The 144,179-nt window shown below is 33.2% G+C and overlaps 2 protein-coding genes across 10 annotated transcripts; both read left to right on the top strand.

Moving 5' to 3' along the window:
• Positions 1-53,158: 53,158 nt before the first annotated feature.
• Positions 53,159-56,345, top strand: LOC112489480 (uncharacterized). Its single transcript, XM_060816687.1, has 2 exons — positions 53,159-55,208; positions 55,728-56,345. The coding sequence occupies exons 1-2, from the start codon at positions 54,602-54,604 to the stop codon at positions 55,817-55,819; spliced, it is 699 nt and encodes a 232-aa protein (XP_060672670.1). The 5' UTR covers positions 53,159-54,601; the 3' UTR covers positions 55,820-56,345.
• Positions 56,346-69,355: 13,010 nt separating this feature from the next.
• On the top strand, positions 69,356-122,782 carry LOC112489204 (protein LEAD-SENSITIVE 1-like). Of its 9 annotated transcripts, none has more exons than XM_060816480.1 (5): positions 69,356-69,651; positions 71,912-72,502; positions 72,636-73,376; positions 73,535-73,631; positions 73,894-74,629. In XM_060816480.1, the coding sequence occupies exons 2-4, from the start codon at positions 72,500-72,502 to the stop codon at positions 73,607-73,609; spliced, it is 819 nt and encodes a 272-aa protein (XP_060672463.1). In that variant the 5' UTR covers positions 69,356-69,651; positions 71,912-72,499; the 3' UTR covers positions 73,610-73,631; positions 73,894-74,629. The 9 variants fall into 9 exon arrangements, 8 of the variants coding, with proteins under 8 accessions (XP_060672463.1, XP_060672462.1, XP_060672464.1 ...); XM_060816479.1 differs by lacking the exon at positions 73,894-74,629 and adding an exon at positions 122,687-122,782 and having other exon boundaries at positions 69,357-69,651; positions 73,535-73,611; XM_060816481.1 differs by having other exon boundaries at positions 69,357-69,651; positions 73,535-73,611; positions 73,877-74,629.
• Positions 122,783-144,179: the final 21,397 nt, after the last annotated feature.

The raw sequence follows: 144,179 nt of genomic DNA, 5'->3' as shown, positions 1-144,179 counted from the left end.
TTCTTGTAATTTATATAACAATTTTTTTGAAAAAAAATTTCAATAGGAACATTTGCTTTGCTGATATTTTCTATGTTTGTTGTGTCCTATACAATGTATATAGCTCGGTTGAATACTAGGCTCTGAATGGAATTTTTGTTAGAATCTCTGCTGTAACATCTTCCTTTCATTTTCTTTTCCATTACTGAAAAGAAGAGGGTCAAAAAGAAAAAAATGAAAAAAAAAAAAACCTATTTTTGTTTAAATATATAATTTGAGTAATTAACTATTACTGTTTGAATTGTGTTCACGATTGCACGAGAAACCTCTAAGTTAGTGTAGGAATATTATATAATTTTGAACTTTATTGAATAAGAAATCTACCTATCATTTGGAGGATAGAATTGCTTTTAGAGAATCAATTAGGATTAGGTAATTAATTTAAATATATATGAGTGTATGTATTTGTACTTACACATATGCTCTGTCTTTTTCCCAAAATAGCTATTGTTAGAATTTACGGATCTAAAATATACATAATAAATTTTATTAAAGTATAAATTACTAACTCCAAACATATCCATTGATAAATTAAATTTTTAATCCTACAAAATAGAAAACAATGTAATAGTAGTGCCTATGGATACACTACTCTCAAACCACTCTCAACTGATCTCTGAAACTCTAATCTCAAAAATATGATGTGTATTGTTTACGTGCCCTAGACCCTTTATATAGTTTCTGCAAATCAGACTTACCCATTAATTTTAACGCACACAAAATAATAATAATTTAATAATATAATATTAATAAAAAATATAGATAAGTCAAAATGGGATTTTAAAGAGAATTGATCCTACAGTCCAATGGACTAACCAGAGTATTACAGAAAGTATGTGACCATGAGTCCTACTACAAAATAATAAACAAACCAGTCCTATTAATAGCATAAATAGGTCCTGTAAGAATCAACTAAGTCCACAATTATTTATTTTTTTAACAGCGATTTCCTTCCCCTCAAGTGTAGGAAGTGTTTGAATAGAATCTGATAGTAATATTTGACGAGTTTTTTAATTAGAAACTAGACTACTTCAGCAAGTTTGGAAAAAAAATGTTTGTTGTACATAAGCAAAGTTTGTGGTCATATATATATTTTCAATATCTATATTTGTAATATAATAATATAAATACAATGATCAACATAAATATATATATATATATATTCAAACAACTTAAGCTTTTGGAAGGGTGATAATCAATTCAAAAGCATTTTAGGAAGGTTTTCACATATCCATTAGTTTAATCTCTTTCACATTGTGACAAACCATGTTTATGACAGGAAAATAATCCTAATTCCTTCTCTTATTGTGAAAAAATTATAAAATCGTGCTCACATCAACGTATACTAACTTTATGAAATTATATATGTCATGGTGAATTGGCCATCATGGTGTAAGCTTACTCTGCCTGCTATTCATGTGACTTGGCCAAGTATATATGTCGGGGACAGTGACGGAGAAGTGATCAGCCTCATTCGTGGAGTAGACCCTACTTTACCCAGCTCAGCTTCATCCCATTCATCAGACATTCCCATAAGCACTAGCTCTGCCACCAGTAATCAAGCAAAGAAAAGTCGTGTGGAATATTGTAGCCTAGATAGTTTTCTTCATGGCGGTGAACTCTATCTTTATAAATATGGTGTTAGTCTTGCTTTCTTTATTGCCAACACTCGAGGTGGTACTTGTACCATTGGCTTTACTAATCGGTCTGAAACTGTCATGTACCGTTCCCGCTGGGAGCTGAACAAAGGTTCTGGAACTGGTGCCTACAACCTTTCAGTTACAGTTGCAAAAACTTTGCAATATTTTGCAAAACAGGGTTTTGTTCAAGATATGGAATTATTAACCTTGGCAGGAATGGGTAGATAGCATCTTACTTTGGTATGCTTTGTGCTATCGCCATTTTTAAGTTTTATGCTTTGTGCTATCACCATTTTTAAGTTTACATTCCTGCTTAACAATCCTATTGGTGTGGCGGCGACGGTTTATTTCATCTACTCTATGTTTAGATTTGTTGCTGATTCTACACATTGTGGGAAAGCTTATCAACTTCGACTTAAGACATTGCCATCTTGGAGACGTCGTGGTCGTTTTCCGGTAATGCCTCAATTCATGTATCTTGGAGACAAGATTTTTATATTCTGAAAGAGAAGCAAAGCAAGTAAAATTATGGATTAATTTAAGAGAATCAAAGCAAGTAAAATTGTGGATTAATTTATGATAAATGTAGAATTTATGCGGTGTTCTGTGATACTCGAACTCTTCAAAATCGTCAAAGCACCGGTGTCGACACGACACAACATGGATACGGGTGCAGAATCCGTTGCAGATACACCATGGGAAAAATTGGTATGGCTATTTTGTACAATTACCATTTACAGAGCTTCCATGGAGAAAATGAAGAATCCATCCATGAAGAGAAAAGCATCTGTAAAGAGAGGAAAGAAGAAAGAAGAAAGAGATGGAAAAAAAGATTAAAAAACAAAAAAAAAGAAAGTATCCAACTGGCATAAAGAGATAGAACAGAGATTCCTATCGGTGGAACTAAAAAGAGATGAGAGAGGAGAAAGGATTGAAGAAAAGTATAGGGAAGAGAAGCATCGGACAGTGGGATCTGTCTTTGTACAGTTATCAATGTGATTTTAGAAGGTTTGAGAAGAAAGAAAATGATTTATCCAAAATATTATATTGTCACTTGTCAATTGTCATCCATTAGTACCTAGGAAATGACGTGGTATTTAAGTGTGGCATGCTTTTTCAACCTAAAAAACAGGAGGCTTTTTATTAAATAATTATCCGAAAGACGAAAGAAAAAATATTTCTATATTATAAAAATATAGAAGGCAAAAGGGCCCGATCTTCTTCTTCATCTCTGCAACTTCTCTTTCTCTCTGTTTTTTCAGCTGATGACTTTATATTCATTCGATTTTTCCAATAAAAATACACAGAGTTTTCTCAATCAATACTCTTTTCTTTTCCTTTTTTTTTCTAAAATCCCCATAGCAATTTTTAGTAATATTTATCGGAAGTTCTTTCAAGCCCACTTTCTCCTCTCTGTTAATCATCATCAAACTATCAAATGAATCAATCAAGCCCTACACTAGAGATATTAAAAATACATGATTAAAAAAAAGATATTTTTTAAAATAAATAAAAAGTGAATGCATGATTAAAAAAAAAAAAAGATAGAAAATAAATAAAAAGAGTTTTCAACAAAAGATAACTTTTTTAATTTTAAAATTTGTTTGATGAATTTAATTTTAAACGTTTAATATTACATCGAATAATGATGATAATAACAATAATATAAATAAAAACATAAATATAATTAAATCGACAATAAGTAGTACAACAATTAGAATTTATTTCTAACCAATGAAAGTGGTTAGTCATTTTGACAACTACCATAACTTCATGTCCAATATCCTATTAAAATAATGTAAATAGAAATTTTAAAATATCAAATTGACATCGACTTAACAGTTGAATTATATTATCAGCAAAAGAAAAAATATATTCAATAATATTCACTCAATGTTCAAAATATATATAACTAGCATAGAAAGTCTAAATTAAGTTTAATAATAATTTAGAATTATGTTTGTAATTTTCTAAATAATAATATACTAAAATTTTAATGTCATATATTGAAAGCATGTGATATTTTAAACGTAAATAAAATTATGACATGATTTCTATCATTAGGTTAATTAATTTGTATCTATATGTAAAATTTTCCTATACTAATATGGACCCAATAGTTTTCTTTTGACATAACATTAGCTAATAAAACATTATTGTTTTATAATGTTGAATTGATTTTATGTCAAATGTATATCTCTATCAATTAATCTAATTAGATTTGATTATATGGTAAATAATTCTTACTTGCAAGCTATAATTACACATGTAATCATATGCTTATGTAACTAATACTAACTCAACTAACCTATAAATATAAAATTAATTCCTAAGTTTTATGACTTTTGTAATTTGTATATCTAATAAACTTAAATTTTCCATCAAGATCACTCCAAAGTTCATAAACATATAATACAAAACATAAGAAGTCAAATTGTCTATCAAAATTACTTTCAATGTTCATAAACATACAACATAGAGCATAAAAAATTACACAGACACAGACACGCACATATATATATATATATATATATATGTGTGTGTGTGTGTGTGTGTTACAACACCAGTCACTAATAGATTATATATATAATATTACAACACCAGTCACTAATAAAATTATTACAATGATAGAAATGCAACAATATTTCAAATAATATGCAAACATTAATTAAATTAATATATCAGATTATATCATATGAAATCATATTTTATAAGTATGTCTAATAGATAATATCATATGATAATATATCTAATAGGTCATGCTATGGCAAATAAAAAATAATGATAAATTTGACATATATGGATAATTACTAATCTAGCCATATATAATAAATATATTTTAAAACATTATCTAAATATACTGTACTACTTTATTAAATAAATACTACATGAAATATACGAATAATAACTTATCTATAAATATATAATAATTATAATCATCAATAATATTATTTAAATATATATGCTACTTGATTAAATAATAAAAAAATATTATATTGTCACTTGTCAATTGTCATCCATTAGTACCTAGGAAAAGATGTGGTATTTAAGTGTGGCATGCTTTTTCAACCTAAAAAACAGGAGGCTTTTTATTAAATAATTTATCCAAAAGACGAAAGAAAAAATATTTCTATATTATAAAAATATAGAAGGCGAAGGGCCCGATTTTCTTCTTCGTCTCTGCAACTTCTCTTTCTCTCTGTTTCAGCTGATGGCTTTATATTCATTCGATTTTTCCAACAAAAATACACAGAGCTTTCTCAATCAAAACTCTTTTCTTTTCTTTTTTTCTAAAATCCCCATAGCAATTTTTAGTAATATTTATCAGAAGTTCTTTCAAACCCACTTTCTCCTCTATGTTAATCATCATCAAACTATCAAATGAATCAATCAAGCCCTACACCAGAGATATTAGGAACAAGAAAACCATCACAGCGACCATCTTCTTCTATTAAAGGATCCCAATTTGATGATAAACCTCTATGAAACCATGTCAAAGTTCTCAATGTAGCTGTTGGTGGAGGTGGAAACCGATACTCGACTTGCAACTATTGCAGCAAAAAAGTGACGGGCTCATATTCAAAGGTGAAAGCTCATTTGCTCAGGATTCCAGGTCATGGGGTTGAATGTTGCAAGGTTGTTGCAGGTGATTTACTTCAACAAATAAAAAGAGAATATGACCAAGTTGAAATCAAGAGATTTCAGGATGAGTTCAATGAAAGAGAAAAGGCAGAGTATATCAATTTACCCAGCAGTTCAGATTTTTTGCAACATAAAAAGAGGAAAGGAGCTGTGGTTGGATCTTTAGAAAAATCTTTGAACACTGCACGTCGTGATATTGCTTACAAGGAAGCTGCTAGGATGTTCTATGCCGGTGCATTACCTTTCAATTTTGTAAAGTCTCCCTATTTTAGGCAATATTCAAAAACACTAGCAAACAGCAATTTGGCAGGTTACACTCCTCCTATGTATAATAGATTAAGGACAACTTTGCTTACACAAGACAAAGAACATATTAATAGGAAGCTTCAGCCAATTAGAGATTCATGGAAGAAGAAGGGAGTGTCTATTGTCTCTGATGGATGGTCGGATAGACAAAGAAGACTTCTTATCAATATGATGGCTGCATCTTCTGGTGGAGCAATGTTTCTAAAATCAATTGATGCTAGCAGCAATATAAAAGATGGGGACTATGTGGCTTCTTTGTTTCTACAAGTGATCAATCAAATTGGAGACGCCAATATTGTTCAAATAATTACTGACAATGCAAGCAATTTCAAATCTGCAGGATTACACATTAAATCCAAGTATCCTCACATCTTTTGGACTCCCTGTGTAGTTCATAGCTTAAATTTGGCATTAAAGAATATATGCGATCCATCTGAAAGATCACATCAATACACCCACTGGAAATGGATTGCTGATTTAGTATCTGATATGCAAATAATTCAAAATTTTATTATTAATCATAGTATGGCGTATCTATATACAACAAATATTCTAAGTTGAGTTTGTTAAGAATTGCTGATATTAGGTTTGCATCAAGTATTGTGATGAGTAAACGTCTAAAAGAAGTGAAGACAGCATTAGAAAATATGATAATGGATTGTGAATGGAAATCATATAGGGATGCAAATGTTGAAAGTGAAGCACAAAAAGTGAAACAGTGCATTGTTAATGATCAGTGGTGGGATAGGTTAGACTATTTTTTATCTTTTACTGAACCTATATTTGATATGTTACGGGTTACTGATATAGATATTTCTGTTTTGCATTTGATTTATGATATGTGGGATACTATGATTGAAAGAGTGAAAAAAATTATATCTGACCATGAAGGAAAATATTTAATTAGTGGTAGTTCAGTTTTTTTTTATGCTATTCATGAAATTTTGGTGAGTAGATGGGCCAAAAGTAACACCCTTTTACATTGTATGGCACATTCTTTGGTGCCAAAGTATTATTGTCATGCTTGGCTCCAAGGTGGGAATAATGGAATTATGAGGTTAACACCACATGAGGATCAAGAGGTGTCTACCAATAGAAGCAAATGCTTCAAGAGACTATTTCAAAATCCAAATGATTTGAGGAACGTTTATACTGAATTTGGAGTTTTCTCAAGTGGTTCTGACTATTTCAATCAACCACATGTTATTGAGGCGAGAATATTTGAGGAACCATTGTCGTGGTAGGCTAATCATGGTGCTTCTACACCATTGTTGCAAGCTTTAGCCTTCAAATTGCTTTCACAACCAGCATTTCATCGTGCTGTGAGAGAAATTGGAGTACTTATTCCAACATACAAAGTATCAAAAGAAATAAATTGGCGAGTAGTACAGTTGAAGACCTTATTTTTGTGCATTGTAATCTTCGCCTAATGTCGAGGAAAGAAGAAGAGTACAAGATTGGGCCAACAAAATACTGGGACTTATGTAAGTTTTTTTTTTTGAAATCTTTTTTTATCATTATTATTATTATTATTTTTTATGTAGAACTTAAATAATAACAAAATTGTTTTAAATATTTTTTTAATCATGAATCCAACTATTAATGAGTTTAATTTTTTATATATTACATCATTTCTATAGGTGGTGATAAAGCTGATTTGGATAACTATGCCACTGTAGAGTTTGCAAAACTTTCACTTAATGAACCTGAGTTGGAGATTATGACATTGAGTGATGCTAATGAGTAAAGTAGAGAAAGGAATTGATAGGAATATGTGGATTTGTAACTTTTGCACTTTTAAGAATTTAAGAGTCTTTTTAACTTTTGTTATTTTTATTTAATTAGATTAAATTATGTTATGTAATGGATTTTAGTCTTTTTTAAACTTCAATATGCATTAGATTGTTTTTGTTTAATTAAATGAGAATTTGATATGCATTACAAGTTTTCTATTTATTATATGTAGTTAATATTTGTCCATAGATATGATTTATATGAAGATAAAAAATTTATATAAAATTTTTTTATTTTTGTCAAACATACCCCCGCATCCGTATCCAAATTTTGGATACTTATCATCCGTATTCCCGTATTTTAAATTTTGAGAATTGACGAATCTGACTCTTAGATATGTACCCGTATCCGACACCCGCACCCGAGTCCGAGCGGCATAGGCGGTGTTATTGGTTGAGTTTTAATTTTTAATGAATGATATTTGCTATTTTGTATGTTAAACATATAAATTTTTTTTGTAGTGATAGAGTATGCAAGTATTTATTCTGAAAAAGCCCTGCCTTTTATTAGGCGTATTATATTTTTACTGGAATTTCGAATTTGTGTTTCCGAACGGTAATGAATCTAATGATAAATCATATGTCATGAAATTTTAATATCTTGTTCAATTATACATCTATTAATATATCTAAGGTTTAATTTGGTAATGATTTGGTAGTTCTAAAATCAGTTATAAAATTGTTTTTGCCACTTAGGTGCTTGGTAAACAAATAATTTTGGCTGTTAAGTATTTTATCTTAAAATTAAGATTTGGAAAAAAAAAAAATCAAAAATCATATATTGTATATTATTCTTTTGGTATAAATGTATCATAACATAATTATATATAAATTATTGTATTTTTATAAAAAAAAAATAATAATAATAATAACTTATATATTTTATGTCCATTTTAGTAATTATAAAATTTTTAGCAATTAAATTTTATAAGTTACTAAACATTTATTTTTAACTTTTATATTTTATAATATTTTTATTAATATAGTGAATACTTTGCGGATATTTTTGTTAGCACAGTAAAAGCTAATTCTTTAGTTAGTATAACTACAACTGATTTTTTTTTTTTAAATTTAAGTATTACCAAATCAAGCCTTAATGTTACATGTATATCGTGCTGATCCAAACATACCATTCACCTTTGTATGGGTACTGATTAATTCTGATCCGAAGAGAGAACAAAAAAGAGCGGCAAAGTCAGAAAATACTATCAAATTAAAAATAGTCAACCCATGCATGCAGTCAAAAACCACCAATTGGAAAAGTTTCTTGATTAATCAAAATTTGTTATAATCTATTTTTAGTTATTCCCCTACTAATCCAACTTTTTTCCACATGATTATTTTTTAAAAAAATTTTTACAGAGAGCTATGGAGATCTTCTCTCTCATTGGCTTAAGATAAATGGTTTCATATAACTGTATTAAAATTCAACTTATTTGTACATGGAATGAGATACACAATAAAGATAAATTAAAATATGATTTGTCAAAGAAAAGTCTCTGATTGTTTTTGTCTCAAAAAAATTGGCATTGATATGATTTCTTCATAAATTATCTTGGTAAAAATTTGAATTGGAATGGTTGCTTACATAAATAATGATTTTTTACCACTAGGTTAAACAGGACTTGCAATGGAAATTGTCTTTCAGGTCACAAGTTAAAGGAACATAGAAATGGTATCAACAACTAGCTCAATACCCATCTTTCTTCAACCCAATAAAAAAAAATTAAAAAAAAATTAAGAAAGAAAAAGAAAAAAAACACCCATCTTCTTGGTATCCTTAAGGAATTTAGAAATAAAATAAAGATAGGATGATACACTTTTCAGATGTGACAACAAAATTTTAAATATTCTTTAAATAAGAATGGGTGAATTTTATTCTTAACTCTTAAAATATATTTTAAAAAAAGGTTATTTCATTTATTTATTTGTTAAAAAAAAAAAGGACAAAACTTTAAGGCTGCGTTCGGAAGCGACCACGTTATTTCTTTTTTCCAACGGTGTTACAAGATTGGTGGTGAAACTGTAAAACGTAAAGAGAGAGCGCGCGCGAGAGAGATAGAGAGAGAGAAAGAGAGAGAGAGAAGAAATCAGCGGATGGCAATGGCGAGGCGAGCTGGGAGCAGGAGCAAGAACGAGTCAGCAATCACTAGAGGTGGCAACAAGATTTTCAGATTCGTCAGAGCGGCTGAATTTGAGATCCTCTGCGTTCTCTTCATTGTCATCGCCTTTATCATCTTCAAAGATCTGCTCCGTTTTCTCATCCTTCATTTTTTTTATTTTTATTTTATTATTTATTAATTTGATACTGCGTTTTAGTTCTTGCTAGGGAAGATTTTTTATTTTTATTTTTTATTTTTTATTTTTGTTTTTTGTATTGATCTCTCAATGTCAAATGGTAGTGATTCCTTAACGTTGATAATAGCTAAACAATTGTACAAACAAGCTCCAAGAAGGAAACTGAAATCTCTCTCTCTCTCTCTTTCTTTTTTTTTTTTTTTTTTTTGGGTAATAAACTGAAATTTGGATTTGGTAGCTAGCAATGAAAATGTACTTTTTTCTGTCCAACAATTTAATATGAGGATCGAGAGCGCCTGCAAAGTTTGAGAAGAGAATACCCAAGTCCTCTGGAAAGAAAAAGTTCAAAGAGGACGAACGTGTTACAAAGCACACTATGGACAAAAAGGATGAGATTCTTGGAACCTTAGATTGAATGAATTTAGGAATTTAGAAATCTTATTTTGGTTGGAATTGGATAGAACTACAGAGAAGATTTCTTTAGGGGAAAAAGTAGTGCTCATACATATTAAGCTTTGATAGTTGGTTCGAGTTTGATTGCATGAAGGTGGGTGAACCTCAGTGATTACAAGTAGAGCCTAAATTCAATTTTTTTGATTAAGCTTTATCTCAATTATGTTATATCATATATGTCTTGTTTGAAATTATCTAGGTGTCTTTTTGTCCTATTGAAAGCAATATTTTACCAAGTTTCTCAATCATGTGTGTCTTAGCTCTTTTTGTCCTATTGAAAGCAGTATTTTACCAAGTTTCTCAATCATGTGTGTCTTAGCTCCTTGGACTTTTTAATTAAAATTTTGTGTTTTTCATTCATTTTGCTCCGAAAAATTCTTTCCATCATGCTCAACTTTCCCTCATCTTTTTCAGTTAGTGCTGCTCCCAACATGGAATAAGCTTGAACGTACTACTTTTGAACCCATCTGTTACTTTGTAGAATAGGGGATGGTTAACTTGATGGTGGTACATAGAACCTTTCTTTACTATTCCTCCACTTCGTCCATCTTGCTTTGTCCAAGGATAACATCCTACACAATGTAGTAATTCCTAGTAATCTTGATTCTACATATACAAAATAATCATTCTTTCGCAACTATTTAAGTATTCATCATTTATATTATGATCCCATTATCTTTAGTCTTAGTCTAATTAACCTTATCCTATGGCCCTTGGCACAAGTTAACTAAAATATGACGAAGCAACATCAAGTAGCTGCTGCTTACCTGGTCCAAGGTCCCTGGTTACAAGAAAGGAAAGAAATCAATAGAGGAAGTTAGGGCCAAAAATCATTGTTTGTTGATTATCGATCTTAAATGGAAATTTCCTATCCTAAGTCCTTCTGGCACTAGCACTAAAGTTCAAGAAGTGACATGTTAAATTGGACTTCTTGTCTTTTATGGTACTTTTTTTGTATAGAAGGAACAGGGATCCAAGATGTGAAATGCTTTCAGTTAAGAACTTTGGTCGTTTTTCCTTCTCAAACTTTTGCCTGATTCTTACTCCAATGTCCTTTTAATCGTCTCAATTTGTCACTCTCTTTTAGTAGGCTTTGCATCATAGCCATGTAGTAACACTTGGTCATCATGGGCAAAATGAGCATCAAGAATGAGCATCTACCAGAATTGGCTAGTATTCTTCTTAACCATAATTTCTTATAAGTTATTCCATGATTGTGTTTGGGAACTCAGAAAACGTAATTTGTCATCAATAAGTATAAAAAACAAGAAAAAATAGTAATCATGCCTACTGTAAGAGTGTTCATCTCGGTAATTTTCGTTGGCATTGAAGCAATTTCTAGGTCAAAATGTCTTCCTGTAAATTGGTTTACTTTGTGATTACTGAAAAAGAGGCTTACCTTTCTCCATTTAGGATATGTAGGTTTTGAAATATTCTTTAATAAGTTTGTTATTGTATATTCATGTTTTCTTCAACCATATTATAAGTGCTTTGTATAATTGAGAATATTTTATTTAAGCATGTTTTTCACTATTTTGATGATTAAGATAAGCACTTCTTGATTTGAATCCCATCACGCACTTATAATATGGTTCCCTTCTGAGAGAAATGGTTCTTATTTCTTCTTTTAGCTGACAAGTTTGGATAATCTGAATTTTATCAATTTTATTAATTGTTGAATGAATGATTTCGCTTGCAGGCATCAAGGCCAGAGTACAATCAGAGCCTTGTAAAGAGGCAATAGGGAGGTTTTTGGTCTTACTAGCCAGAAGGAGACTCTTTCTTGGGGTTTCCATGAATATTTTTGTGTATGGTTATTGAATATATTATGGCTCTAACAGAGTGTTCCTGTTATCCAGATGCTTGTATTTCTAGATGTAGTTATACAATTTAACACCTACCAATTTGAGATATGGATACAAAGTTGACAAATTTTGGATAATATTTGTGAATGTTTCTTTTCTGTTCTCTTGTCTTGGTTTCGAAAACAAGTTTATAGTTTAGTAATCTTTTAGTTCAAAATTAATTTTTTCAGATCACTATGGTTTCATAAACAATGGTGTAGACTTTGCGATGTATTGCAAAACAAGCTTTATGGTGATAGATACCATAAATTTCAGCAGAAGTTTGCAAATAGTATTTTTCTTTACTATTACTTTCATTACTATCTTTCTCTTTATGCAGCAACTCACAACTGCTACTTTTACAGGTTTGGCTGCCAGGTGTTTTGGCTTATATTGTTTTTATAGATTCGGTTCTGACATTGCAATACGTCCTAATGTTATTAAAGTAGATCAAGTACAGAGATTGCTGATGTTGATGAGAAATTATCTTCTACTTCTTCGGGCTTCCAACTTATTCAATCCCTAATTGACCTTTTTATAGCATTGCTGATGGCTCATTTCAGTTTTCAGCTGCTAATAAGAGTAATGTGGTCTGACACTCTTCAACTATAGTCTGAAACTCCATGAAAGGTCTTAACCCTAGCATGCATCATATTTTTCTACTTGGCAGTATTACAAAAAGTAATATTTAAGAACTTGTTTTCAAACAACAATTATAATTCTCCTCGTTAGATTTTGTGAAAAGGATGTGTTGGTCGATAAATAAATAAAACTGTAACTGTTGTTTATAAATGAATTTGTTTGTAATATATGGATAAAGCTAAAACATTAGAAGTGTCATTTTTGACAGAGTTCAAAAATTGTGTTTAGGCTTTGAAGGTTAGTGTTTGGCAAGAAAGAAAGATGAGAGAAAAGCAAGAAAAGGCTGAGAAAAATGAACAAGAAAAAGTAGAGAGAATTTCAAAAAGAAAAATCGATAAAACGATTGCATTAACTGAAAAGTAGTTTAGGAGCAGTTAATATAGCTCATTACAGTCTAACTAACCAAAACCACTTGCAAGGATTGCTACGAGTTTTTACACAGGTGGAAAGATTAAAACTAGCTTAATAACAACTAACTAACTATGTAAATGAAAGCCACGTGCAATTGTAAAACAAGCACATGATTGTGAACATGACTGTTAAAACAAACTCTAACATTCCCCCTCAGATGCAACCTCATCTTCTTTCCTTAGAAACTTCAATTATTTTTGTTGCAAGGACAGAATCCTGCTCTTAATATCTTCCACATGCAATTTGCCCTGTAGTAGTTGAAAACGACGAGTACCAAGAGGTTTAGTGAAGATATCTGCTACTTGGTCAAGTGTTGAAACATAACGCACTTCTAAGCTTTTCTGAAGAACTTTATCTCTCACAAAATGAAGAACAATCTCAATGTGCTTCACTCTTTGATGTAAAACTGGACTGACAGCAAGAGCAGCAGCTCCAGTATTGTCACTCCATACTATAGGACAATCACTATGATGATCAAGTTTGAGCCAACAAATTTCTGAGGTTATATGTGCTAGAGCATGATAATTCGCTTCTATGCTTGACCTTGCAATCACTTGCTATTTTCTTAAGCTCTAGGATACCAAATTTGAGCCAAAATAAATGCAATGTCCATTTATAGATCTTCGATCATCTATATTTCCTGTTCAATCTGAGTCTGCAAAACCTTGAACTTGAAGAATAGGATTTGCAGTGAGTTTTAAACCATAAGATAAAGTTCCTTTGAGATATCTAAGAACATATTTGCAAGCTTCCCAGTGCTGAGTTGTATGAGCTATTAGGAATTGACTTAAAGAGCTTACTGTGAAGGATATATCAGGCTGAGTAAGTGAGAGATATTGAAAAGCACCAATAAGGCTTTGATAAGCAACATGCTCATGGAAATGATCTCCAACATATTTAGAAAGCTTTGTACTTAAGCACATAGGAGTTAAGATTGGTTTTGCACCATCTAAGTTTGACTTCTTTAACAAATCAGTGATGTACTTAGCTTGACTTAAGAACATTGAAGAATCAGTGCTAGTCACTTCAATGCCCAGAAAATAGTGCAAAGCCTCTAAATCTTTTAGAGAGAAGATATCATGTAATTAATTGATCAGCTGAGTAACAAAGACTAAATTATTTCCAGTGATGAGAATATCATCAACATAAACAAGAAGAAGAACATAAGCTTGAGGTGTCTTGAGAATGAACAATGAAGAATCTAAGACTGAATTCTTAAAACCAAAAATGTAGGAGAACTATTCTTAATTTTTCAAACCAAGCTCGAGGAGCCTGCTTGAGTCCATAAAGAGCTTTTGTAAGCTTGCAAACATAATTGGGTTTCTGCAAGTCTTCAAACCCTTGAGGTTGCTCTATAAAAATAACTTCAGTTAAGTCACCATTAAGGAAGGCACTGTTAAAATCAAACTGCTTTACTTCCTAATGATTTGACAATGCCAATGATAACACAATAAGAATTGTAGCTGGTTTAATCACAGGACTAAAGGTTTTTGTATAATCTATCCCAGGAGTTTGATGAAAGCCCTTTGCTACAAGTCTTGGCTTTGAGTCTCTTAACAATGCCATCAGCTTTATACTTAGTTCGAAAGACCCATTTATGTCGAACCAAATGCATGCTAGGATCATAAGACACCAATGTCCAAGTATTATTTTGAAGAAGAGCATTATACTCTTGAGTCATAGCTTGTTTCCAAGCAGGAACAGCTAAAGCGTGCTTAACGTTTGAAGGTTCTTGTATGGAAGCAAAAGAAACTAAAGGTAGAGGATCCTTAGTAGAGAGAAAAATTTTAGGTTTGAGAGATCCAATTTTAGATCTAGTAATCATTGGATGAACTGAAGAGTTACTGGTAAAGAAGAAGGATTATGAGGCAAAGGACAAGAAGAAGTAGAAGGTAGAACAACAGCTAATTGAACAGGAGAAGAATGAGTAAGAGGAGAAGAAGATGTTGGAATGGATTGAGAATATGGTATAAGTGGTAAACTATGAGGTGTAGAAATAGAAGGTCGATGATAAATGAAGAGAGGAGCAGAAAGAGTATTAGTAGTGTTAGAAACTGAAGACGAAGAAGAAGAGTACATTGAAACAAAATTTGGATCAGTAGTAAAAGGAAACTCAAATTCATTAAACTTGACACTTTTGGTAATATAAATTCTACCAGTATGACGAAGACATCGATACCCTTTTATGGTCAGGACTATACCCAAGAAAAACACATTTTTGGGTATGATACTCATATTTATGAGCATTATAGAGTCGAAGGCAAGGATAATAAGTGCAGCCAAAAACGCTCAAGAAGTTAAAATCTGGTGGTTCCTTGAATAAAAGTTGGAAAGGGATTTGATTATTGGGTAGTAAGCCTAGTAATGAGATAAACTGAGCACCTAAAAGCATCCCACCATAGTTTTAAGGGCATATGTGCTTCAGCTAATAAACTTAGACCTACTTCAACAATGTGTCTGTGTTTGCATTCAACTCTCCCATTTTGTGAATGTAAATAAGGACAAGAATGACGAAAAAGTATGCCTTGAGAAGTGAGGTAAGGTAAAAAGGTTCTAAACTCTTCTCCCCAATCCAATTGAACTAATTTAATTTTATGACCAAAAAGCAATTCAACCATTTTCTAAAACTTAAGAAAAGTGGGAAGAGCTTCAGATTTAAGTTTCAAGGGATAAATCCAAACATATCTAGAAAAGTCATCAATAAACTGAATATAGTATCTAAAGCCTTCTAAGGAAACTATAGGTGAAGGTCCCCATAAGTCTGTGTTAATTAACTCCAATGGAACAGTAGCTCGAGAAGAGGAACTGGGAAAGGAGATCAAGGGTTGTTTACCAAGTTGGCAGGCATCACAAAAATGAAGAGGAACTGAATTGGATTTAAAATTGCATAAAGTAAGAACCTTAGTAAGAACATTAGAGGAAGGATGACCAAGTCTTTTGTGAAGTATATTAACATCTACTGTGTTGGCAGCAACAAAAGACAATGAGTTAGATGACAAAGAAGAAAAATTGCTAACTGGTGTGCCTTTATTATTATTAATGACAGAAAAAGTAGGTACAATAGCAGAAGTAGAAGAACTAGGAATACAAACACTGCTATCATGATGCAAATAGGAATCAAAGCTAGAACATTTACAAGTGGAAACTGAAATACAAAGGGATACTGAAGTAGAAATACAAGAAGGAAATACAAGAACACTAAAAGTCTGCTTCTAGCATTTAACAGCAGAACTAACTAAATGATCATGAGCTCTTGAAAAAGAAGGCTGCACCAAAGAATTATGGCTGGAAGAAAAACATTGTGTATTGGCTGAGTTGAGACTAGTGGCTAAGATGACATTGTGTTTGGAAGCTAGAGAGGAAGGAAGCAACAGCTTATAAAGCCCTCCTTCTCTTAATCCTTTAAGAATTGGCTTCCCTTGATGATCTTTTAGCATGCAATGAAAGGAATAAAATTCAACAGACATATTATTGTCATGAGTCAGTTTCGAAGTACTAAGTAAATTTTTAGCAATATAAGGCACAACTAACACATGTAACAGTTTGATAGCAGAATGATAGGTGGGAATAAAACTTTTACCAATATGTGTAATGTCCATGTGTGCTTCACTTCCAACCATCAATTTATTGGCCCCTTACATTCAACTTGATTAAGTAAAGAGGTACCATCAGCTACAACATGATATATTGCTCCACTATCAAGATACCAGGAAGAATCAGCCAGAGTCATAGGAGTGGCCACTTGACAAGCCCCTGCAAACATCTCAGAAAGAGTGACAACAGGTGAAATTGTATTGTGTTCTTCTGAATTTTGATAGGCATCATTAGTATAGACCAAGTGTCCTTGAATCTGAGAGTTTAAAGGTTGAGAGTAAGCAGGCAAATCCTTGTTATAACCAGATGAAGCCACTAGAGAAGGATGGTTGCTACTGTTACTATAGGCCTGGGACCGGGGAGTTGGAAGATGTGAAACAGGTAAAGAAAAAGTGGAATTCTGAGATTAAACGTCAAATGATTGATTGATATCTTGCTTTGGTCTATGCAATTGAGAAGGAACAAACTGCTGAGTATTAAACTGAAAATTGGAGTTATAACCAGAATTGACATTGGGATTACCCACGTATTGACTATCAAATCTTTTGTAGCAGTGAGCAGCATAATGACCATAAGTTTGACAAATCTGACAAGTTGGCTTGGAATTTCTACCACCACCTTTAGCAAAATTCCTACCTCTACCTCTTCCTCAACCAAGTATTTGCTGGACAGCATGAAAAGCTTGATTCTCAAATGTTGGTCCTTGAAAACCAAAAGCACGATATTGATTTGGACTCTGAAAGGCTTGACATTGATTATGTAAACCACCATTATTAATAAAACCACCATTAGATCTAAAGTCATTATCATATTTGCAATTAGCACCAGATGGTGTAACAACACAATTTGTAGAGACCAAACTAGAATCACAAGCAATATAAGCAGCCTTATGTGACACTTCATAGTTAAGAGCAATATTTTCCTCCTCAAGTTGAGCTTCAAAAGATAAAAGATGATATTGAATTTCATCCAAGGTGTATTTTCTGGTCTAACTTGTAAAACTGTGGAGATGGGCTTAAAATCATATCCTAATCCCCAAGGATATACAACACTAGATCTCTCTCAGTGACAGTGCCTCCAGTAGCTACTAGTGTATCAACTAGATTTTTCATTTATAGTATATAAGCATCTACAGAAAGACCATGCTTTATGGTACTTTTGATCAATTGTCGGTAATGAAAGATTCGAGTGGGAGATTGAGCAGCATACCTATTAGCAATAGCATTCCAGAGACTGAATGAGGTATCTTTTCCATGAAATGCCCTAAAACGTCTTTCTCAATTGTGCTTCGTAGCCATCCAACAAGAAATTGGTCCTGAATTTCCTAATCCTCTTTATTCAGTTGAACGGAACTAATCGATGAGCTTAGTGAAATCGTTTCTGGTTGAGTGGAATCAGATCTCTAATCTTTCAAATAATCTTCACAAAAAGAGAAGTGCAGGAATTTAAGAAATCTATGACCTTTGATAATATGTAAAATTTACGTTTTCCAAATGAAGAAATTAGAATCATCAAGCTTGATGATATTATTTGGAAAAGGAGAGATAGTTAGAATCGGATTTTGCAATTCCGCCATGGAAAAGGCTCTGATACCACGACAGAGTTCAGAAATTGTGTTTAGGCTTTGAAGGTTAGTGTTTGGCAAGAAAGAAAGATGAAAGAAAAGCAAGAAAAGGCTGAGAAAAATGAACAAGAAAAACCAAAGAGAATTTCAGAAAGAAAAATCGATAAAATGATTGCATTAACTGAAAAGTAGCTTAGGAGCAGTTAATATGGCTCATTACAGTCTAACTAACCAACACCACTTGCCAGAATTGCTACGAGTTTTTACACAGGTGGAAAGATTAAAACCAGCTTAATAACAACTAACTAACTGTGTAAATGAAAGCCACGTGCAATTGTAAAACAAGCACATGACTGTGTACATGACTGTTAAAACAAACTCTAACAATTTTTGAGTAAAATACATAAGTAGACTACTATAAGAAAGGAAACAAATGTACATTTCTTCAAATGGAGAGAAGTATAATGAAATTGACCCCTTTTTTAATGAAATGAATTAAATTACTAAAGTTTTTTACGTTCAATATCCAGAGGATGCTTTCGAACAACATATATAAGAGGCAAATGAAGCTCGGAGACCACATTTACACATGGAGACGCAACTCCTGCAGTATCTACACCCATCACGGTGATTTCTTCATCTCCATATTTCTTTCTTCTTATATTCAAATTTTAACAAGGATTATATTCATTCTTTACACTGTGCTTTGATTTTGATTCATTAAGGCCATGTTTGGTATTTGTGAACAGATGAGGAGACAAAAGAGAAGGAAAAAATGTATAGATCCTAAGTAAGTTTGGCACAGACCTGAAGAAAATCCTATATGAGACGGTGTACCACTTGGTTAAATGGTATATGTTAAAATACTTGCCATGTGTCATAGGCAGTTCACCATCCCAAACGATGTTGCAAAGCTTTCTTCCTCCATGGCATAGCTTCTCCTTTCTTTATGACCATTGTGAACAAGAGTTTGAAGGTTAAAAAAAAAAAAAAGGAAAACAAAATCAAAATCAAAAATGAAAAATAATATTGTCACAAAAGAATGTGAATCACCATGGGAGATTTCAAGCTCTCTTAAAACTCCATTCTAGAAGCATTAAAGATAGAAAGTGTTAGAAAATTGAGATATAGAACACACAATTAAAACTGCTAAAATAGAAATTATAAAAATAAAAAATTTATATATAAAAATATTTGAAAAATTCATACAAAATAATTAACAATCCTTAAAAAAATTAATAATTATAAACAACTTTATTACTGTAGAAAAGAATATAATAATTTCTTATTATTTAAAATAAAATATATATAATTGAAAATATCCTCTACTTTATAATTAAAAAAAATAAAAATAAAAACACTTTTTTTTATAGAATAAAAACACACATCCTCTTTTTTATGCTCTCTCTAATAAACTCTCCTTCTTTCCCTCTGCTTTCTAAATTTTTTTTTCTTTTTTTTTTTTCTTCTTAAAATGGGATCGGCCTTCCTTCAAATGGGATGGTGAATTGAAGTATGAAAGTAGGTATATATATGTGACCAGTGGCGGTGGACTTATACAGATTGAATTGGTATTCTCCGGTAACTAGTTGTAGATGACAACTTGATTTAATTGATTTTAATTTTTAACCTTTCACCACCATAGTAAAAGGGAGAGAAAGCTTGCCGCCTACAAGTGATAGCAATAAATACTTGCACTGCCAATTTGACTTTGTCAACATCATTTATGGCCAAAACGTGGCTTTATCTGCCATGACAGAACATGAACATCATGATAGATTTCAAATCCAAATCATATGAGCATTGAAGAATGCAGATAGAATGCGTTTATGGTAGTGGACACACTTATGCAAGATCTAGGGTTGGATGCATCCACATCTCAGGCGTTGTTCGTATACTCTGTCCAACTAACTCCAAACACAAATTGGGAATGGTTAAAACTGACGAAGGGTGAGTCCATGAGTATCTATTTCAAAAGTTGGAGCTTTGTGATCCATATTATAGAGTTGCAGAGGAAGAAAGGGTTTCCATGGAAGGAAAGGTCAAAGGTATTCTTTGGAATAAGAGAAGGATTTTCATAAATTTTATTTTTTTGAAAAATGAAAAATCAATTGAAATTATGAGCTGGCAATGACATGGCAAGTTTTTAATATATTACAGTAAGGTTACGTTTGGTATGCAGAATACGTATTCTTTTAAAAATATAAATAGTTATCCATAGGAATAGAAAATGGAAAAAAGATTCATAATTCCTATTTATATGTTTGGTAAAAATATTGACTTAAAATTAAGGTTTAGATTTTATAAATATTTTTTTTTCAAAAAATTTTAATTTGGTAAAAATTAATTAAAAATTAAATTTTATATTTATTTATAGATTTTTAGTATGTGATAATCAATTTAAATTCAAATGTAATGAGGATATTTTAAAATTTATCCAAATTAAAATATAAGAACAGGAATTCTAAGATTTTAATAAGGAATTGTTATTATTTTAAATGAAGGCATATCTATTTTTATAGAATAGCTATTGCCAAATTCAAAAACTTACCAAATATAGGAAAAACACAATCTATGAAATATAAATTCTATTGCTATGTTTATTTTATAAACCAAACATGCCATAAGCCATTTAAACTGGTAAGAGCTGAGTTGGTACCAATGTTTCATACAAGTTTTTCGCCATGAGATGAGAAGAGAGTGAGGCCAATCGCCATTAGGTGAGAAGAGAGTGGGGCCAATCAAATTCAAGTGAAAGATGAGAAAGAAGAAGGCGGACCCTGTAATGAAAAAAAGAAAAAGAAAAAGAAAACAAAGTAGGTGGGTAGCTGTAGTCGTTTTTTGCTTCTTTGAGAATTTTTTCTTTTAAACATTATGAGTTTGTTTATTTATATATATATATATATATATATAATTTCATGAGATAATTTTATAGAATTTTTGTAAATTATTTTATATATTTAGTTAATGCATCCTCATAGAATCGAAAATCAACCTCAAAGTTGCAACCTTTCTTTAATTGCCATCAATTCAGTGGCTAAGGGAGACAATTGTTTTGTAATTGGCCTTGATAAGGCTTCAAGGCTTCCTAGCAATTCACCACAGCTTTTTCAAATGATAACTCCAATTCTTGACTTATCCTTGCTCCTTATCCACATTAAATCAATATATCCACAGGGGACCAAGCAATTGTGAAATTGTACCAATCCTTTAACCATGCACCATTAAATTCCTTTACCTCCAAATTTCACAAGCAATAAGTACAAAAAGCTCCACATTGAAAGTGGAAAATAAACAAGTGGCCATTACACAAATGCCTGTAGAAGTGCCAAAGGCAAAATATACTTCATTGAAAATGTGATATCCCATATCAGTTGGAAAGGAGAACGAAGCATGCCTTAAAAGAGGGTATGGATACCTTTCCTTTGCGACGCGTTTTGACAAAACCGTGCGGGCTAGACCCAAAGCGGACAATATTGTATGCAAGTGGACTAGGCTGTTACAGATGGTATCAGAGCCAATACCTAGATCGGTGTGCTAGCAAGGACACTGGGCTCCAAGGGAAGAGGATTGTGAGATCCCACATCAGTTGGAAAGGGGAACGAAGCATGCCTTAAAAGAGGGTGTGGATACCTTTCCCTTGCGACGCGTTTTGACAAAACCGTGCGGGCTGGGCCCAAAGTGGATAATATCGCATGCGGATGGACTGGGCTGTTACAGAAAATTTGATCAAAATATACGTTTTTCAGTTGCTTTGGAGGCAGGGGTAGATTCTATAGTCTAGTTTCAAAATTTAATACGTTTTACCCACTTTGCCCTCACACTACAAGTTTGATAAGTTAATTGTGAAGGTTGAAAGTGTCAAATAAGCTCTAAATTTTTGAATTACTTATAATATACCTACTTTTGCATAGCCAAACTTAAATTCTCTTTAAATAGCACATTAAAAATGCTCTACGTGATAATATATTTACATAATTAATTTATCAAATGATATAGAAAATAATATTGTAATATTTAATTAATTTATTTTTTCATTTGTTTATCCATTTAATATTTAAATAGTATAAATATATATTAATCAATAATATATTAATACATATCATTTGATAAATTTTGATGGATATTTTAGTTCTTATAATATTACTATACTAAAAATAAATATCTTCATTTCTTTTTTTTAGCAAAACTCATAATCACAATAAATGATAGCAATAAATGTTAAAAGAATTTAATATATTATTTAATCTCTTTCATTTTCCTTATGTTTACTGTTAAACAAAAGTTCTCTTTAATTGTTTATGATAATATATAACCTTCTTTACTTAAAACAAGTTCTCTTTATTATTTATTTTATACAATTATTTACTCACAACAAACTTTTAAAAGAATTTTATTAGATTTATATTCAGTTATTTTGAATTTAAACCATATTTCTATTACTAGGTGCCCAAACTTTGAAAAAAAAAAAAGGCTAAAATTTTCATTTTGCTTGAAGCATTTGCTTATCCAAATTAAGTTATAAAGATTTTTTTTCCCCGCTATAAAATAATTAATTTGTATAGGTACTCTGTATTACTATTTTTAAAAAATATATATGTATTATGTAAGTACTGGTGTATGATTAGAATTGATTTATAGTTTATACTCTTTTTATAATTTTTTAAAATTTATAATATTATTGTTATTTTTTCTTTTTCGCCTCCTCCATCCTAAAATCTTGGTTCTGCCCTTTGGAGAAGAGATTCCTTGGAGCTAGTTGGGATTGATTTCAGACCTATAAAATCCATGCTCCCATAATTTTAGGAGACATTTATATTTGATAAAACTAATTCCAACCTAATTATTAATAATTTTGGCAATTATGAAGCTGATTTGAAAATCAAATTGATCAGAGCTTCTTTAATAATTATGATTCTTTCATAATCAAGATAAACAATTTTAAATTTATAAAACATCTTTGATTTGTCATCAAAATTACATTTATATTTATGCTTATCCTATATTTTAATATATATATATATAATATACATTTCCTTATATGTTTTAATATATAAATTTAATTATGAATTTAATATAGTTGTTGATAATATTTATATATAATTAACAATATATTTGAACCTGTACCCACACAGCTAAAACTATTATATATATATATATATATATATTTATAGACATATGAATAAGAATACAAGTATCATGTTTCCCAAAAAAAAAAAAAAAAAAAAAAAAAAAAAAAAAAAAAGAATACTAAGATCTATATGTATGCTTTATTGACAAAAAAAGTGTGTTCAGGGGTGCCGTGTGGCTAGTTCTTGTATTTTGATACTCATGGCTATATACTTTAATAAAGTTTCTTTGGCTTTTCAAAATATATATATATATATATATATATATAGTCAGATTAATATCACGTGATGGTTTTAAATTGGATTTTCATTTATTAACCATTTGATCATATCAATGGTTAATATTAAATTTCAATTAATAGTTAAATATAAGTTTAATGACATATTAAAATCCTATTTAAAAAAATAAATTATGTTAGGATTGATAAATAATAAATTATATTTTTTAAAAATTCAATCTTAATACCATATAAGAATTAAAAACGAAAGTTATGGTAGGAGAGATCATTTAATAAGCCTATCCTACCATGAAGACCCAGCCAATTAAAAATTGTCATGTCAGTTATTTTTAAATCCACCTAATTAAAACTATCCACCTAATATTCACAGCATTATGCTCACAATATGTAATGGCCTGCCACTCTCTCTCCACTGTTATTGTTCCTTATTTATCCGATTAGGATTTAAATTCCAACTTCTAGTCAAATATGAGTTAAAATTGCCATGTCAGCTACTTTTAAATCCACATAATTAAAACTGTCAACCTAAATACTCGCACCATAACGTTTATGTTATGTGATGCCCTGCCATTCTCTTTCCAGCACTATTATTCTCCATTTAGCCACTACACTTCAAATAGTATGAGATTTTGTTCAAACTTTCTAAGAATGGAGAGAAGTGGGGAGGGGGGTGGGGGTGGGGGTGGGAAGGGGTGGGGGGTGATAAGAAAAAAAAGGGTATGAAATTTTTTTCTTATTTAAATAAGAAATAATTTTGAAAAAAAAAAGTAACAATTTTAATTATTTTTGAAAGATAACTAATGACTTTAATTGGAAGATAATTTAATTAAAAAGAATATATATATATATATATATCCCTTAAACTAATCTCCCTTTTAATCCAAAGTAATTTTTTGAATTAATCCATTCATGGCATGATATTTTTATATTATTTAAATAGGAAAAAAATTTAGAAAAAAAATAACAATATTTTTTTTTTTTGGATAACTAATAACTTCAATTGCTATTATCTTTCTTTTTATAAAGTAACAATATCCAAAAAAAAAAAAAACTTTATTTTTAAAATTATAATCCAATGACTCTTTAAAATGTTACAAAATAATATCTTTAATGATATTTAATAAATCAGTGACACTCATAAAAATGACATAAATACTATGTAACTAAAGGGTTTATGAATACATTAGAAAAGAAAAAAAAAATTAAAGGATTGATGAATAAATAGACAAATTGAAAATAAAATTTTAGACAAATTGAAAATAAAATTTTAGGAGAAAATATTGAGGTAGAAATAAAATATGTAGAGTGCTTGTGACAAAAAATATGAATAATGTATATATGGTCTTATGCTGTTTCATTAGGATTCGACTTACAAACTAAATGTATGAATTTTTACTCATTTTATTTTCCTCCCAAGTGATATTACTCCTTAATTTCTTGTTTAATATATAAATCAATCTAGAGATGAATTATTATCAGTTTTGAAACTTTAAAATTAATGTGGACTCATTTTTTTTTGTTGTTGAATAAAAAATTAGTTTGGACTCATTCGTATTTCTTTATGGCTTATGCACCTTAGTTACTAATTATTTAATTTGTGGCATTTTGGATTAAACTGGCACTAAAATAAATGTCACTATATTAAAATTTTCTTATATAGTAATTCAATTATAGCAATTTTAACTGTTATATTAAATATATTCATAGCATTTGAAAATGCTATAAATTTTTATAGCACTTGGAAATGTTATTGAACAGTAAAATTCTATTCAATATATTTTAATATATAAAAAGTTGATTAAAAATACTATTGTTTTATATTAGTAATTATATTTTTTTTAATGCTATAACCGTATGGTATAAAATCTTGTATTTTCTGTAGGGGTGCTGCCATATATATGGGCTTCCCCTTCTGTCAGCCAATTCAATCGTTTCTGCATTACTGTCCAAGCCCTTTATTAACCCTGTGTACTGGTTATTAGGGTATTCAGTATTGGCATTGCATCTCTACTGGGGGTTCTCCCATCTTCTAAAACACAAATTTGAAGAACAGAGAGAGAAACGTATCACAGTTGTAAGATGAATGAGCTGCAGAACAAGATCTGGAAGGTGCTTCTCAAGGAAACAAAGAAAGCAAACCTGCGGCATGGAGATCACATCTACACATGGACACGAGCCAATACAAAAGACCACGGTAACCTTCCTCTTCTTCTCCATTTCTTTTGAATTCATGCCTGACCGTACTTTTGTGCTTCACAGACTTTTTTTTTTTTCTTACTTATGAATGAGAATCTGAGTTCTTCACTACCATGAAATTTACTTAATGATTTTCCTGATATATATGACTTCAGGAATATATCTGGATGAAAAAAACGTGATCCACTTCACTCAAGGTCGACGAGGAGAAAGGTCAGATGATCGCTATGGTACATGTCCAAATTGCAGCGGCCATGATCAATCAAGTCCTGGTGTGGTCTCTTCCTGCATAGATTGTTTCCTTTCTGGTGGAGATAATCCGTATCTCTTTGAATATGGTGTTAAACCAGATCTCATCCTCACCAAACTCGCAGGAGGTGCAACTCTTGCGCCTGCTGATCCAGCTAAAGATGTGAAGAACCGTGCATCTAGTTTCCTACAAATTAGTAGCAATGACTCCAGCAGCCACTACCGTTTCATAAACAATGGTACAGACTTTGCAATGTATTGCAAAACGGGCTTGCTAGTGATAGATAACATAAATTTCAGCAGAAGTTGGCAAGCTGCAGCATTTTTCTTGGCTGTTACTGTCACATTCTTTCTTTGTCTGCAGCGAATCACAGATGCAACTTTTACTGGTGTGATAGCTACATGTTTTGGCTTATACTGTATTTATAGATTTGGTTCTGATATCGGAGCCCGTCCTAATGTTATTAAAGTGGATCAAGTAGAGACATTGCCTCGTGTTGCAAAGGAATTGTCTTCTGCTGCGTCGGGTGTCCGACCTATTCAATCCTTAATTGACCTGTTCATAGTATTGCTGATGAGTTATTTCAATATTCAGTTGCTATTAACAGTACGAACGTGGTCTGAGCCGCTTCAACTGCTGTCCCAGACTCCTCGAGTGGTCTGGATTCTAGCATATATCATACTTTCTACCTAGGAATATTACAAAAAGTAATATTTTCAGCATTATTATTATTATTATTATTTATGTGGAAACAAAATAGATACTCGGTGAATAAATTTAGTGATATTTAAATCCTTAAATTAAGTGATATGTAAGTCTTGTTTGACAACGCTTGTGAGAAGTTACTTCTAATTTTTAAAGTTTAAAAATTGTTTATAAAAATATTTGGATAATTTTTTAAAAATATTTCATACCTTCAAAGCTTCTGAGAGCTTTTAACCAAAGTCAATAGAAAATAAATTTTTAGTAAGCACTTTTGGAAAAACAAAAACTATGCCAAATGAGACCTTATTATAAGTGTTTTTTTTTTTTTTTAATTAATGTTAATCTTATATGCATTGTTTATAGTAAATTATGTAAGTGGACAACTAACAAAAGGGAACAAATATACATTTCTTCAAGATAAAACACAAAATTGAAGAACTATATATGATGAAATTTACCCTTTTTTATTTATGGAATAAATTACTTACTAATCAGACATTCAATATCCAGAGGCTGCTTTCCAACAAGATACATAAAAAGCAGTTGAAGCTTGGAGATCACATCTATACATGGAGGCACGATGCTGGCTACACCTATGCCCATCATGGTGATGATCTTCTTGATCTCCATATTTCTTTCTTCTTATGTTAAAACTATGGTATTTAACATGGATTCTAACTTATGTGTATTGTTTTTTTACTATTGTGATTTTATTTTGACACCCAAAATCCAATTCTTTTAACTACATATCATTGTCTTTTACCTAACTCAAGTACTTGAACAACGATAAAGTTTTAAGAAATCCATTTATTAAGAAATAGTTTCCATAGAATTATTATTTCTTTCTATTCTTTATCAGTAGTTGGAAATGTTCAAAAGGAGGGTAAGACTGCCATTTAAATAAATAAAATGTGAAAAAACATCTATATATTTTTATGAAACCATTTTCATCTCAATTTTTTCAAATTAATTTGTCGCAAACCAAACATGGCCATAAGAATCCACTTTAGTTGTTTTAAGGTTATGGCTTAGTAAGTTGACAATCCTAAATTGTTAGTCTTATTAAATTCAGGTGACAACTGAGATTAGCATTACATCATACTTTGGCAAAGAACTACATTCTTTGTTACTTTGTTTGTTCTTTTTCTTTTCGTTTCTTCAACTAGTGCTTATTTTTCATGTTTATACAAGGTTGCTTGTTGTGATTTATGCAACAATTGAAAAAAAAAAATTTGTCAATTGCAATCATTTGCTTTGTTGATGTTTTCTGTGTTTGATGTGTCATATATAATGTATATAGCTCGGTTGAATACTACTCTATGAATGGCAGTTTTTGACAATCTCGGTTGTAACATCTTCCTTTTATTTCTCTTTCCATTATTGAAAAGAGGAGGGTAAAAAAAAATTGTTTTTATCTATATATATATAATTTGAGTAATTGACTATCTTTGTTTCATTTGTGTTCATGTTTGCATGAGAAACCTCTAAGTTAGTGTAGGAATATTATGTAGTTTTGAACTTTATTGAATAAGAAATCTACCTATTATTTGGAGCAGAGAATTGCTTTTAGAGAATCAATTAGGATTAGGTATTTAGTTTTAAATATAATAGGTAATAAATTTAAATATATATGAATATATGTATTTGCACTTACACATGTGTTGTCTTTTCCTGAAGCAGTTATTGCCTTCCCCTCAAATGTAGGAAGTGTTTGAACAGAATCTGATAGTAATATTTTACAAGTTCTTTAATTAGAAGCTAGACTACTTCACCAAGTTTGGGAAGAAAAAAAAATGTTTGTTGTACATAAGCAAAGTTTATGGTCATATATATCTGTTCAATATCTCTATTTAATTTGTAATTCAATAATATAAATACAATGATCAATATATATATATACATATTCAAACAACTTAAGCTTGTGGAAGAGTGATAAGCAATTTAACATCATTTTAGGAAGGTTTTCACTTATACGTTCATTTAATCTCTTGCACTTTGTGACAAATCATGTTTATGATAGGATAAGAATCCTACTTCCTTCTCTTATAGTAAAAAAATTATACAATCATGATCATATCAACATATGCTAACTTTATAAAATTATATATGTCATGGTGAATTTGGCCACCATGGTGTTAGCTTATTCTGCATGCTATTCATGTGACTTGGCCAGGTATATATGTCGAATGTCGTGTCATCGAAGTGATCGAACTTGTTCGTGGAGGAGACCCTATTTTACCTAGCTCAGCTTCATCCCATTCATCAGATATTCCCGTAAGCACTAGCTCCACTGCCAGTAATCAAGCAAAGACAACTCGTGTAGGATACCGCAGCCTAGATAGTTTTCTTAATGGTGATGAATTCTATCTCTATAAATATGGTGTTAGTCTTGCTTTCTTTATCGCCAAATTCCTAGGTGGTACGTGTACCCTTGGCTCTACTGATCTGCCCAAAACTATCATCTACCGTTCCCGCCAGGAGCTGAACAATGATTCTGGAACTGGTCCCTACAACCTTCTCAACAACAATTGTGAAGACTTTGCAATATATTGCAAAACGGGGTTGCCCTCGAGAAAAGTAATTATTAACCATGGCAGGAATGGGCAGATAGTAACTTATTTTGGTGTGCTTTTTGCTACCATCATTTTCATAATTGCATTCCGGCCTAGCAATCTTATTGGTGTGGCAGCTACAGTTTATTTCATCTACTCTATGTTTGGATTTGTTGCTAATGCTACACACTGTGGGAAAGCTTATGAAATTAGACTTAAGATATTGCCATCTTGGATGCGTAATGGCCGTTTTCCGATAGTGCCTCAACTCATGCATCATGAGAATTTGCTATTCTGAAAGAGAATCAAAGCAAGAAAAATCGTGGATTAATTTATGATTTATGTAGGATTTATATGGCGATATTGGTTGAGTTTTAATTTTTAATTAATGATACTTGCTGTTTTGGATGTTAAACATATAAACTTGAAATTTTGTTGTGATTTAGTATGCAAGTATTTATTCTGAAATAGCCCTGCCTTTTGTTAGGCTCACCTTAAACTAATATTATTTTTTTAGAGGAATTTTGAATTTTTATTTCCGAATGGTAATGAATCTAATTATAAAATCATATGTTCTGAAATTTTAGCATCTTGTTCAATTATGCATTTACTATTATATCTAAGCCTTAGTTTAGTAATGATTCTGGCAACCCTAGAATCAATTATAAAAGAATTTTTTGCCACTTAGGTGCTTGATAAACAAATAATTTTGGTTATTAAGTATTTTATTTCAAAATAAAGATTTGAAAATAAAAATAAAAAAATCATATATTATGTATATTATATTTTTAATATAAAAATTTCATAACATAATTACATATAAATTATTGTATTCTTGTTATTAAAAAAAAAAAAACACTTATATACATTTATGTCCACTCTAGTAATTTTAAAATTTACAGTAATTAAATTTTATAAGTTATCAAATATTTATTTACAACTTATATGTTTTGTGGCATTTTTATTTATACAAGTTGTTAAACATTTTACTGATATTTTTTCTTCAACATAATAGAAGTTGATCCTTTATTTAGCATAAATACAGCTGATTATTTTAAAATCTATATATTATGAAACCAAGACTAAATGTTGCATGTATAATGTACTAATCCAAACATACCATTCACCTTTGTACGGGCGCTGATAAATTCTAATGCAAAGATAGAACTAAAAAGAGAGGCAAAGTCAAATAATACTATCAAATTAAAAATAGTCAACCTATACACGCAGTCAAAAACCACAACTGGAAAAGTTTATTGATTAATCAAAAATTTTTTATAATCTATCTTTCATTACCCCCCTACTAATCCAATTTTTTTCCACATGATTATTTAAAAAAAAAAAAATTAATTACAGAGAGCTATATGGGATCCTCTCTCTTTCTGTGGCTTTAGATAAATTTCGTATAATTGTATCAAAATTCAACTTATTTGTATGATGAACGAGATACACAGTCAAGGTAAATTAAAATATTCTCCAAGTTGCCAAAAAGAACTCTTTGGTTGTTTTTGTTTTATAAAAATGGACGTTGATATGATTTCTTCATAAATTATATTGGTAAAAATTTAAATTGGAATCGTTGTTTACATAAACAAATAATTTTTTACCACTACGTTAAACAGAACTTGCAATGGACATTGTCTTTCAGGTCACAAATTAAAGGAACATAGGAATGGTATCAATAACTAGCTCAATACCCATCTTTCCTCACCCCAACCAAAAAAAAAAAAAAAAGGCCCACCTTCTTGGTATTATATGCATATATAATAAGCTTTTCTTATCAAGTCAACTTTGATATTCAGGGATATATGTGGGTGATGGAGAGGTGATTCACCTCGATCGAGAAGAAGACCCTATTGGTGGTGGTGGTCCATCAATGGAATGTCGTGTAGAGTCTTGCAGCGTAAATAGTTTTCTTGATGGAGGGGAATTGTATCTGTATAAATATGGTGTTAATCTTGCTTTCTTTATAGCCAAAACTCAAGGGGTACCTGTACCCTTGCCTCTACCAGTCCAACAGAAGATGTCCTGCACCGTGCTCATTTCCTCAGAAAGCATGATGGTTTTGGTGCCTACAAACTTTTCAACAACTGTGAAGACTTTGCAATATATTGCAAAACTGGCTTGCTGGCAAGGAATGTCATTGATCTTGGCATGAACGGGCAGATAGCAACCCCATTTGCTGTTATTTATGCAATCCTTCTTTTTCCACGAGGATTCCCAGCTAGTAATTTTTTTGTTGTGTCAGCCATGTGTTATGTTATATACTCCATCTTGCGATTTATTTATGATGCCAAATATTGTGGGAATGCTTGTAAAGTTTCTGTTGAGAGATTGGCCGCACTTTGGAGAGTTGGTAACTTTTGTGATAGTTGTATTGATTTGTTTTGAAAGGAGATAGATTTTGAGGTTTTGAGTGAGGATTAAGATAAGTAAATGCGTAGCCAAATTTATGATTTACAAGATTGATAACGGTTATTGGTTGAGTTCTTATGTCAGGACCCGTCCAGAATTCCTTCCCCGGAACCCTAGACAAGCCCTGATCCCAGGGAAATACCACCGAACCTTCCAACGGAAAATCCGGCAGCACCTCCCCTAAGGGTAGAACTAACCAAAAATTTCCTGCACTGAAAACACACTTCTATAATTGTCCCCTTATTCCTCCCACAGTACTACAAGTTGATTCCACAAATTTCAGCACTTCAAAATAAATACAGTAATCCAGTGCATAATAAATACAACAAGAGTGAAAGAAATAGTACAACTGCAATAAAAGAAGAACAGGATACTTCACGAAGTAAAACAGCGATGAAGATCAAGTCCGCTCCGAATGAACACCGACAACCTGGTACCTAGAGGAACGGAATTTAAGAGTGTGAGATGCTAATCATCTCAGTGAGCGACCCTACTACTATACCATATAATATCACAGTAATAAGTATAAATAATAATTATTTGGAAATAATAATTTCTCTCAAAACCCTTACAATTCTCTCAGTTGGAAAGGTTCCCCTTTTAAAACATTTTCACAAAACCCTTTATTCATATTCCCCGAAAACCAAGACATCAAATAAATATCCGAACAGTAATAATTATATTTTTAATTCCAATACAGTTTCCAAACATTTTATTTTTAAAACACAGTTCTGAAAATCATTTGATGCACCCACTATATACCAGTGGCGCCAGAGTACCCAGCGTCCCGAGGTACTGCCAGACAGGAGGTTATAGAGAGAAACCGGCATACGGTCGCGTGGCGTCCCACAGCGCCGCTGCTAACCTGGTGTCCCGGCCAAAGGGGGGTGGCCACCCTCTCCGATGGCATCCACAGGACACCCTCATAATATCACCTGCGCGCTACTCACACCCACCTGCGCGCTAATCATATCCGTGTGCACAATATCCATATCACATATACCATATCACATAATCAGAATACCAGTACGTGCACGGTGCATCTAAAAATCATAAAATCCATAAATTTAAATCATAAAACAAATTTCACATTTTTCATAAGCATAGCGGGCATAATCCATCCGCTTGAACCGGGAAATTCTCCACAATTTCTTTATAATCAATGCCATAAATTCCATGATTTTCAAATCCACCAACTTCCAAATCCATCAATTTAAATATCCACATTTTTCCAAGCATAAATAATTCTCGAAATATCATAGTCAAATCTCATAATATTCCATGGGCATATTTTATAAAAATTGAAATCAGCAACATAACCAAATATTTTCTTTGAAATATTTGAAAATCAAATCGTGCCCAATTTACCATTAAAACCACACCAATTTCAAAATCCTCAAAACCATAAAATAATTCCACACGGCATAAATTTGTAGAATTCGCATTTTCTTAAATCCAATAAATTCATAAATAATTCTACAATAAATCCAATAAATATTTGGCACATAGAAATTAAATTCCAAATATTTAATTCACACATAATATATTCATCAATTAAATTCCCCAAAATTAATTTGAAGGTGGGTCACTCACCTGGAGCACGCAATTAACCCATGATCCACTACGGGATCAATTCTACGACTCACCGGTGCTCCTAGAACAAAATTCACAGACAGTCAAATAAATTAATATTTTGTTCGGGTAAATAATACCCGGTACCCGGGGGGTCAAAACACAAACGATATCTAGAATTTACAAGTTATATACCGAATCGAAGCTTGAGTGATGCTGATCACAGATTCGGTCTCAATTTCCGATGATCGTACCCGACGGGGTTTGAATTTCGCCGGGAAGCTTTTCGGATTTCGGTTAAGCAATTCTCCTAAACCGTCATGAATTGGCGGAAACGGATGCCGGATTCGGGTTCAGGAGGTCGAACACTGCGGACTGGAGCTGGCCGGAATTTCGGGTACTCGCCGGAACAGTATTTTCCGGCTGGCCGCCGCGGTCACCGGCAACCGTCGCCGGCGGCACGTGCGTGCGGTGTCCGTTGGCTGTGAAATTTTGCAGACTTGTAGATCGTGAGGAGAGCAATCCAACGGGACTGACGGTGAGCAAAACGGAGGTCGGACGGCGGAGAAATCACCGTTTGAAGATTTCCGACCCCTCGCCGGAAAATGCTCCGATCCCGGTGCGTCGGTGGTCCGATGGCCGTGATTTTTGGTGGGTAGGCCGGACTTGAGGAGAGGATGATGGGTGTACAGCGCGTGTACTGTAGATTTGGCCGGAACAGGGTCGATTCGCGTTGGCCGGCGGTGGAGGGGAAAAACTCGCCGCCGAACTTCGGAGCTCCGATCCGGGCGCGTCCGGCGGCCATTCGCCGTGAAATTTGGAGGTTTTGCCGGAAATGAGGTGGGCAATCTGGCTGGCCGGCGCGTGTACAGTAACTAGGCCGGAAAACGTGAAAATGACCGGCGGCCGGTGACTCTCTCTCTCTCTCCTCTCTCTCTTTCTCTCTCTTCCCCGAGTGTTTTAACAAATAAAACCCATGTGTGACACTGTTCATGCCACGTGGACCACTCAGAAGCTGACACGTGGCATTTCACTGTTCACTGTTCATGACACGTGGACCACTCAGAAGAAATGAGAAAAGCAGATACAGTCTGAAAAACAAACTAAATTGATGAGAATTGATAAGTCATTCCCCCTCCCTACAAAATTGGAAAGACTTGAAATATATCAGAGTACGTGATTGCATTCTCAACATAAATGCACCAAAATTGTATTACTACTTAAAAAGAGGATTGTAAAGTAAAATATAAAAAGAAATTGAAAAAAAAAAAAGTTTTTAAGTTAGCTCATGATCAAGCAATTGTCCAAATTAATTTAGCTCAACCTAGAGTCACATCAACATGTTGATTTTAGCCTTATCATAGTGCTTTATCATATTCTTAATTCATTTGGACTTTTTTTCTTTCATTTTTACCCCCATTAGTCTTGTGCTTATCATTCATGATTGTGCAAGATTGCTTGTAGGATTTCTTTAACAATAAAAGAAAAAAAAATATTCAATTAAAAAAATTAGACCAATTAAATATATATGTCACTGTAATAGTAGGTATGTTTAAGCATATTCTTTTTTTAATAATACTACAATTACTAAAAATATTTATTAAATTAATTTACTAAATAACACATATTAAAAAATTATTAATAAATATATTCATATAATATAAATATAAAAAAAATAAACTTTTAAATTAATAAGTAAATTAAAGAAATAAACTGATTAAATATTAATATATCATCGTCATATCATTTGATAATATTTTGATAACTCTAATATTATTGTTATTTTTTATACCCTACTTTTGAATGAACATTAGCTCTCTTTGTCTCTCCCATATATGCGTAATAATTAAACATATTGTAAAGAGTAATTAAAGGGTCAAAGCTTAACCCTAATTGATATTCATTCACGCATATATATAGTACATCAAGCAATTCTAATTAAAGTAAAACTCTAAGTTTAGGAAACAATCCTAAACAATAGCAACTACGCTCCTAAAACATATCATAATATCTTCCTAAAACATATCATAATATCTCAACACCCTCCCTCAAGTTGGAGCATGGGGTGCAAAAATGCCCAACTTGGCAAGAAGACAATCAAATTGTTTCTTTCCAAGAGCCTTTGTAAGAATATCCGCCAATTGTGTAACAGTAGGAACATATGACGGAGCAATCAAACCATCTGTTATCGCATCCCGAACAAAGTGACAATCAACCTCAATGTGTTTGGTGCGTTCATGAAATACTGGATTTTTGGCCATATGAAGGGCTGACTGACTATCACAAAAGAGCTTAATTGCCTTTGGGTGGTGCACACCCAAGCTCAGAAGCAACCCCTTCAACCATTTGAGCTCACAAGTAACTGCTGCCATAGCTCGGTATTCCGCTTTTACAGACGAGTAGGAAACTGTGTGTTGCTTCTTTGTCTTCCAAGAAATAGGAGATTAACCAAGAAACACAAGCCATCCGGACAAAGAGCGTCTAGTGACTAGACATGCTGCCCAATCAAAATCACACCAACCATGCAGGGACAGATCACTATCTGCATGTAACAAGATACCCTGACTCGGAGTACCTTTCAAATAACGAACGACTCTCAAAGCCGCCTCCCAATGCTCAATTCTAGGCTCCTGCATAAACTGAGATAATATATGAACCAAGTAGGCCAAATCTGGACGGGTCACTACCAGATAAATGAGTCGACCTACTAATCTGCGATAGGACTCAAGGTTCGACAAGAGCTCCCCATTTATGAGTCCTAATCTATGATTTTGCTCGATCGGGAAGCCACACGGTTTGGCTCCCGGTAATCCGGCCTCCGATACAATGTCAAGCGTGTACTTACGTTGACACAAGAATAAACCAGCCAAACTCCTTACCACCTCGATTCCGAGGAAGTACTTCAAAGCACCAAGATCTTTCATCTTAAAACAATCACTGAGATAGGCTTTGAAGGTCTTAAGTGCAGCGGAATCATTCCCAGAAATAATAAGATCGTTAGCATACACTAGCACATTTATTTGAATATTGCCCTTAGTGTAAGTAAAAAGAGAATAATTAGAGTAGGATTGTAAGAAACCATACCCTTTAAGAGCCGTGACCAACTTTGCAAACCAACATCTCGAAGCCTGTTTCAACCCATAAAGAGATTTTCGTAACTTGCAAACCAAGTTCGGATCAGAACGCTCAAATCCTGGGGGTAGCTTCATATACACTTCCTCCTCGAGATCTCCATGCAAAAAGGAATTGTGAACATCCATCTAATGAAGTTCCCAATTTTTTGAAGCCGCAACAGCCAAGAAAACATGCACTGTAGTCATTTTGGCAACTAGAGAAAATGTCTCATTATAATCAATATCGGCTTCTTGATGATTCCCCATAACTACTAATCTGGATTTGAGCCTTTCAATATCACCGTTTGAGAAGTACTTGGTTCTGTAAACCCACTGACTTCCCAAAGCACATTTACCCTTTGGAAGAGGTTCAAGAGTCCACGTACCATTTTCCTTCAAAGCCCGAATCTCCTCCTGCATTGACTTTTTCCAACCTACATCTTTCATGGCCTCTTTAAACGACTTAGGATCATTGCTCGAAATAATAGCGGCAAGAAACTTTCGATAATGTACAGAAAAATTGTCACAATTTATATAATGTGCGATGGGATAAGGAGTACCTGAGGGATGTTGTGGAGACGGAGTGGCGGGAGATGGACTTTCAGCAACCACCATATGAGTAACAAAATCTCGTAATAAAACCGAAGGAAATTTATCCCTCATGCCCTTTCCCATAGGAGTAGACTGCCTATTGCTTGTATTGTCAAGCCCAGGTGAATCGGGCCTAGCTGTGGAAACAACTTCCGGCCCAGGTGAAAGAGGCGCTGAAGAAGCCTCTGTTTGTGGTGCTGATGAAGCCTCGGTGTGGGCCGGCCCACCTTCCCTCAAGCCCAGGTCTAGATCTGTATCAAAATGGGGCGTCGGATCTTGGTGGGTTTGGGGTTCAGGTTGGATGAGATTGGGAGTTTGTGTTTGGGCTTGTGGGTTAGGCAAATCAGCATCATCATCAACAAAATCAGCAAAATCACTATCAATTCCAACATTTACCGTAGGCACAATATTGTCCTGAATAATATTCACAGCACCCGGGTTACCAAACGGAAAGACATCCTCAAAGAACCTGACATCACGAGAAACAAAAAATTCCTTTTTGTCCAAATCAAACAACTTCCACCCCTTCTTTCCAAATGGGTAACCCAAAAACACACATTTTTGACTTCGACTCGCAAATTTGTCACCTTTGGATTTTTGATCATGAGTAAAACTAAGACAACCAAAGGTGTGAATTGCCTCATATGAAGGAGGGGTGCCAAATAGGATTTCGAATGGTGTTTTATTGTGTAACAAAGGAGAGGAAGTGCGGTTGATTAAATGAGCGGCGGCAAGAACACGTTCTCCCCAAAAATAAATAGGTAAATTTGCTTGAAAGCGTAATGCCCGCTCCACATTTAAAATATGCTTGTGTTTTCTCTCAACCCTCCCATTTTGTTGCGGGGTTCCCACACATGAAGTTTGGAATAAAATACCAGTTGCAGAAAAATAGTCAAGTAGGCATTGAAATTCCTTACCATTATCACTTTGAACAACTTTCACTGTTTGAGAAAATTGTTGATCTACCATTGCAATAAAAGACATAAACATCCGAAAAACTTCTGTTTTATCGACCAGCAAATAAATCCACACAGCTCTTGAGAAATCATCAACAATAGTTAAAAAAAAAAACGAGCTCCACAAGAAGAAACATGTTTATAAGGACCCCACAAATCACTATGTATTTTCTCAAAAATTCTATTTGCCTTATTGTCATTTAAAGGAAATTTGTCTCTAGGATGCTTAGCATGAAAACATATTTCACAAGCTTTATTTAAACTCCCCTTAAGATTGCTAACTGGAGGAAGTAACTTCACTACTTTCTCTGAAGGGTGTCCCATCCTTTTGTGCCACAACTCCAAAGTCGATGCTGCGTTGTGGACAGAAACATGTTGTACCAAATCACCTTCAGCTCCGCCGAATTAGTAAAGTCCATTTCGCCTAACTCCCGTTCCAATCAGTTCCCTGGTGTGGTCCTGTATAGCACATATATAAAAGTTAAATTGGACAATACAATGTAAGTCATCATTCAATTGTGAAATCGAAAGTAAATTGCAATTGAGTTTCGGCACATAAAGAACGTTTTTAAGAGTGATTTTATCCGACAATCGAACTGAACCGGATTGGGTCGCAACAACAGATTCACCATTAGGAAGTCCAACCGGACACTCAAACAACGCCATAGTATCAAATAACCAAGACAAATCACCGGTCACATGATGAGTTGCCCCGGTGTCAATGATCCATGACTTCGTGTCAAACTTACCATTCAACCTGTCATCCGGAACTTGAGCAATACCAATTAAGCCCGCAAGAGCTTGCCATTGTTCGGGTGTGAAGAGTTGATCAGGAGAACTTTTAGTAGAGGATGCTCCAACTGTACTATTGGCCGCATTGGTACGAGCTGAACCACGCCCACGACCAGCCTGCTGACGACTACAGCCAGCACCCCCATCAGCCTTGTTTTGATCCGACCACCCCTCGGGATATCCCACTATTTCATAGCAATGATTTTTGTCATGGCCATGCTTGTGATAGTGAGGACAAGCAACAAGGGACCAACAAGTTGAAGACTCATGCCCCGTCTTCTTGCAGTGGCTACACACGGGCCTCTCCGTTTTTCCTCGTCGTCGTCCAGCGCCGTTACGGACAGCGAAGCCAAGAACCTCTGCTGGCTTGTCTTTTGTGACTGTCTTGGCAAGCCGCACACGCTCATCCTGTATCACCAGTTGGTATGCTCGATCAAGCGAAGGTAAGGGATCTTGAAAAAGGATATTGGTTCGTAATTGAGCGTACAAATCAGTGTTGAGTCCCATCAAGAAGTCATGTAATTTTCCTTGTTCACGTCTTGCTTGGTGCAATGATGCGGTAGTACAAGACGAACAAAAATTGCAAGAAATTAGCGGTTCATGCTTAAATAATTCCTCCCATAATACATTCAATTTGCCATAGCAAGTTGTAACAGACATAGATTTTGGTTGCTCACACTTAGCAATTGAAGTTTTAACTGGTGAATTCTTGGGCCATTAACCATAGCATATCGTTGCCTAAGGTGCTCCCATAAGCGTTTCGCATCACGAAATTTAGATAGGGTACTTTTTACCTCTGGATCGATTGTGTTTGTAATCCAAGAAACCAACATTGCATTGACGGTGTTCCAATCAGATTGGGTATTTGGAGGTTGCGGTCTGGTGATAGTGCCTTCCAGAAATTCGAACTTGCGGCGTGCCTCCAATGCCAACTGAATATCTGAAGCCCAGTCATCGTAATTGTCTCCGCGTAAGCGAGTGGGAGTGATGAAGTCCCCTGGTCGGTCTCCTGTGCCAAGAAAAAAAGGTGAATTCATCTCCATTTTAGGTGGTAGCAATGGTGGTTGTTCATCGTCGCCGGCCATTGTTTTATTGTGTCTGTATGTCTTGCTCTGATACCATGTAAAGAGTAATTAAAGGGTCAAAGCTTAACCCTAATTGATATTCATTCACGCATATATATAGTACATCAAGCAATTCTAATTAAGGTAAAACTCTAAGTTTAGGAAACAATCCTAAACAATAGCAACTACGTTCCTAAAACATATCATAATATCTTCCTAAAACATATCATAATATCTCAACACATATACATAATAGTTTGTGAGGTGTTGCATCAGATATATAATATTATATAGTGGATTAGTAGAAAAATATTAGCAATGATATTTTGGCGTTATCGACTAATTGCTTGACGGGATACAAAATATATAGTATTATATTAAGCAAATCATAGCCATAAATATTACCACTTACAATTCCTCTTATAAATTCCTTACATTAGAGACCTTATTTAAAACGTCTAAAATCTTCTACATGGAGAAGAAGTGTGAACATTGCGATAGGCTATCCCCACATAGAGATTTCTTTATATTTTTTGTTGGTTTAATTATTCTGATCTGTTTAAGAGTTAAGAAATGGATTTACAATAAAGTATTTAATTCTCAACAAATCATTTCTACGTCACGGACAAAGCCCAGTATTGACTCCATGCACCTAATTTAATATATGCAGTTGTCTTACATGACTCTGCTTTGGAGAAAAATCCCTAGGAATGAACTGGAGCCAGCTGGGTCTCACATATACACAAGGAGATGAAGAAAAGAATCCCATCAAGGTGATCTTCTTCTTCTTCCTTCTTTCTTCTTCATTCCTCTGAATGCTTGGCAGTCTTTTTGTGGTTTCACAAACTTCTTTTTTTTCCTTTTTATATTTTTTAGTAGTGTATATAAATAAATTATATTGATAGGGATATACTTCGATGATGGAAACGTGATCCACTTCACTCTAGGGGGATTAAGCTCAAATCGTTGTATATGTCAAAACTGCGGTAATCACCCATGCCGATCCAAATTATGAAAATGTCAAACACCGTGCATTTTGCCTTCTCATGAATGGATTTGTTAGCTACCACCTCTACATAAGAAACAGTTATGACTTTGCAATATATTGCAAAACAGGGCTGACACTGTTCACTCTCATGGACTTGGGCAGGAATGAGTCAGTAGCATCCTTCTAGATTATTGTTGCTTTTGTGTTTTTTGCTCTTCTTAAAAGCAAGCCTCCTAGTTTTACTGATCTCATAGCTGCAGTTTCCGTTTTCCCTTCTCAAACTTTTGCCTGATTCTTACTCCAGTGTCCGTTTTGATCTTCTCAGTTTTTCACTGTAGGCTTTGCATCATAGCCATGTAATAACACTTGGTCATCATGGGCAAAATGAGCATCAACATTGAGCATCTATCAGAATTGGCTAGTCTTCTTCTTAACCGTAATTTCTTTTAAGTTATTCCATGATTGTGTTTGGGACCTCAGACAATGTAATGTGTCATCATTAAGTATAAAAAAAAAAAAAATAGTAATCATGCGTACGATAAGAGTATTCATCTCGGTAATTTTAGTAGGCATTGTCTAAGTCAAAATTTCTTCCTGTAAATTGGCTTACTTTGTGAGTACTGAAAAAGAGGCCTACCTTTCTCCATTTGGGATATGTAGGCTTTGAAATATTCTTTAATAAGTTTGTTATTGTATATTCATGTTTTCTTCAACCATAGTATGAGTGCTTTGTATAATTGAGAATATTTTATTTAAGCATGTTTTTCACTATTTTGATGATTAAGATAAACACTTCTTGATTCGAATCCCAACATGAACTTATAATATGGTTCTCTTCTAAGAGAAATGGTTCTTATTTCTTCTGACAAGTTTGGATAATCTGAATTTTATCAAACTTATTAATAGTTGAATGAATGATTTCATTTGCAGACATCAAGGCCAAAGTACAATCAGATCCTTGTAAAGAGGCAAGATGGAGGTTTTTGGCCTTAGTAGCTAGAAGGAGATTCTTTCTTGGGGTTTCCATGAATATTTTTGTGTATGGTTATTGAATATATTGTGGCTCTAACAGAGTGTTCCTGTTATCCATATGCTTGTATTTCTAGATGTAGTTATATAATTTAACACCTGCCAATTTAAGATATGGATACAAAGTTTACAAATTTTGGATAATATTTGTGAATGTTTCTTTTCTGTTCTCTTGTCTTGGTTTCAAAAACAAGTTTAAATTTTAGTAATCTTTTAGTTCAAAATTAATCTTTTCATACTATATTTTTTCATTATTTGTTACATTGCTCTTCCATTTCATCTCTCAAAAGACGCAATAGTCTTCACATGATCTTAATATTTTATCCCAAAAAAAAAAAAAAAAGGGACTTCACACTATCTTTAATGATATATATTTTTCATATCATATTATCCAGTCGAACGTTTGATAATGCTTAGTTAAATCGACAGGAATTATCAAATCATATAAAATAAATGACAAAAGATATTCAATTTTGTTTCAAGAAACAAATATATTAAATTAAAACTACGTTTCTCTAAATTTTAATTTTAATTTTATTATAAAAAAATAATATTTAGAATCATTTTCAAAATGTTACTAAAAAGTATTATTATTATAATAATAATAATTTAAATCAATATTATGCAGTGAAATTAATTAATAAAAATAATTTCATTTATTTATATGAGATTTCAAATTTTAATTTTAATAATAATTTTATTACTTATTATTAATTTAATTTATTGTACTATTTTTTTTTTAAATGAAAGTTATCTTAAATTTAAAGTTGATAATAGTTAAAACAATAATCACAAAAGTAATATATTCAAAAACAAATAATAAAAATTTAAAACTAATTTTTTTAATAGATTGATATCAACCATTCAAAAATAACGGATGGTACATATGATAATCAAAATTATCTACACATAAAAAGAGCCAAAAAAAAAAAAAAGTTTGCACAATCAAATTGTTTTCCTATATTTGCTACAATTACAAAAAGGATCTTTAAATCTTGATCTAGAAACCAAATGAGAGCAACAATTCCAAATGATAATCCCCATTAATGATTCCACCTCTTATTGTTCTTGTTCAAAAATTTGCAAGTAGCAAAAGGCAAAAAAGAAAAAAAAAAATCCTTCATTTCAGATAATCTAAATATATCAAACTTACCCAGTAAAATAATACTATCAATTAACGCATTATAAAAAAAAACTAAAATTGATTAAATTAGGGTTTTACTAAATGTAATTCAAATATCAAATTTCTTTCCTATATCTACAACAATTACAAAAAGGATCTTTAAATCTTGATCTAGAAACCAAATGACAGCAACAATTCCAAAACCATAATACCCATTAATGATTCCACCTCTTATTGTTCTTGTTCAAAAACCAGCAAGTAACCCAAAAAAAAAAAAATTTTTTTAAAAATCTCCATTTCAGATTAGTCAACTAATCTATTAATGCATCGTTAAATAGTCAACTCTATTAACGTATAGCTAAATAGGCGATTCTATTAATGCGTCGCTAAATAGTCAACTCTATTAATACGTTGCTAAATAAGCTACTCTATTAATGCGTCGCTAAATAGTCAACTCCAGGACCTCCTACTTTCTAAAGAAATCACCACACCATCGGACCAAATGACTTGGATGTAATAATACAACAAAAAATAGCTAATACAGTGTTAGGTGACGCATTATTTTAAGAATGCATCACCAAATAGATGAAAAGACCACACATTCTTCAACAAATGCGTCACATTTTCCTTTTTTTTTTCAATTTTTTGTTTAAACGTTTAGAAACCCATAAAAAAAATAAAATTAAAACAGGACCATAACAAGAATTGAACCCAGGACCTCCTATATTCTCAAAAAATCACCACAACACTAGGCCAAATGACTTGGATATAAAAATACAATGAAAACTAGCTAATATAGTGTTAGGTGATGCACTATTTTAAGAATGCATCACCAAATAGATGAAAAGGCGATGCATTCTTCAACAAATGCAACGCTGTTTCTTTTTTTTTTTTTCAATTTTTTTGTTTAAACATTTAGAAACACATAAAAAAAAATCAAAGTAAAGTCATGCCAAGAATTGAACACAGGACCTCCTACACTCTTAAGAAATCACCACACCATCAGGTCAAATAACTTGGGTGTAATAATATAATAAGAAATAACTAATATAGTTTTAGGCGACGCAGTCTTTTAAGAAAGAGTCATTAAATAGACTAGAAGGCAACGCATTTGTCAACAACTGCATTGCAGTTTCACCCAACTAATTTCTAACTTTTTTTCAATTTGAAAGTTGTCTTCAGTAATTTTTTAGTTTTACAAATATGCTTTTTTTTTTTTTTATATTTGTAGATGAGCAATCAACAAAACTAATTAAAGATTGAAAAAAAATGGAATAGGCGACACGTTTTAATGGAATTGCATCGCCTATTCCTTCAATTTTATTTTTTTTAAAAGAAAAAGCAATTTAATAGACTTTCAATTTCTAAAAACAACTAAACTATCATTAACCACAAACACATGAAAGTTAAGCTCATTTAACATACTTATATAGATAAATTGGTCAATAAATGCTCGTTGAATTAGAATTCAATATTCGGTACCCTATCTCAAATTAGGTCTTGAGATATTTTGTGTCTCGTCTATACCCATATATGTGAATAACTGAGAAGACCATTGACAAAACTATTTTCTATTTTCAAATCAATGGAATTTCTGTTCATTGGATTGCTACATGAATATATTTGTAGATGAACAATTAAAAAATTATCTAAAGATTATTATAAAGAAAATATAAAAAATGAAACAGGCGACACTTTCCGATCATAATGCTTCGTTTGACCCCACAATTCAAGAACAAGCGACCCTTCTTGAAGAGAATGCATCGCTTGTTCTCTCAATTAAAAAAAAACAAAAATTATAGAAGACATGCAAATTTTATAAATAATAAAGGTGTACTTGAAAAATAGAATAATAAATAGCAATCTTGGATATTTTGCTTCGTATTTTTAAGAAATATTTTCAGTTTTTATTTGTAAATAAAAAATAAAAAATTAATCAGAGAAAAAAAATGCAATTGGGAGAAAAGGCGTGTTTTTATCATTTTTTGAAAATTTTTGGTGCATTTTAAAATTTTTACATGCTCCTTTGAATCCTTTTTTTTTTTTTTAAACTACATCAAGTACACTATCTAATAGATATTAGATTTCGATGCAATCTAAGAGAGACTTAAAGAGTAATATTTCGGATTTCATTTTTCATTTGCCTACGTTCTTGTCGGTTGGGAAGCTGGATTTCTCTGTGTCGCCCTCGTGATTTTCTGGGTTTCTTTCTTTGTCTCCATCGTTTAGGTTTTCTTTTTTCTTTGTGGTTGGCGGAGACATGAGTGGGTTTTTTTTTTTTTCTTTCATTTTAACCGTAGGTTAGGTTCGTTGGGTTTTATTAATCTTGTTTTGTAGAAATTGTGTTTATGATATTGCTTGACATTGTTTTGCTAAGTTCAACAAGTATTTTATGTTTAAGATCAACTTGATTCAAGATGGTCTATTGTTTTAACTTCACCACAACATTGTATTTTTGTGGAAGACAATGTTCTTAGAAATGCTACGATGGCTTACAATCCATTTGTCATATAGTTGCCGAGTATCGATGAAAATGATAATGAGGATGAATGTGAGAGTGACTATGTTTGTAATGACTGTGGGGAGAGAAATGTACCTCGCCAAATCTTAAGAACAATTGTAATATTCTTTAAATTTTCATTTACTAAATTACAAATTTAATAATGATTAATATTTTATTTATTTTGCATAAGTGTTAATAACTTTTTTAATTTTTCCATATGCATTATGAGGGTGTAATATTGTCAACAAGAGAATGTCAACTTCCATCTCAATGAGTATGCATTCATGGAAGCTTAATTAATATTAAATTTGTTATGAAAAATATAATAGTTTACAAATTATGTAAAAATATATCAATGAGATGATATTTAATTTATTTGATAATTAATTTGTTATGATAAAATATTTATTTTAAAGTTTTTATTCTAATTATTTTAGATGAAGCTAATTTTCATTTTTTTGTATTTTAATTATTTTTATATTTTTACTGTTTTAATCACCTTTCACAAAATTTAAAAAATTTATAAAACAAAAGGAGGGGCAACACATTAACAAATAATGCATCGCTAAAAGTGCCGATGCGTCACTAAATACGTGACTGTATTAATGCATCGCTAAAGAGGTGACTCTACTAATGCGTCGCTAAATAGTCAACTTTATTAATGTGTCGCTAAATAGACGACTCTATTAATGCATCCCTAAATAGGCGACTCGTTAGTGACTAATATATTTAGCGCCGCTATATAAAACAGTTACTAATATATTTTTAGCGACAATGTGGTGAAGCGTTGCCAAATAATGCGTGCTATAAGTGGATTAATAGGATGCGTTGTTAAAAGTCAATATGCGTAGCTAAAAACTAAAAGATTGGCGACTCTCATACTGCGTCCCTTGTTATCTTATGGATTTAGCGACATGACTTTAGACGACGCCGTAGGATGCATCGTTGTTTATTTTGTGCGACACATTTATTGCGTCATTTATCAATGCGATTCTAGTAGTGAGCTGACAAGTTTGGATGTTATGAATTTTATCAACTTTATTAATAGTTGAATGAATGATTTCATTTGCAGACATCAAGGCCAGAGTACAATCAGATCCTTGTAAAGAGGCAAGATGGAGGTTTTTGGCCTTACTAGCTAGAAGGAGATTCTTTCTTGGGGTTTCCATGAATATTTTTGTGTATGGTTATTGAATATATTGTGGCTCTAACAAAGTGTTCCTATTATCCATATGTTTGTATTTCTAGATGTAGTTATATAATATAACACCTACCAATTTAAGATATGGATACGAAGTTTGCAAATTTTGGATAATATTTGTGAATGTTTCTTTTCTGTTCTCTTGTCTTGGTTTCAAAAACAAGTTTATAGGTTAGTAATCTTTTAGTTCAAAATTAATTTTTTCATTATTTGTTACATTGCTCTTTCATTTCATCTCCCAAACGACACAATAGTCTTTGTCAAGACCCGTCTAAAATTACTCATCAGAACCCTAGACAAGCCCTGATCCTAGGAAAACCCTACTGGATCCTCCAATCAAAAATCCGGCAGAACCTTCCCTAAAGGTTGGACTTATCACAATTTTCCTGCACTGAAAATACACTTCTATATACATCACCTTATTCCTCCCACATTACTACAATTTAATTCCACAAATTTGCAGCACTCCAAATGAATAATAGGAAATCAGTGCATAATTAATAAATAAATGCACAAGACAGTATACAGAGCTTCATAGAGTACAATTAAGTATGGAAGTTATACAACAAGGATGAAAGAAATATTACAATAGAAATAAATGAAAATAAAGAGAACTCCTCGAAATACGACAGCAACGAAGATTAAGCTCGCTCCGGACGAACGTCTACCAATCCTTGTACCTAGGTGAATGGAATTTAAAAATATGAGATGCTAATCATCTTAGTGAGTGACCCTATTTACTGTACAATTATAATAGTAACGATAATTATAGTACATTTGATTAATAAGAATAAATAAGTAAATAAATAATAAATAATTGAAAAATAAATAATAATTAATTGAAAATAATATTTTCTCTCAAAGCCCCCACCATTCATTCCGTTGGAAAGGTTCTCCTTTTAAAACATTTTCGCAAAATCCAATCTTTTATGCCCCAAAAATCAAGTAATAATTAATTTAATAAAATTTAAATAATCCAAATACGAATAAAATATAATGAAATATAATAAAATAAATTCAGGATACTTGCATTAAAGAAATATAACATAAAAGTGAAATTCAATATATAATTTATAAAATTTGATTTAATAAACTAAAATAAACAGTATCAAAAATATAATTTAAATAATTACAAACAATCCTTTAAAATAAGTGGTAAAAATATTATAAAAATTCATTTTAAAATATTCAACCAATCTATATAATAAAAATACGGCAAGATGCATTTTAAAAACATTGATTTAAAATAAGTGAAATAAAATATGAATAATTATATTTTAGAAAAATACTAATTGGAAATAGATGATAAAACAAATTAAATACATTTAATTTAAATACGATTTTAAAGCATCTTGGTTTGAAATTTGTATCGAGAAAATAACTTGACGCACCACACTATATACCAGTGATGCTCTATGATACCCAGCGTCCCGAGCACCATTTGGTGGGAGGTTAAAGAAAGAAACTTGCATACGGTCGCTTTAGCGTCCCAACAGCTTCGCTGCTTAAACCGTCAACTCGGCCATGGAGGGGGGCAGCCTATGTGCACTAGATAAAACTTGTCTGCCCTCGGTCCGATCGCAACTTACGGGAGACATTATAACTTGTGCACTCATCCACATATACAGTACAGAACACCAGTACTGTATGAGTGTGTCTAAAACAAATAACCAATTTTATTATTAAAATATACAATTTTTTCCAAAATTCACCATGGAAATTATACCATTTTTCAAACTCACATTCCCACATTTTTCTTCAATCCTCATCATAAATCCATCACTTTAAAATCCATCAAGTTCAAATCCATCAATTTGAATATACAAATTTTTCATTGGCATAAGGTCAAGCCATTAATATTTCAATGCATAAATATTTTTAAAACATAATAATTTAAATTCATATTTTTCTCAATTTCTCAAAAATCAATTTAAATCAGTAATATGAAAATCACATAAATTCCATATATAATGAATTCATATGACTGTGCACAATAATTGAATAATAACCATAGCAATAATTAAAATAAATCAAAACCACAATTTCTTTAAATTCCCAAATATATTCTTTTGGCACCAAAACATATATTAAAAACATTATAAATTGGCAATACAATTCTAGATAGAAATTCTCATAATATTAAACACATAAACATATTTTTGAAATATTCCATTACGAAATATTCCAACAATGAAATTTTTTAATAATTACCAAAATCTCAAATTCCTTAAAACCAAAATATTTTATAATGTACAAATATTTAATTCCATTCAATTTTGGCATCAAAATTCCAAATATAATTTACTAAATATTCAACACATCAAACATATTTTTCAAATAACCAAATTAACACAAAATATATATATTTTAACATCCCAAGATCTTCTATGGGATCAATTCCACGATGCACACGTGCTCCTAAAACAACAATATTACACAATGTCAAATAAATTAATATTTTATTCGGGTAAATAATACCCGGTACCCGGGGGGGTTTAACACAAACATTAACCAAAATTTGTGAGTAATATACCGAAACAAAGCTTATGAAACGAGGATCGTGGATTGAGGCTTACCTCCCGGAGATCGGACCCGTGGTGGCCAAGATGTCACCAGGAATCTCTCGGAACTCAAGTCCTCGATTCTCTCAATCCATCGCGAATTGGAGGAAAATGACCTCGGATTTGGGTTTAGGGAGGTCGAATTAGTGGGGAAGGATAGGTGGGGTGATCGGAAACTCACCGGAATTGGGTTTTCCGATGAGTCGCCATGGTCACCAGAATCCACCACCGCCGGCGGCGCATCCGATGGCCATTGGTTGTGATTTTTGGTGGGAAGGTAAATCAGAGAATGGGTGACTCAACGGGACCGGCGGTGAGGCAAATGAAGGTCGGAATAGGGAGAAATCTGGGTTTGAAGTAATCTGGGTTTGGCTGGCCAGTTGGTTTTTAGGTGGACTTCAAGCTAGAGTGGCACCTATGCTATTTTGGTGGCCAGAAATGGGTGAACGGCGGTTGGTTGGTTGGGTTTCTCTCTCTAGCTCTCTCTCTCTCTCTCTCTCCTCCTTCTCCTTCTCTCTCCTCCCTCCCCTTCTCATCCAGTCAAAACGACCATGGGTGCCACTGTGCACTCACGGGTGGGTCCATTTTTTTGACGCGTGGCACCACTGTTCACACACATACAGATCCATGAATAGTAAATGCTATCTCGGAAAAACCTCACAGCTCCGTAACTTTCAAACCACATGTCCAAATCGGATGTGCCGCTAGTCTATAAACTCGTATTGACGAGTACTTCACAACTGTGCATGAGTCAAAGCTCAACTTTGCATGAACAAAAAGTAAACTCCGGCACCCCTTGGACAGTTTGGACCTCAACTTGTTTTGCTCATAACTTTCAAACCGTAGCTCCGTTTTTAATGTACTACTAGTCTATGGACTCGTGACAACGTGTACTTTTTAACGATACCTCCGTCAATGTGAAATTCCATCGGGAGCAAAAAGTCAACATTTGATCCCTTCTCAGTCAACGACTATCAAACCCGGTCAACCTTGGTCAAATTTTAGAAATTTCCGGTGTATTTCGGGATGGGGTGTTATAGTCTTCACATGATCTTAATATTTTATCCAAAAACAAAAAAAAAAAAAAGTCTTCACACTATCTTTAATGATATATATTTTTCATATCATATTATGATCACTAAAGTAATGCTCAGAAATCCATGGAAGTTTATATCACAGGATTTCATGCTTTTATCAAAAGTACGAAATAAAAATCACATGATTACATCAGACATGAGCTGCAAGTTCTTCTACTGTTCATATTTATACCTTGTGATGCATATCATGCAGGTTTTATTTTATTCCACTAATTTGCTGGAACTGCTCCTAGAAGACCTCTTAAGTGAATCATCCCCTTCAGGATAAAATTTCATCAATTGGTTAGTAAGGAGGACATTTTGTGGATGACGGTTCCCATGCGTAGCTGCTCAACTATTGCAAATACTCTCCTGATTTGGATTTTAATTTACTGTTATTCTATTTTTGTGTTTATGTTGGCTTAGTTTAGGTGGTTGGGTCATTTTTCTTAAAATTTTAAACTTTAGGACGCCGGTGGCAACTTAATGTCGTATTAGAATTTAAAGTTATCTCCTTGGTTTTCTGTTCAAATCTTAATTTATTGTCATCACATGTCAGCTCAATGTTATTTCTGGTTATTAAGCATGCCTATATGTAAGGGATTGTTAGATGTGTTTTGCTGATTGGATTTACACGGTTGTTCCACTTTTAACTCTCTCAATTTTTAGTATTATATGTGTATTAATGTCCATGTTAACTTGATATTTACAATTAGCTTCAATTCCTATCATCTTAATCTTTTAGGATAGATTTATAATTCACCATGTATTTGATTTGGTCATCTTTCTGTGTTGTATTCAAAATTTTTACTCCCATTTTTGGTAATTTATTGTTCTGCACGTATAAGACCATCTTTATGTACTATTATTTCAAATCTACATGTGAGGAGGGAACATTGGTTTGTGCTTGCGTTGAATTTCTTAACATGGAGCCACTTTTTCATAGGTTCTTCAAAAAAAAAAAAAAAAACACCATGTTGATGATATGTCGAGGTCCTATTTTATCTTTATTTCCTTCAATAAAATTAGGTGCTATGATTGGAAGCATAGCACTGGCTATCCTGACTTCATTATACTGGCATCAGCACACGTTATGCTATGACCGCAACTGTAATATACGAGTAATATATATACATATAAATATATATATATATATATTTAAAAAAAAAAAGAAGGAAAAGGTTTTATAACTATTTATTTTTTAAAGAAAAAAAAAGAGTTTTTATCCTAATAGGTTATAAGTATATTTCAATTTTATTAGGAAATTTAAAAAAAAAAGTATTTATTCTATTTTTGGTTTTATAAAAAGGAAAGAAAAATGCATTTTACTTTTACGTTATTTTCAATTTTGTGCCGCTATGATATCGGGTAAGTCTCCTTCTTCTTTTCTTCTTCTTCTTCTAGACCTAAAAGATATTAGGGTTAATATTAAGGGCTCCTGATCTTAATTTAAGGTTTTGGTTTTCCATTAAGGTTGTTAGGGATCCAGTATTTTTGGATATTTTGAAATTTCTGAACAAATTTTTTAGCATAGGAAGGAAGATCCTAAATCTTTCAAGTGATCAAGGTTGGTTTTCTGATCTTTTTCTGTTATATGATATTATTTCAGAAGTTTTTGGATTATAGAAGTATTGATTAAGGTTGAATTGAAGAGTTGTTGAAACCTAATCTGAAATTTATTTGGGATCTGTACAGAGTGATTGTTTGAATTTCTTTAAAATATTTAAAGGTTTATTTTGGCATTAAAAATTTTATGGGTGAAAATATACATGTTTATGAATCTGTAGAAATTTATTTGGGGCAATTTGGATCTGTTTTCAATTTATTACGAAATTCTGAATTTATACATTCTGTCTGGTTTTTCCGTTCGACTATAATATGGTTTGTATGGAACAATTTCAAAACAGCTCCAAACGAAATTATTTTTGCCTAAACATTTGTATACTTTATGATATATATGTCTAATATTATTATAAAAATAATTAGCTCCAAATTCTTTATATTTTGAACATGGTGATTTTCTGAGTTATCTACATCCAGCTGTCTGAATTTATTTTCTGGTACATTTAGTAAAGAATAAAATTCAATTTAAAATAGTTTTCGATCTCTATTTGACCTAATAATTTTTATATGTCATTATTACTATATATAGTTAAAATCTGTAAAATATTACTGCTTTTCGAAAGGTATTTTATTTTTAATGATTTTTTTTTGTATAGACAGGTTTCCCTATGAAATGCTTATTTACAGTTTCTATCAATTAGTTAATAAATTTAATTTGACCATGTTTTCGACATTTGTTTGGTTTTTAAAATTTTATGAGCACATGCAAGTGTCTAGTTTTAATCTGTAAAATTTCAAATGCATACAAAATTTCATGAAAGATAAACAAATTGAATATTAATTGAAGGTTTCTGAAAATCTAATAGTTTCAATATTTCTTTGTTAATTTTTGAATGAGTTTTGAATAGTTTTTCATTATTATTTTATGAAATGGTTTTAATCACAGTCACTTATGCATGTGTACAGGACCCCCATAACTATCGTTTGAATAAGGAATTAATTTCTTGTTGAGAGACTGTTTATGGATAACTATCATTTGAATAAGGAATTAATTTCTTGTTGAGAGACTGTTTATGGATTAATAGGTTTTTATTCGGCTTCTGGTGAGTTGATCTTGTTCTAAGCTTATGATTTTAAGATTTGGGACTTAGGCTATGATGATCTTATGGGTTTCAACTTTTATTCATTTAGTTTGAATTTAAGAGCTCGATTATGGGATTTATACGAAAGATATTTATGATATATGATGGTTCTATTTTATACTGATGAGAGACTATTGATATTATTCACAGGTTGTTAATCTTTTGTGGATTTTGTTGCTCAAGATAAGTTACTGGACTTTTTAAAACTGAAACCATAGCAAATATGTACTTATGTTATTGATTTGTTATGTTTTCTTATAAGTTTATGTTTTATAAAATATATATGTATTGTACAAAGAAATAATTGAATTATTTATATATTTGTTTTTGCTCTGGTTGTTGGTATTTAGTAGGCATTTATGGATATGTTATGATCTGTTTTCGGATGTTGAGATGAATCGTGTAAGGATATTTTCTAATGATTTATGGTTCTTTAATTTTGGATTTGGACGTATTATTTCATGTGGGAGGACCTATTGATGATCACAGTAGGGGTATGGGTCATACTTTCGGGTATGAGTGTTTGTTTTTAAAATTTATGCTTTCCCAGTTGTTACATGCCTCACACATGAGTTTATTTGGATTTTGGATTTCGGATTACCAACAGGTAATATTATGTTATGGAAAGTTCTACTAAGTACTTAACAATTAGAATTTATATGAAAATCATGTTTGTATTGTTAAAGATTGTTTTTGTATATTTATTTGTTATGATTTTAAGTATTTTCTTATTTTATAGTTATAAAAAATCTAGTAGTTTGCTGAGTTGTATACTCATTATTTATTGTTATGGTTTCAAGTGCACCATAGTTTCAAGGTAGCTGGATTTGGCATAGGATAATGGCGTTTAGTTGTTTTATTTTTATATCAGTTGGCTTGAAAGAACTTTTGGGTGTAGGAGTTTATTTTGGTTTATTTTCTTTGGAGATATTTTTTTTAGATATTATTTATTAACGATGTTTGGAGATTTTTTATGTTCCGCATTATAAGTTTTATTAAGTGTTATAAGTATGACTTTTATTACATTTCGAGTATATAGGCTTGGGGTGTGATAGTTTTGATATCAGAGCTAAGGTTTATATAGGGTCTTGTAGACAATTAGATAGAGCTTTAGAGACAATAAGTTAAATGCCAAATTCATAGGACTATCTATTTATTTTGTGATCTTAGGAAATTTATGCTTAGGAAATTTATGCTTATCTTTCTATATATATATGCTTTATTTTGTAGTATGCCTCCTTTTAGAATAGACATTAACAATCTTGGAAATGTTTCGGATGTTAATCAAGAGAATGCACCTCCGCCACATGGAAATGCACAGGCACCTTAAGCAAATGATTTTATAGCCTTGTTTCAGAACTTTATGCAGGCAATGACAAATGCAGTTGAACACAACCTCGTGCTGGCAATGCAACTATTGTTGAGCAATTTCGAAAGTTGCAACCACCATTTTTTGAAGGATCAACTAACCCTTTGGTAGCTGAAGATTGGATCAGAAAGATAGAGAAAATTTTGAATTTTATGGAGTGCACTGATGCACAGAAGGTCACATGTGCTGTTTACATGTTGAAGCAAGGTGCTAGCCATTGGTGGGAGATGATTAGTAGAGCTTGGGATGTGCAAAGGAACCCAATTACTTTGGTTAGATTCAAGGTTAAAGCAAGGTAAGATGACATTAGCCCTGTATGAGAGGAAGTTTGATGAACTTTTCAGATATGCACCTTATCTTGTTGATACTGATGAAAGAAAGGCTCAAAAATTTGAGAGAGGCCTTATGGATGGGTTAAGAAGGCCAATTTCAGTGCTGCGGTTGCAAACTTATGGTGAGGTTCTTCAGAGAGCCCAGATATTAGAGAATGATGATGAGATGTCTATGAAAGCTGAGTCTAAAAAGCGAGGTAGAAGCCCATCACGGAAAGGGACTTACGATAAGAACATCAAACAGAGATCTGATGGGAGAAGAGGAGACCTAAAGAAAGTAAAGAATGAACAGTTTGGAAACATGGAATATCCTACATGTGAGACTTGCAGAAAGAAACACCCAGGTGAATGTTATAGGAAGACTGGTGCATGTTTCAAGTGTGGAAAGCATGGACATCTCTTCAAGAATTGCCCTAACGTTGGGAATGCAACTCAAAAGGTTAAAAGGGACCAACTTACTCAAAGATGTGTTTATGTGCTTATTAGACATGATGCAGAGGTTTCACCTTCTATGGTGGCAGGTACTATTCCTATTTTTGGACAATCAGCTTTTGTATTGATGGATTCTGGCTCGACACATTGTTTTGTATCTCGTAGATTTGTATGTAAACTTGATTTGAAACTTATGAAATTGGATTGTGAGATGTGTGTAGCTACCCCTTCTGGGGAGATATTGTGTACTAGTCAAGTTTTGAAGTCTTGCATTGTTAGTATTGATGATAGAGATCTAGTTACGGATTTGATAATCTTGGAGATGCAAGACTTTGATGTAATTCTAGGCATGGACTGGCTGGCCGCTTATCATGCTAGTGTGAAATGTTTTGAGAAGGAGGTTGTGTTTCAACCTGAAGGGGAAGATGAGTTTAAATTTGTAGATGTTAAACTATATCATTTTTCTCGAGTAATTTCAGCTTTGCAAGCATGAAAATGCTTGAGAAAAGGTTGTGTAGGTTTCTTGGCTAGTGTTGTGGATATTTCAAAGGAAGACTTGACAATATCTAATGTACAAATTGTTAATGAGTTCGCTAATGTTTTTCCAGATGAATTGCCTGGAATTCTGCCTGAGCGAGAGGTAGAGTTTAAGATCGATCTAGCACCAGATACAAGATCAATATCTAAAGCACTTTATTGAATGGCACCTTCAGATCTTAAGGAGTGAAGGAGCAATTGCAGGATTTATTGGACAAAGGGTTCATTAGACCAAGTGTTTCGCCTTGGGGAGCTCCAGTGTTATTCGTTAAGAAGAAGGATGGGACTATGAGGTTATGCATTGATTATCGGGAGCTCAACAAGGTAACTATAAATAATAAATACCCACTGCCAAGAATTGAAGATTTATTTGACCAACTACAAGAAGCTTGTGTATTCTTAAAGATTGACTTGCGATATGGGTATCCTCAATTATGTATCAAAAAGGAAGACATTCCAAAGTCAGCCTTTTGAACGTGATATGGTCACTATCAGTTTTTAGTAATGCCATTCGGGTTGACTAATGCTCCTGCAATTTTTATGGATCTAATGAATCGAGTTTTCAAAGACTACTTGGATAAATTCGTTATTGTGTTTATTGACGACATATTAGTTTATTCAAAGACTCGTAAGCAACATGAAGATCATTTAAGGAAGGTGTTAGAGGTGTTAAGAACCAACCAATTGTATGCAAAATTCAAGAAATGCGAATTTTGGTTGGATCGAATTTCAATTCTTTGCCATGTGGTGTCCAAAGAAGAAATTTCTGTTGATCCTAGTAAAGTAGAAGCAGTGATGAATTTATGCATTCTGTCTAGTTTTTCTGTTCGACTGTAATATGGTTTGTATGGAAAATTTTCAAAATAGATCCAAAAGAAATTATTTTTGCCTGAAAATTTGTATACTTTATCCTATATATGTCTAATATTATTATAAAAATAATTAGCTCCAAATTCTTTACATTTTGGCCGTGGTGATTTTCTGAGTTATCTACATCTAGCTGTTTGAATTTATTTCTGGTCCGTTTAGTAAAGAATAAAATTCCATTTAAAATAGTTTTTGATCTCTATTTGACCTAATAATTTTTATATATCATTATTACTATATATAGTTAAAATCTGTAAAATATTACTGCTTTTGGAAAAGTATTTTATTTTTAATGAATTTGTTTTGTATAGACAGGTTTCCCTATGAAATGCTTATTTACAGTTTCTGTCAATTAGTTAATAAATTTAATTTCACCATGTTTTTGACCTTTGTTTGGCTTTTAAAATTTTATATGAGTATATGCAAGTGTCTAGTTTAATCTGTAAAATTTCAAATGCATACAAAATTTCATGAAAGAGAAAAAAAATTGAATATTAATTGAAGGTTTCTGAAAATCTAATAGTTTCAATATTTCTTTGTTAATTTTTGAATGAGTTTTGAATAGTTTTTCATTATTATTTTATGAAATGGTTTTAATCACAGTCACTTATGCATATGTACAGTACCCCCATAACTTTTCAGACTTAGATGATATCGTTTGAATAATGAATTAATTTCTTGTTAAGAGACTGTTTATGGATTAATAGGTTTTTATTCGGCTTCTGGTGATTTGATCTTGTTCTAAGCTTATATTTTTAAGATTTGGGGCTTAGGCTATGATGATCTTATGGGTATCAACTCTTATTCATTTAGTTTGAATTTAAGAGCTTGATTATAGGATTTATACGAAAGATATTTATGATATATGATTGTTTTGTTTTAAACTGATGAGAGACTATTGGTATTATTCATAGGTTGTTAATCTTTTGTGGATTTTGCTGATCAAGGTAAGTTACTAGACTTTTTAAAATTGAAACCATGGCAAATATATACTTATGTTATTGATTTATTATGTTTTTCTATAAGTTTATGTTTTATGAAGTATATATGTATCGTACAAAGAAATTATTGGATTATTGATATATGTGTTTTTGCTTTGGTGTTGGTATTTAGTAGGCATTTATAAATATGTTATGATATGTTTTCGGATGTTGAGATGAATCGTGTAAGGATATTTCCTAATGATTTATGGTTCTTTACCTTCGGGTTTAGAAGTATTGTTTCATGTGGGAAGACCTATTGATGATTACAGTAGGGGTATGGCTCATACCTTAGGGTGTGAGTGCTTGTTTTTAAATTTTATATTGCCCCACTTGTTGCATGCCTCACACACGAGTTTATTCGGATTTCGGATTTCGGATTACCGACGGGTAATATTATATTATGGAAAGCCCTACTAAGTGCTTAACAATTAAAGTTTATATGAAAATCATGTTTATATTGTTAAAGATTGTTTTCGGATTTTTATTTGTTATGATTTTAAGTATTTTCTTATTTTATATTTATAAAAAAATCTAGTAGCTTGCTGAGTTTTATACGCATTATTTATTATTATGATTTCAGTTACACTATAGTTTCAAGGTAGCTAGATTTGGCATAGGATAATGGTGTTTAGTTGTTTTATTTTTATATCAGTTGGCTTGAAAGATTTTTGGGTGTTGGAGTTTATTTTGGTTCATTTTGTTTGGAGATATTTTTTTAAATATTATTTATTAATAATGTTTGGAGACTTTTTATGTTCCGCATTATAAATTTCATTAAGTGTTATAAATATGACTTTTATCATATTTTGAGTATATAGACTTGGGGTGTGACGGCAACCAGTGATGAAAATATTGGTATCGACAGAAATGTCGAGAGTATAATTTTATGGAGATATCGAAAAAAGTATCGATATCGATGGAAATATCGATAGAATTACGTAATTATATATTTAATTTAGAATATAAATTTTTTAAAATAAAATAATTAATATAGTAAAATAATATAAAAAAATATAATGATACTAAAATAGTTTATAAATAATGTAAAAAAATATAATATTCATAATTAAATTGAATACGTTATATGATATTTGAAAAATGCATTTGAGATAAAAGTTAGAAAAGAGAAAACAAAAAAAAGAAAAAAAAAAGAAAAAGAAAAGAAGCTTGATCCAATGGCAATATGATAATAAGCTGCAAAATTAATGGGTAATCTTTTATATAAATTCAATAATGATTTTGGAAAAGTTAACGACACGTGTTAAATGAAGAAGTGGGTGAGTGAATTGGGCGAACACTGCTAGCATTTCTCAAAAAATAATAATAATTGTAGTTAAAAAAAAAAGATTTTTTTTTTTTTTTTTAAAGAAAAGGGTATGGATTAAAAAAAAGGATTTTTTCCCCGCCCCCCCCTAAAGAAAAGGGTATGGATGATCTTACGCCAAAGAAAATTCCAGAAGCTAAGTCTTCTGGTCTTATGGTTATATTGTTTTTCAATCTTAGCTGAGGTCTTCTTTTCTATCATTGATAATTCATTGCTCAGTCTAAAAGTCTTGATTTTCTTTGTCCTTTGAATCCTCATAGCAAAAAGGTCGATCTGCATGGTTTTGAGATAATTTTCTTTCTTACCTTCCACACGATTTCTCTGTTTCAGTTGGAATTTGGAGAGATCAGCCTCTGTTTTGTGTAGCATGCAGGATTATTGGACATGGCATCGTCATAAATCTGTCATTTCCTTCTCCAGATTTATGATTTGCAGTTGATTTGAGTCTTTTTGTGGAGTACTCAGTACGCAAAACTCCTACATGTCCTTTGGTGGCATGTGCATTATTTTTATGTGAGATAACTTATCAGCCCTCTCTCGTCTCTGTCAAAACCGGCTCTTTCTCTTTCCTCTTTCTTCTTTCTTCTCCTTCTTTTCTCCTCTTCCTCACAAAACAAATCTCTAGCAGAAGATTTTTCTTCTTGAAACCACCAAGTCCCTTTATCACCAAACTATGAAATCACGAACTCCCTTCATCAATAAAAATTGCAAAGATTGTTCTTTTTTACTCTTTCTCCTCGGCTGCTTGTTACAAAATGTGGGCCCATCTCTCATGAACAACTTTTGGCATGTATATATACTTTTTCCCATTAGTACACAGTTGGCTTTCATTGCTAGAAATGATAGTGATTTTTACCCAAAAAAACAAAGGAATAAAAATTATAATTTAGGATAAAAAATTATAATCAATTAAACCTAAAAAACGAGTTTATTATTGGAGTTTTTTTTTTTTTTCATTTTTTTAAAAAAAACGAATTCATTTGGGGTCCATTTGCTTATTCTGTTTTGCTATTTTGTGAATGAATAACTTGAACCCAAGGTTCCATTTGGCCATTATTGAAAGATTGAAGATATGGTTTTTGACACTGATTTTTTGTGCAAAGGGAAGGGTTCATAGGTGTGGCTTTTGGGAAAGAAAGAGAAGAAAAAGAAAACGAAAGAGAAAGGCAAGTGAAATAGCCAGTAGCCGGTTGTGAGGGAGAAAAGAGAGTAATATGACGTGGAAAGTAATCCACATGGCATGAAATGATATGCAGGAGTTCTGAATCTTGTCATAATTATTTCTCGAAGAGTATAGAAATATGGACTGACCCTTCTCTCTGCCAATCTAGTCCTTCCATATTTCCCTTCTGTCAGCCTATCCTTCAATATATATATATATATATATATCTAACAAGTGCTGCTGCAATCATTATTTGTGTGTATATATATATATATATATATGTGTATCTAACAAGTGCTGCTGCAATCATTATTCGTATATATATATATATGTAACAAGTGCTGCTGCAATCATTATTTGTTGAAGAATATAGAGAATGCTGCCATTATTATTTGTTGAAGAATATAGAAATATTGACTTACCCTTCTGTCAGCCAATCTAATTTTTCCATATTACCCTTTTGTCAGTTAATCCTTCAATATTTATATGTATATCTAACTTAAAAAGTGCTATCGCCATAATTATTTGTTGAAGAATATAGAAAATGCTGTCATAATTTTTTGTTGAAATACAGAAAATGCTGCCATAAGTATTTGTTGAAGAATGTAGAAATGTTGACTTACCGTCCTGTCCAAGGCCTTTATTGTCCCCATGTACGGGTTATTCACCGTATTGGATTATCTCTAGTGGGGTTGAATTCAATTTCGCATTTCCTAAAACACAAATTTGAAGAGCAGAGAGAGAAACATATCACAGTTCTAAGATGAGTGAACTGCAGAACAAGATCTGGAAGGCGCTTCTCAAGGAAACCAAGAAGGAAAACCTGCAGCCTGGAGATCACATCTACACAAGGATACAAGCCAATACAGAAGACCATGGTAACCTTCCTCTTCTTCTCCATTTCTTTTGAATTCATGCCTGACAGTACTTTTGTTCTTCACAGACTTTTTTTTTTTTTTTTCCCACTTTCTTATGAATGAGAATCTGAGTTCTTCACCACCATGAAATTTACTTAATAATTTTCCTGATATATATGACTCCAGGAATATATTTGGATGAAAAAAACGTGATCCACTTTACTCAAGGTCGACGAGGAGCAAGGTCAGATGATCATTATAGTACATGTCCAAATTGCAGCGACCATGATCAATCAAGTTTTCATGGTGTGGTATCTTCCTGCATGTATTGTTTCCTTTCTGGTGGAGATCATCCGTATCTCTTTGAATATGGTGTTAAACCAGCTCTCATCCTCACCAAACTCGCAGGAGCTGCAACTCTTGCGCCTGCTGATCCAGCTGAAGTTGTACAGAACCGTGCATTTAGTTTCCCAAAAAATAATAGCGTTCACTCCAGCAGCCACTACCGTTTCATAAACAATGGTAAAGACTTTGCAATGTATTGCAAAACGGGCTTGCTAGTGATAGATAACATAAATTTCAGCAGAAGTTGGCAAGCTGCAGCATTTTTCGTGGCTGTTACTCTCACTTTCTTTCTTTTTCTGCAGCAAAGCACAGCTGCAACTTTTATTGGTGTGATAGCTACATGTTTTGGCTTATACTGTATTTATAGATTTGGTTCTGATATTGGAGCCCGTTCTAATGTTATTAAAGTGGATCAAGTAGAGAAATTGCCCGATGTCGATAGGAAATTGTCTTCTGCTGCATCGGGCTTCAGACCTATTCAATCCTTAATTGACCTGTTCATAGTATTGCTGATGACTCAGTTCAATATTCAGTTGCTATTAACAGTACAAACGTGGTCTGAGCCCCTTCAACTGCTGTCCGAGGCTCTTCGAGTGGTCTGGATTCTAGCGTGTATCATACTTTTCTACCTAGCAATATTACAAAAAGTAATATTTTCAGCATCATCATCATCATCATTATTATTATTATTATTTATGTAGAAACAAAATAAATATTCAGTAAATAAATTTAGTGATACTTAAGTCATGTTTGGCAACACTTATGAGAAGCTCCTTCTGACTTTTGAAGCTCAAAAAATTGCTTCTATAAATATTTGGATTTTTTTTAAAAGTATTTCATACCTTAAAGGCTTCTAGGAGCTTTCAATCAAAACCAATAAAAAATAAATTTTTAGCAAGAGTTTTTGGAAAAGCAAAAACTATACCAAGTGAGACCTTATTATTAGCGCTTTTTTTCTTTTCTTTTTTTTTTTTTCTTATAAGTATTGTTTAGAGTAAATTATGTAAGTGCACTACTAAGAAAAGGGAACAAATATAAATTTTTCAAAATAATACACAAAATTGAAGAACTATATATGATGAAATTTCCTTTCTTTTTTTTTTTTTTATGAAATAAAATTACTTACTAAATCATTAAACGTTCAATATCCAGAGATTAATTTCGAACAAGATACATAAAAGGCAGTTGAAGCCTGGAGATCACATCTACACATGGAGGCGCAACTCTTGCAGTACCTATGCCCATCATGGTGATGATCATCTTTATCTCCATATTTCTTTCTTCTTATGTTAAAATTATGGTATTTAACATGGATTCTAACTTATGTGTATTTTTTTCTTTATTATTGTGATTTTATTTTGACACCCAAAACCCAATTCTTTTAGCTATATATCATTATCTTTTATCTAACTCCTGTAATGGAACCATGATAAAGTTTTAAGAAATCCATTTACTAAGAAATAATTTCCATAGAATTATTATTTCTTTTTAGTCATTATTAGTAGTTGGAATTGTTCAAAAGAAAGGTAATGCTACCATTTAAATAAATATGTGAAACTAACTCCCGATAGAATGTGAAAAAGCATCTATATATTTTGATGAAACCACTTTAATCTCAACTTTTCAAATTAATTTGTCAGAAGAATCCACTTTAGTTATTTTAAGGTTGTGGCTTAATAAGCTGACTATCCAAAAATTATTAGTCTTATTAAATTCAAGGACAACTGAGATTAATATTACATCATAATTTGGCAAAGAAATACATTCTTTGTTAGTTTGTTTGTTCTTTTTTCTTTTTATTTCTTTAACTAGTGCTTATTTTTCATGTTTATGCAAGGTTGCTCCATGTGATTTATATAACAATTTAAAAAAGAAAAAAAAATTATCAATAGGAACATTTGCTTTGCTGATATTTTCTATGTTTGTTGTGTCCTATACAATGTACATAGCTCGGTTGAATACTAGACTTTGAATGGCATTTTTTTACAGTCTTTGTTGTAACATTTTCCTTTCGTTTCTTTTTCCATTATTGAAAAGAAGAGGATCAAAAAGAAAAAAAGAAAAAAAAAATCTGTTTATCTCTGTATATATAATTTGAGTAATTGACTATCTCTGTTTCACTTGTGTTCATGATTGCATGAGAAACCCCTAGGTTAGTGAAGAAAGCTTATGTAGTTTTGAATTATATTGAATAAGAAATCTGCCTATCATTTGGAGCATAGAATTGCTTAGAGAATCAATTAGAGGATTAGGTATTTAATTTAAATACATATGAGTATATGTATTTGTACTTACACATACGCTCTGTCTTTTCCCTGAAGCAGCTATTTCCTTCCCCTCAAGTGTAGGAAGTGTTTGAATAGAATCTGATAGTAATATTTGACGTGTTCCTTAATTAGAAACTAGACTACTTCACCAAGTTAGGAAAAAAAAATGTTTGTTCTACTTAAGCAAAGTTTATGGTCATAATATCTTTTCAATATCTATATTTGTAATTCAATAATATAAATACGATGATCAATATAAATATATATATATATATATTCAAACAACTTAACCTCTTGGAAGGGTGATAATCAATCTAACACCATTTTAGGAAGGTTTTCACTTTTCCATTAGTTTAATCTCTTTCACTTTGTGACAAACCATGTTTATGATAGGATAATAATCCAAATTCCTTCTCTTATAGTAAAAAAAATTATACAATCGTGATCATATCAATATATACTAACTTTATGAAATTATATATGTCATGGTGAATTGGCCACCATGGTGTTAGTTTATTATGCCTGCTATTCATGTAACTTGGCCAGGTATATATGTCGGTGACAGTGACGGAGAAATGATCAGCCTCATTCGTGGAGTAGACCCTATTTTACCCAGCTCAGCTTCATCCCATTCATCAGACATTCCCATAAGCACTAGCTCCTCCACTGCTAGTAATCAAGCAAAGAAAAGTCGTGTAGAATATTGCAGCCTAGATAGTTTTCTTAATGGTGATGAACTCTATGTCTATAAATGTAACACCCCGTCCCAAATCGCACCGGAATCCGTGCATGTTGACCGAGGTTGACCGTTGACCGTTGACCGAAGGGGGTCAAAAGTTGACTTTTTGACTCGGTAAGAATTTTGAGTTGACTAGGATACCGTGGCGAAGTGCACGATGCCACGAGTTCGTAGACTGGTAGCACGTCGAAAACGGAGCTACGGTTTGAAAGTTATGGGCAAAACAAGTTGAAGTGTAAACTGTCTAAAAGGTGCCGGGAGTTGACTTTTTCTTGTGATGTAATTGTGAGTTGACTCTTGTATGGTTGTAAAGTACTCGTCGATACGAGTTCATAGACTAGCGGCACGCTTAAATCGGACATGTGGTTAAAAAGTTATGGACGTTTGAAGTTTACCGGATACCGTATTATTTTAATGTTTTTGGGTCGTGAACAGTGAAATGCCACGTGTCAGCTTCTGAGTGGTCCACGTGGCATGAACAGTGTCACGCAGGGTTTTAATTTTGAAAAACTCTCGGGGAAGAGAGAGAAAGAGAGAGAAGAGAGAGAAAGAGAGAGAGGAGAGAGAAAGAGAGAGAGAGGACCCGCCGGCCGCCGGTCATTTTCATGTTTTTCCGGCCTAGTTACTGTACACGCGCCGGCCAGCCAGATTGCCCACCTCATTTCCGGCAAAACCTCCAAATTTCACGGCGAACGGCCGCCGGACGCGCCCGGATCGGACGTCCGAAGTTTGGCGGCGATTTTTCCCCTCCACCGCCGGCCACCGCGAATCGGCACTGTTCCGGCCATTTTCCGGCCACACGCGCCTGACAGCCTTGATCCTCTCCTCAAGTCCGGCCTACCCACCAAAAATCACGGCCATCGGACCACCGACGCGCCGGGATCGGAGCGTTTTCCGGCGAGGGGTCGAAAATCTTCAAACGGTGATTTCTCCGCCGTCCGACCTCCGTTTTGCTCACCGTCGGTCCCGTTGGATTGCTCTCCTCACGATCTACAAATCTGCAAAATTTCACAGCAAACGGCCACCGTCGGAAATTACTGTTCCGGCGACGGTTGCCGGTGACGTGGCGGCCCGCTGGAAATTACTGTTCCGGCGAGTACCCCGAAAATTCCGGCCAGCTCCAGTCCGCAGTGTTCGACCTCCTGAACCCAAATCCGACTTCCGTTTCCACCAATTCGCGACGGTTTGGGAGAATTGCAAAGCCGAAACCCGAAAAGCTTCCCGATAAAATTCCGACCCCGTCGGGTACGATCATCGGAAATTAAGACCGGATCTGTGATTAGCATCACTCGAGCTTCGATTCGGTATATAATTCGTAAATTTTAGTTATCGTTTGGTGTTCGCTCCTCGGGTACCCATTTGGGGATTACCCGAATAAAATATTAATATTTGTGGTTTTGGTTTAGGTGCACGTGCAAGTAGCGGAGTCGATCCTGCGGAGGATCTTGATTGAGATACGTGCACAAGGTGAGTGACCCACCTTCAAATTAATTTTGGGGAATTTAATTGATGAATATATTATGTGTGAATTAAATATTTGGAATTTAATTTCTATGTGCCAATTATTTATTGGATTTATTGTAGAAATATTTATGAACTTATTGGATTTAAGAAAATGCGAATTCTACAAATTTATGCCGTGTGGAATTATTTTATGGTTTTGAGGATTTTGAAATTGGTGTGGTTTTAATGGTAAATTGGGCACGATTTGATTTTCAAATATTTCAAGGAAAATATTTGGTTATGTTGGTGATTTCAATTTTTATGAAATATGCCCATAAAATATTATGGGATTTGATTATGATATTTCGAGAAATTATTTATGCTTGGAAAAAAAAATGTGGATATTTGAATTGATGGATTTGGGAGTTGGTGGATTTGAAAATCATGGAATTTTTGGTATGGATTATAAGGAAATTGTGGAGAATTTCCCGGTTCAAGCGGATGGATTATGCCCGCTATGCTTATGAAAAATGTGAAATTTGTTTTATGATTTAAATTTATGGATTTTATAATTTTTAGATGCACCGTGCACGTACTGGTGTTCTGATTATGTGATATGGTATATGTGATATGGTTAGTGTGCACACGGTTGTGATTAGCGCGCAGGTGGGTGTGATTAGCGCGCAGGTGATGTGATTAGCGCGCAGGTGGGTGTGAGTAGCGCGCGGTTGATATTATGAGGGTGTCCTGTGGATGCCATCGGAGAGGGCGGCCACCCCCCCATGGCCGGGACACCAGGTTAGCAGCGGCGCAGTGGGACGCCACGCGACCGTATGCCGGTTTCTTTCTATAACCTCCCGTCTGGCGGTACCTTGGGACGCTGGGTACTGTTGGCGCCACTGGTATATAGTGGGTGCATCAAATGATTTTCAGAACTGTGTTTTAAAAATAAAATGTTTGGAAACTGAATTGGAATTAAAAATATGATTGTTACCGCTTCTGGTATTTAATTGATGTCTTGGTTTTCGGGGAATATGGATAAAGGGTTTTGTGAAATTGTTTTAAAATGGGAACCTTTCCAACTGAGAGAATTGTAAGGGTTTTGAGAGAAAATATTATTTCCAAATAATTATTATTTATACTTATTACTGTGATATTATATGGTATAGTAGTAGGGTCGCTCACTGAGATGATTAGCATCTCACACTCTTAAATTCTGTTCCTCTAGGTACCAGGTTGTCGGTGTTCACTCGGAGCGGACTTGATCTTCCTCGCTGTATTTGTTCGCGCAGTACCTTGTTCTTCTTTTACTGCAGTTGTAATATTTCTTTCACTTTTGCTGTATTCTGTATTTTGTAGTACTTCATAAAGTTCTGTATACTGTATGGGACACTTATGTATTTGTATTGCACTGGATTTACTGTATTTTATTTTGGAGTGCTGAAATTTGTGGAACCAGTTCGTAGTACTGTGGGAGGAATAAGGGAACAATTATAGAAGTGTGTTTTCAGTGCAGGAAATTTTGTGGTAAGTAAATCCCTTAGGGGAGGTGCTGCCGGATTTTCCGTTGGAAGGTTCGGTGGTATTTCCCTGGGATCAGGGCTGTCTAGGGTTCCGGGGAAGGAATTCTGGACGGGTCCTGACAATAAATATGGTGTTAGTCTTGCTTTCTTTCTAGCCAAAATTCTAGGTGGTACTTGTACCATTTGCTCTACTGATCGGCCTGAAACTATTATTTACCGTTCTCGTCGGGAGCTGAACAAGGGTTCTGGAACTGGTGCCTACAACCTTTTCAACAATAGTTGCGAAGACTTTGCAATATATTGCAAAACAGGGTTGCGTTCGAGAAATAGAATTATTAACCTTGGCAGGAATGGGCAGAGAGCATCTTACTTTGGTATGCTTTGTGCTATCGCCATTTTTAAGTTTACATTCCGGCCTAGCAATCCTATTGGTGTGGCAGCTACGGTTTATTTCATCTACTCTATGTTTAGATTTGTTGCTGATGCTACACATTGTGGGAAAGCTTATGAAATTAGACTTAAGATATTGCCATCTTGGATGCGTAGTGGTCGTTTTCCGATAGTGCCTCAACTCATGCATCACGAAGGCGAGAATTTACTATTCTAAAAGAGAATCAAAGCAAGAAAAATCGTGGATTAATTTATAATTTATGTAGGATTTATATGGCGATATTGGTTGAGTTTTAATTTTTAATCAATGATACTTGCTATTTTGGATGTTAAACATATAAACTTGAAATTTTTGTTGTGGTTTAGCATGCAAGTATTTATTCTCAAATAGCCCTGCCTTTTCTTACGCTCATCTTAAACTGGTATTATATTTTTAGTGGAATTTCGAATTTGTGTTTCCAAACTGTAATAATCTAATGATAAAATTATATATCATGAAATTTTAACATCTCGTTAAATTATACATTTATTAATATATCCAAGGTTTAGTTTGGTAATAATTATGACAATTCTAAAATTAATTATAAAATAATTTTTTACCACTGTGGTGCTTGGTAAACAAATAATTTTGGTTGTTAAGTATTTTATTTTAAAATTAAGATTTGGAAAAAAAAAATCAAAAATCATATATTATGTATTATTTTTTTAGTATATAAGTATCATAACATAATTACACACATATTATTGTATTTTTGTATAAAAAAGAAAAAACTTTTATACATTATATCCATTTTAATAATTATAAAATTTACAGCAATTAAATTTTATAAATTACTAAATATTTATCTGTAACTTTTACACATTATAGCATTTTTTTTATTATAAGTTATTAAATACTTTATTAATTTTTCTCTCAAAACAGTAAAAGCTGATTCTTTATTCAATATAACTACGATTGATTCTTTTATAATCTAAGTATTACCAAACCATACCTAAATGTTGCAACACACTGTTCACCTTTGTATGGATACTGATCAATTCAAATCCAAAGAGAGAACCAAAAAAAGAGGCAAAGTCAGAAAATACTATCAAATTAAAAATAGTCAACCTATACATGCAGCCAAAAACCACAATTGGAAAAGTTTATTGATTAATAAAAAATTTGTCATAATCTATTTTTAATTATTCCCCTACTAATCCAACTTTTTTCCACATGATTATCTAAAAAATAAAAAATTACGAAGAGCTACAAAGGAGCTTTTCTCTCTCTGTCTCAAGATAAAAGATTTCATACAATTGTATTAAAATTCAATTTATTTGTACAATGAATTGAATACATGGTAAAAATAAGTTAAAATATTCTCCAAAATGCCAAAATGAACTCTTTAACTGTTTTTGTTTCAGAAAAATTAGCAGAAAAATTGATGCTGATATGATTTTTTCATAAATTATCGTGGTAGAAATTTGAATTGGAATCATTGCTTCTTAAACAATGATTTTTATACCACTAGATCAAACAGGACTTGCAATGGAAATTGTCTTTCGGGTCACAAATTACAAATAATATCAGCGCCATGTTTCTTCACCCCAATAAAAATAAAAAATAAAAAAAAATTAAGAAAAAAAAAAATCCATCTTCTTGGTATCATTAAAAAATTTAGATATAAAATAAAGGTAGGAAGAAACACTTTCGAGACATGACAACAAAATTTTAAATATTTTTTTAAATAAAAATAGGTAAATTTTACTCTTAACACTCAAAATATATTTAAAAAAAAGGTTATTTCATTTATTTATTTGTTAAAAAAAAAAAAAAAAGGGACAAAACTTTAAGGCTGCGTTCGGAAGCGACCACGTTATTTCTTTTTTCCAACGGTGTTATAAGATTGGCGGTGAAGCTATAAACCGAATTCGTAAAGAGAAAGAAACAAGAAATCAGCGGATGGCAATGGCGAGGCGAGCTGGGAGCAGGAGCAAGAACGAGTCAGCAATCACTAGAGGCGTCAACAAGGTTTTCGGATTCGTCAGAGCGGCCGAATTTGAGATCCTCTGCGTTCTCTTCATTATCATCGCCTTTGTCATCTTCAAAGATCTGGTCCGTTTTCTCTTCCTTCATTTTTTATTTATTAATTTGATACTGCGTTTTAGTTCTTGCAATGGAATATATATATATATATATATATTTTTTTTTGATCTCTTAATGTTAAATGGTAGTGATTTCTGAACGTTGTTGCCTGAAAAACAATAGAAAAAAACAAAAAAAAAGTCTATTTTGGGTATCTGATTTGAGACATTTGAATAATAGCTAAACAATTATACAAGCAAGCTCCAAGAAGGAAACTGAAATCTTTTTTATTTTTTTTATTTTTTATTTTTATTTTTATTTTTTTGGGGGTAATAAACTGAAATTTGGATTTGGTAGGTAGCAATGAAAATGCACTTTTTTCTTCCAACAATTTAATATGAGGATCGAGAGAGCCTGCAAAGTTTGATAAGAAAATACCCAAGTTCTCTGGAAACAAAAAATTCTAAGAGGACGAACTTGTTACAAAGAACACTATGGACAAAAGGGATGAGATTCTTGGAACCTTTGTTTGAATGAATTTAGGAATTTAGAAATCTTATTTTGGTTGGAATTGGATAGAACTACAGAGAAGATTTCTTTAGGGGAAAAAAGTAGTGCTCATACATAATAAGCTTTACAGTTGGTTCGAGTTTGATTGCATGAAGGTGGTTGAATCTGAGTGCTTGGAAGTAGAGCCTAAATTCAATTTTTTTATTAAGCTTTATCTCAATTATGTTATATCATATATGTCTTATGTGAAATTATCTGAGTTCCTCGACATGTATTCTTTTCTGTCTTTTTGTCCTATTGAAAGCAATATTTTACCAAGTTTCTCAGTCATGTGAGTCTTAGCTCCTTCCACTTGGACTTTTTAATTGAAATTTTGTGTTTTTTCATTCATTTTGCTCCAAAAAATTCATTCCATCATGCTCAACTTTCCCTCCTCTTTTTCTGTTAGTGCTGCTTCCAACATCAAATAAGATTGAACATACTGCTTTTGAACCCATCTGTTACTTTGTAGAATAGAGCATGGCTAACCTGATGGTGGTACATAGAAACTTCGCTTTACCATTCCTCCACTTTGTCCATCTTGCTTTGTCCATGGATAACATCCTGCACAGTGTAGTTATTCCTAGGAATCCAGATTCTACATATACCAAATAATCATTCTTTCACAACTAATCAAGTATTCATCATTTATGTGGCAATTCCATTATCTTTAGTCTTTGTCTAATTAACATAGTTCCATTTGTATTTGATCTTAATTTTACATAGTAATATAGGATATTCCTCAATTTTAGACTTTAGAAGCATGGTCAGTGTAGCTTATAGGTTATTCATGGTTCAGAATTATTTATATATAAGAGCACAAGTGCACATCAAGTAACTAATTCATCTGAACTAAGCATAACTAGCTCAACCCAACCATGAGGAAGTAGCCCCAAAATAACTGTTGTTAGCCTAAGATTTTGTTTAAGATTTTTACCACTGATACATGATTATATAGCTTTAAGATTTGGTTTCAGGTAATCGAAAAACAATTCACCTTATTCGTATAATGAACTAGTTGGGCAATAGAGTAGGCCATACAAGCTTCTTGAGAGAGAGCACAAATGTTTTGACTTCGGAAAATTGATTTTGATATGATGTCTGCATGAATCATCTTATTCCAAAATTACACAAAATAAACAGGGCTTAGCAATAGAAGTCATCATTCAGGTTTACAAATTATATGTAAAGGGATAGAGAAAGAGAGCTAGTTAGGTTAGCTTGATCTATGGTGTCAAGAAATATATAAAATATAAAAATTAAATAAAGAAAAAGACTATTGAAACTAAACACCACTATTACCCCAGTGCTTATTATTCTTTTCTATGCAGGCTAGACAAATGATGATTGTTTAGCAATTTACTTTTTGTATATGTCTGATATGAAACCAAAGGTGGGGCCAAAAGTATATCCGTGAAGAGTTCCAAAATGAAACTTTTGTATGCTAAGAACAGAGTCCAACGTGAATTTAGTGAAGCTAGCTTTGTCTCTTTTCCATTTGCTTTTGCTCTACCAAAAACCATCAGTTACTGTCTTATATAATATCCATTCCAGGGCTTCCTTTGCTGAAACAACAGTCATCACAATTTTAAACAGAATAACTTTGCTGTCACATTAGGTGTCAAAATTATTTTTATAGCCCATTATCTGGGATGAATATTACGTCTCTTCCTCTCCCTCTCCTGTTTGTATATATACACATATGCATGATAAATTTCATAAGAAATTGTATATTTATTAGTTTCAGGGAGGTCTCCCATCAAATAATATTGTATCGCAAGTGGATTAGCAGAACACGCTTAATTACTACTAATATATATATCCTGCCCTTGTTGACTAATAGGATTGATAATTGGTTAGGTTATTTGTTGCCATAGCTATTTGTTTAAGAATAGAGAAATGGACTTAAAAAACTTCCGTTGGCCAATCCTTTTCTGCATTATAGTCCAACTCCAAAACCAGTATTGACCACATGCGCTGCCCATTTTTCTTCACATAATCCTAGGAACTATATGATCCCATTCACCTAGTTACACCTAACCCTTAAGCTGGCTTTGAAGAAAGTGACTTTGCAATTCATTTGCCTTCGCCAAATCAATTTTAGTTGTTCAGTATTGGTAGTTTGGTATGTTATCTGTGGTTGAATTCAACTATATCCATTCTCCAAAACACAAATTTTGAAGAGCTGAGTAGGGAGAATTCCCAAAGTATAAGATGAGAGGAGAGCTATGGATGAAGATTCAGAGGGTACTTTCAAACAAACTCTGGAGGAAACTGGAGCCTGGAGATCACATCTACACATGGAAGGGAGGCAATACAAAATCTTATCATGGTGATTTTTTGGCACTTGTCCCATTTCTTCTTCTAAAGATACTATAGTGGTCTTTTTTTTTTTTTTTTTTTTTTTTTTTTTTTTTAAATTTTATTTTCTTCATATGATTGGAATTTGGAATCTGTGTGTATAGCGTATAAACACTATTCATGGGATATTATTTGCCTGCTTGTATGAGACCCCAAGGATATATATTTTTGATGAGAAGGTGATCCACTTTGATTGTCATGGTGTGGTCTTTTCATCCATAGAAGATTTTCTTTCTTGTGGAGATGTTGATCTCTTTGAATATGGTGTCAATCCAGCTCTCTTCCTCACCAAATTCCGGGAACATACTTCCACCCTTGCCTCTGCCGATCCACCTCAAGTTGTTCAGGACTGTACGGCCTTCCTTCTCAACTATGGCGCCTCCAGTGACTATTACCACTTCATAAACAACGATGAAGACTTTGCAATGTATTGCAAAACAGGATTGCTAGTAGTAGACAGCATTGTTTTCAGCAGAAGTTGGCAAACAGCATTTTTCTTGGCTGTTACTACTGCTGTCTTTCTTTCCCTACTGCAACTTGCCCCTGCTACTTTAACTGGTCTGGCAGCTAGATGTCTCAGCGTTTACTATGTTTCTAGATTGGTTTCTGATATCGGAGCTCGTCCTAATGTTATCAAAATTGAAGCAGAGAGATTGCCAGTGGTTGATGAGATATTGGCTTCTGGTGGTTTGGGCCGTATTGAATTCTTAATTGACCTGTTCTTAAGAATACTAATGTGTGCTTTTGCCTTTTTTTGTTTGCTATTAAGTTTGTGGTCTCAGACTCTTCCAGTGCTCTGGACTCTAGCATGCTTCATACTTTTCTACTGGGCAGTATTTGGAAAAGTAATTTTCTGGCTTTGCTCTCTATATGATTGAGTATATATATATATATATTTAAATTTTAATTAATGTAGTTTTTCGCATTGTTATTTATTTATAAGTTAATTAAACTATTAATAAATATTGATCTAATAGTTTACATATTATCATTTAATACCCAGAGGCTGCTTTCTAATAAGATACAAAAGAAGCAAATGAAGCCTAAGGATCACATCTTCGTATGGAGGCGGAACTGAAGGTATACCTATGCCTGTCATGGTGATCTTCTTCTTCTCCGTTTCTTTCCTCCAAAGAGTGTGTCAAACATGTGTTTCAAACAGAGTGTTCATTTTTTTTATTTTTTTTTATCAGTCATAACACACCTAGAGAATTCATTTCATCTGTGTTAAAGGTTTTTGCTTGACTATACCCTGAATCGTTATTGCTTATTGAGTTTAAGAATCCATGGGACTAGCTTATTTGGCCTTCTATATATGTATATATAATAAGCTTTTCTTATCAAGTCAACTTTGATATTCAGGGATATGTGTGGGTGATGGAGAGGTGATTCACCTCAATCGAGGAGACGACCCTATTGGTGGTGGTGGTTAATCAACGGAATGTCGTGTAGAGTCTTGCAGCGTAAATAGTTTTCTTGATGGAGGGGAATTGTATCTGTATAAATTTAGTGTTAATCTTGCTTTCTTTATAGCCAAAACTCAAGGGGGTACCTGTACCCTTGCCTCTACCAGTCCAACAGGAGATGTCCTGCACCGTGCTCATTTCCTCGGAAAGCATGATGGTTTTGGTGCCTACAAACTTTTCAACAACTGTGAAGACTTTGCAATATATTGCAAAACTGGCTTGCTGGCAAGGAATGTCATTGATCTTGGCACGAACGGGCAGATAGCAACCCCATTTGCTGTTATTTATGCAATCCTTCTTTTTCCACGAGGATTCCCAGCTAGTAATTTTATTGTTGTGTCAGCCATGTGTTATGTTATATACTCCATCTTGCGATTTATTTATGATGCCAAATATTGTGGGAATGCTTGTAAAGTTTCTGTTGAGAGATTGGCCGCACTTTGGAGAGTTGGTAACTTTTGTGATAGTTGTATTGATTCGTTTTGGAAGGAGATAGATTTTGAGGTTTTGAGTGAGGATTAAGATAAGTAAATGCGTAGCTAAATTTATGATTTACAAGATTGACAACGGTTATTGGTTGAGTTCTTAATTAATGAAAGATCATTGATACATTAGTTACATGTTAAAGACAAGTTCTAGAATTTTTGCAGTAGTTGTCTACGATAAGATATTTTCTCAGATTTGTGAAAACAAAGGACATTGAAATCCCATGCAATAAGAAGAAATGAGAAAAGCAGATACAGTCTGAAAAACAAACTAAATTGATGAGAATTGATAAGTCATTCCCCCTCCCTACAAAATTGGAAAGACTTGAAATATATCAGAGTACGTGATTGCATTCTCAACATAAATGCACCAAAATTGTATTACTACTTAAAAAGAGGATTGTAAAGTAAAATATAAAAAGAAATTGAAAAAAAAAAAAAAGTTTTTAAGTTAGCTCATGATCAAGCAATTGTCCAAATTAATTTAGCTCAACCTAGAGCCACATCAACATGTTGATTTTAGCCTCATCATAGCGCTTTATCATATTCTTAATTCATTTGGACTTTTTTGGTTTCATTTTTACCCCCATTAGTCTTGTGCTTATCATTCATGATTGTGCAAGATTGCTTGTAGGATTTCTTTAACAATAAAAGAAAAAAAAATATTCAATTAAAAAAATTTGACCAATTAAATATATATGTCACTATAATAGTAGGTATGTTTAAGCATATTGTTTTTTTAATAATACTACAATTACTAAAATATTTATTAAATTGATTTACTAAATAACACATATTAAAAAATTATTAATAAATATATTCATATAATATAAATATAAAAAAATGAACTTTTAGATTAATAAGTAAATTAAAGAAATAAACTGATTAAATATTAAGATATCATCGTTATATCATTTGATAATATTTTGATAACTCTAATATTATTGTTATTTTTTATACCATACTTTTGAATGAATATTAGCTCTCTTTGTCTCTCCTATATATGCGTAATAATTAAACATATACATAATAGTTTGTGAGGTGTTGCATCAGATATATAATATTATATAGTGGATTAGTAGAAAAATATTAGCAATGATATTTTGGCGTTATCGACTAATTGCTTGATGGGATACAAAATATATAGTATTATATTAAGCAAATCATAGCCATAAATATTACCACTTACAATTCCTCTTATAAATTCCTTATATATATATATATATATATCATTAGAGACCTTATTTAAAACGTCCAAAATCTTCTACATGGAGAAGAAGTGTGAACATTGCGATAGGCTATCCCCACATAGACATTTCTTTATATTTTTTTGTTGGTTTAATTATTCTGATCTGTTTAAGAGTTAAGAAATGGATTTACAATAAATTATTTAATTCTCAACAAATCATTACTACGTCACGGACAAAGCCCAGTATTGACTCCATGCACCTAATTTAATATATGCAGTTGTCTTACATGACTCTGCTTTGGAACAAAATCCCTAGGAATGAACTGGAGCCTGCTGGGTCTCACATATACACAAGGAGATGAAGAAAAGAAGCCCATCAAGGTGATCTTCTTCTTCTTCCTTCTTTCTTCTTCATTCCTCTGAATATTTGGCAGTCTTTTTGTGGTTTCACAAACTTCTTTTTTTTCCTTTTTATATTTTTTAGTAGTATATATAAGTAAATTATATTGATAGGGATATACTTCGATGATGGAAACGTGATCCACTTCACTCAAGGGGGATTAAGCTCAAATCGTCGTATATGTCAAAACTGCGGAATCACCCGTGCCGATCCAAATTATGAAAATGTCAAGACACAGTGCGTTTTTCCTTCTCATGAATGGATTTGTTAGCTACAACCTCTACATAAGAAACAGTTATGACTTTGCAATATATTCCAAACAGGGCTGATACTGTTCACTCTCATGGACTTGGGCAGGAATGAGTCAGCAGCATCCTTCTGGATTATTGTTGCTTTTGTGTTTTTTGCTCTTTTAAAAGCATGCCTCCTAGTTTTACTGATCTCACAGCTGCAGTTTCTGTTTTCCCTTCTCAAAGTTTTGCCTGATTCTTACTCCAGTGTCCGTTTGATCTTCTCAGTTTTTCACTGTAGGCTTTGCATCATAGCCATCAAAATGAGCATCAACAATGAGCATCTATCAGAATTGGCTAGTATTCTTCTTAACCATAATTTCTTTTAAGTTATTCCATGATTGTGTTTGGGACCTCAGACAATGTAATGTGTCATCATTAAGTATAAAAATAAAAAATAAAAAATAGTAATCATGCGTACTATAAGAGTATTCATCTCGGTAATTTTAGTAGGCATTGTCTTAGTCAAAATTTCTTCCTGTAAATTGGTTTACTTTGTGAGTACTGAAAAAGAGGCCTACCTTTCTCCGTTTGGGATATGTAGGTTTTGAAATATTCTTTAATAAGTTTGTTATTATATATTCATGTTTTCTTCAACCATATTATGAGCGCTTTGTATAATTGAGAATATTTTATTTAAGCATGTTTTTCACTATTTTGATGATTAAGATAAACACTTCTTGATTCGAATCCCAACATGCACTTATAATATGGTTCTCTTCTAAGAGAAATGGTTCTTATTTCTTCTTTTAGCTGACAAGTTTGGATAATCTGAATTTTATCAACTTTATTAATAGTTGAATGAATGATTTCCTTTGCAGACATCAAGGCCAGAGTACAATTAGATCCTTGTAAAGAGGCAAGATGGAGGTTTTTGGCCTTACTAGCTAGAAGGAGATTCTTTCTTGGTGTTTCCATGAATATTTTTGTGTATGGTTATTGAATGTATTGTGGCTCTAACAGAGTGTTCCTGTTATCCATATGCTTGTATTTCTAGATGCAGTTATATAATTTAACACCTGCCAATTTGAGATATGGATACAAAGTTTACAAATTTTGGATAATATTTGTGAATGTTTCTTTTCTGTTCTCTTGTCTTGGTTTCAAAAACAAGTTTATAGTTTAGTAATCTTTTAGTTCAAAATTAATTTTCAGACTATATTTTTTCATTATTTGTTACATTGCTCTTCCATTTCATCTCTCAAACGACACAATAGTCTTCACATGATCTTAATATTTTATCCCAAAAAAAAAAAAAAAAAAAAGTCTTCACATTATCTTTAATGATATATATTTTTCATATCATATTATCCAGTCGATCGTTTGATAATGCTTAGTTAAATCAACAGGTATTATCAAATCATATAAAATAAATGACAAAAGATATTCAATTTTGTTTCAAGAAACAAATATATTAAATTAAAACTACGTTTCTCTAATTGGTGCTGGAAGATTTCAAATGTAGTAACTTCTGTTGAAAGTGACGTGATCTCTGGCATTTTTCTACTTTTTTTATTTATTTCTAATCTCCTTTTAGAGTTCTAGCAGTGGCTTGATGGAACTTAAAAGATTGATGAGAATTTTTGTGGGATGGCAGTAAGGAGGGTTTTAAAGGGCATTTGGTTTCCTGGGAAGTAGTATGTAAAAATATTCCAAAGAGGGTTTAGGAGTGACTAACACTAAAAAGAAAAATATTGCCTTTTTACTCAAATAGCTCTGGAGGTCCCCTACAGAGCATGGATCCTTATGGTGCAAGGTTATCGAAAAAAGCAAGGATGGTCGCTAATCTAACGACTGGAACTTGATTATGATCACTAGAGTAATATCACAGGATTTCTTAGGGGAAAGCATGCATAAAAGAACTCCCTAACAAGTATCATCACCATGGGCAATTGGCCGCCGTTACATATTCGAGTACTCTCTGGAGGAGATAATTTATAGGTCCTTAAGGATATTTTCATTCTTAGAGCCATAAGGATGAACCACTCTGTTGGAAATTGTTGTAACTGGGGTGATTACATGGCGGCTTATCATGAACTCTGATGATATCCTCTTAGAACTGTAAATATCTCCAAAGCTTGTTTCTTTAAATACTTCTTGTTTTTGCTTGACGGAACCTGGAGACTGACTAGAGAATGTGAACTTTCTTTTGTTAGTCTGTGACTGTAATATATGGCCAAAGTGACTTTCTGCGTACCTTTCTGTCTCAACTCTTCTTGCAGCTTGCTCGATTCTCTCTTTCTTTCTCTCATGTCATCCTTTACAAGTTTTGTATATAGTTCCTTATGGTGCATATCATTTTCTATTTCATGACCCTCAGCAACATATTTTTCCTTTTAGTTGAAGAAAGAGTTTAAGCAAGCTCACCTATATTTAGCTTCTTCTTCTTTATTTATTTATTTATTTTTTTTATGCTTTACTTTTTTAGCATACTAATTCTTGTAAACATTTTAGTTATTTATTGAATGCTGGTAAAATATTTTACTCACATTTTTTATCTATGGGAATGTGTTGGTAAAATGTTAGTTAACTCTAACATTCCTTCTACTTATTTCAATTTTGGAACTTAATGCATATATAAACATGCATAATTTTTCCATTGTGTGTAGTTGATTTCTATGTGTACTGGTTTTTATCTTTTGAATTCATATATTTGAGATGAATTGTTCTATTTTATTTTTGTGATTGTTCGATATCGTTTACTGCTGTTTAACAAGGTATGCGTCATATGATAGGTGACTATGAATGCTGTATATTTCAAAGGAGGTTGTAGAAAGTGGGTTGAAAAGGTACTCACCTTATGCCTTTTTTGTAAAATGCCCTCCATTTTATAGTTGTGGTTACTTATTTATGAGTATATATATGCTTGGTGCTCATTACTTGGTTCAAAACAGATTGACATTAATCGTAATTGATTCTCTTTTTGTATATATATATATATATATATATATAAATGATATTGAATTCTTTATGTAATTGTTTATTGTACGAAGGAAAGGCAGGAACTAGCAATCTGAGTCAATGAATTTCTTGAATATGTTTAAGGAATGAGTAATGACTTAAATTAAATCATAGAAATCCTATGGTTGTAACTATCATTGACTCATTGTTCATATAATGGTCAATTTCATCATTATTTTAAGGTCTGCTGGTTCAAGTGACTACATGTTGCATGCAAAGAAGCAAGTTATACCATTAAAAACTTAGCAGAAAACTGAATATAGATGTCGAGATCCATCCAAGATCCCTCACTACAACTCTAAACAAGCCCCTGATCTCAGAGAAAGTCTACCGGACCCTCCAATGGAAAATCCGGAAGAACTTCCCCTAAGGGTTTGACTTACCATAAATTCCCTGCACTAAAAACACACTTCTATATATACCACCTTATTCCTCCCACCTTACTACAATTTAATTCCACAAATTTGTAACACTTCAATTGATAACAGGAAATCAATGCATAATTAAATATATAAACATCCAAAACAGTATACAGAGCTTTACCAAGATACAATTAAATATGAAATTTAATACAACAAAAGATAAAAGGAATAATACAAGGTAGGGAGCAAAAGAAGGGAAAGCTTCCTGGACTTTCAGCAATGAACAAAGACGTCGAACTCGCCTCCAGACGATCAATGTCTATCAACCTGGACCAAGAGGAATGGAATTTAAAAACATGAGATGCTAATCATCTCAGTGAGTAATCCTAACTTTGACACAATTATAATAATAATAATAATAATAATATAATGATAAGATGAACTTGATAAATAAATAATAAATAATCAAATAAATGATAAGTAGTTAAAATATTGCTTTCTCTCAAAACCCTCACAGTTCACTCAGTTGGAAAAGTTTCCCTTTTAAAATATTTTCTCAAAACCCAATAATTGTACCCCAAAAATCAAGGAATAATTAATTAAATAAAATGCAATAATTTAGAATGCACATAAAATACAAATATTAATTTAGAACTCAATATATACATTGAAAACATTTTATAAAAAAAATCCAATTATTAAATTTAGAATAAGATATCATTAGATAAAATAAATAAAATCATAAGTAAACTTGGATTGAATGAATTTGGCATAAAACAAAAATAAACTCAAAATATAAATTACAAAATTTATTAGTTAAATCCATGGAATAATCAAAGAAAACTTTTAATTAATTTTAAACTTCAACTTGAAATAGATTATGAAATATAAATAAAATTCATGTTAAAATATTGAATTAAAACAAATAATAAAAATGTGGTAAAATACGTTTAAACAATCAATCTAAAATAAGTAGAATAAATCATTTAATTAAAAAAGGAAATACTTAAATCAATTTAATTATCTATTTGAAGTAAATGGTAAAAATATAAAAGAATTTATTTTAAAACACCAAATCCATTTAAATAGTAAAAATCAAGGTAAAATACATTTTAGAAATATTGATTTAAAATAATTGACATAGAATACGAATAAACACATTTTAGAAAAATATTAATTGGAAATAGGTAATAAAACAAATTAAATACACTTTATTTAAATACGACTTTAAAACTTTGGGATTTGAAATTTATATCGGAAAAAATACTTGACGTACCACACTATATACCAGTAATACTCTACGATACCCAGTGTCCCAAGCACGTCTGGCAGGAGGTTAAAGAGAAAAACTTGCATACGGTCGCTTCGGCGTCCAGACATTGCCACTGCTTAAACCGTCATCCCAGTCGTGGAGGGGGGCGGCTATGGCCAATATCAAACTCTCCTATCCTCAGTCTAATGGCAACTCACTGGAGACATGACAACCAGCACGCTCATCCACATATACAATACAGAATATCAATACTGTATGAGTGCGTCTAAAATCAATTACTAAATTTATTATTAAAATACCAAGTTTTTCCAAAATTCACCATGGGAATTATAATATTTTTCAAACCCACATTCTCTTAAATCTTCATCATAAATCCATTGCATAAATTCCATCAATTTCACCATAAATAAATCAATCCCATAATATTTAAATGCATAAAAATATTTTTGAAGCATAATACTTTTAAAACAAATATTTTTCTTCAAATTCTTAAAATCAAGCTGTACCAAAAATGATATTAAAAACTATATCAAATCCGTATGCAATTAAATTCATATAAAACACCATCATGTAACATCTCACATCGGTTGGAGAGGGGCATGAAGCGGTCTTTATAAGGCTGTGGATACATATCCCTTCAAGACGCGTTTTGACAAAACCTTGAGGCCAGGAGGGAGAGAGGGAGTGAACCCTGGGCCAAAGAGGACAATATCTTGATGCGGGTGGTACGGGGCTATTACAGTGGTATCAGAGCAGGATCCGGATCGGTGTGCCAGCGAGGACGCTGGGCCCCAAGGGGGGAGGATTGTAACATCCCACATCGGTTGGAGAGGGGCACGAAGCAGTCTTTATAAGGCTGTGGATACCTCTCCCTTCAAGACGCGTTTTGACAAAACCTTGAGGCCAGGAGGGAGAGAGGGAGTGAACCCTGGGCCAAAGAGGATAATATCTTGATGCGGGTGGTACTGGGCTGTTACAATTATAACGGCAACCTTAAACTTAACAATAATTTAAATAAAACTTTAAACCATGAATCTTTAAGTCCCAAAATATATTTTTGCACCAAAACACATATTAAAAATTATCATCAATTGGCAATATAATTCTAGATAGAAATTCTCTTAATATCAAATACATAAAACATATTTTTCAAATATTTAACTATGAAATATTCCAACAATGAAATTTAATAGTTATTAACAAAATCCCAATTTCATAAAATTCTTGAAATCAAAATATCTCTTAATGCATAAATAATAATAATTCATTCTATTTTGGCATCAAAATTCCAAATATAAATTTACTAAATATTTGACACATGAAATATAATTTCCAAAAATATAATCAACACAAAAATATATACAATTTATCAACCCAAAATAATTTTGAAGGTGGATCACTCACTTTGAGCACACAATTCAACTAAGATTCTCCATAAGATTGATTCTAAAATTCACACATGTTTTTAGAACATTGACAATACACAAACTGATTAATTTTATATTTTAATCGGATATATTATACACGGTAACCTGGAGAATTTAACACAAACGTTAACCAAAATTTGCAAACAATATATTGAAATGAAGCTTACAACACGAGGATTAAGGATTGACCCTTATTTTCCGGAGTTCGGACCCGAGGTGGCCGAATCTCACCGGGAAGGTTTCAGTCTTTAGGTCCTCAGATCTCACAAACCGCCATGAATTGGAGGAAACTGACCTCAAATTTGGGTTCAGGAGGTTTGGATTAGTGGGAAAAGGTGGCCGGTGTGATAGGGAACTAACCGGAATCAAGTTTTCCGATGAGCCACCGTGATCATCGGAAACCATCACCGCTGACGGAGCATTCGGTGGCCATTGGCTGTGATTTTTGGGGGAAAGGTAGATTGAAGGACGGGTGAACTGATGGGACCGGCGGTGAGACAAATGGATGCTGGGATAGGGAGAAATCTGAATTTGAAACAATTGGTGCCACGGCCAAAAAAGCCTCGATCCGGACACATCGACGGTCGGATGGCAGTGAAATTTGGTGGGCTGGCCGGAAATGAGGAGGCGGAGGTGGTGGGGTGGCACATGTATGGAAATGGTGGCCATAATGGAAGAAATGGCAGTGGCCGGTTGGTGACTCTTTCTCATCTCTTTCTCCCTCCTTTCTCTCTCTCCTCCACCTCACTCCTCCCACGTCCCGCACAACCATTTGCCCAATCAAAATGCCTCCCGTGGGTGTTACTGTGCACTCACGGGTTGGCCAGATTTTGACACATGGCACACACTTTTGACACGTTCTACCTAGCATAAAATAATAATAAAATAATATAGTATTTGAAAAATTTTATAGGTCCATAACTTTTCAACGAAATGTCCAAATTAGGTGTGCTACTAGTTTATGAACTCGTATCAACGAGTACTTCAAAACCATGTATGAGTCAAAACTCAATTTTACAAAAATAAAAGGTCAAAGTTTGACCCTTCTTGGTCAATGACGATCAAACCCAGTCAACTTGAGAAATTTCCGACGTACTTCGGGACAGGATGTTACAATAGGACCTATCTACCTAAAAGCTAATAGGGACTTGAATAATTTAGAATTACAAATTGCAGAGGATGGATCCAAGTATATGCTCTAGAACCCATTTGGAAAATCTGTTGTCTGTTGTGTTGACTTGCTATACAAGTTTGGTACGCTTGTTATTGGTTAAAGCTTTTAGACTTGATAATAGCTTAACTTGGTATGAGAGCTCTAGTTGCCTATCTAATCTTGTGTCAGTTCTTGGTAACACCTATACTTGATAATTTATTGTTCTGCATGGATAAGATCTCACTTTTTGTCTTTCAATTGATGGACCTATCCATGAAAGAAAGTGTTAAAGTGTTTATTCCGTTTCCTTAATATACATAGTTTAATAATTTTCCTTTTAGCTCAAGTTTTTCAGGTAATTTAATATTATTTGTCTTCGTTATATACAAGTATATGAATTGCCTGGAGCATCAGGTGATGTAACTTTTTTTGGTTCAGGGTATTCACATATTTGAGAACGCACATGAACATGAACATTTTATAGTACTCTCAAACCTAATTGGTGCTGGAAGATTTCAAATGTAGTAACTTCTGTTGAAAGTGACGTGATATCTGGCATTTTTTTACTTTGTTTTATTTCTAATCTCCTTTTAGAGTTCTAGTAGTGGCTTGATGGAACTTAAAAAATTGATGAGAATTTTTGTGGGATGGTAGTAGGGAGGGTTTTAAAAGGAATTTGATTTCCTAGGAAGTAGTATGTAAAAATAATCCAAAGAGGGTTTAGGAGTGACTAACACTAAAAAGAAAAATATTGCCTTTTTACTCAAATAGTTCTGGAGGTCCCCCTACAGAGCATGGATCCTTATGGTGCAAGGTTATTGAAAAAATCAAGGATTGTCGCTAATCTAACGATTGGAACTCGGCTATGATCACTAGAGTACTGCTCAGAAATCCATGGGAGTTTATATTGCAGGATTTCAAGCTTTTATCAAAAGTAAGAAATAAAAATCACATGATTACATTAGACATGCGCTGCAAGTTCTTCTACTGTTGATGTTTATACCTTGTGATGCATATCATGCAGGTTTTATTTTGTTCCACTAATTTTCTGGGACTGCTCCTTGAAGACCTTCCAAGTGAATCATCCCCTTCAGGACAAAATTTCATCAATTGGTTAGTAAGGAGGACATTTTGTGGATGACGGTTCCCATGCGTAGCTGCTCAACTCCTTTTATTGTTGCATGTTACAAATGCTCTCCTGATTTGGATTTTAATTTACTGTTATTCTATTTGTGTGTTTATGTTGGCTTAGTTTATGTGGTTGGGTCATTTTTCTTAAAATTTCAAACTTTAGGACGCTGGTGGCAACTTAATGTCATATTAGAATTTAAAGTTATCTGCTTGGTCTTCTATTCAAATCTTAATTTATTGTCAGCACATGTCAGCTCAACGTTATTTCTGGTTATTGAGCATGCCTATATGTGAGGGGATTGTTAGATGTATTTTGTTGATTGGATTTACACGGTTGGTCTACTTTTAAATCTCTCAATGTTTAGTATCAGATGTGTATTAATGTCCATGTTAACTTGATATTTACGATTAGCCTCAATTCCTATCATCTTAATCTTTTAGGATAGATTTACAATTTACCATGTATTTGACCTAGTTGTCTATCTGTGTTGTATTCAAAATTTTTACTCCCATTTTTCGTAATTTATTGTTCTGCACATATAAGATCTGCTTTATGTACTATTATTGCAAATCTACATGTGAGGAGAAGGGAACATAAGTTTGTGCTTGTATTGAATTTGTTAACGTGGAGCCACTTTTTCATAGGTGCTTCTAAATCTAATAAAACACCATGTTGATGATATGTCGGGGACCTAATTTATCTTTGTTTCAATAAAAGTATGTGCTATGATTGGAAGCATAGCACTGGCTATGCTGATTTCATTATGCTGACATTAGCACACATGTCATGCTATGTCATCATGCTAACATAAGTAGAATGACTGCAACATCTTGTCTGACATCATGTTGACATCATTGAATACATCATGCTGATGTCAGCACCACCGTATTGTTTGATATCATGTTGATGTCATCATGATGACATCAAGCAAGCCAAAAACGATATATTATTTTGTTTTTCTTCCAGATGCAGCCGGTTTTGCATGTTGGCCTGTTTTTTGTGAACATGTTGAGCAACCTGGTTTAGATCCGATTGAAAAATCCTTTTTCGACCGCTGTTTTTGGCCATTCCAGCGGTGATCCAATCGTTTGGTAACGGACAAGGGCAATCCAAGTCTGATTTTGATCAATTTCAATCCAAAACCAAAGAATAATCAACTTTATACCATCGGTTTTTCATGGGGGTTTAAAATTGTTCCATTAGATACAAAAATACCATTTAATCAAAAAAAAAAAATATATATATATATAAATATAAGGGAGTTATTGGTTATGTCAAATCCATACAATATTTATACATGTCTACCAAATGCTACCGCCAGCCATGATTATTTGTTGAAGAATATAGAAAATGTTGCCATAATTATTTCTTGAAGAATATGGAAATATGGACTTACCCCTCTGTCAGCCAATCTAGTCCTTCCATATTTCTCTTCTGTCAGCCAATCCTTCAACATTTATATATATATATATATATATCTCTAACGAGTGCGTATATATATATATATATATCTAACCAGTGCTTATATATATATATATATATATCTAACAAGTGCTGCTACAATAATTATTTGTTGAAGAATATAGAAAATGCTGCCATAATTATTTGTTCAAGAATATAGAAATATTGACTTACCCTTCCGTCAGCCAATCCAATTTTTCCATATTACCCTTTTGTCAGCTAATCCATCAAAATATATCTAGATCTATATATATATATATATATATAACTTGAAAGTGCTACCGTCATAATTATTTGTTGAAGAATATAGAAAATGCTGTCATAATTATTTGTTGAAATAAAGAAAATGCTGCCATAATTATTTGTTGAGGAATGTAGAATCACTGCAATATATATTATTTTTTACTGCACGTACAAAATATTATATTGCATTTTTTAAAATGTTATGATAGCTCATGTTATAAAAAATTTTATTTTTTATAGTATTTTTGAAATATTATGCTAAATGCTATAAATAATTATTTAATAGTATTTGTCCTATAGTATTATATATTTAAAAATAGTTAAAAATGTCATTTTATAGCATTTGATATGCTATGTTGAATTCATTTTATAGTATTTGAAAAAGTTATTTTAAGTAAATTTCGTAATATTCAGAAATGCTATGTCATATGGATAAAAAAAAATAAATTTATGACATTTTAAAATGCTACTAAAGTTATAGTATAATGATATTTAATTAACTAGTGTCAATCATTGCAAATATCATGATACTAGTGTGACTAAAAATTATAGTGACAACTCAAAATATCACTAAAAAGACAACTAATGACATTTATAAATGTCATTAAAAAATCATTAGATTAAAACAATTAATCAATTAGTGACATTTGAAAATGTCTAAAAAAATTAACATATTATAAAATCTCATTAAATTTTAATTTTAATTTTATTATAAAAAATAAGATTTAGAATCATTTTCAAAATGTTACTAAAAAGTATTATTATTATAATAATAATAATTTAAATCAATTTTATGCAGTGAAATTAATTAATAAAAATAATATCATTTATTTATATGAGATTTCAAATTTTAATTTTAATTTTAATAATAATTTTATTACTTATTATTAATTTAATTTATAGTACTATGTTTTTTTTTAAGTGAAAGTTATCTTAAATTTAAAGTTGATAATAGTTAAAACAATAATCACAAAAGTAATATATTCAAAAACAAATAATAAAATTTAAAACTAATTTATTTAATAGATTGACATCAACCATTAAAAAATAACTGATGGTAATGAAAATCAAAATTATCTACACATAAAAAGAGCAAAAAAAAAAAAAAAAAAGTTTGCACAATCAAATTTCTTTCCTATATCTGCAATAATTACAAAAAAGATCTTTAAATCTTGATCTAGAAACCAAATGACAGCAACAATTCCAAAACGATAATCCCCATTAATGATTCCACGTCTTGTTCTTGTTCAAAAACCTGCAAGTAACCAAAAAAAAAAAAAAAAAAAAAAATCCCCATTTCAGATAATCTAAATATATCAAACTTATCCAGTAAAATAATACTATAAATTAAAGCATTATAAAAAAAACTAAAATAGATTGAATAAAAGTGTTACTAAATGTAATTCAAATTAAATATATCTATACAAAACCTAAATTATGAATAATAAGTTATAAAACTAACAAAAAAAACACAAATTCTACTAAAATTTCAAAAAATTATAAAAATACAATAAACCTTAAAGCCAATAATTCAATATTTCATATCAAAACCAATAAGAATAGATTATAAATTAAACAAAATATCTTTCTGACAGATGTTTTCGAAGCATTGTTATTTATATTGCCCAGTTTTTGGACGAACTCAATTTCCCATTTCCTAAAACACAAATTTGAAGAACAGAGAGAGAAACATATCCCAGTTGTAAGATGAGTGAACTGCAGAACATGATCTGTAAGGTGCTTCTCAAGGAAACCAGGAAGGAAAACCTACAGCCTGGAGATCATATCTACACATGTACAGAAGCCAATACAAAAAAACATGGCAACCTTCCTCTTCTTCAACATTTCTTTTGAAATATATATGACTTCAGGAATATGTTTGGATGATGAAAAAGTGATACTTCACAGACGATCATCATAGCGAACGTCCAAATGCATAAACCGTGATCACTCAACTGTTCATGGTGTGGTCTGTTCCTCCATAGACTGTTTCCTTTCTGGTGCTGATCATCTCTATCTCTTTGAATATGGTGTTAATCCAGCCCTTATCCTCGCCAAACTCGTAGGAGGTACAACTCTTGCGCTTGCTGACGGACCTGACGTTGTGCTGGACCGTGCACTTAATTTCCTTACTAGCAATGACTCCAATAGCCACTACCGTTTCATAAACAATGGTAAAGACTTTGCAATGTATTGCAAAACAGGCTTGGTAGTGATAGATAACATAAATTTCGGCAGACGTTGGCAAACTGCTTTATTTTTCTTTGCTGTTACTGTCACTTTCTTTCTTTCTCTACAGCAACTCACAGCTGCTACGTTTACTGGTGTGGCAGCATCATGGTTTAGCTTATACTGTATTTATAGATTTGGTTCTGATATCGGAGCCCGTCCTAATGTTATTGAAGTGGATGGAATAAAGAACTTTCCTGTTCTTGATGAGATATTATCTTCTGCTGCTTGTGGCTTCAGACCTTTTCAATCCTTAGTTGACCTGTTCATAGTATTGCTGATGGCTCGTTTCATTACTCAGTTGCTATCAAGTGTACTAATGTGGTCTGAGACTCCTCAAGGGGTCTGGATTCTAGCCTGAACATATTTTTCTACTCAGCAATGTTACAAAGAGTAATATTTTCAGCATTATTATTATTATTATTATTTATGTAAAAACAAAATAAATTGTTGGTAAATAAATTTAATGATACTTATTTGGTATAACTTTTGAAAAGCTACTTCTAGCTTTTAAAGCTCAATAATTACTTATAAAATTTTTAGACAATTTTTTAAAAATATTTCAGACTTCCAAAGCTTCCATGAGCTTTCAACAAAAGCCAATAGAAAATAGATTTGTGGCAAGCACTTTTGGAAAAAGCAAAAACTATGTCAAATGAGGCCTTACTATAATTTTTTTTTTCTTTATCATATAAGTAATGTTTATGGTAAAATATGGAAGTGGACTACTAACAAAAGGGAACAATATACATTTCTTCAAAATAAAACACAAAATTGAAGAACTATATATGATGAAATTTATTCTCTTTTTTATATATGAAATAAAATTACTTACTAAGACATTAGACATCCAATATCCAGAGGTTGCTTTCGAACAAGATACATAAAAAGCAGCTGAAGCCTGGAGATCACATCTACACATGGAGGCGCTTCTCCTATAGAGCCCATGCCCACCATGGTGATGATCTTCTTTATCTCCATATTTCTTTTTTTTATGTTAAAATTATGGTTTATAACATGGATTCTAATTTATGTGTATTGTTTCTTTACTACTGTGATTTTATTTTGACATCCAGTGTGAAGTCCCACATCGATTGGAAAGAGGAACGAAGCACTTCTTATAAAGGGGTGTAGATACATTTCCCTTGAGAGGTCCAAAAAAGACAATATCTCATACCGGTGGTCTGGGTTGTTACACCCAGAACCCAATTCTTTTAACTATGTATCATTATCTTTTATCTAACTCAACTTCTTAAACCATGTTTGGCTTGTGATAAAGTTTTAAGAAATCAGTTTACTAAATTAGTTTCCATAGAATTATTATTTTCCTTCTAATCTTTACTAGTAGTTGGAAATATTCAAAGGGAGGGTAACACTGCCATATTAAATAAATACGTCAAACTAATTTCCAATAAAATGTGAAAAAACATCTATATATTTTGATGAAACCACTTTCATCTCAATTTTTTCAAAGTAATTTGTCACAAACCAAATAAGGCCTTAAGAATCTACTTTAGTTGTTTTAAGGTTATGGCTTAGTAAGTTGACAATCCTAAATTGTTAGTCTTATTAAATTCAGCGGACAACTAAAATTAGCATTACCCCATACTTCGTAAAGAATTACATTCTTTTTGTTTGTTCTTTTTCCTTTTATTTCTTTAAGTAGTTCTTATTTTTCATGTTTACGCAAGGTTGCTTCTTGTGATTTATATAACAATTAAAAAAAAAAAATTTTAGCAATCATTTGCTTTGCTTATATTTTCTATGTATGTTATGTCATATATAATGTATATAGCTCGGTTGAATACTACGCTCTGAATGGCATTTTTTGACAATCTCAGTTGTAACATCTTCGTTTTATTTCTCTTTCCATTATTGAAAAGAAGAGAGTAAAAAAGATTTGTTTTTATCTGTATATCTAATTTGAGTAATTGACTATTTCTTTTTCACTTGTGTCCATGATAGCATGAGAAACCTCTAATTTAGTGTAGGAATATTATGTAGTTTTGAACTTTATTGAATAGGAAATCTGCCTATTGTTTGGAGCATAGAATTGCTTTTAGAAAATTAATTAAGATTAGGTAATTAATTTAAATATACATGAGTATATGTATTTGTACTTACATATATGCTTTGTCTTTTCCTTGAAGGAGCTATTTCCCTCCCCTCAATTGTAGGAAGTGCTTGAACAGAATTTGATGGAAATATTTGACAAGTTCTTTAATTAGAAACTAGAGTACTTAACCAAGTCTGGAAAAAAAACATCTGTTGTATATCTTTTCAATATCTCTATTAGTAATTCAATAATATAAATACAATGATCGACATATATATATATATACATCCAAACAACTTAAGCTTTTGGAAGAGTGACAATCAATTTAATTAACAGTATTTTAAGAAGGTTTTCACTTATACATTAGTTTAATCTCTTTCACTTTGTGACAAACAATGTTTGTGATAGTATAAGAATTCTAATTCCTTCTCGTACAGTATAAAAATTGTACAACATTCATCATCACATCAACATATACTAACTTTGTAAAATTATACATGTCATGATGGATTGGCCACCATGGGGTTAGCTTATTCTATCTGCCATTCATGTGACTTGGCCAGGCATATATGTCGGTGACATTCATGGAAGCAGAGAGAAAGAAGTGATCCACCTCGATCGTGGAGGAGACCCTTATTTACCCTGCTGCGCCACCAATAATAAAGCAGAGAGAACTCATGTGGCTTATTGCAGCCTACAAGATTTTTGTAATGGTGATGATGTCAGGACCCATCCAGAATTCCTCCCCGGAACCCTAGACAAGTCCTGATCCGAGGGAAACCCTACCGGACCCTCCAATGGAAAATCTGACAGAGCCTCCCCTAAGGGATGGACTTACCACAAATTACCTGCACTGAAAACACACTTCTATACTCACCCCCTTATTCCTCCCGCAAACTACAAATTGTTCCACAAATTTCAGCACTTCTCAACAATAACAACAGCCCAGTGCATAAATAAAACATAAGTGTCCCAATAGTATACAGAGCTTTAAGAAGTGCTAATCAATAGAAATACAACAAGGATGAAAGAAATAATACACTGAAATGAAAGAGTACAGAAGTACTTCTCGAAACACAACGGCAGCGGAAAACTTGGTTCGCTCCAGAATAACGTCTACCACCACTTGCACCTAAGGGAAAGGAACTTAAAAACGTGAGATGCAACGTGAGATGCTAATCATCTTAATGAGTGGCCCTAACTACTGAATACTTTTAATGATAATAAAATAATAATAATAACAATTAAGGAAATTGAATAAATACCAATAATTAATAAATGAATAATAATAACTGTTGGAAATAATTTCCCTCAAAACTCTCACCAATCGCTCCGTTTGAAATGTTCCATTTTTAAAACCTTTTCACAAAACCCGATGTACATACTTCCCGAAAACCAAGGGATTAAACCATTTGGTAAACAATAAATAAATAAATACATACCCCAATATATAATTAAAATGTAATAAATTATAGTAAATAATTTTTGAACACCTTTGGAGTTTAAAACATTATTTGAAAATTACACCTGACGCACCACACCATATACCGGTGATGCCCTCCGATACCCAGTGTCCCGAGCACCGACTGGCGGGGGGGTTAAAGAGAGAAACCTGCAAACGGCACATCGGCGTCTCGACAGTACCGCTGCTGAAACCATCTCCCGACCAAGGAGGGGGGCGGCTGTGGCCAATAACAAACTTGCCTGCCCACGGTCCAATGGCAACAACGGGAGAAATAATAACCGCGCGCTAAACCACATAATACCTGCGCGCTACCACGTGTCCATACAGCAGAACACCAATACTGTATGAGTGCGTCTAAAAATAAACATTATTAACCAACCGTACCATTTTCCAAAATTACCGTGGGAAATACACTAAATTCTCACACTTACCATCCCACATATTTTTATTTAACCAAACCGGTACGAAACATTGATAACCAACAAACCACAATTTTCTCGAAGTACGAAATGCAACCACAAAAATACCGCGGGCATAATTTATAAAATTTAAAAAAATATTTTCGTAAAATATTTAACCCAGTTATGCCTGAAAAATCATATTTGAAACCACGTACAAATACTACCGAAATACACTTTGCTCATGCACAATAAATTAAACCACAATATAATTCATAATTAAATCACACCACATGAGCATAATTTAAATACCAATAAACATAATTAATTGCCCAAAATAATTTTTGAAGGTGGGTCACTCACCTTGAGCGCGTAAATCAACTAAGATCCTCCTCGGGATCAACTCCACCACTCGTACGTACACCTAAACAACCACAGTGTACCAACCAAAAATATTAATATTTTATTCGGGTAATTCCCAAATGGGTACCCGAGGAGCGAACACCAAACGATATCTAAAGGTTACGAGTTATATACTGAATCGAAGCTCGCGTGATGAGGATCACGGATTCGGTCTTACTTTCCGGTGATCGGACCCGACGGGGTCGGAATCTCGCCGGAAAACTTTTCGGCTTTCAGCTCCGCAATTCTCCCAAACCATCATGAATTGGCTGAAACAGATGCCGGATTCAGGTTCAGGAGGTCGAACACAGTGGACTGAAGCCGATCGGGAAACTGGGTACTCGCCGGAACAGTAATTTCCGGTGAGCCGCCGCGGTCACCGGCAACCGTCGCCGGTGGTGGCATGTGCGGTGGCCGTTGGCTGTGATTTTTTGTGGATTTGTAGATCGTGGGGAGAGCAATCCAACGGGACCGGCGGTGAGGCAAACGGAGGCCGGACGGCGGAGAAATCACGGTTTGAAGATTTTCGGCCCCTCGCCGAAAAACGCTTCGATCCCGGGGCGTCGGTGGTCCGATGGCCGTGAAGCTTGGTGGGTCGGCCGGACTTGAGGAGAGGATGAAGGCTAGCTGGCGAGTGTGGCCGAAAAATGGCCGGAAATGGGCCAATCGGCGGTGGAGGGAAAAAGTCACCGCCGATCTTCGAACGTCCGATCGGGGCCCGTCCGGCGGCCGATCGCCGTGAAACTTTGAGGTTTTGCCGGAAATGGGGAGGGGAAACTTTCTGGCAGGTGCGTGTACAGTAGATCGGCCGGAAAATTTGAAAAATTCCGACGCCGATCGGACTCTCTCTCTCTTTCTCTCTCCTCTCTCTCTTTCTCTCTCTTCCCTGAGAATTTTATCAAATAAAAGCCACTGTGTGACACTATTCATGCCACATGGACCAATCAGATGACGACACATGGCATTTCACTGTTCATCGACTCAAAAACATTAAAATATTACGGTATCCGGCAAACTTCACGCGTCCATAACTTTTTAACCGGATGTCCGTTTTAAGCGTGCCGCTAGTCTATGAACTCGTATCGACGAGCACTTCACAACCATGCACAAGTCAAAGCTCATTTCCCCATAAATAAAAAGTCAACTCCGACACCCCTTGGACAGTTTACACTTCAACTTGTTTTGCCCATAACTTTCAAACCGTAGCTCCGTTTTCGACGTGCTACTAGTCTACGAACTCGGGGCATCATGCACTTCGCCATGGTACCCTGGTCAACTGGAAACTCTAACTGGAGCAAAAAGTCAACTTTTGACCCGCTCGGACAACGGTCAACCTCGGTCAACGTGTACAGATTCCAGTGCGATTTGGGACGGGGTGTTACAGATGAACTCTATCTCTATAAATATAGGGCTAGTCTTGCTTTCTTTTTAGCCAAAACTCGAGGAGGGACCTGTGCCCTTGGCTCCGCCGATCCTCCTTGATCTGTCTTGTACCATGCCTGCCAAAGGCTTCAAGGCTACGATGCATACAACCTTACCAACAACTACTGTGAAGACTTTGCAATACATTGCAAAACAGGGTTGCCTTTGAGAGAAGGAAGTATTAACATTGGCAGGAGTGGGCAGATAGCATCTTTCTTTGGTGTGTTTTGTGCTGTCATCATTATCATACTTACATTCCTGACTCACAATCTTATTCATGTGGCTGCTACGCTTTATTTCATCTACTCTATGTTTAGATTTGTTGCTGATGCTACATGTTGTTCGAAAGCTTATCAAGTTGGACTTGATATAGTGCAACCTTGGATACGTCATGGTCGAAATTTTCGGCTAGAGCCTCAATTCGCATCTCTTGAAGGCAAGAAATTACTCTTCTGAAAGAGAATCAAAGCAAGAAAAATCATGGATTAATTTATGATTTATGTACGATTTATATGTGTTGGCCAAGAGCAAGCTAGCTTGAAGTGTTAGCAACAAGCAAGCTTTTGGTGATGCTCTTAGGAATGGTTGTGTGTGAGTTGTGTTTTTAGGTTTTGGTTATGGTGTTTTCTGGTTTTTTAGGGTTCCTAGAGTGTTTTAAAGTGTTGAAGAAGAGATGAGAAGAAGGGGACCATGTTGGTTTTTGAAAATGAGGCTTGGATGTGTAGCCATCTCATTCATTTAACAATATAAGCTTGGAATTACAACTAGTTCACACATGCCAAGCATGTGAGCTTACAAAATGAGTAAAGTATTTGAAATTTAAAAAGTAAAATGGTCAACACCTAACTTTTCATACACAAAAGAGGTAAAAACCAGCTGCAATATGTCTATTCCAAATATAGTAAAAAGTGGCACATGGTTTGAACTAAGTTCCTATTGTTTAACTAGTTTGGGTAAACAACCAAACTAGCTTCACCTACTTAGTTCCCCTTTATATCTACCTATGAAACTTGGTTTGAAGTATCCTTGGTCATCAATAAATATTTTTCCAAGAGCTAGGAAAGTTCTGGAACCGGATCATGGGCCAAACAGATTCAAAACTGACCCATACTCTGCATACTAGGCCCATCAGATATAGCAATCTGTTTGGAATAGAAAATGGACTTTACCATGTCATTTTGACTTGAAATTTGAACCATAGTCTTCTATATATGTCTGTAGACATCCCTCAAAAGTTCAGCCCAAAAAGCCATTTGTAACCTGAGATATAAGATAAACAGTGGACCTATGTTGTTGGAAATTATGAATCCAGCACCATAGGCATTTCATGCATAACGTTCCTACTCTTTTGTGCATAGTTTTGCCTTTTTGCATACATAAATTAGGTACAAAACATTATAAAAATATACCTTGCATCAATTAAAAACATACAAAAAATATAAACTCATAAAAGGAAAAGAGTTGATACCAAGGTGTGCATGCTAGCCGATGACATGCACCATCAAGTGGCAAAATTGCCACACTTCAACACTCCTCCTTGGTAATTTTGTATGAGACATTAAGAAGTCCTCTCAATATCTCAAATCTCTTCTTTCCCAATGGCTTGGTGAAGATATCCGCCAAGTTCTCCTTGGAAGTTACATACTCCAATTTCACTTCACCACTTGCTTCAAATTCCCTTAAGGAATGATATTTAACCGGTATGTGCTTGGTCCTCCCATGTTGGATTGGATTTTGTGCAATTGCTATTGCTGAAATATTGTCACAAAATATTATTGTGGCTTCCATTTGCTTCAAGCTCAAGTCCTCCAATAATTTCCGAAGCCAAACACCTTGATTAGCACAACTTGAGCAAGCAATATACTCAGCTTCCGCGGTGCTTTGTGCAACGGTTTGTTGCTTCTTGGAATTCCATGAGAAAGGACCATTTCCAAGAGTGTAAATGTAGCCCGATGTGCTCTTGCTATCATCCAAAGAACCAGCCCAATCACTATCACTATAACCAAGCAAAGCTTCATTCATGCCATCCTTGCACCATACACCAAAATCACTAGTACCTTTCAAATACCTTAGGACTCTTTTTGCATAACTAAGATGATTTTGTGATGGACTATGCATAAATATTGACAAAACAGCCACACCAAACATGATATCCGGTCTAGTAGAGCATACATATAAAAGGCTACCAATTAAACTTCTATAGATGGAAGGATTTACCTTTGAAGAATCATCATCCTTCACCAACTTGGTGCCTTCATTCATAGGTGTGGCAACGCTATTACAATCCTCCATGTCAAACTTCTTGAGCAACTCCTTCACATAGCTTTCTTGAGATATGAAGATGCCCCTGGATGATTGGACAACTTCAATTCCAAGAAAATATTTCATCTCTCCAAGGCTAGACATCTCAAAGTTCAATTCTATAGCTAACTTTTGAAATTGCTCACTTCTTTCTCATTACCACCGGTCACTAGGACGTCATCAACATAAAGAGACACCAACACCATGCAACCATGAGTCCTAATATACAATGTAGGCTCATTTTGACTCCTTCTAAATCCATGCTTTGTCAAAAACCCATCTATCTTGGCATACCATGCCCTAGGAGCTTGTTTAAGGCCATACAAGGCCTTGTGTAGCTTGTATACCTTCTCTTCACTTCCTTTCTTCACAAAACCTTCGGGTTGCATAACATAGACCTCCTCCTTCAATACTCCATTCAAGAAGGCTGACTTCACATCAAGGTGATATACTTTCCAAGACTTTTGTGCCGAAATTGCAATGAGAAGTCTTATGGTTTCCATCCTTGCAACCGGTGCAAAAGTTTCTCCATAATCCACACCGGCTTGTTGTGCATATCCTTTGACAACAAGCCTTGCCTTGTGCTTGTTTATGGACCCATCCGGATTGTACTTGGTCCTAAAGATCCACTTCACCCCAATAGCATTCTTTCCCTTCGGTTTTGTTACCAAGCTCCAAGTGTCATTCTTGTTTATCACATTGATTTCATCTTGCATGGCTTGTCTCCACTCTGTTCTTGCCATAGCCTCTTGGACATTGATTGGATCACTCAATGCCACATTGCATCTTTCATAAATCTCATTAAGAGGTCTTGTGCCTTTCACACCATCATCTATCTCCAAATCAGCCCCTATGGAGATTTCTAGCTCATTCTCATCATATTCATCATCATGGGCAGCACCTTCATCATTTCCTTGTTCTTCATCCTTATCATGAGCTTCAAGCCGATTGTCTTCATCCATACTAGCTAACTCCTCCTTACTACAAGCCCATTTAGCTTCCTCATCAACTTTCACATCTCTACTTATCATAAGTTTCTTGGTTTCCAAGTTATACACCCTATATCCCTTTGTCACATCACTATAGCCAACCAAGACACCAACTTGTGACCTTTCATCAAGCTTTCCTCTCTTCTCTTGTGGTACTAGGATGTAACAAATGTTTCCAAATACCCTTAGATGGTCAAGAGAAAGCTTATATCCAAACCAAAGCTCAAATGGGATTTTACTCCTCAAAAACTTGGAGTAAAGTCTATTTTGGATGTAGATGGATGTATTAACTCCTTCGGCCCAAAACTTCTTTGGCAAGCCACTTTCAAACAACAAACATCTAGCCATCTCCATGATGGTACGGTTCTTCCTTTCATATACACCATTTTGTTGTGGTGTGTATGGTGTAGTGAATTGATGAACTATACCATGATCCTTACAAAGTTGTTTGAAAGCCTCACTTGTGTATTCCCCACCATTGTCCATCCTTAACACCTTTATAGTGTAACCGGATTGATTTTGCATTAACTTCATAAATTATACAAACTTCTCCAAAGCTTGTGATTTTCTTTCAAGGAAATACACCCAACACATTCTTGAGTAATCATCAATGAAAGTTATGAAATACTTGCTGCCATTTAAGGATGGAACACTCATAGGACCACAAATATCTGAATGTATAAGTCCTAGCTTCTCCTTTGATCTCCAAGAACAAGATTGAAATGCTAGCCTAGTATGCTTTCCTTTTTGACACACTTCACACACATGTTCTTGCTTCTCCACCAATGGCATGTCTCTAACAAGTTCATGTGTGCCTACCAATGACTTAAAGCTAGCATGGTCTAGTCTTTTATGCCAAAGTTAAGAGGTGTTCTCAACTTTGGTGTTCAATGCAACCGATGTATCGTTTTCATCCATATTCAACCTAAAATTCTTGTTCTTCATTTCAACACACATTAATTCATTTCCATGAGGATCAACTATAGTGCATGTCATGTTTGAGAAGTGTAATGCGTATTTATTCTCAAGCATTTGACCTACACTAAGTAAGTTCTCACATAAAGAAGGTACATAGAGAACATCATGGATAGTTTTGATACCTTTGGTGGTGTGTATCACCACATCTCCTTTGCCTTTCACTTCCATCAAGGCTCCATTTTCAATTTTAACTTTGTTGTGGCTGCTCCTATCCAAGTTTGTGAACCACTCATGCTTGTGAGACATATGGTGTGTTGCTCCACTATCAATGATCCATCCTTCATCATTCTTGATGCTACTAAAACAAGTAGCAACAAACAACTCTTCGAATTCACTATCATTTGCATTATCTTTAGCAACATTTGCTTGTTGCTTATCTTTCTTGTTAGCCTTGCATACTCTCTCCACATGACCCTTTTGTTGGCATTTATGGCAAAATGCATCCGGCCTCCACCAACACCTTCTTGGATTATGACCTTTCTTCTTGCAATGGTGACAAGGTTCATAGGACTTGCTCTTGGGTTTGCTAGTTTCATCTTTCTCCTTTATGACCTTAAGCTTGTTCTTCTTTTGATTTTTTGTCTTTTGATGTTTTTTAGACACAAATACAACCTCCATTGATTCTTCATGTCTAATCCTCCTCCTCTGCTCCGTAGCTTGCAAGGCACTCACCAACTCGGTCAAGGAAATTTCATTTAGGTTCCTTGACTCCTCCAATGAAGATATCTTAGCTTCAAACCTCTCGGGCAAGGAGACCAACACCTTTTCCACAATCCTTTGGTCACTTAATCTTTCACCTAGCACCCTAATTTGATTCACCACCTTAAGAAGCCTTGTGGTGAACTCAACCATTTCTTTGTCTTTCATCTTAATAGTCTCAAACTCCCTCCTTAGGTTATGGATTTGCATTTGCCTTGTCCTTGCACTCCCTTGGAACTCATCTTGAAGTTTGTCCCAAGCTTCTTTGGCACTCTCACATGACATTATCCTTGTGAAAATGGTATCACTAATACAAGAATGAATGGCGGTAAGAGCCTTGAAACCTTTAGCCAATTCCTACTCATGGTGCTTGATTTGGTTGGCCGTTGCCCCTTGTCTTAAAGGCTCGGGTTCTTGGGGATTTATGGTCACCTCCCAAAGACCATAAGCCTTCAAGTAGGCTTGCATCTTGATACTCCAAATGTTGTAGTTCTCCCCATTGAAGATAGGAGGAGAAGGAGTTGAAAAAGTTGAAGAAGCCATGTGAATGTTGCTTTCGAGTATGAAGGAATATGAAAATATATTTGTGCTTTCAAGTATCTCTTCACTCTCAAGGAACGAACCAGCTCAAAAACCTCACAAATCTCACAAAAATGTGTCTTGCTTTGATACCACTTTGTTAGAGTGAGAAGGTTATGACCAAGAGCAAGCTAGCTTGAAGTGTTAGCAACAAGCAAGCTTTTGGTGATGCTCTTAGGAATGGTTGTGTGTGAGTTGTGTTTTTAGGTTTTGGTTATGGTGTTTTCTGGTTTTTTAGGATTCCTAGAGTGTTTTAAGGTGTCAAAGAAGAGATGAGAAGAAGGGGACCACGTTGGTTTTTGAAAATGAGGCTTGGATGTGTAGCCATCTCATTCATTTAACAATATAAGCTTGAAATTACAACTAGTTTACACATGCCAAGCATGTGAGCTTACAAAATGAGTAAAGTATTTGAAATTTAAAAAGTAAAATGGTCAACACCTAACTTTTCATACACAAAAGAGTTAAAAACTAGCTGCAATATGTCTATTCCATATATAGTAAAAAGTGGCACATGGTTTGAACTAAGTTCCTATTGTTTAACTAGTTTGGGTAAACAACCAAACTAGCTTCACCTACTCAGTTCCCCTTTGTATCTGCTTATGAAACTTGGTTTGAAGCATCCTTGGTCATCAATAAATATTTTTCCAAGAGCTAGGAAAGTTCTGGAACCGGATCATGGACCAAACAGCTCCAAAACTGACCCATACTCTGCATACTGGGCCCATCAGATATAGCAATCTGTTTGGAATAGAAAATGGACTTTTCCATGTCATTTTGACCTGAAATTTCAACCATAGTCTTCTATATATGTCTGTAGACATCCCTCAAAAGGTCAGCCCAAAACTCCATTTGCAACCTGAGATATCGGATAAACAGTAGACCTATGTTGCTGGAAATTATGAATCCAGCACCATAGGCATTTCAAGCATAACGTTCCTGCTCTTTTGTGCATAGTTTTGCCTATGCTTTTGCATACATAACTTAGGTACAAAACATTATAAAAATATACCTTGCATCAATTAAAAACATACAAAAAAATATAAACTCATTAAAGGAAAGGAGTTGATACCAAGGTGTGCATGCTAGCCGATGACATGCACCATCAAATGGTAAAATTGCCACACTTCAACAATATGGAGTTATTGGTTGAGTTTTAATTTTTAATGATTGATACTTGCTGTTTTGGATGTTAAGCATATAAAATTAAAATTTTTGTTGTGATTTAATATGCAAGTATTTATTTTGAACTAGCTATGGCTTTTCTTAGGCTCACCTTAAACTACTATTATATTTTTAATAGAATTTCGAATTTTTATTTCCAAATGGTAATGAATCTAAGGATAAAATCATACGTCCAGAAATTTTAACATCTTGTACAATCATACATTTCCTTATATATCTAAGGCTTAGTTTGGTAATGATTTTGATGGTTCTAGAATAATTATAAAAGAATTTTTTGCCACGTAGGTGTTTGCTTGTTGAACAAATATTTGGTTGTTAAGTATTTTATTTTAAAATTGAGATTTGAACCAAAACATAAAAAATAAAAAATCATATATTATATATTATTTTTTGATATAAAAGTATCATAATATAACTACATAAAAATTATTGTATTTTTGTAAAAATAAATAAATAAATAAATAACTTATATACATTATTTCCATTTTAATAATTATAAAATTACAACAATTAAATTTTATAAATTATTACACATTTATTTGTAACATTTACGCGTTGCAACACTTTTATCCCACTGTAAGAACAGAGACAGATAGAGAGTAACGTATCCCACTGTAAGATGATTTTTGGTTATTCAAAGCAAATTAAATAAACATGTACTGTAACACCCCGTCCCAAATCGCACCGGAATCCGTGCACGTTGACCGAGGTTGACCGTTGACCGTTGACCGAAGGGGGTCAAAAGTTGACTTTTAGACTCGGTGGGAATTTCGAGATGACTAGGGCACCGTGGCGAAGTGCACGATGCCACGAGTTCGTAGACTGGTAGCACGTCGAAAACGGAGCTACGGTTTGAAAGTTATGGACGAAACAAGTTGCGGTCCAAACTGTCCAAGGGGTGCCGGAGTTGACTTTTTGTTTATGGGGAATTGAGCTTTGACTCATGCATGGTTGTGAAGTGCTCGTCGATACGAGTTCACAGACTAGCGGCACGCTCAAAACGGACATCCGGTTAAAAAGTTATGGACGTTTGAAGTTTACCGGATACCGTATTATTTTAATATTTTTTTGGGTCGGTGAACAGTGAAACGCCACGTGTCAGTTTCTGATTGGTCCACGTGGCATGAACAGTGTCACGCAGGGTTTTAATTTTGAAAAACTCTCGGGGAAGAGAGAGAAAGAGAGAGAAGAGAGAGAAAGAGAGAGAAGAGAGAGAGAGAGCCACCGCCGGCCACCGGATTTTGCCACTGTTCCGGCCGAGTTACTGTACACGCGCCGGACAGAAAGCTTGCCCACCTCATTTCCGGCAAAACCTCCAAATTTCACGGCGAACGGCCGCCGGACGCGCCCGGATCGGACGTCCGAAGTTTGGCGGCGATTTTTCCCCCTCCACCGCCGGCCACCGCGAATCGGCACTATTCCGGCCGATATACAGTACACGCGCCATACACCCAGCATCCTCTCCTCAAGTCCGGCCTACCCACCAAAAATCACGGCCATCGGACCACCGACGCGCCGGGATCGGAGCGTTTTCCGGCGAGGGGTCGAAAATCTTCAAACGGTGATTTCTCCGCCGTCCGACCTCCGTTTTGCTCACCGTCGGTCCCGTTGGATTGCTCTCCTCACGATCTACAAATCTGCAAAATTTCACAGCAAACGGCCACTGCCGGAAAATACTGTTCCGGCGACGGTTGTGGTGACGTGGCGGCCCGCCGGAAATTACTGTTCCGGCGAGTACCCGAAAATTCCGGCCAGCTCCAGTCCGCAGTGTTCGACCTCCTGAACCCAAATCCGACTTCCGTTTCCGCCAATTCGCGACGGTTTGGGAGAATTGCGGAGCCGAAACCCGAAAAGCTTCCCGACGAAATTCAAACCCCGTCGGGTACGATCATCGAAAATTAAGACCGGATCTGTGATTAGCATCACTCGAGCTTCGATTCGGTATATAACTCGTAAATTCTAGATATCGTTTGTGTTTTGACCCCCCGGGTACCGGGTATTATTTACCCGAATAAAATATTAATTTATTTGACTGTCTGTGAATTTTGTTCTAGGAGCACCGGTGAGTCGTAGAATTGATCCCGTAGTGGATCATGGGTTAATTGCGTGCTCCAGGTGAGTGACCCACCTTCAAATTAATTTTGGGGAATTTAATTGATGAATATATTATGTGTGAATTAAATATTTGGAATTTAATATCTATGTGCCAAATATTTATTGGATTTATTGTAGAATTATTTATGAATTTATTGGATTTAAGAAAATGCGAATTCTACAAATTTATGCCGTGTGGAATTATTTTATGGTTTTGAGGATTTTGAAATTGGTGTGGTTTTAATGGTAAATTGGGCACGATTTGATTTTCAAATATTTCAAGAAAAATATTTGGTTATGTTGGTGATTTCAATTTTTATGAAATATGCCCATAAAATATTATGGGATTTGATTATGATATTTCGAGAAATTATTTATGCTTGGAAAAAATGTGGATATTTGAATTGATGGATTTGGGAGTTGGTGGATTTGAAAATCATGGAGGAATTTATGGTATGGATTATAAGGAAATTGTGGAGAATTTCCCGGTTCAAGCGGATGGATTATGCCCGCTATGCTTATGAAAAATGTGAAATTTGTTTTATGATTTAAATTTATGGATTTTATAATTTTTAGATGCACCGTGCACGTACTGGTGTTCTGATTATGTGATATGGTATATGTGATATGGTTAGTGTGCACACGGTTGTGATTAGCGCGCAGGTGGGTGTGAGTAGCGCGCGGTTGATATTATGAGGGTGTCCTGTGCATGCCATCGGAGAGGGCGGCCACCCCCCCATGGCCGGGACACCAGGTTAGCAGCGGCGCAGTGGGACGCCACGCGACCGTATGCCGGTTTCTTTCTATAACCTCCTGTCTGGCGGTACCTTGGGACGCTGGGTACTGTTGGCGCCACTGGTATATAGTGGGTGCATCAAATGATTTTCAGAACTGTGTTTTAAAAATAAAATGTTTGGAAACTGAATTGGAATTAAAAATATAATTGTTACCGCTTCTGGTATTTAATTGATGTCTTGGTTTTCGGGGAATATGGATAAAGGGTTTTGTGAAATTGTTTTAAAAGGGGAACCTTTCCAACTGAGTGAATTGTAAGGGTTTTGAGAGAAAATATTATTTCCAAATAATTATTATTTATACTTATTACTGTGATAATATATGGTATAGTAGTAGGGTCGCTCACTGAGATGATTAGCATCTCACACTCTTAAATTCCGTTCCTCTAGGTACCAGGTTGTCGGTGTTCACTCGGAGCGGACTTGATCTTCCTCGCTGTTTTAGTTCGGCAGTACCCTGTTATTCTTTTATTGCTTGTTGTATTTATTTTGCACTGGATTACCGTATTTATTTTTTTTTAAGTACTGCAATTTGTGGAACCAATTTGTAGTTTGTGGGAGGAATAAGGGGATATTTTTGAAGTGTGTTTTCAGTGCAGGTAAATTTGTGGTAAGTAAATCCCTTAGGGGAGGTGCTACCGGATTTTCCGTTGGAAGGTTCGGTGGTATTTCCCTGGGATCAGGGCTGTCTAGGGTTCCGGGGAAGGAATTCTGGACGGGTCCTGACATGTACACTCATAATTTTGAGGACTAGAAAACTCCTCGCAATACGATTGCTATACATATGCTGCCCTTGTTGACTAATTTGATGGAGATAAGTGACACTGACTTGCCGACATAGGTAGCATCTTTTCCCTTATTATTTGCTGTCATGATTATTTGTTTAAGAACATAGAAATATGGACTTACCCTTCTGTCAACCAATCCAATCCTTTCTGCGTTACAGTCCAAACCCTGCATTGTCAGGGTATTCAACATTGGCATTGCATCTCTAGTGTGGTTGAATTCAATTTCCCATTTCCTAAAAAACAAATTTGAGCAGAGAGAGAAACATTTCCCAGTTGTAAGAGGAGTGAACTGCGGAACAAGATCAGGACAGTGCTTACAGAAATCTGTTGGCGTGAGTCCCTCAATTAGCCAGCTATGGAAATTTAAGATTTAGGAATCCCTTGAGTACTCAAAGGTCAAACATAATCGTAGCCGTAAATATTAACAGACAAAGAATAGCTTCCAAATATAGCTTTTTTTTATCTCTATATCTTGTACTCAGTTTATGGAATTGTAAGGTGAGAAATATGTTAAAAAATAAAATAATAATTATTATAATAATACGTTTTTGCATATTATCCAACAAAATCTAGTTACGTTTGACATCGAGAGGGAAAACCTGCAGCCTGGAGGTCATATCTACACATGGACACGAGCCAATACAAAAGACCATGGTAACCTTCCTCTTCTTCTCCTCTTCGTTTCAATTCATGCATGACTGTACTTTTTTGCTTCGCAATCTTTTTTTATTTTTATTTTTTTCTTTCTTATGAATGAGAATCTGAGTTCTTCACCGCCATGAAATTTAGTTAATAATTTTCCTAATATATGACTTCAGGAATATTTTTGGATAAAAAAAAGGTGATCCACTTCACGCAAGGTCGACGAGTAGCAGGGCCAGACGATCATCATAATACATGTCCAAATTGCTGTGACCATGATCAATCAAGTTTTCATGGTGCGGTCTCTTCCTGCATAGATTGTTTCCTTTCTTGAGGAGATCATCTGTATCTCTTTGAATATGGTGTTAATCCAGCTGTCATCCTCACCAAACTCGCAGGAGGTGCACTCTTGCGCCTTCTGATACAGCTGAAGTTGTGCAGAACCGTGCATCTAGTTTCCTACTAATTAATAGCAGTGACTCGAGTAGCCACTACCGTTCCATAAACAATGGCAAAGACTTTGCAGTGTGTTGCAAAACAAGCTTGCTAGTAATAGATAACATAAATTTCAGAAGAAGTTGGCAAGCTGCAGCATTTTTCTTGGCTGTTTCTATCACTTTCTTTCTTCTTCTGCAGCAAAGCACAGCTGCAACTTTTACTGGTGTGGCAGCTACACGTTCTGGATTATACTGTATTTATGGTTTTCGTTCTGACATCGGAGCCCGTCTTAATGTTATTAAAGTGGATCAAGTAGAGACATTGCCTGATGTTGATGATAAGAACTTCTCTTCTGCTGCGTCTGGCTTCAGACCTATTCAATCCTTAATCGACCTGGTCATAGTATTGCTGATGACTCATGTCAATTTTCAGTTGCTATTAACAGTGCGAATGTGGTCTGAGCCTCTTCAACTGCTGTCCGAGACACCTGGAGTGGTCTGGATTCTACCATGTATCATACTTTTCTACCAGGCAAAATTACAAAAGGTAATATTTTCAGCATTATTATTATTATTATCATTATTTATGTAGAAACAAAGCAAATATTTGGTAAATAAATTTAGTGATATTTAAGTCCTTAAATTTAGTGATACTTTAAATCCAGTTTGGCAACGCTTGTAAGTAGCTACTTCTGACTTTTAAAGCTCAACAATTGCTTCTAAAAATATTTGGATAATATTTTCAAAATATTCCATACCTCAAGGCTTCTAAGAGCTTTTAAAGCCAATAAAAATAAATTTTTAGCAAGCATTTTTGGAGAAGCAAAAACCATACCAAATGAGAGGTTATTATAAGTGTTTTTTTTTTTTTTAATATCTTATAAGGTATTATTTATAGTAAATTATGTAAGTGGACTATTAACAAGAGTGAACAAATATTCATTTCTTCAAAACTAAACACAAAATTGAAAAATTATATATGATGAAATTTGCTCTCTTTTTTTTTTTATGAAATAAAATTACATACTAAAGCATTAGACGTTCAATATTCAAAGGCTGATTTCGAACAAGATACATAAAAAGCAGCTGAAGCCTAAAGATCACATCTACACATGAAGGTGAACTCCTGCAGTACCTATGCCCATCATGGTGATGATCTTCTTTGTCTCCATATTTCTTTTTTCTTACATTAAAATTATGGTACTTAACATGGATTCTAACTTATGTGTATTTTTTTCTTTAGTACTGTGATTTTTTTTTACAACCAAAACCCAATTATTTTAGCTATATATCATTATCTTTTACCTAACTCATGTACTTGAACCATGATAATGTTTTAAGGAATCCATTTACTGAGAAATAGTTTCCACATAATAATTATTTCTTTTTAGTCTTTATTAGTACTTGCAGATGTTCATAAGGAGGGTAAGACTGCTCAGCTTCCTGTGGGAGACCCTATTTTACCTAGCTCAGCTCCATCCCATTCATCAGACATTCCCATAAGCACTACCTCTGCCGTCAGTAATCAAGTAAAGAAAACTCGTGTAGAATATTGCTGCCTAGATAGTTTTCTTGACGGTGATGAACTCTATCTCTATAAATATGGTGTTAGTGTCACTTTCTTTATCGCCGAATTTTGAGGTTGTATGTGTACCTTTGGCTCTACTGATCGGCCCGAAACTGTCATGTACCATTCCCGCCGGGAGCTGAATAGTGGTTTCGGAACTGGTGCCTACAGCCTTTTCAACAACAATTGCGAAGACTTTGCAATATATTGCGAAACAGGGTTGTGTTCGAGAAATAGAATTATTAACCTTCATAGGAATGGGCAGATAGCATCTTACTTTGGTGTGTTTTGTGCTATCATCATTTTCATAATTACATTCCTAACCAGCAATCCTAGTGGTGTGGTAGCTAGGGTTTGTTTCATCTACGATCTAACTTTAGATTTGTTGCTGATGCTACACATTGTCGGAAAGCTTATCAAGTTGGACTTCAGATATTGCCAACTTGGAGACGTCTTGGTCGTTTTCCGGTAGTGCCTCAATTCATGAGTCTTGGAGCAAGATTTTGATATTCTGAAAGAGAATCAAAGCAAGTAAAATCATGGATTAATTTATGATTTATGTAGGATTTATATAGGTCATTGATTGAATTTTATTTTTAATGAATGATATTGATGTTTTGGATGTTAAACAATATAAACTTAAAATTTTGTAGTGACATGGTTTGCAAGTATTTATTCTAAACAAGGCCCGTCCTGCGATTTTGGGCACCCTGAACCTATAAAATAGGTTAATTTTTTTCTATTAATATTATAAATAAATAATTAATAAATATAAAGGACAAAAACAATCAGTTTTATTAAACAAAAATTATTTAAAATTACATGCTATAATACTTTTAACACTTCTAAATACTCACTTAAAATTTATTCTTTTACCAGGATTTTTTACAACTAGGTTAAACAGGAGTTTGCAATGTACAGAAATTATCTTTCAGGTTAAAAATTATAAATAAAGGGACATAGGAATGGTACCAATAACAAGTGCAAACGTTAGTTAGCACCAGACCCATCTCCTTTATTTACCAAAACAAAAAAATATATGTATATATACACTCTCATCTTTTTGGTATCATTAAAAAATACAAAAATAAAATAAAGGTAGGAAGATACACTTTTGAAACATGACAGTAAAATTTTTAATAATTTTTAAATTAAAATAGGCAAATATTACTCTTAACTCTTTAAGTATATTTTTAAGTTTTTTTTCAATGAAAAAAGTTATTTTATTTATTTATTTGTTAAAAAAATGGATAAAATTTTAGGCAGCCTTTGGAAGCAACCATGTTATTTTTGTTTTCCAATGGCATCATAAAATTGGTGGTGAGACAATCAACCGGATGGTAACGAGAGAGAAAATAAATCAGCAGACGGCAATGGCAAGACAAGATGGGAAAATAAATAATATAGTTTATATCTTGCAGGCATATAATAAAAAATATATACATAACAACAAAGAATAATAAATGACTTTTGGGCTTGCAGCCCATTGATTTGGTTTTTCCATCCATTATAAGTTTATGTGATAAAGGGGATAGTTTTAGTTATTGAACATTCATATTTATGTCCATGAAAATATGGATAGCTTATAAATTAAATGATTTGTAAAAAAAAAAATATATATATATATATATATATATAAGCTTTTGTTTGCATTTTTTACTCTCTTAGATAATTATATTTAAACTTTTTAGATTTGAAAAATTACATTAATCATTTTAAAATTTTTTAAGATTTATTAAAATAATTTTATTTATTAGTATTTTTTAATTAAATTTTATAGTTTAAAACTATATAAAAGTTAAAAATTAATATTTTATAATTAAATAATACTATTAAAAATATAATTATAATCTTTAACAATTAAAATTAAATATTAACGAATTGATAAATGAGATTTAAATAATAATTTTTAAGATGGGTGGACTCTTGAACAAGACCTGGAGGGTGCTTTTGAACGAAATCAAGAAGGAGAAACTGCAGCCTGGGGATCAACATCTACAAATTGACATGAGCCGATACAAAATACCATGTTGATCTTCTTCTTCTTTCTCGATTACTTTCGAATGCATGGCAGACATATTTTAACTTTGTGCTTCACGAACTTTTGCTCACCACCATGGGATTTACTTACTTTGCCTGATATGTATGACTCCAGCGATATATTTGGATGACGAAAACGTGATCCACTTTCCTCAAGGTCGACGAGAGATCAAGGTCAGATGATCATAGTACATGTCCAAAATGTGGTGACCGTGATCAATCAAGTTTTCATGGTGTGGTCTCTTCCTGCATAGATTGTTTCCTTTCTGTTGGAGGTCATCTGTATCTCTTTGAATATGGTGTTAATCCATCTCTCTTCCTAGCCAAACTTGGAGGCGGTACGACTCTTGCTTCTGGCTGATAATTTTTTAACATAGAATAAACAATTTCATTTAAAATTAATAAGTAAAAGACAAACATCCACGTAACTAAAAGTTTACCAAAACAAATTTCCTTAGGTTTTTAAAACATTGTCACCAAACGATCAAAACTATGGACGAGAATCTGATGGGAAGGCAACCCTCATGCAATAAACATAGACTTGAACTGAACGTAATTATAAGAACTCCAACCCAAATATTTTTCTGCCACTTTCTTTCTCTCAATTAATTGAAGGTTCCATATAACTCACTCAACGAATCCAATTGTTACTCTTGTTTTTAGCACTTTGAAAATTTGTAAATCTTTTATCCGGTAAATAAGAAAAATCAGGCGTGTTGATGTAACGAATATAAATTTTTTTGTTTTCTATTAATGTTCTTATATATGGCTTTCTTTGTTTTAAACTGTTTGTTCTTGCCTCCTTGCTAAACGTGTATATATATATATATATATACATGTGACCGTGGGTTTAAAAAAAAATATAAACCAACAATCAAAGCTTAAAGTCTGCATCAATGGGTTGTCTTCCACAACCTTTTTAATCTAAAGAAGAATGAAGAAGTCGAAGAGATTGGTTTGCCATGGATATAAATTGTTTTGATAAATACTAAATACGCTATGCTCTTTGGGCAATGGTGATATTTTGGCAATGAGTTTCCACTATTTTATTTGTGTTTCATGTAGGAAATGGTGTCTTTGAATTAAAAAGGCATTCTTGTCTTTCTACTTGTTAATTTTTTATTAAATTATATATTGTATATTATAAAATAATAATTTGAAAGAAAAGGAAAACTTAAAGAGAAGTATCTGAAAAATATCAAACCACAAGGATAATTATTAAAAAATAAATAAAAAAATTAAAACTACAAGGTAGCTTTTGTCAGTTTTTCTTTGTGTGTTTTTTGCTCTGCCGATTACTATAAGTGCTTTGCTGTCTTGGATTCCAATTTTGCAGGAAACGACAACAGGCAACACAATTAAACAAGATATGTTTTCTTTTTCTTTTTTTAATATTTATTAAATATATTAATATATATATATATATTAGTCTATAGACTTTTATATTATAAACTCATTATATACTTCTTTTATTATATCTTAGTATCTATACATTATATATCCTTTATTAATATTAATTAGTGTATATACTCATTTAGGTATACTCAGTATAATAGTATAATTAGTATATGACAGATGTTTTGGAAGCATTGTTATTTTTATAGCCCAGTTTTTGGATGAACATTAGGCCTGCTCTTTCTCTGTCGGTTCTGTTATTTGGTTATACACAGTAAAATAAATATGCACACACTCATTAAGTTTGAGGAGTAGAAAAATTCCTATCAGTGACGCGCTGCCGTTGTTGACTAATTTCATTGAGATAAGGGACGCTAACAGACTGACAAACGTAAAATAATAGGTACTAGGATAGCATCTTTTCCGTTATTGTTTGATGCCATGCCATAACTATTTGTTTAATAATAGGGACTTGCCCCTCTGTCAGCCAATCCTTTCTCCATTACATTTACCAAAAAGAAAAAAAAAAAAAAAAATCCTTTCTCCATTACAATCCAAACCGCATCTCTAGGGGTGTTGAATTCAATTTCCCATTTCCTAAAACAAAATTTTGAAGAACAGAGAGAGAGAGAGAGAGAGAGAGAATAACATATCCCACTGTAAGATGATCGTTGGTTATTCAAAGCAAATTAAATAAACATGTACACTCATAATTTTAAGGACGAGAAAACTCGTAGCAATAGCATTGATATACATATGCTGCCCTTGTTGACTAACTTTATGGAGAAAAGCGACACTGACTTGCTGACATAGAATATTAGGTAGCATCTTTTCCCTTATTATTTGCTGTCATAATTATTTGTTTAAGAATATAGAAATATGGACTTACCCTTCTGTCAGCCAATCCAATCCTTTCTGCATTACAGTCCAATCCCTGTGTTGTCAGGGTATTCAATATTGGCATTGCATCGCTGGCATGGTGTGGTCGAATTCAATTTCCCATTTCCTAAAACACAAATTTGAAGAACAGAGAGAGAAATAGATCCCAGTTGTAAGATGAGTGAACTGCAGAACATGATCTGTAAGGTGCTTCTCAAGGAAACCAGGAAGGAAAACCTGCAGACTGGAGATCACATCTACACATGGACACGAGCCAATACAAAAGAACATGGTAGCCTGACAGTACTTTTGTGCTTCACAGACATTTTTTTTTTTCTTCCTTACTCTTAGAGAAAAATATAAATCAAATGAAAGTCCACCTTCCATAAACTTAAGCATTTGGAATCAGTGGTATTTCAACATAGTATCAGAACTAAAGATCCAAGAAGTCCTGAGTTCAAAACTCAACAACTCTATCCAAAATAAAAAAACATAAATGTAAAGACCCAGAGAAAAGCCCAAAAAAGACAGGCTTACATTTGAGGGAGTCCATAAGCTTAAGCTTTTGGGATCAGCGGTATTTCAACACTTACAAATAAGAATCTGAGTTCTTCACCACCATGAAATTTACTTAATAATTTTCCTGATATATATGACTTCAGGAATATATTTGGATGCTGAAAACGTGATCCACTTCACTCAAGGTCGACCAGGAGCAAGGTCAGACGGTCATCATTGTACATGTCCAAAATGCAGAGACCGTGATTAATCAAGTGTTCATGGTGTGGTCTGTTGCTGCATAGATTGTTTCCGTTCTGGTGCAGATCATCTCTATCTCTTTGAATATGGTGTTAATCCAGCTCTCATCCTCACCAAACTCGGAGGAGGTACAACTCTTGCCCTTGCTGACCGGCCTGACGTTGTGCTGGACCGTGCACTTAGTTTCCTTACTAGCAATGACTAGACTTTGCAATGTATTGCAAAACAGGCTTGGTCGTTATAGATAACATAAATTTTAGCAGAAGTTGGCAAACTGCAGTATTTTTCTTGGCTGTTACTGTCACATTCTTTCTTTCTCTGCAGCAACTCACAGCTGCTACGTTCACTGGTGTGGCAGCTACATGTTTTGGCTTATACTGTATTTATAGATTTGGCTCTGATATCAGAGCCCGTCCTAATGTTATTAAAGTGGATAGAGTAAAGAACTTGCCTGATGTTGACGAGAAATTGTCTTCTGCTGCTTTTGGCTTCAGACCTTTTCAATCCTTAGTTGACCTGTTCATAGTACTACTGATGGCTGATTTCAATACTCAGTTGCTATCAAGTGTACTAATGTGGTCTCAGCCTCTTCAACTGCGGTCTGAGACTCCTCGAGCAGTCTGGATTCTAGCATGGATCATATTTTTCTACTCAGCAATATTACAAGGAGTAATATTTTCAGCATTATTATTATTATTATTATAAAAATAAAATAAATATTTGGTAAATAAATTTAGTGATACTTAAGTCTTGTTTGTTACAACTTTTGAGAAGCTACTTCTGGCTTTTAAAGCTCAAAAATTACTTATAAAAATGTTTAGACAATTTTTCAAAAATATTTGAGGCTTCCAAAGCTTCCATGAGCTTTTAACAAAAGCCAATGGAAAATAGATTTGTAGCAAGCACTATTGGAAAAAGCAAAAACAATGTCAAATAAGGCCTTACTATAAGTTTTTTTTTTTTTTTTTTCATATAAGTATTGTTTATGGTAAAATATGGAAGTGGACTACCAACAAAAGGGAACAAATATACATTTCTTCAAAATAAAACACATAATAGAATAACAATATATGATGAATTTACTCTCTTTTTTATTTATGAAATATATTTACTTATTAAAACATTAAACGTTCAATATCCAGAGATTGTTTTCAAATAAGATACATAAAAAGCAGCTGAAGCCTGGAGATCACATCTACACATGGGGGCACAACTCATGCAGTACCAATGCCCATCACAGTAATGATCTTCTTTATCTCCATATTTCTTTCTTTTTATGTTATAATTATGGTATTTTTTTATTATTATTATTTTGATTTTATTTTGACACTAAAAACCCAATTCTTTTACTTGTATATCATTATCTTTTATCTAACTCAAGTACTTGAACATGATAAAGTTTTAAGAAATCCATTTATTAAGAAATAGTTTCCACAGAATTATTATTTCCTCTAGTCTTTGTTAATAGTTGGAAATGTTTAAAAGGATGGTAAGACTGCCATTTAAATAAATATGTCAAACTAATTCCCGATAACATGTGAAAAGAAACATCTATATATTTTGATGAAACCACTTTCGTCTCAACTTTTTCCAATTAATTTGTCACAAACCAAATAGGGCCCTAAGAATCCACTTTAGTTGTTTGAATATTGTGGCTTAGTAAGTTGACCATCCTAAATTGTTAGTCATTAAATTCAGAGGACAACTAAGATTAGCATTACATACTTTGGCAAAGAAATACATTCTTTGTTAATTTGCTTGTTCTTTTTCTTTTTATTTCTTTAACTAGTGCTTATTTTTCATGTTTATGCAAGGTTGCTTCTTGTGATTTCTGTAGCAATTGAAAAAAAAAATTGTCAATAGGAAAATTTGCTTTGCTGATATTTTCTATGTTTGTTATGTCCTATACAATATATATAGCTCGGTTGAATACTAGGCTCTGAACGGCATTTTTTTACAATCTCTATTGTAACATCTTCCTTTCATTTCTCTTTCCATTACTAAAAAGAAGTGGGTCAAAAATATAAAAGAAAAAAAAATACCTGTTTTTATCTATACATATAATTTGAGTAATTGACTGTCTCTATTTCATTTGTGTTCACAATTGCATGAGAAACCTCTATAGTTAGTGTAGGAATATTATGTAATTTTGAACTTTATTGAATAAGAAATCTACATATCATTTAGAGCATAGAATTGATTTGAGAGAATCAATTAGGAGTAGGTAATTAATTTAAATATATATAAGTATGTGAGAGGAGGGAGAAGAGAGAGAAAGAGGTGAGAGAGACGCCATCGGCCACCCCCGATCGACCTATTTCAGGCCACCCACCTCGTACATGCACCTGACCACCACCATCACCCCTTCATTTTTGGCCAACCACCCCAGTTTCATGGCAAACTCACTGACAATGGGCCCAGATCCGTCGTTTTTCAGCAAGTGACCTGTTTCTTTTCACCAGCAATTTCTCCTAAATTAGCCATCGATTTTCGACACTGTCAGTCCCATTGGCTTATCCATTCTCCGATCTATCTCTCTACCAAAAACCAAGGTTAGTGGCCACCGGACAAGCCACCGATGGTGAGTTCTCGGTGATCTCACCTACCTTTTCCCACTAATTTGATCTCTCTGAATCCGAATCCAAGGTACTTTTCCTTTAATTCTCAACGGATCATGAGATTTGTGGACATTAGATTCGAAACCTTTTGGGCAAGATGTAACATCCCGTCCCAAATCGCACCGGAATCCGTGCACATTGATCGAGGTTGACCGTTGACCTTTGACCAAGGGGTCAAAAGTTGACTTTTTGACTCGATTGGAATTCTAGGTTGACTGAGGTACCGTTACGAAGTATACGTTGGCACGAGTTCGTAGACTAGTAGCACGTTGAATACGGAGCTACGGTTTGGAAGTCTTGAGCAAAACAAGTTGAGGTCCAAATTGTCTAAGGGGTGCCGGAGTTGACTTTTTATTCATGCAAGGTTGAGTTTTAACTCATGCATGGTTGTGAAGTGCTCGTCGATACGAGTCCGTAGACTAGCGGCATGTCCGATTTGGACATGTGGTTTGAAAGTTATGTACCTGTAGAGTTTTTCAAATACTGTATTATTTTATTATTATTTTTAAACGCGTAACGATGTGCCATATGTGACTTAATGAAGGTGACCATGTGTCACCATGTTGAGAAGCCACATGTCAACCATGTTTAAAAATCAAATTATTTTTATTATTATTTTAAATAATAATATTTTTATTTAATTAATTTGAATTTATTTGTCTTATTTTCCCTTTTCTTTTTCTTTTTCTTTTCTTTTCCCCACGTGGGAAAACACCATTTCTTTTTTTTTCTTTTTCTTTTCTTTTTTTCTTTTTTTTCCTTCTTCTTCCCCGAGCACCAAAACACAAAAAAAAAAAACACAGTTTTTTCTCCCACCGGCCGTCCCTCTCTCTCTCCTTGCTGCACTTTTTTCGGCCACCCATACAGTACACGCGCTGGCCACCGTCCAAGCCCACCACCTTGCGACCTCGGCCACCAAATTTCCCGGCCAGCCGCCGCTGGACGCTCCCAGATCAGGCCGGCGAAGTCGCGGCGGCGAGGTGAAATTTTTCCGACGATTCTCGCCGTTTCCGACCAACCCAGCCCGTCCCATACCTCTATCCCACTATTTTCAACCCCTCTGAGTCCATTTCCGGGGTTAGATTGCCCAAAATCCCCACCGTTTGAAAGATCCCTCATGATCAAAACCGGCCGAAGCTTTCCGGCCAAATTCCGGCCACCTCCGGCAGAATTGGGGTCGATGGAGACCGGATTGGTAATCCTCGTCGCTCAAGCTTCGATTCGGTATATCATTCGACCATTTTGGTTAACGTTTGTGTTTTGACCCCCAGGTACCGGGTATTATTTACCCGATTAAAATATTAATTTATTTGACTGTCTGTGAATTTTGTTCTAGGAGCACCGGTGAGTCGTGAAATTGATCCCGTGGTTGATCTTGGATTAATTGCGTGCTCCAGGTGAGTGACCCACCTTTAAAAATATTTTTGGAGTAATTAATTGTATTTATGTGGTATTAATTTTATATCTGTAATTTGTGCTCATGTGGTGTATTTTAAATATAATCGGGAAAAATATTATTTTATATATATATATATATATTTACCCATTGGTGTTAAATGAAATTTTGGGTCATTAGAAATTCCCGATTATTATTATATTGTGATTAAACGGTATTTATTACACATAAGCAAGTATTTTCAGTAATTGATTGTGTCTGGATTTTATATCGTTTTTGGTCAATTAATTATGTTTAAATTGGTATTTCAATTATGCTCATGTGGTGTGATTTAATTATGAATTATATTGTGGTTTAATTTATTATGCATGAGCAAGGTGTATTTTGGTAGTATTTGTACGTGGTTTTTAGATTTGATTTTCCGGGCATAATTGGGTTAAATATTTTACGAAAATATTTGGTTATATTTTATAAATTTTGCCCGTGGTATTTTTATTATTGAACCTCGTACTTCAAGAAAGTTATGGTTTGTTGTTATCAATGTTTCGTACTGGGTTATTGAATAAAAATATGTGGGATGATAAGTGTGAGAATTTAATGTATTTCCCACAGTGGTTTTTGGAAAAACGGTACGGTTGGTTAATAATGTTTATTTTTAGACGCACTCATACAGTATTGGTGTTCTGGTGTATGGTGTATGGACACGTGGTAGTGCGTGGTTATTATGTGCTTTAGGGCACGGTTATTACTTCACCCGTGAGTTGCCATTGGACCGTGGGCAGGCAAGGTTATTGTTGTGCACAGCCGCCCCCCTCCTTGGCCGGGTTGATGGTTTTAGCAGCGGTACTGTCGGGACGCCGAAGTGACCGTTGCAGGTTTCTCTCTTTAACCCCCCCGCCAGTCGGTGCTCAGGACGCTGGGTATCGGAGGGCATCACCGGTATATGGTGTGGTACGTCGGTGTAAATTGTAAATAAAGTTTAAAACCCCAAAGGTGTTCAAAAAAATTATTTATTATAATTTATTACAGAATATTTATATTTGGGGTATTTACTTGTTTATTTGTCGTTTATTAATTTATTTGGTTCCTTGGTTTTCGGGAAGTACGAATATCGGGTTTTGTGAAAATGTTTTAAAAAGGGGAACATTTCAAACGGAGTGAATAGTGAGGGTTTTGAGAGAAATTATTACTTCAAATGTTTATTTATTTATTTATTTATTTAATTGTTTGGTATATTATTATTATTAAAGGTGTACAGTAGATAGGGTCACTCACTGAGATGATTAGCATCTCACACTCTTAAATTCCGTTCCCCTAGGTCCAGGTTGGAGACGTTGATTGTCCGGGGCGAGCCCAACGTCTCAGTTCGTTGCCGAAGGTTCAAGAAGTTTTTCTTTCCTTTTTCCTCTTGAACTTGTATTATTTCTTTATCTGTCATTTTATAAATTCCACATTTGTTGTATAATGCTCTGTATACTGTATTGGACGTGTACTTTTATTTATGCACTGGGTTGCTGCTGTTGTTTTATTTTGAAGTGCTTAAATTTGTGGAACAATTTGTAGTTTGTGGGAGGAATAAGGGGATGTTTTTAGAAGTGTGTTTTCAGTGCAGGTAATTTGTGGTAAGTAAATCCCTTAGGGGAGGCTCTGTCGGATTTTCCATTGGAGGGTCCGGTAGGGTTTCCCTGGGATCAGGGCTTGTCTAGGGTTCCGGGGAAGGAATTCTGGACGGGTCCTGACACAAGATTTCGAATACCACAGGTCCAATTTCTGAGAGGAGCACGTATGAATTATGGAATCAATCCCATGGAGGATCTTAATTGAATTGCATGCTCAAGACCCAAGTTAGTGGATGATCGTCAGGGATGCACTCTACGTTTTGGTTTGTTACTGAATTCCAGAGGAGTTCTCCTTTCTTTTCCATCCATCTTGTATTATTCTCTGTGTACTACATTGGACATTTATTTATTTAATATTGCATTGATTCCTTGTTTATTTGGAATGCTGCAAACTTGTGGAATGAACTGTAGTAAGGTGGGAGGAATAAAGAGATATTATTAGAAGTGTGTTTTCTGTGTAAGGAATTTTATGCTAAGTCCAACCTTTTGAGGAGATGCTACCAAATTTTTCATTAGAGGGTCCGGTAGAATTTCCATGGGATCAGGACTTGTCTAGGTTTCTGTGAGGAATATTGGATGTGTCCTGACATATATGTATATTCAAACAACTTAAGCTTTTGGAAGGGTGATAATCAATTTAACAGCATTTTAGGAAGGTTTTCACTTATAGGTTAGTTTAATCTCTTGCACTTCATGGCAAATCGTGTTTATGATACGATAATAGTCCTAATTCCTTCTCTTATAGTAAAAAAATTACACAATTGGGATTATATCAACATATACTAACTTTATGAAATTATATATGTCATGGTGAATTGGCCACCATGGTGTTAACTTATTCTGCCTGCTATTCATGTGACTTGGTCAGGTATATATGTCGGTGACAGTGACGGAGAAGTGATCAACCTCATTCGTGGAGTAGACCCTATTTTACCCATCTCAGCTTCATCCCATTCATCAGACATTCCCATAAGCACTACCTCCGCCGCCAGTAGTCGTGTAGAATATTGCAGCCTGGATAGTTTTCTTAATGGTGATGAAGTCTATCTCTATAAATATGGTGTTAGTCTTGCTTTCTTTATAGCCAAAATTCTAGGTGGTACTTGTACCCTTTGCTCTACTGATCGACCCGAGACTATCATGTACCATTCCCGCCGGGAGCTGAACACAGGTTTTGGAACTGGTGCCTACAACATTTTCAACAACAATTGCGAAGACTTTGCAATATATTGCAAAACAGGGTTGCATTCAAGAAATAGAGTTATTAACCTTAGCTGGAATGGGCAAATAGAATCTTACTTTGGCATGTTTTATGCTATCACCATTTTTAAGTTTACATTCCTGCCTAGCAATCCTATTGGTGTGGCAGCTACGGTTTATTTCATCTACTCTATGTTTAGATTTGTTGCTGGTCCTACACATTGTGGGAAAGCTTATCAAGTTCGAATTAAGACATTGCCATCTTGGAGACGTCGTGGTCGTTTTCCTATAATGCCTCAATTCATGTATCTTGGAGACAAGATTTTTCTATTCTGAAAGAGAATCAAAGCAAGTAAAATTTGTGGATTAATTTATGATATATGTAGGATTTGTATGGTGTTATTGGTTGAGTTTTAATTTTTAATGAATGATATTTGTTATTTTGGATGTTAACCATATAAACTTAAAATTTTCGTAGTGATAGTGTATGCAAGTATTTATTATGAAATAGCCGTGCCTTTTCTTACAGTCACCTTAAACTGGTATTATATTTTTAGTAGAATTTCAAATTTTTGTTTCCAAACCGTAATGAATCTAATGATAAAATCACATGTCATGAAATTTTAACATCTTGTTCAATTATACATTTATTAATATATCCAAGGTTTATTTGGTAAGAATTATGATAATTCTAAAATTAATTATAAAAGATTTTTTTTACCACTCAGGTGCTTGGTAAACAAATAATTTTGTTTGTTAAGTATTTTATTTTAAAATTAAGACTTGGAAAAAAAAATCAAAAATCATATATTATATATTATTTTTAAGTATATAAGTATCATAACATAATTATACACATATTATTGTATTTTTGTATTAAAAAAAACTTATATATATTATATTCATTTTAATAATTATAAAATTCACAGCAATTAAATTTTATAAAATACTAAACATTTATCTGTAACTTTTTACATTTTATAGCATTTTTATTAATATAAGTTATTAAACACTTTATTAATTTTTCTTTTAAAACAGTAAAAGCTGATGCTTTATTCAATATAACTACCATTGATTTTTTTATAATCTACGAGTTACCAAACCATACCTAAATGTTGCAACATACTGTTCACCTTTGTATGGATACTGATCAATTCAAATCCAAAGAGAGAACTAGAAAGAGAGGCGAAGTCAGAAGTTACTATCAAATTAAAAATAGTCAACCTATACATGCAGTCAAAAACCACAATTGCAAAAGTTTATTGATTAGTCAAAAATTTGTTATAATCTATTTTTAATTGTTATTCCCCTACTAGTCCAACCATTTTCCACATGATTATTTAAAAAAAAAAAAATTACAGAGAGCTACAAAGGAGCTTTTCTCTCTCTGGCTCAAGATAAAAGGTTTCGTGCAACTATATTAAAATTCAACTTATCTGTACAATGAACAAGATATAAAAAAACATACCAAAAAGAACTCTTTGATTGTTTTTGTCTCGGAAAAATTGGCGCTAATATGATTTCTTTATAAATTATCTTGATAGAAATTTGAATTAGAATCATTGCTTTCTTAAACAATGATTTTTTACCACTAGGTTAAACAGGACTTGCAATGGAAATTGTCTTTAGGTCACAAATCACGAATATAAGAACTTAGGAATGGTATCAATAACTAGCTAAATACCCATCTTTCTTCACCCCAATAAAAATAATAATAATAATAATTAAAAATAAGAAAAACATCCATCTGCTTAGTATCATTAAACCGGCTTTGAAGAAAGCGACTCTGCAATTCATTTGCCTCCTCCAAATCAATTTTAGTTGTTCAGTATTGGTAGTTTGTTATGTTATCTGTGGTTGAATTCAACTATATCCATTCTCCAAACACAATTTTGAAGAGCCATCAGGGAGAATTCCCAAAGTATAAGATGAGAGGACAGCTATGGATGAAGATTCAGAGGGTGCTTCAAATAAACTCTGGAGGAAACTGGAGCCTGGAGATCACATCTACACATGGAAGGGAGGCGATACAAAATCTTATCATGGTGATTTTTGGGCACTTGTCCCATTTCTTCTTCTAAAGATACTATAGAGGTCTTTTTTATTTTATTTTATTTTCTTCATATGATTGGAATCTGTATGTATAGCATATAAACACTATTCATGGGATATTATTTGCCTGCTTATATGAGATCCCAGGGATATATATCAGTGATGAGAACGTGATCCACTTTGATTGTCATGTTGTGGTCACTTCATCCATAGAAGATTTTCTTTCTGGTGGAGATGTCTATCTCTTTGAATATGGTGTCAATCCAGCTCTCTTCCTCACCAAATTCCTGGAACATACTTCCACCCTTGCCTCTGCTGATCCACCTCAAGTTGTTCAGGACTGTGCGGCCTTCCTTCTCAACAATGGCGCCTACAGTGACTACTACCGCTTCATAAACAACGATGAAGACTTTGCAATGTGCTGCAAAACAGGATTGCTTGTAGTAGACAGCATTGTTTTCAGCAGAAGTTGGCAAACAACATTTTTCTTGGCTGTTACTACTACTGTCTTTCTTTCCCTAGTGCAACTCGCCCCTGCTACTTTTACTGGTCTGGCAGCCAGATGTCTTGGCGTTTACTATGTTTGTAGATTGGCTTCTGACATCGGAGCTCGTCCTAAGGTTATCAACATTGAAGCAGAGAGTTTGCCAGTGGTTGATGAGATATTGGCTTCTGGTGGTTTGGGCCGTATTGAATTCTTAATTGACCTGTTTTTAAGAATACCAATGTTTGCTTTTGCCTTTTTTTGTTTGCTATTAAGTCTGTGGTCTCAAACTCTTCCTGTGATCTGGACTCTAGCATGTATCATACTTTTCTACTGGGCAGTATTTGGAATAGTAATTTTCTGGCTTTGCTCTCCATATGATTGAGTTAATACATATATATATATTTAAATTTTAATTAATGTAGTTTTTTGCATTGTTATTTATTTATAAATTAATTAAACTATTAATAAATATTGATCTAATAGTTTACATATTATAATTTAATATCCACAGGCTGCTTTCTAATAAGACACAGAAGGAGCAACCGAAGCCTGAGGATCACATCTTCACATGGAGGCGGAGCCGATGGTATGCATTTGCCCATCATGGTGATATTCTTCTTCCTCGTTTCTTTCCTCCAAAGAGTGTGTCAAACATGTGTTTCAAACAAAGTGTTCATTTTTCTTTTTCTTTTTTTATCAATCATAACACACCTAGAGAATTCATTTCATCTGTGTTAAAGGTTAATCCTTATTGAGTTTAAAAATTCATGTGAGTAGCTTATTTGGCCTTCTGTTTATGTATATATAATAAGTTTTTCTTATCAAGTCAACTTTGATATTCAGGGATATATGTGGGTGATGGAGAGGTGATTCACCTCGATGGAGGAGAAGACCCTATTAGTGGTGGTGGCCAATCAACGGAATGTCGTGTGGAGTCTTCCAGCATAAATGGCTTTCTTGATGGAGGGGAATTGTATCTGTATAAATATGGTGTTAATCTTGCTTTCTCTATAGCCAAAACTCAAGGGGGTACCTGTACCCTTGCCTCTACCAGTCCAACAGAAGACGTCCTGCACCGTGCTCGTTTCCTCCGAAAGCATGATGGTTTTGGTGCCCACAACCTTTTCAACAACTGTGAGGACTTTGCAATATATTGCAAGGCTTTCTGGCTCCATCTTGAGATTTATTTCTGATACCAAATATTGTGGGAATGCTTGTAAAGTTTCTGTTGAGAAATTGGCCGCACTTTGGAGAGTTGGTAACTTTTGTGATAGTTGTGTTGATTCATTTTGGAAGGACAGAGATTTTCAGGTTTTAAGTGAGGATTAAGATAAGTAAATGCGTAGCTAAATTTATGATTTATAAGATTGACAACGGTTATTGGTTGAGTTCTTAATTAATGAAAGATCATTGATACATTAGTTGCATGTTAAAGACAAGTTCTAGAATTTTTGCAGTAGTTGTCTAAGATAAAATATTTTCTCAGATTTGTGAAAACAAACGACATTGAAATCCCATGAAATAAGAAGCAATGAGAAAAGCAGATACAGTTTGAAAAACAAACTAAATTGATGAGAATTGATAAGTCATTCCCCCTCCCTACAAATTTGGAAAGACTTGAAATATATTAGAGTACGTTGCATTCTCAACATAAAATGCACAAAAATTGTATTACCACTTAAAAAGAGGATTGTAAAGTAAAATATAATAAGAAATTGAAAAAAAAAAATTTGTTTTTAAGTTAGCTCATGATCAAGCAATTGTCCAAATTAATTTAGCTCAATCTAGAGCCACATCAACATGTTGATTTTAGCCTCATCATAGCGCTTTATCATATTCTTACTTAATTTGGACTTTTCTTGCTTTCATTTTACCCCATTAGTCTAGTGCTTATCATTCATGATTGTGCAAGATTGCTTGCAGGATTTCTTTAACAATAAAAGAAAAAAAAATTCAATTAAAAAAATTAGACGAATTACATATAAACATGTCATTGTGATATTAGGTATGTTTAAACATATTGTTTTTTTAATACTGCAACGATTATTAAAATATTTATTAAATTGATTTATTAAATAATACATATTAAAAAATTATTGATAGTATATTCATATAAATAAATATAAAAGTAAATTTTTAAATATATAGATAAATTAAAAAAATAAATCAATTAAATATTAATATATCATCTATCATATCATTTGATAATATTTTAATAACTTTAATATTATTGTTATTTTTTATACTCTAACTTTGAATGAACATTAGCTCTCTTTGTCTCTCCTATATATGCGTAACAATTAAACATATACATATTAGTTTGTGAGGTGTTGCATCAAATATATAATATTGTATAGTGGATTAGTAGAAAAATATTAGCAATGATATTTGGCGTGCTTGACGTGATACAAAATAAATAGTATTATATTAAGCAAATCATCGCCAGAAATATTATCACTTGCAATTCCTCTTATAAATTCCTTTTATATAGATATATATATATATATATATATATCATTAGAGACCTTATTAAAAACGTCCAAAATCTTCTACATGGAGAAGAAGTGTTAACATTGCGATAGGCTATCCCCACATAGACATTTCTCTTGTATTTTTTTGTTGTTTTATTATGCTGATCTGTTTAAGAGTTAAGAAATGGATTTACAATAAATTATTTAATTTCTCAACAAATCATTTCTACGGCACGGACAAAACCCAGTATTGACTCTATGCACCTAATTTAATATATACAGTTACATGACTCCCACAAACCTAAACTTTCCCGATTCATTTGACTCTCTTCTGCAATTCAATATCTGGGGGATGAACTTGAATTCAAATAATTCCCATTTCCCAAAACACTACAAATTTTGAAGAGGATAAGAGAAACCCCCCAATTGCAAGATGAGAGAAGTGGTTTGGATGTGGAACAGAATGCGAGGGGACTGGAGCAACATGCGACGGGTGCTTTGGAACAAATTCCCTAGGAATGAAATGGAGCCTGGGTCTCACATATACACATGGAGATGGAGAGAAGAAGCCCATCACGGTGATCTTCTTCTTCTTTCTTCTTTCTTCTTCATTCCTCTTAATGCTTGACAGTCTTTTTGTGGTTTCACAAACTTCCTTTTTTTTCCTTTTCTTTTTCTTTTTTTTTTTTTAATAGTATATATAAATAAATTATACTGATAGGGATATATTTCGATGATGGAAACGTGATCCACTTCACTCAAGGGGGATTAAGCTCAAATCGTCGTGCATGTCAAAACTGCGGTAATCAACCGCGTAGTCATGGTGTGGTCTCTTCCTGTCTAGATTGTTTTCTTTCAGGTGGAGATCATGATCTCTATCTCTTTGAATATGGTGTTAGTCCAGTTCTCTTCCTCCTCAAACCTGGATGGAATACCTGTACGATTACCCGTGCCGATCCAAATTATGAAAATGTCATACACCATGCTTTTTTCCTTCTCAGAAATAGATTTGTTAACTACCACCTTTGCATAAAAAACAGTTATGACTTTGCAATATATTGCAAAACAGGGCCGATACTGTTCACTAGCATGGACGTGAGCAGGAATGAGTCAGCAGCATCCTTCTGCATTGTTGCTTTTGTGTTTTTTTCTGTTCTCGAAAACATGCCTCCTAGCTTTACTGATCTCATAGCTGCAGGTCTTGGTATATCCAGTGCTTGTAGATTGGCTCTTGATGGCGGAGCTCATCCTAATTTTATTCAAGTTGAAGTTGATAGATTTGCTAAAGTTGATACATTGGCTTCTCATTATTTGGACTTCCCACGTGTCATACGCTTTTTCTTGAAAGTGGTTTTAATAGCTCTGACATGTGCTTATATTTGTTTGGAATTGCGTATGTGGTGGTCTAATTCTCGTCCACTGGTCTGGGCCCTAGCAGGCTTCAGATTTTCATACTGGGCTGTATACAATAGAGTAATTTTCTCTGTGCCTGGTCTCCATAATACATATGATTGAACTTTTCTTTTCTTTTCTTTTTCTTTTTTTTAATCAATTCTATCGTTTAAGTTTTGTTTTAATCTAACTATTAAAATTTTGGACGTTCCAAATCCGGAGAGTGCTTTCCAACAAGACAGAAAGGAGGCAACTGCAGCATGGTGATCACATCTACACATGGAGGGGCTACTTGTACGCCCATCATGGTGATCTTCTTCTTCTTTTTATTTCTACATGATATTATTTGTTAAATATATGTTAAAATTATAGGAGGTGGATTCACTGCATACATTACATATATATATATATATATATATATATATAGCCGGTCAGTTTTTTATGGATTTTTCATCAGAGGGTTTTTCAGAACTTTTTTTTATTAGCTTTTAAATTTTTTTAAAGATTGAAATTTAAAAATATATTAGAACCTATTTAAATTCTAACATAGTTTTATTAGAACCTATATAAATTCTAACATAGTTTATTTTGTCCCTATTTTACTAAATTTATATAAATCTTAAATATATATTTAAATCACTTTTAAAAAAATTCAAAAACTGATAAGAGAGATTTTGATAGAAAATTTGTCTAAGTGGCTTGATGACAAATTGATATACAATGAGTTAAGAACCCATCAAGACAATATAATATTATCCTGTCTATTGGAATCTAATAATTAATAAATATAATTATAAATTTCAACCATATGATTTTGAAGCTGAAAAATAAAATTTTGATCTAATAATTAATAAATATAATTTTAAATCTCAACCATATGATCTAAAAGCTAAAAAATAAAATTTTGATGTTAATTCTTACGATAAAGTCCAAATTTGAGCTTACTATATATATATATATGTTGGAAAATCAGAGAGCAAAAAAAAAAAAAAACTAAGTAACACAAACAACAACAAGATTTAGCAAGGTTCGGCCAAGATTGCCTACGTCCTCGTTGCTTCAATGAGAGCTTCTGCTATCTTACTGATAAACTATTGTTTACAGATTGAAACTACAATGATGAATCCACACAGATACACATACTTGAACCCAATTCCCAGTTACACCTCTTTTCTTCTTGTTCTTCACTTTTGTTCACTTAGAACTCTCACCAAGAACCACAAAACCTAACAATAAAGAACACTCAGAAGAAAAGCTCAATTTTCAAGAATTTTCTCGCTCTCTACAACTTCCAGAAATTGGTTTTCCCGCACTTCGCCTTTTTGGTGAAGAAGAAAGCTATTTATAAAGAATGTTTCTTCAAAATGATGTAGTTCAACTTAACGACAGCACCAAGGACATTAGAACACATAGCCGTTCTGTTAGTTGTTAAAATAAGAGTAAAGTGACTTTGTTTTCACTCTTTATTTCCAGATTAATGAAGTGCACCATTTTGACCATTCGAAGCTTTAAACCAGATTCTGCACCAGACCTCAGTAGCATATCACAGCAGCACAACAGCATTACAAGTAGAATTTGAGGATTAAAACTTCACATATCTCCACCTAATCCTCAAATTCAAAATTAGCAGAAACTCATCACCATCCCAGCAAAAACAACCATCACCAAATCAGCCTAATAAGCATCTTTGTACCCATATTAGAAGGATTGAGCTCAGTAGGAATTTTCTTCAACTTAATCACCTGTTGAGCTGTCATATCTTGGACAAAGTGATACTTGACTTGAATATGTTTAGACCTCTCATGAAAAACTGGATTTTTACACAAGTGAATAGCACTTTGACTATCTGAGTATAAAACAACCTCTTGATTTAGAGCTTTAAGTTCTTTTAACAAGCCCTTAAGCCAGATCGCTTCTTTTGCAGCCTCTGTTGCTGCCATATACTCAAATTCAGTTGCCGATAAAGCCACCATAGGTTGCAGCTGGGACTTCCAACTTATACAATTTCCACCCAAAGTGAACATATAAGAAGATATAGATCTCCTTCTGTCCCTGTCACCAATATAGTCAAAATCCAAATACCCAATTAACTCAACTTCACTTGAATTTCCTTTATAAATCAAACCTTCACTCATTGTGTGCTTCAAATATCATAGAAGCCATTTCATTGCCTCCCAATGATCTCGGCCAGGATTAGCCATTTATCTACTCAAGACACTAATGGCATGAGCTAAATCTAGCCTAGTGCAGATCATCACATACATCACAAATCCCACTGCATTGAATATGGTACAGCCACCATATCCTTCTTCTCTTGCTCTGCAGCTAGACATTGCTCACTAGACAGCTTGAAATGTCCACCAAGTGGAACCTTTGCTGGTTTTGCACCTTCCATAGAAAATCTGGACACCACTTTCTGAATGTAGGAAGATTGCAGCAGCTTCATCTCATATCTCGATCTGTTTCTCACAATTTCTATTCCCAAAATTTTCTTGGCTTGTCCAAGGTCCTTCATTTCAAACTTAGACTTGAGTAAATTCTTCACAAAACGTACAAGTTTACCATTTGGACCTGCCAGTAGCATATCATCCACATATAATAAAAGATATACTGCTTTGTCTATCATAGCGTCCTTAAAATATAAACAACTGTCAAAATTACTTCTCACAAAACAAACTTTTACCACAAATGAATCAAACTTTTTATACCACTGTCTTGGTCTCCATGAAGAAATGTAGTCTTAACATCCATCTATTCTAACTCCCAATCAAACTGAGTTACCAAAGCCAACATGACCCTTATGGCTGTATACTTAACAACCAGTGAGAAAATTTCATTGTAGTCTATGCCTTCAACTTGAGTAAACCCCTTAGCCACCAATCTGGCTTTAAATCTCACTGGTTCAGACTCTGTCATTCCTTCCTTGACTTTGTAGATCCATTTGCAATCTACAATTTTCTGGTTTGCAGGTGCTGGTACCAACTTCCAAGTCTCATTTTTATGTAAAGATTCCATTTCTTCAACCATAGCTTCTTTCCAATTTACAACTTCCTTTGATTTCACAGCTTTCAAATAACTTCTTGGCTCATTATCTATAAGATCTTGAAATACCACCAAGGCAAAAGCTATGAAATCTGTATATCTGTACTTTCTATTAGGCTTCATTTGCCTTTTTGCTTTATCTCAGGTCAGCAAGTATCCTGGTGAAGCTATATTGTTCTGTCTTGGACTCGAGGATTTCTGCTTTGGTTGTTCATCTTCTGACTCTTCATATAATTGGGCAGGTGTATGCTTTTCTGGTTCATCAACACTTGCAGGTTCAGGGACAGCTTCATCATATGGCTTATCACTTAGATTTTCATCCTCTTAACTTTCCATCTCAGGAAGTAAATCAAAACTCCTTGTTTCCAGCTTGTTACTCATCTCATTTCCTACACTATTAGTAACTTTACAAGGTATAAAAGTTTCATCAAATATCACATCTCTACTTATAATGACTTTATAACCCTGACTTTCTTTATCCCAAAATCTGTAGCCTTTAACACCTAGAGGACAACCTAAGAAAACACATTTTATACTCCTAGGTTGAAGTTTTCCCTCAGCTTGATGTACATATATAGCATAGCCAAATATTCTAAGCTTGCTATAATCAGGCTTCTTATCAAGCCACACATGTTCAGGGGATTTAAAATTTAAAACAGTAGATGGTGATAAATTTACCAATTGCATAGCTGTCATAACAGCCTCATCCCAAAACAATTTAGGTAAACCAGATGAAACAAGCATACATCTAAACTTATCAAGCAAAGTCCTATTCATCCTTCCAACCATACCATTTTGCTGTGGTGTGTGCTTAACAGTTCTATGTCTTAATATACTATGAGACTTACAGAAATTATCAAATTTTCTATTACAAAATTCTAGACCATTATCGGTTCTCAAGGCTTTTACAGGTTTATTGGTTTGATTTTCAACAAGCAATTTCCATTCTTTAAACCTAGTAAATGCTTCGTCTTTGGTTTTCAGCAAGTAAACCCAAACTTTTCCAGAAAAATCATCAATTATTGATAAAAAATACCTATCACCACTTTGTGTTTGTGCCTTGGCAGGGCCCCACAAATCAGCATGCACATATTCTAACATAGATTTAGCTCTACTTGTACTTAAGTTAAAGCTAAGCCTATGTTGTTTTCCCAAAATATAATTTTCCTAAAATTCTAGCTTGCTGACTATGTTCTTACCAAACACATTCTGTTTATTCAAGTAGTACAAACCTTTTTCACTAATGTGACCCAATCTATTATGCCACAAAATAGTTTTATCAGTTGATGAACTAACAGAAGCATTACTAAAATTAGTCACTGTTTTACCGAAAAAAACATACAAACCATTCTTTTTCACACCTTTCATAACAACAAGAGAACCCTTAGTCACTTTCAAAATACCATTTTCAGTTTTACAAGAAAAACCAGATTCATCTAACATGCTAAGAGAAATTAAATTCCTCTTTAAATCAAGGACATGTCTAACTGAAGTAAGAGTCTTAATGGTACCATTTAATAGTTGTAGTTGCACATTTCCAATGCCAACTACTTGACATGACCGGTTGTTTCCTCGAAGGACTTGCCCACCATCACACTTAGAATAAGAGTGGAAACAACATAAATCAAGACACATATGAAAAGGAACAACCTGAATCTAACACCCATTCAGATTTGTCTTGATTGGAAGATACAACCAAAACCTCTGTAGGCTCCAAACTAGTATAAGCCATTGCCAAGTCATCTGTTTCTTGGCCTTTTTCTTTTTCATCTTTCCTTTTCTTAAAACAATTTTTAATAAAATATCCCTCTCTTTTATAGTAATAACACCTCCTGCCTCTTGTCCTAGATTTAGATCTAGGATGTTCTCTAGATTTACTCCTATGGTCATTGTGACCCCAGCTTCGAGTGGTGCTCCTACCTCTTACTGTAAGTCCTTCACTTTTAGACTCAGATTTCAATTCCAAGTCTTGGGACCTGAGGGCACTCACTACTGTTTATAAGGACAAAGAGTCTTTGCCATACTTAATGGCATTCTTCACTTCTCTATAAGTCTCAGGCAAGGAGTTTAATAATATCACAGCATGATGTTCATCATCAAAAACAACACTACAGTTTGCAAGACTCAGTGTTAAGCGATTAAAAGAATCAAGGTTAGCATCTAAGTCCTTAGTGGTATCCATTTTGAAACCAAAAAATTGTTCTAATAAAAGAATTCTGTCAGGTAAAGATCTCACCAAGTAAAGCTGTTCAAGTTTCTGCCACATCTATGAAGTAGTACTCACATCATCTACCTACCTCAACACATTGTCCGAAAAATGAAGGATGATAGTACTCATTGCAATTTCATCAATTTCAAGCTTCTTTTCTTCGGCGACATCTATTGCATATGATCCATCGATTGCCCTTGCCACCTTTATCTGGACCAGCACAGCCCTCATCTTCTTATGCCAGAACAAGAAGTCTCCCTTTCCATTCAAGACTTCAATCTCCAATTTCGTAGACATCCTTTGAATTGGCCAGCACCAAATCTCTCTTCCAAGATTGTTAATCAAAAACTCACCCAGAATTGAAAATTTCCAAATTCTCCAAGAACCGAAATTACCCAACTCACCAAGGATTGAAAATGCCCAACTCACCAAGAATTGAAGAAAACCAAATCACCAAGAATTAAAAAAGGCAGAATATCCAACTCATCGAGAATTGGAAATACCCAATAGCTCTGATACCACTGTTGGAAAATCAGAGAGCAAAAAACAAAAAAAAAAAACTAAGTAACACAAACAACAACAAGATTTAGCGAGGTTTGGCCAAGATTGCCTACGTCCTCGTTGCTCCAGTGAGAGCTTCTGCTATCTTATTGATAAACTATTGTTTACAGATTGAAACTACAATGGTAAATCCACACAGATACACATTCTTGAACCCAATTCCCAGTTACACCTTTTTTCTTCTTGTTCTTCACTTTTGTTCACTTAGAACTCTCACCAAGGACCACAAAACCCAACAATAAAGAACACTCAGAAGAAAAGCTCAATTTTTAGGAATTTTCCCGCTCTCTGCAACTTCCAGAAATTGGTTTTCCCACACTTCGCCTTTTTGGTGAAGAAGAAAGCTATTTATAAAGAATGTTTCTTCAAAATGATGTAGTTCAACTTAACTACTGCACCAATGACATTAGAACACGTAGCCGTTTTGTTAGTTGTTAAAATGAGAGTAAAGTGACTACTTTTTCACTCTTTATTTCCAGATTAATGAAGTGCACCGTTTTGACCATTCGAAGCTTCAAACCAGATTCTGCACCAGACCTCAATAGCATATCACAGCAGCACAACAGCATTACAAGTAGAATTTAAGGATTAAAACTTCACAATATATATATATATATATATATGTATGTGCAGGAATATATATATTGGTAAAAGGAGGGTAAAAGAAAGGTGATCCATCTAACTCGAGAAGATGCTCCTATAACACCCAACTGGTCTATATTCCACCGATGGTGGGGCAATGGTTATCAAATAACCGGTGATCGTATGAGGATTTGCAACATGCATAATTTTCTCAAGGGCGGCAAACTCTACCGTTATGACTATGATGGTGATCTAGATTTCTTTATAGCTAAAAGTCGAGGAGGTACAGTTACTATTGCCTATTTGGATCCACCAAGACTTGTCCTACACCGTGCCTATTTCCTCCTGAAGAATGATGGCTTTGGTGCCTACAACCTCTTGAACAACAACTGTGAAGACTTTGCAATATACTGCAAAACAGGGTTGCTATCGCCAAAGATCATTGCCCTCAGCCGTAGTGGACAGATAGCATCCGTTTTTGCTGCCATTTGTGCTATCATTTCATTTCCATATTCATTGGTGCTAACTAGTATTAGTAATTTTGTTGGTGGGCTAGCTTTGTGTTATGTCCTTTACTCAATCTGCAGACTATTGTCTGATATAGGATATCATAAGGATGCTCGTAGAGTTGGAGTTTAGGAATTAGCTGCTTTTGGGAGATTTATTGCTTTTACGTTGATCCCTACAGCTTTATTTGACATTAGTATCCAAGTTTATTTGTTACCTTATTTTGATAGGCAAATTTTGGTTTCCTAAACATACCTTGGCTATGAGGATTAAAAATTGTCTACTCGACTGGATTATAACTGCTGGTTGTTTGTGGGGCGCGTTCGATTGATGGAAATTGTAATTTTTATTTATTTGAACTAATGGGACAGTCCAATAATGAAATCTATCCTGCTCAACTTATCAAAAAAATGGATATACTGCTGTATATGCAATCACCCGCTTCACTACTGGAGTGCACTTTTTGCTTTTTAAAATAAAAAGATCCATAACGTATGGGTAAACATCCGTGTTTCATCATTAGATACACAGATGGGTTGAGTTCCATGGTATTTGCTGGCATATTATTAATCTCAAAGATGTGACTAAATTTGTAAGTATGTGAAATGGCGTGGAGCATATATAGGTACTGTCAAATTAGATCAAATTCAAGAAAGAAGGCAAGGGTAAGCAGTGTGGAAAATAATCCAGCTACACTGTGCATGGTATCAAGAAATACATAACGTATTAAACAATGCTGTCAAATACAAAAGTTAGTACATGAAGCAATTATCCAAATCCTGCTTAATCTAGAGCCATGCATCTTCTCTATAACATCATATATTATCATGTTCTTCTTGACAATGACAATTCTTAGGGTCATTAGTCTAGCTCATGTAAGTATTATTATATTCTTCATTTGGATATATATATTTTTTTTAAACCTCCATTAGTCTAGCTCTTATTATTCATTTTTATGCCAGGTCGCTTTTATGATTTCTCAAACAGTTTGTTAACATAAATTTGTTAGATATTTTCTTCTTTTTTAACCAGACAAAATGACAATATTATGGTTTATTAAAAAGTTACCACAGTTTACACTTTAATTTTGTTTATGTTTGGAATGAAAACAAGTGGATACCGTCAAGATAAAATGGGTGAAGAGTTCAAAATTTGACTTTTTATATGATTTTGTTGAATAAAAAAAGAGATAATTACATTAACTCATTTTATAGTTTGAAAGTTTTTTAATATTATATTCGTGTTTTGATTTTTTTTTATTTTATTTTTTTCAGATTCTTCTCTTCTAAATTTATTTTCCGTCCAAACTATAATTTTTTAGCATAGAATAAACAATTTCTTTTAAAATTAATAAGTAAAAGACAAACTTCTTTAGGTTTTTAAAACGTTGTTACCAAACAGTCAAACCTCCAGACGAGAATCTGATGGGAAGGCAACACTCGTGCAATAAACAATGGCTTGAACTGGATGTAATCTGATGAGAAATCCATCCCAAATATTTTTCTGCCACTTTCTTTCTCTCAATTAATTGAAGGTTCCATATGACTCACTCAAGGAATCCAATAGTTACTCTTGTTTTTAGCACTTTGAATATTTGTAAATCTTTTATCCGGTAAATAAAAAAATCAGGTGTGTTGATGTAATGAATATGACTTTTATTGTTTTCTATTAATGTTCTTATATATGGCTTTCTTTCTTTTAAACTGTTTCCTATATTGTTCTTGTCCCCTTTGCTAAACGTGTACATATATATATATATATATACACACATGTGACTGTGGGTTTAAAAAAAGTAAAAACCAACAATCAAAGCTTAAAAAGTCTGCATCAATGGGTTGTCTTCCCCAACCTTTTTAATCCAAAGAAGAATGAAGAAGTCGAAGAGGTTGGTTTGCCATAGATATAAAATGTTTTATAAATAGGTTATGCTATTCGGGCAATGGTGATTGTTTGGCAATGAGATTCCACTATTTTATTTGTATTTCATATAGAAAACGTTGTCTTTTAATTAAAAAGGCATTCTTGTCTTTTCACTTATTAATTTTTTTATTAAATTATATATTATATATCATAAAATAATAATTTGAAAGAAAAAGAAAACTAAAGAGAAGTATCTAAAAAATATCAAAACACAAGGATAATAATAAAAACTTTAATAACTATAAGGTAAGTCTTTGTAATTATCGCATAAAATAAAGACAGCTTTTGTCTGTTCTTCTTTCGTGTTTTTTTATTTTGCTCTGCCGATTACTCTAGGTGCTTTGCTGTCTTAGATTCTTATATATTTGTTATCTGCTTGTTCCTGGCCAACTTTGCAGGAAACGACAACAGGCAACACAATTAGACAAAATATCTTTCTGACAGATGTTTTGGGAGCATTGTTATTTTTATAGCCCAGTTTTTGGATGAACATTAGGCCATCTCTTTCTCTGTCTGTTCTGTTATTTGGTTATACACAGTAAAATAAATATGTACACTCATAAGTTTGAGGAGTAGAAAAATTCCTATCAGTGACACGCTGCCCCTGTTGCCTTATTTCATGGACATAAGGGACACTAACTGACTGACTGACGTAAAAGAGTAGGTACTAGGGTAGCATCTTTTCCCTTATTGTTTGATGTCATGGCATAACTATTTGTTTAGTAACAGGGGCTTACCCCTCTGTCAGCCAATCCTTTCTCCATCACAGTCCAAACCCCGTATTGTCCTCTGTCAGACTTTGCAATGTATTGCAAAACGGGCTTGCTAGTGATAGATAACATAAATTTCAGCAGAAGTTGGCAAGCTGCAGCATTTTTCTTGGCTGTTACGGTCACTTTCTTTCTTTTTCTGCAGCAAATCACAGCTGCAACTTTTACTGGTGTGATAGCTATATGTTTTGGCTTATACTGTATTTATAGATTTGGCTCTGATATCGGAGCCCGTCCTAATGTTATTAAAGTGGATCGAGTAGAGACATTGCCTCATGTTGCTAAGGAATTGTCTTCTGCTGCGTCGGGTGTCAGACCTATTCAATCCTTAATTGACCTGTTCATAGTATTGCTGATGACTTATTTCGGTATTCAGTTGCTATTAACAGTACGAACGTGGTCTGAGCCGCGTCAACTGCTGTCCGAGACTCCTCGAGTGGTCTGGATTCTAGCATGTATCATACTTTCCTACCTAGCAATATTACAAAAAGTAATATTTTCAGAGTTATAATATTTTCCGCATGATTATTATTATTATTATTATTATTTATGTAGAAACAAACTAAATATTCGGTGAATAAATTTAGTAATACTTAAGTCCTTAAATTAAGTGATATTTAAATCCTGTTTGATAATGCTTGTGAAAAGTTACTTCTAATTTTTAAAGTTTAAAAATTGCTTTTAAAAATATTTAGATAATTTTTTAAAAATATTTTATACCTTCAAAGCTTCTAAGAGCTTTTAACCAAAGCCAATAAAAAATAGATTTTTTGCAAGCACTTTTGGAAAAGTAAAAACTATGCCAAATGAAACCTTACTATAAGTGTTTTTTTCTTCTTTTTTTTTTTTTTAATTTTATAAGTATTGTTTATAGTAAAATATGTAAGTGGACTACTAACAAAGGGAACAAATATACATTTCTTCAAAATAAAACACAAAATTGAAGAACTATATATGATGAAATTTACTCTCTTTTGTTTATTTATGTAATAAAATTATTTACTAAAACATTACCCGTTCAATATCCAGAGACTGATTTCGAACAAGATACATAAAAGGCAGCTAAAGCCTGGAGATCACATCTACACATGGAGGCGCAACTCCTACAGAACCTATGCCCATCATGGTGATGATCTTCTTTATCTCCATGTTTCTTTCTTCTTATGTTAAAATTATGGTATTTAATATGGATTCTAACTTATTTGCATTCTTTCTTTATTATTGTGATCCCATTTTGACACCCAAAACCCAATTCTTTTAACTATATGTCATTATCTTATAGTTAACTCAAGTACTTTAACCATGATAATGTTTTAAGAAATCTATTTACTAAGAAATAGTTTCCACAGAATTATTATTTCTTTCTAGTCTATATTAGTAGTTGGAAATGTTCAAAAAGAGGGTAAGACTGCCATTTAAATAAATATGTCAAACTAATTTCAGTTGAATTACCATTGATCGCAAAAGTTTAAGTTTATGGAAGATGGACTTTTATTTGATTTATATTTTTCTCTAGCACTTGGGCTTCTTTTTTTTATCCTTATATGTGTTTTGAGTTCAAAATCTCTTATATTTCTAGTTCTGATATCATGTTAAATTACCAATGATCTCAAAAGGATAAACTTATGGGAGATGGACTTTCATTTGATTTATATTTTTCTCTAACGCTCCCCCCTCTTTCGGTCCTTACATTTTTTTTTATTTATTTTTTTTGTGAGTAGAGTTGTTGAGTTTTGAATCCAGAACCTCTTGGATCTCTGGCTCCACTATTATGTGGAGATACCATTGATTTCAAAAGCTTAAGCTTATAGAAGGTAGTCTTTCATTTTATTTATATTTTTCTCTAACAATTCCTGATAAAATGTGAATAAACATCTATATATTTTGATGAAACCACTTTCATCTCAACTTTTCAAATTAATATGTCACAAACCAAACAGGGCCTTAAGAATCCACTTTAGCTGTTTTAAGGTTGTGGCTTAGTAAGTTGACTATCCTAAATTGTTAGTCTCATTAAATTCAGGGAAAGCTACATTCTTTTTTAATTTATTTGTTCTTTTTCTTCTTATTTCTTTAACTAGTGCTTATTTTTCATGTTTATGTAGGTAACTTCTTGTGATTTTTATAACAATTTAAAAATAAAAATAGTCAATAGGCATCATTTGCTTTGCTGTTATTTCTATGTTTGTTGTGTCCTATACAATGTACATAGCTCAATTGAATACTAGGCTTTGAATGGCATTTTTTTACAATCTCTGTTGTAACATCTTCCTTTCATTTCTCTTTCCATTGCTAAAAGGAAGAGGATAAAAAAATAAAATAAAATAAAATAAAATAAAAACACACACACACACACACACACACACCTGTTTTTATATGTATATATGATTTGAGTAATTGTCTCTGTTTCACTTATATATGTTCATGATTGCATGAAAAACCTCTAAGTTAGTGTAGGAATATTATGTAGTTTTGAACTTTATTGAATAAGAAATCTACCTATTATTTGGGGCAGAGAATTGCTTTTAGAGAATCAATTAGGATTAGGTAATTAATTTTAAATTATTTGAATATAGGTAATAAATTTAAATATATATATATATGTATTTGTAGTTACACATGTGCTTTGTCTTTTTCCTGAAGCAGCTATTTCCTTCCCCCTCAAATGTAGGAAGTGTTTGAACAGAATGTGATAGTAATATTTTACAAGTTCTTTAATTAGAAACTCAACTACTTCACCAAGTTTGGAAAAAAAAAATGTTTGTTGTACATAAGCAGAGTTAATGGTCATATATATCTTTTCAACTATCTAGTTTGTAATTCAAACGGCTTAAGAGTGACAAGCAATTTAACAGCATTTTAGGAAGCTTTTCACTCATACGTTAGTTTAATCTCCTGCACTTTGTGACAAATCATGTTTATGATAGGATAAGAATCCTATTTCCTTCTCTTATAGTAAAAAAAAAATATTATACAATCGTGATCATATCAACATATGCTAACTTTATAAAATTATATATGTCATGGTGAATTTGGCCACCATGGTGTTAGCTTATTCTGCCTGATATTCATGTGACTTGGCCAGGTATATATGTCGGATGCCGTGTCGTCGAAGCGATCGAACTCATTCGTGGAGGAGACTCTATTTTACCCAACTCAGCTTCATCCCATTCATCAGATATTCCAGTAAGTACTAGCTCCACCGCCAGTAATCAAGCAAAGACAAGTTGTGTAGGATACCGCAGCCTAGATAGTTTTCTTAATGGTGATGAACTCTATCTCTATAAATATAGTGTTAGTCTTGCTTTCTTTATCGCCAAATTTCTACATGGTACATGTACCCTTGGCTCTACTGATTCGCCCAAAACTGTCATCTACCGTTCCCACCGGGAGCTGAACAATGATTTTGGAACTAGTTCCTACAACCTTCTTCACAACAATTGTGAAGACTTTGCAATATATTGCAAAACGGGGTTGCCTTCGAGAAAAGTAATTATTAACCTTGGCAGGAATGGGCAGATAGTAACTTATTTTGGTGTGCCTTTTGCTACCATCATTTTCATAATTGCATTCCAGCCTAGCAATCCTATTGGTGTGGCAGCTATGATTTATTTCATCTACTCTATGTTTAGATTTGTTGCTGATGCTACACACTGTGGGAAAGCTTATGAAATTAGACTTAACATATTGCCATCTTGGATGCGTAATGGTCGTTTTCCGATAGTGCCTCAACTCATGCATCATGAGAATTTGCTATTCTGAAAGAGAATCAAAGCAAGAAAAATCGTGGATTAATTTATGATTTATGTAGGATTTATATGGCGATATCGGTTGAGTTTTAATTTTTAATTAATGATACTTGCTGTTTTGGATGTTAAACATAAAAACTTGAAATTTTTGTTGTGATTTAGTGTGCAAGTATTTATTCTGAAACAGCCCCACCTTAAACTGATATTATATTTTTAGAGGAATTTTGAATTTTTATTTCCAAATGGTAATGAATCTAATGATAAAATCTACGTTCTGAAATTTTAACATCTTGTTCAATTATACATTTACTAATATATCTAAGCCTTAATTTAGTAATGATTCTGGCAACCCTCGAATCAATTATAAAAGACTTTTTTGCCACTTAGGTGCTTGATAAACAAATAATTTTGGTTGTTAATTATTTTATTTTAAAATAAAGATTTGAAAAAAAAAATCATATATTATGTATATTATATTTTTAATATAAAAATGTCATAACATAATTACATATAAATTATTGTATTTTTGTTATTAAAAATAAATCAAAAACATAACTTATATACATTTATGTCCACTTTAGTAATTTTAAAATTTACAGTAATTAAATTTTATAAGTTATCAAATATTTATTTATAACTTATATGTTTTGTGGCATTTTTATTTATACAAGTTATTAAACATTTTACTGATATTTTTTCTTCAACATAATAGAAGTTGATCCTTTATTTAGCACAAATACAGCTGATTATTTTAAAATCTATATATTACCAAACCAAGACTAAATGTTGCATGTATAATGTACTAATCCAAACATACCATTCACCTTTGTACGGGTGCTGATATATTCTAATCCAAAGAGAGAACTAAAAAGAGAGGCAAAGTCAAATAATACTATCAAATTAAAAATAGTCAACCTATACACGCAGTCAAAAACCACAACTGGAAAAGTTTATTGATTAATCAAAAATTTGTTATAATCTATCTTTCATTACCCCCCTACTAATCCAATTTTTTTCCACATGAATATTTTTTTAAAAAAAAAAATTACAGAGAGCTATAAAGGGTCCTCTCTCTTTTTGTGGCTTTAGATAAATTTCGTATAACTGTATCAAAATTCAACTTATTTGTATAATGAACGAAATACATAGTCAAAGTAAATTAAAATATTCTCCAAGTTAAAAGAACTCTTTGGTAAAAATTTGAATTGGAATTGTTGCCTACATAAACAAATGATTTTTTACCACTACGTTAAATAGAACTTGCAATGGAAATTGTCTTTCGGGTCACAAATTAAAGGAACATAGGAATGGTATCAATAACTAATACCCATCTTTCCTCACCCCAACAAAAAAATTTTTAAAAAAAAAAAAAAGGCCCACCTTCTTGGTATCATTAAATAATTTAGAAATAAAATAAACTTAGGAGGAAACACTTTCGAGACATGACAACAAAATTTTAAATATTTTTTAAATAAAAAGAGCTAAATATTATATTTTTTCCACCCAAAAAAAAAAAAAAACTCTTAAAATATATTTTAAAAAAAGGTTATTTTATTTATTTATTTGTTATTAAAAAAAAAAAAAAAAAGGAATAAAACTTTAAGGCTGCGTTTGGAAGCAGCCACGTTATTTCTTTTTTCCTACGGTGTTATAAGATTGATGGTGAAACTGTAAAACATAAAGAGAGGGCGCGCGCGCGCGCGAGAGAGAGAGAGAGAGAGAGAGAGAGAGAAGAAATCAGCGGATGGCAATGGCGAGGCGAGCTGGGAGCAGGAGCAAGAAGGAGTCAGCAATCACTAGAGGTGTCAACAAGGTTTTCGGATTCGTCAGAGCGGCCGAATTTGAGATCCTCTGCGTTCTCTTCATTATCATCGCCTTTATCATCTTCAAAGATCTGGTCCGTTTCTCTTCCTTCATTTTTTATTTATTAATTTGATACTGCGTTTTAGTTCTTGCAATGGAATATATATATATATATATATATTTTTTTTTGATCTCTTAATGTTAAATGGTAGTCATTTCTGAACGTTGTTGCCTGAAAAACAATAGAAAAAAACAAAAAAAAAGTCTATTTTGGGTATCTGATTTGAGACATTTGAATAATAGCTAAACAATTATACAAGCAAGCTCCAAGAAGGAAACTGAAATCTTTTTTATTTTTTTATTTTTTATTTTTTATTTTTATTTTTTTGGGGGTAATAAACTGAAATTTGGATTTGGTAGGTAGCAATGAAAATGCACTTTTTTCTTCCAACAATTTAATATGAGGATCGAGAGAGCCGGCAAAGTTTGATAAGAAAATACCCAAGTTCTCTGGAAACAAAAAATTCTAAGAGGACGAACTTGTTACAAAGAACACTATGGACAAAAGGGATGAGATTCTTGGAACCTTTGTTTGAATGAATTTAGGAATTTAGAAATCTTATTTTGGTTGGAATTGGATAGAACTACAGAGAAGATTTCTTTAGGGGAAAAAAGTAGTGCTCATACATAATAAGCTTTATAGTTGGTTCGAGTTTGATTGCATGAAGGTGGTTGAATCTGAGTGCTTGGAAGTAGAGCCTAAATTCAATTTTTTTATTAAGCTTTATCTCAATTATGTTATATCATATATGTCTTATGTGAAATTATCTGAGTTCCTCGACATGTATTCTTTTCTGTCTTTTTGTCCTATTGAAAGCAATATTTTACCAAGTTTCTTAATCATGTGAGTCTTAGTTCCTTCCACTTGGACATTTTAATTAAAATTTTGTGTTTTTTCATTCATTTTACTCGAAAAAATTCATCCCATCATGCTCAACTTTCCCTCCTCTTTTTCTTTTAGTGCTGCTTCCAACATCAAATAAGCTTGAACATACTGCTTTTGAACCCATCTGTTACTTTGTAGGATAAAGCAATTAACGATATTATAAAATCTTATTAAATTTTAATTTTAATTTTATTATAAAAAATAAGATTTAGAATCATTTTCAAAATGTTACTAAAAAATATTATTATTATAATAATAATAATTTAAATTAATTTTATGCAGTGAAATTAATTAAAAAAAATAATGTCATTTATTTATATGAGATTTCAAATTTTAATTTTAATTTTAATTTTAATAATAGTTTTATTACTTATTATTAATTTAATTTATAGTACTATGTTTTTTTTTTTTTAAGTGAAAGTTATCTTAAATTTAAAGTTGATAATAGTTAAAACAATAATAACAAAAGTAATATATTCAAAAACAAATAATAAAAATTTAAAACTAATTTTTTTAATAGATTGACATCAACCATTCAAAAGTAACTGATGGTACATATGATAATCAAAATTATCTACACACAAAAAGAGCAAAAAAAAAAAAAAAAAAAAAAAAGGTTTGCACAATCAAATTTCTTTTCTATATCTGCAACAATTACAAAAAAGATCTTTAAATCTTGATCTAGGAACCAAATGACAGCAACAATTCCAAAACGATAATCCCCATTAATTATTCCACCTCTCATTGTTCTTGTTCAAAAACCTACAAGTAACCAAAAAAATAAATAAATAAATAAATCTCCATTTCAGATAATCTAAATATATCAAACTTACCCAGTAAAATAATACTATAAATTAAAGCATTATAGAAAAAACTAAAATAGATTAAATTAAAGTTTTATTAAATGTAATTCAAATTAAATATATCTATACGAAACCTAAATTATAAATAAAAAGTTATAAAACTAACAAAAAATCACAAATTCTACTAAAATTTTCAAAAAATTAAACTTATAAAAATACAGTAAACCTTAAAGCCAATAATTCAATATTTCATATCAAAACCAATAAGAGCAGATTATAAATTAAGCAAAATATCTTTCTGACAGATGTTTTTGAAGCATTGTTATTTATGTTGCCCAGTTTTTGGACGAACATTAGGCCATCTCTTTCTCTGTCTGTTCTGTTAAAATAAATATGTACACACTCATAACTTTGAGGAGTAGAAAATTTCCTATCAGTGACATGCTACCCTTGTTGACTAATTCCATGGAGATAAGGGACACTAACAGACTGACGGATGTAAAATAATAGGTACTAGGATTTTCACTTATTGTTTGACGGTTTAAGCAGCGGCGCTGTCGGGACGCTGAAGCGACCGTATGCAAGTTTTTCTCTTTAACCTCCCGCCAGATGGTGCTCGGGACGCTGGGTATCATTGGGCATTACTGGTATATAGTGTGGTCCGTCAAGTTATTTTTTCGATATGAATTTGAAACCAAGATGTTTTAAAATCATATTTAAAATTAAACATATTTAATTTTGTTTTATTGCTTATTTCAAACTAATATTTTCTAAAATGTATTTATTCATGTTTTTATCAATTATTTTAAATTGGTGTTTTAGAATTTTATTTTACCATGTTGATATTATTTATTTATTTAAATTTTGAGATTTTAATATGAATTTTATTGTATTCTTTTATCCATTTTAAATTGAGGTTTAAAATCTATTAAAATGTTTCCTTAATTATTTCATTGATTTAAACAATAAATTTTATAATTTATATACTGAGTTTATTTTTTTTGTTTTATGCCAAATTTCTTTAATACACGTTTATTGTGATTTTACTTATTTTATTTATGACATTTTGTGTACAATTTAATAATTGTTATTAAAATTATTCTTGTATCTTATTATACATCCTAGATCTCTAATTTAATGTATTTTATTTATAATTTATTTAATTAATTATTCCTTGATTGGGGTATAATTATTGGGTTTTGTGAAAATGTTTTAAAAGAAGGACTTTTCCAATTGAGTGAACTGTAAGGGTTTTTGAGAGAAAACATTATTTCAAATATTTATTATAATTATTTATTTAATTGTTTGGTATTGATTAATTAAATTTCTTTTATTATGATATTATTAATATTATAATTGTATAGTAGATAGGGTCACTCACTAAGATGATTAGCATCTCATATTTTCAAAATTCCATTCCTCTAGGTCCAAGTTGGGAGACGTTGATCTTCCGGGGCAAGCCCGACGTCTCAGTTCATTGCCGAAAGTCCAATAAGCATTTCCTCCATTTTTCTTCTCCATCTTGTATTGCTTCATCTGTCATTGTATTAATTTCATATTTATTTGTATAATGCTCTGTGT

This window comes from Ziziphus jujuba, chromosome 4, assembly GCF_031755915.1.
Source record: "Ziziphus jujuba cultivar Dongzao chromosome 4, ASM3175591v1".
Classification (NCBI taxonomy): Eukaryota; Viridiplantae; Streptophyta; class Magnoliopsida; order Rosales; family Rhamnaceae; genus Ziziphus; species Ziziphus jujuba.
The sequence above is the reverse complement of the archived record's forward strand: the minus strand, read 5'-3'. Positions and strand labels throughout refer to the sequence as shown.

What these genes read in the sequence shown, in the direction of transcription:
- LOC112489480 (XM_060816687.1), top strand. Translation starts at nt 54,602, where the DNA reads ATGTGCAAAGGAACCCAATTACTTTGGTTAGATTCAAGGTTAAAGCAA. An exon ending in TTCACCTTCTATGGTGGCAG is followed by an intron (nt 55,209 to 55,727) that starts GTACTATTCCTA and finishes ATGTTTTTCCAG; the next exon opens with ATGAATTGCCTGGAATTCTG.
- LOC112489204 (XM_060816479.1), top strand. An exon ending in ACTGGGCAGTATTTGGAAAA is followed by an intron (nt 73,377 to 73,534) that starts GTAATTTTCTGG and finishes TTTAATACCCAG; the next exon opens with AGGCTGCTTTCTAATAAGAT.